The 137,920-nt window shown below is 34.1% G+C and overlaps 10 protein-coding genes, 2 long non-coding RNA genes and 1 pseudogene across 16 annotated transcripts; 6 read left to right on the top strand and 7 right to left on the bottom strand.

The window, feature by feature from the left end:
* Nucleotides 1-19,694: 19,694 nt before the first annotated feature.
* Nucleotides 19,695-20,490, bottom strand: LOC125211290 (ethylene-responsive transcription factor RAP2-1 pseudogene; annotated as a pseudogene).
* A 14,204-nt stretch (nt 20,491-34,694) lies between these two features.
* Nucleotides 34,695-35,926, bottom strand: LOC125218696 (uncharacterized). The gene is made up of 2 exons (XR_007176005.2): nt 35,636-35,926; nt 34,695-34,976 (listed from the first exon to the last, which is right to left on the bottom strand). It is a non-coding gene; the product is annotated as an uncharacterized LOC125218696 (long non-coding RNA).
* Nucleotides 35,927-48,466: 12,540 nt separating this feature from the next.
* On the top strand, nt 48,467-50,104 carry LOC125202659 (uncharacterized). Its single transcript, XR_016134907.1, has 2 exons — nt 48,467-49,057; nt 49,679-50,104. It is a non-coding gene; the product is annotated as an uncharacterized LOC125202659 (long non-coding RNA).
* A 5,390-nt stretch (nt 50,105-55,494) lies between these two features.
* LOC125201300 (C2H2-like zinc finger protein) lies at nt 55,495-57,063 on the bottom strand. The gene has a single exon (XM_048099358.2). The coding sequence runs from the start codon at nt 56,948-56,950 to the stop codon at nt 55,730-55,732; it is 1,221 nt and encodes a 406-aa protein (XP_047955315.1). The 5' UTR covers nt 56,951-57,063; the 3' UTR covers nt 55,495-55,729.
* A 5,123-nt stretch (nt 57,064-62,186) lies between these two features.
* LOC125199804 (uncharacterized) lies at nt 62,187-65,007 on the top strand. Its single transcript, XM_048097707.2, has 2 exons — nt 62,187-63,491; nt 64,416-65,007. The coding sequence occupies exons 1-2, from the start codon at nt 62,597-62,599 to the stop codon at nt 64,916-64,918; spliced, it is 1,398 nt and encodes a 465-aa protein (XP_047953664.1). The 5' UTR covers nt 62,187-62,596; the 3' UTR covers nt 64,919-65,007.
* A 797-nt stretch (nt 65,008-65,804) lies between these two features.
* On the bottom strand, nt 65,805-68,097 carry LOC125216293 (SUMO-conjugating enzyme SCE1-like). Its single transcript, XM_048117971.2, has 5 exons — nt 67,955-68,097; nt 67,739-67,822; nt 66,293-66,445; nt 66,090-66,203; nt 65,805-65,988 (listed from the first exon to the last, which is right to left on the bottom strand). Exons 1-5 carry the CDS (start codon nt 68,018-68,020, stop codon nt 65,926-65,928), a joined length of 480 nt encoding a protein of 159 aa, XP_047973928.1. The 5' UTR covers nt 68,021-68,097; the 3' UTR covers nt 65,805-65,925.
* A 13,082-nt stretch (nt 68,098-81,179) lies between these two features.
* Nucleotides 81,180-89,251, top strand: LOC125205893 (kinesin-like protein KIN-4A). 2 transcript variants are annotated; one of them, XM_048105075.2, is made up of 26 exons: nt 81,182-81,584; nt 82,154-82,300; nt 82,382-82,531; nt 82,626-82,879; nt 83,412-83,599; nt 83,678-83,802; nt 83,920-83,956; nt 84,066-84,157; nt 84,282-84,392; nt 84,624-84,737; nt 85,047-85,134; nt 85,256-85,368; nt 85,451-85,549; nt 85,637-85,750; nt 85,856-85,972; nt 86,053-86,133; nt 86,326-86,397; nt 86,610-86,703; nt 86,792-86,823; nt 86,911-87,008; nt 87,122-87,220; nt 87,324-87,545; nt 87,746-87,908; nt 87,993-88,133; nt 88,213-88,517; nt 88,813-89,251. In XM_048105075.2, the coding sequence occupies exons 1-25, from the start codon at nt 81,459-81,461 to the stop codon at nt 88,438-88,440; spliced, it is 3,105 nt and encodes a 1,034-aa protein (XP_047961032.1). In that variant the 5' UTR covers nt 81,182-81,458; the 3' UTR covers nt 88,441-88,517; nt 88,813-89,251. The 2 variants fall into 2 exon arrangements, with proteins under 2 accessions (XP_088919792.1, XP_047961032.1); XM_089063666.1 differs by having other exon boundaries at nt 81,180-81,584; nt 87,746-88,133.
* A 265-nt stretch (nt 89,252-89,516) lies between these two features.
* LOC125205899 (uncharacterized) lies at nt 89,517-92,339 on the bottom strand. Its single transcript, XM_048105090.2, has 2 exons — nt 92,049-92,339; nt 89,517-90,143 (listed from the first exon to the last, which is right to left on the bottom strand). The coding sequence occupies exons 1-2, from the start codon at nt 92,211-92,213 to the stop codon at nt 89,775-89,777; spliced, it is 534 nt and encodes a 177-aa protein (XP_047961047.1). The 5' UTR covers nt 92,214-92,339; the 3' UTR covers nt 89,517-89,774.
* Nucleotides 92,340-93,182: 843 nt separating this feature from the next.
* Nucleotides 93,183-93,988, bottom strand: LOC125199793 (uncharacterized). The gene has a single exon (XM_048097697.2). The coding sequence runs from the start codon at nt 93,886-93,888 to the stop codon at nt 93,304-93,306; it is 585 nt and encodes a 194-aa protein (XP_047953654.2). The 5' UTR covers nt 93,889-93,988; the 3' UTR covers nt 93,183-93,303.
* Nucleotides 93,989-95,101: 1,113 nt separating this feature from the next.
* Nucleotides 95,102-98,895, top strand: LOC125204485 (phosphoacetylglucosamine mutase-like). 4 transcript variants are annotated; one of them, XM_048103152.2, is made up of 10 exons: nt 95,102-95,227; nt 95,325-95,410; nt 95,480-95,742; nt 95,996-96,115; nt 96,444-96,586; nt 96,680-96,922; nt 97,033-97,448; nt 97,527-97,702; nt 97,890-97,986; nt 98,494-98,895. In XM_048103152.2, exons 2-10 carry the CDS (start codon nt 95,350-95,352, stop codon nt 98,646-98,648), a joined length of 1,674 nt encoding a protein of 557 aa, XP_047959109.1. In that variant the 5' UTR covers nt 95,102-95,227; nt 95,325-95,349; the 3' UTR covers nt 98,649-98,895. The 4 variants fall into 4 exon arrangements, with proteins under 4 accessions (XP_047959109.1, XP_088919955.1, XP_047959118.1 ...); XM_089063829.1 differs by having other exon boundaries at nt 95,116-95,235; XM_048103161.2 differs by having other exon boundaries at nt 95,127-95,227; nt 95,322-95,410.
* A 3,650-nt stretch (nt 98,896-102,545) lies between these two features.
* LOC125199787 (low-temperature-induced cysteine proteinase-like) lies at nt 102,546-104,708 on the top strand. The gene is made up of 4 exons (XM_048097687.2): nt 102,546-102,984; nt 103,492-103,727; nt 103,796-103,936; nt 104,010-104,708. Exons 1-4 carry the CDS (start codon nt 102,546-102,548, stop codon nt 104,562-104,564), a joined length of 1,371 nt encoding a protein of 456 aa, XP_047953644.2. The 3' UTR covers nt 104,565-104,708.
* On the bottom strand, nt 103,834-106,882 carry LOC148932880 (putative FBD-associated F-box protein At5g53640). The gene is made up of 4 exons (XM_089064663.1): nt 106,830-106,882; nt 105,916-106,713; nt 105,669-105,830; nt 103,834-105,577 (listed from the first exon to the last, which is right to left on the bottom strand). Exons 1-3 carry the CDS (start codon nt 106,836-106,838, stop codon nt 105,684-105,686), a joined length of 954 nt encoding a protein of 317 aa, XP_088920789.1. The 5' UTR covers nt 106,839-106,882; the 3' UTR covers nt 103,834-105,577; nt 105,669-105,683.
* A 12,487-nt stretch (nt 106,883-119,369) lies between these two features.
* On the top strand, nt 119,370-121,910 carry LOC148932879 (uncharacterized). Its single transcript, XM_089063735.1, has 3 exons — nt 119,370-119,385; nt 120,932-121,774; nt 121,882-121,910. The coding sequence occupies exons 1-3, from the start codon at nt 119,370-119,372 to the stop codon at nt 121,908-121,910; spliced, it is 888 nt and encodes a 295-aa protein (XP_088919861.1).
* Nucleotides 121,911-137,920: the final 16,010 nt, after the last annotated feature.

The following is a 137,920-nucleotide window of genomic DNA, read 5'->3' as shown; positions in this document are numbered from 1 at the left end:
TAAAAAGAATTAGTATTAGGTTTATAGACCAAATAAGTTATAGACGGAGGATATATGTCATAGTGGTAGCTTGAGTTTATAGAACAAATAAATTTATAAACATATAATTTGATCTTCCTAAAAATGAAAATCAGAAACAAAGAAAATGACTAATATACTTCTTAAACAAATAAAAAAACCTATCATTCCCTTTTTACTAGTGAATTAATGTACATAACAGATGGAGGCAACCGAAATTAAAATATGTTGACTACTGACAAATCATTCTATATATAGAGTGTATAGTCTTTCATTGGTTAATAGTAAAAATATATTTCAATTAAAATAAGTGGAGTAAATAAATAGAGTAATGAAAGTGAGGAACTATAGTGGTAATATAATACTGCGTGCACAAAACAATCATATAAATCCAAAAGTAGTATATTTGTAAATTGTACGCACATATCTTTCATTCTGTTTTAATTATTGGGAACTGTTAGTTCCCCAAATAGTTTAATTCCACCACTCACTTTCAAAGAAAAATAAAATAAACAAAATCATGTTTTTTTTATTGTTAGAGAACAAAATCTTGCATGATATCGGACATCTGGGCTCAACATTCATGTACTACACAGAGTCAAACATAAATTATTTGATAAAGTAGTTCATAGTGGATGAAATTTAATTTCAAAAATAGTGATTATTATCATATCAATTATCAAACAATAAAGGCATTTAACTTACCAATGCAATGACAATGATGAAGATAACATGTATGTGTGTATCATATACTATATTTTATTTGTTATAATTTTTTAAATTATAAAATGAATTTCTTGAAAAACAATAAAAAAAATGTGTGATTGGTGTTGATTTCTTAATAGATTGTTAACTGGTTTATTTATTTGGTCGGTTTATAGGAAACTAATTATTTGGTTACTTATTCATAAGATAATGATTTTCGTTACCTTTTTCAACAATTATTTAAGAAATTAAAGAGAAAATTAGTCATTAGACACGTGAAGTGTCATTAGTTACGATAATTACGGACTAATCGAGCAAAAAGGGTTTTGCTACAAAAAAAAGAACAAACAATTTGCTAAATCGTATTAATCAAATTATTAATATTTAATCGGTTCATTTCTATGGGCATGACCTTTGTGTCTGGTTATTGGAATTCTATATTGCAAAATGATTACTATTTTGTCGATGATATACATTAATCACTTCACGTGAAAATATATGGAAGTCAAACTTAATTACGTAATTAGAGTTAAGAACTTTGAATTAAATGTAAACAAGATCTAGACTTTGTTAAAATGCAGTTGGTATATTTTGATTTCGGTGATCCCAACTTTATAATGATAAATAATTTAATTGATAATTATTGAAATTTAGAAAACATCCCTTCTAATTTGCTAATTCAAATAATATAACCTCCCAAATTTTGCTTGTAATCGTTTTCGTAAAGGGAAATACTTTATGCCCATCTTGCCGACTACATGAACAAATAGTTCCCAATAAAAAAATTGCTAAAATTGTAACAAATTAACTTTTTTTGGTAATCGTGTGTCATTCCAAAAGGTTTTTGCTCATCAAATAGACTATTCAAATCGTAATGTTCACTTGGTGGAGTTTATGGTTTAGTATTTGGAATTTGATTTTTTACTGTGCATAATTAATGTCTTTAAGGTTATTTGTAATTTAATCCCCAACCTTTAGGATTATATTCAATTTAGACTGAACATTAAGAACTTGGGGACAGAGACCTAACTTTAACATTATTTGTACCCAACTTTTCGTACAATATTTAGACTTGAAATTTAGATATTCATGTGGTGTTAAGTATAAAACTAATGACAATTTTAAATCCCAAATGTTCGGGATCGTCTTCTCAAATCTTCTTCGATGGGATGTCCAACGATTGAGTAATAGAGTAAGAAGTTCTTGTATAATATATTTAGCTTAAAAGGTAAAATTTTAATTGTTGCATTGTAAAATTGAAATATTTTTGCAAATAACCAAAAGATTGGATATTAAATTACAAATAACCATTTCTTAAATTATAACATGAATTTGAAGAATGAAGCTTGATATTTAGCTAGTGGGATATGTTCAGTAAGACACTCCATGATTTGATTTAGAGGAATAATAATGGGTCAAAGATAAAGTGGGGTTGGAAGTTGGATAGCATGATCATTAGGCCCACTCAGTGGAAGAAACGGTGGGAATCCATCATTGCTAAAACAAACATATTTTTCCATAATTTGTATTTACATATACATTGAACTACAATTGGAAGCACAAAGCTATAGTGATCTTGAGGGATTAACATCCCATCATCTGCTAAATAACTTTCGATCTTAATATGCAAACTCCATCAAGTAGAATTAATCTGATTCTGTCAAATGCGATGATCGGAATATCTATAGTTTTAAAAAAAAAGATCTAAAGTACCATATAATGAGAGAGTTGGAAAATGGTGTTTCTTGGGTTGAGCGAAATTACCGCACTGTGAAATCAACACTAACTTTAAAATATTACATTTAATAGTGTATATCCTGACGGGATGTTGGCGGGTCAGTCGATCTTTCGTTCCCATTTGAATTCGCCATTATACTCACGCCGACCTCGTATTCATATAGAATTTAGCAAAAATGTGAGTGATTAAGTGGTGATCAAAGTAATTCTGAACAAATCAATGTTGTTGTTATCCATTCTCAATTAATTTGATAAGCAAAAAATTATTAATTGGAAGATAATTAGTGGGAAAGGATATGGAAAGCCTACTTATAACTAATGATATGTATCAATATGGATTCACTCGTGGGCACTTAATTATCTCCTTTTTAGAAACTCCATACATTACTATCATAAGTAATGACATGATTTATTAACTAATAGAGATGTGGGTGATATATATTTATGGATTTCATTTACAATTTCTGATGATATGTATCTTCGTCCACGGAATATAATTTTATTTTTTAATTTTAATAATATTTTAATATTTTTTTCTTTATTTTTTCTTATTATATCATTTTTGCATTAAAAATTGTGTTAACGTTGTACTCCCTCCGTCCCAGTTTAGGGGTTATAATTAGTTATGACACGAGTTTTATGAAATTGGTGGAGTGTGTAATAAATGAAGTGAGATGATGGAAAGTGAGATGGTTTGACTTTTTGGATACTGACATTTTTTTGGTTTATTTTTATGTAGATAATGGCATTTGGATTTTGATGAATAATGAAGTAAAATTTTATGTCCAAATATGGAAGATTCTAAATGTGACTCTTAAACTGAGACAAAATTAAATGGCAAAATGTGACTGTAAACTGGGACAGAGGGAGTATTCCATAGACAAGTATATGGTAATAAAAATGGTTATATACCCCTTCCGCACAAGTATATGTACCTAATTACATTTTCTTGGTTCATGTATTTATAGTAAAATCATTATTATATTTTTGGATAATAAAATGTTACTATATGACAACCTTATTAAATCTTAAACCTAGTTTTTCCCTTTGCGTTGGGAAACATTTTTACCTTGGAAGTTGACAGCTAAATTTTATTTACATTGACCCATTTCAATTATGATCAAATTAAAGTGAATCCCCTAAACAATCATTGCCTTGATTGAAAGTTATTCCCCGTTTGATTTTGAATTACCCTCCTTTTTCTCCCAACAATCTCTTTTTTTTTTTTTTTATGAGATATAAGAAATGGATCGTGTGGTAACAATTAAGAGGATGTCACGTTGCAAGAAATTTGTCATGTGTGTAAGGAAAAGTGGGTGCAAAAAGGGTTGTGTGTTGGAAAGGGTATATTTGCAAATGCATGACAGTCCAAAGGAAAGGAATTTCATGAATGGATGGCACTAAAATAAAGTCTACACCTTCTCTAGTTTTTCTTTTTTGAATTTCAATCTTGTATTTACACCCATCTTGATTTATTCCTTTTGCTTTTATTTGTTTGTTTTTGGATGGGATATACTCCATATATGATGATTTATCGTGACCTATCTTGGTTTCGTTGGCTAGTATCTAAAAAGAATGATTAAGTCGATTGGAAACTATCTAAAAAATTTACGAAGTTTGGTTAATCTCTAACTAGTCTGCAATTATAGGAACTGAAAAAAAAATATGAACGTTGAATTTGTTCGCAATTATCTCACGACAAAAAAACCTACGTACATTAATGTTTTTCAACCAAACAACATCGTTTTCTGAATTAGACGACATCGTTTAACTATTCATCAATTATGTCTACGTATAAGTTCTAGCTACTATATTAGGTACAATTTCACCAAAAATCTTTTACATATAATGGTTACGAACATATCCAAATTTCATAATTTTTTTAGCTGATTTCTAAAATTGAGGTCATACTTTAATTTAACCAAACTTCATTATTTTTCTTCTTACCTGCATACTATTATTTGATAAGTGGTGTTCTAAGGAAATTGGAACAAGATTGAAGTACTACTCCTATTATTTAGAGTACTAACTGAAACATAAAAAAGTCAGAACTCGTAGGGCACGTTTGTTTGACAGGAAAGTGATTTCTAGGATTATGATTTCTAGGATTCTAATTTCTAGGATTATGAATTCCAAGAGTTATGATTCCTAAGAAAATGATTACTGGGAATATTATTGACGTGGAATATGATTATCATGTTTGGAATTACAGAAGGATTCTAAAATGATTATTTTCATTTAAGTAAAATAATTTGATAAACTAAAAAACACGAACTATTATAATAATGCTTAGATAAGCTTGATTTGCATTAAATTTGAAACAGAAAATTTCAAAACTTCAAAAAATAATTATCAACAATGATAAACATATAAAAACATACTTTAACAATAAAAAAGCTTCAACTAATTTATTTCGACTAATTCTATTTTAGTAATTTGATTAAAATAGAGGCAGACTATATATATTTACATAAAAGCAGCAACAATAAATATTTTAAAATTTGAGCAATTTATTAACCTTGACATAATTATGTTCTCGTAAAAATATTAAATTGTATATGAAAAATTCTAACGTAAAAACATCAATCAAATTGCATAGCTGTATATTAAAATGATATTAGAATGATAAAAATTAAGCAAAAAAACTACAGTTACAGCAGAGAGATGAAAGACGATGAGAATTGAGAAGTAGGAAAGAGTACCATCTTAAAAAATTAGTTGGAGAAGAATAGAGAGTAGAGATAGTAGTGGGAGAAGATTACAGTACTCCGCCGCATACAATGCGAGAACGTGATGCTAAGGGGGAAAAGAAAAACCGTATTTTTAAGATTAGGGAAAAAGAATACCTAGGTTTAAGAGAGGAAAAAGAATCCTTGAAATTCTACATAACTTACTTTTTCTAATTTCTTATAATTAAACCAAACACAGAAATTTAATAATTCGGAATCAGTTTCCATTCCATGTTTTCTCCAAACACAGAATTTTAACAATTGGAAATTAGATTACTTTCCTAGAGCACAATCCCTGTCAAACAAACGGGGCCGTAATGTTATCCATGTTTAAATACAATAATTCTTTTCCATTTTTTTGGCAAAATTAATACTAAGTCGAAATTCCATATTCATTTGACTTATTTCAAAATTCTAAAAATATTTGAGGAAGCTGGGAAGGATTTTTCTAGGGATTTCAGCCCCTTTTGTGGTGATGTTGCACTCACGCAAAGAGTTAAATCTTGACCTCACAAAGTCCAAATTGTTTCATCTTTTTACAACCTTTTTCCTTTCATTTTCCCACTAACAGCATTTAGCATTCCGATGCCTAAATCTTCCTCAATATTTTCTGAGTAATCACATGTTTTCTGAAAGTTATAGTAATTATTTGTATACATTTAAGTATTTCAATAGGGAGTATTTCATATTTGCACCAAAATAAGAAAATGAAAAACTGTATATATAGCGAAAGAGCAAATGATACTCACTTTGTCCCATAAGAATATGCATTTTTTTTCTTTTTTAATCTGTCTCACAAGAATATGTACTTTCTAATTTTGTAAAGTCTTTTTTCTCTAATGAGGTGGAATCCATTCTCCACTAATAATACTTTAATTACTTTTTCTCTCTATCTCTCTCTTATTTTACCAATTTTACATTAAACTTTGTACCGAACCCAAAGTGCATATTTTTTGAGGATGGATGGAGTATTTAGTGAGTTAAATATATAGAGAGACTTTAGTAGGCAAATAAAATAACTTTTTTTTATAGGGAATGATTTGCTAAAAGAGTACATGTTTACTCCTACTCCATTCACAAAAAGGTATTAGGAATACGAGTAACTTAACTTAAACTATATAGAAGAAGAAATACTCTCATCATCCCAGAAAATTTGTAACATTTTTTCATTTCTGTCCGTTCTAGAAAATTTATTACATTTTACTTTTTACCACTTTTAATAATAGATCAATAAATCTTATATTTCACTAATTCATTCTTATTCACATTTTATTACAAAACAAATACATAAGCATGACATTTTATTAACTTTTTCAATTAATTTTACGTTACATATTTTAAAATTTATGTATGGTTAAAATGTGAAAATTTATGGACAGAGAAAGTAGAACACAGTAAATAAAAGTTGACCTAATAATTGCATGAGCGGTATACGTGAGCAAAGGTATGTCATATTCATGTAAATTTTATATTTATAGTAATAAATAAGATATGTAAAATGTGATCAAATATTTATATTCTGCAAATAATTGGTGTGTTGTGTAGTGTTCACTTCCCGCCATGCACGGGTGAAGCGCAGTGTGGTCACGTGCACTGTATCTCATCATCACCACATCCACTAATGCTTCAATTCTATGATTGAAAATAAAAGAGTGGACTTCAAAAATGGCCCTTCGACTATGGGGTTATTTTGAAAATGGTTCCTAGATTTTAAAACTAGTAGTCCCTGGACTAAGGGTTAATATAAAAACGGTCCTTTTGCACTATTTCGAGACGAAAATGCCCTTTTGAGGGGTTTTGGAGGGTTTGGGCAATTTGGTCTTTTTACACTTTTAACATTTTAAATCTGATATTATTTCAGTTATGTACTAAATCTGATATTACTTCAAAATTATCATTCTTCTTCTCTTTTGTCATTCTTCACTTTGTTTCTTTATTTCAATATTAGATTTAATTCATAAAATTAAATTTAAAATTTTAATTTATAAATATCAATAAATTTTTTTAATTAAAACTATTAATTCATGGACACTATAAATACTGATTAAAACTATTAATTTTTGTTATTTAATATAATATTCAGCTGAATTGAAGAAGTACAGAAAAATAATATTGATCATTATGGAAAAATAAGAGCTATTTTATTTAGCTTTCGTTCGGTTGTTATAATTGCTTGTGATTGAATATTATGAAGTTGACTAAAAATTTTATATAGGAGTATTTTTGTTGAAATTTTCTAGTCATTTTGATTGTTTTCAAATTAATAAACGAAAATTATATTAGTCTTACATTAGATGCATATTTATTTCAGAATAAATCGTGTTATATGATCTATTTATGATTAAAGCTATTAAATATTGATTAAAACTAAGGCGTTGTCATATCTTATTGATTAAATATTAGACACTATCAAATATTGATTATGACTATTAATTTTTGTTATTTATTAATTTTTATAATTAAAATTTTTTTTATTGATATTTAAAAACTAAAATTTAAAAATTAATTTTGTAAAATTAAATCTAATATTGAAATAAAGAAACAAAGTGAAGGATGACAAAAGGAAAGAAGAATGATAATTTTGAAATAATATCAGATTTAGTACATAACCGAAATAATATCAGATTTAAAATGTTAAAAGTGTAAAACGACTAAATTGCCCAAACCCCCCAAAACCTCTCAGAAGGGCATTTTCGTCTCGAAACAGTGCAAAAGGACCGTTTTTGATATTAATCCTTAGTCCAGGGACTGCTGGTGATATTTTTAAAGTCCAGGGATCATTTTCGAGATAAACTCATAATCCAGAGACCATTTTTTAAGTTCACTCAAAATAAAATCACTTTGTCACTTAATTTATCTGTACTGAAATTTCAATTTGATTAACAACTTTAAATAATGTGTATACCTTCAATCTTTTTCCTATATATATTAATTTAATTTTTTTCAATAAATAGTACTCTGTCCGTCCCATAAAATTATGTATTTTTTAATTTTAGAAATTTTTTTATTTCTAATAAGATGGAAACAATTATCTACTTGTAATAATGTTTTATTTATTTTTCTTTCTATCTTTTTTTTCATTAAAACTTATGTTCAACTAAAAATGCATACTTTCTGTTGAACGAAGGAAGCATGTTTTTGCAGAATGAATTTTTTCCAATCGCAATTTAAACACGAATATAACTTAATGCATATATCAAACAGCATGTTTTTGCAGAATGAATTTTTTCCAATCTCAATTTAAACACGAATATAACTTAGTGCATATATCAAACACGAATCAAAACTATACTCCATTTTTTATAACTAACGAGAATCTCAAACATTTCTCTCTACTAAAATAATTAATATTTGGATGTAATACGTATATAGGTTAGACAGTCCTCTTCAAGAAAGTTTAGTTAGGCTAACCCACCAGCCCAATGGTCTAACAAATTGAATAATGCAAAACTAGATTTGGGCCTATCTCAAAAAGCCCACATTTTTCTCATCCTATTATTCATTAAAAAATCATCATAAAAATCAAGAGAACTAATATCTTGCCAAAAATTCACGCATCTATGGTTGACAAAAGCACCACCACGTGTAATCTGAATAAAATTAAACGGTTCGGTCTGAATGAGAATTTCCAAAATTTCAAATTATATTTACCATGTCTAATTTATTTACATATAAAAATTTTAATTCAAATAATTATTTATTTTAAAATTTCTATATATGTTATAATTAAAAAAATTATTTCAAAAATTTGGTACTTTGGATTTAGAATTTATTTTAAGTGTTATAAGAATTTTTAATTAGGTCCAATTTAGATTTAGATATAAAAGTTTTACTTTTCATATCTTTGATGGGGGAGATCTAGGGGTGAGCAAAATAACTGAAAACCGAATATCCGAACCGAACCAAACCGAAATTTTGAAATTCGGTTCGTTTTTTTTTTGTTTTTCGGTTCGGTTCGGTTCGGTTTTAAAAATACAAAAATTTCGGTTTTTCGGTTCGGTTCGATTTCAATTTTAGCCTAAATTCTATTTTTCGGGTTCGGTTCGATTTGGGCGACCGAAACCCGAATACACACCCCTAGGGAGATCATTGAGGGGGACTAATAAGAGTTGGAGTATACATGTTAGGAAATGTTGCTTTGTTGGTAAAATAACGGTGGAAATTCGCATATAATAAACGTCCTTTCCTTTTTAAAAGAGAGTTGTGAGGTCCATTTATGACACTAGACAAATCGAGGAGCTCTATGAGATTGAGGGTGCAAGGTAGTCAATTAAGTGGAGTCGAATTTAAACTTTTTAAAGTTTTGTAAGGAAGTGTAAGAAGTTGTAAAGAAAGGGATCAATGGCATTGGAAGTTTATCATGGAGGAGAAATATGTTTGTTTGAGATGAGAATTGAGTGAAATGTTTACTCATATCTTGGGATCACATACCGATTGGTTCATTCATAGAATTATGGAAAGGAGGCGTGGAGAAATGCGGCCCCACCATATGCACAATTTCTTATTTGGTCTGTTTCATTATCTATTTTTAATTTTTATTTGCATGTTACTCATGTCTTGGGATCACGTATTTATCAGTTCATTCATAGAATTTTAGGAAGGCGGAATGTAGTCCCACCACGTGCCCAATTGCTTATTTGATTTGTCATGCTGAACATATTAAATACCAAGAAAAAACTTTTTAGATTTGAATTCTCGTCAAGACTTTTTAGATTTGGGTTCTCGTGACAAAAGATGGTGTATACATCCAGGGCGGATCTACAAGTAAGGTTCGTGGGGCATTTGCCCCTCCTCAAAAGTTTATACCAACGGTATTTTTCTTCAAATTTAAAAATTTATTACTTTAAATGCCCCTTCTCATTACTAAAAAATACTCCCTCCGTCCCATATTAGGAGTCAGTTATAGTTATGGCTCGGGTTTTAATAAAGAATTGATGTGTGTAATAAATGAAGTGAGAAGGTGGGGTGTGTAATAAATGAAGTGAGAAGTTGGGGTGTGTAATAAATGAAGTGAGAAGGTAGAATGTGTAATAAATGAAGTGAGTTGGTTGAAAGTGGGTCCCTTTTGGTTTATTTTAAAGTAAATAATGGCATTTTTATGTAATTTTGATGAAGAATGGGGTAAAATTGTATGAACAAATATGGAAAATACTAAAAGTGACTCTTAAACTGGGACGGACTTTTATGGCAAAAAGTGACTCTTAAACTGGGACGGAGGGAGTACTAAGTAGTATTTTTATAAATATATTTTTGTCATTCTTTACGTCAAATCCTGGCTCCGCCCTTGTATACATCTTATGCTAAAGGGCCATAAACAAACCATCATATATTATTTTAGGAAGCAAGTTCTCCCATAGTTTATAGTACTTCTCAAGCCCCATTCTTCCTCACATGGAATGATGCACCATTTTTGGAAGTTGAATAAAAAAAATTGTTCTCTTATCTATATGATTTCATGATCCATTTGGTACCTCATCAATAAAGTTGTATTTTTAGTAAACGACAAGTATATATAGTATTCGACCTCAAACTATTATCGGCACGAATTGAATTCAATGCCTATTTTATTGCTCCTACTTATATGGTACACTAAATAATGCCAAATCTAAATGGCATAGTGTTTGTCAAAATAGCCGTCACGCAATTTAAGCTTGTCTTTAAATGACATAGGCTTCGTCGCCACTTCTTAGGAACCTAAGCAACACACACAAACAGCTGTTTTTTCATTCATTAATCAATGAAATCAACCGACCTATTTTTTCTTCATTTTATAGATTTTATTTCCTCAATTTTTAATGAGAGTATAGCTCTGCTCTTTGACTTGAACGCCCCAAAAATTTATTACTATCACCCAAAAATCATGAGAGAAGTACGTATATTTTCAAATGCTAGTTTGGAATATTTTACGGCTACAATTAATATATGTAAGTGTATTATTTCATTTTACATATTTTTTTTATTGAGAAAAAATGCTCAAAGCCAACATAGAGCGGCGAGCAGGATAGTTCTACACAAAGCCAACACTGACAAGAAACAACAAATAACGAACAAGAGCTAGGTGATATCTGCTTAACATGAAAATCAACAAGTCGACGAGTAAGACACCAAAATAAGAAAGTGAAACCAACTGATAAGGAAGACCAAAATTTGAACTTTCTTTAACTTTAGTTGATGCGACATTTCTTTTCGAATAGATTAGAGTTTAATCACAATGATAAACAGGTAAATGTAAAATTATTATTTTACTTTCTTAATTAGTGTATTTAGATCTAGTGTACTCTCTTTCCTCTATTAGTATTTCTTTTATAGTAGATTTTTGCTATAAAAGTTTTAATGTTGCTTGGGAAGTTGCTTTTTGCTAGGGCCAAAAATATAACAAATGGATGTACAATAAAGTATCTGAAATGGATGGGATTTGCCCATTTTTGTACGTATTTGTGTTTTTCAATATGTCGCCCTATTTTTTTTATGGATTATCGCTATCACATTATTTTTGGTTTTGTTTAATATGGCTAAGTAGTGTTCGGATAAAAGACATCAACGACAATATTGGCGTTGGATCTCACCAACTATGCCAACAACTCCAGCTTTCCTTCACTTCTAGGAGTATTTTACATACTCCCATCAATCTTAAAAAATATACTCCCCATGTCCTACTAGAAGTGAAACGTTTTCATTTTTAGATTGTCCCATTAAAAATGAAACGTTTCTTAAAATAAAAATATCTTTATCTCTACTTTCCTCTCTCTCTTACTTTACTCTCTCTTTTTTAACTCACAAAACAACACTACATAATATCCTGTACCGAAAAGCAAACGTTTCATATTTATTGGGACGGAGGGAGTATTTATTATATCCGTCCGACAATAAATGTCTCATTTTATCATTTTCGTTAGCCACCAGTAAAAGTATCATTTACATTTAACCATTTTTAGTAACAGCCTCCACATTTCACTAACTTTATCTCACTTATATTTCATTATAAAACTGTATAAAATTATATTCCATTATCCTTTTCAATTTATTTTATATTTTTTAAAATTCATGTCTGGTCAAATATCGGATAGAGTAGTAGTAAGTTTTTTTTTTACGTTCCATCTTGTGATAATGTTGGAGACCTTTTAACTTTTAGGTTTTAATTAATTTTATACTTGGTGCTAGATTCGTTCTTAGCTTATTTATACTTTGGTTCCGAGTTCACGAGACATTCATTCAAATTATTATTGAATTTTCTATAATGATGGATTCACCGTTTTAATATACTATGCATTATCTCTTTGAAGTACTAAAACAAACCACTAATCATTAATTTGTTTTTCTCTTCATTCTCTCAAAGTACACAAAAATATTGTGATCCCTTTAAACTAAGGTGTATCTATTATACTACTCCATTTTTTCAAAAATAGCAATTACTCTCTCCGTCCCAGATTAAGAGTCACTTTTTGTCATAAAAGTCCGTCCCAGTTTAAGAGTCACTTTTAGAATTTTCCATATTTGGTCATACAATTTTACATCATTCTTCATCAAAATTACATAAAAATGTAATTATCTACATTAAAATAAATCAAAACAAAAATTAAAAGTCAAAAGGGACCCACCTTCAACCAACTCCACCATCTCACTTCATTTATTACACACTCTATCATCTCACTTCATTTATTACACACTTCAACTCTTTCTTAAAATCCGAGCCATAACAATAAGTGACTTCAAATGTGGGACGGAGGGAGTATTTCTTTTTAGATTATTCGTTGAAAATAAAAATTTTAGAATTTTTCTTTCTATTTTAGGATATGGACCCCACAATCCACTAACTTTATTTTCACTATTTTTTCTCTTTTATTTTACCAATTTTTTTCACTTATTTTATCAATCGTTCATTAAAACTTAGAAACATATTATATATATTCGTTTAATAATGTGACTATGACATTATTTGTCGTCACCAGCAGCTTAAATTAATTTTGTTGGACCGACCATTGGATTATTTAGTACTTTTACAGTTATTATTGATGCCGTCTGAACAAAGCATGTCGCTTAATGTGGTCCAAAATCTTAGACATATTTATTTATGAATAAAGATAAATGTACGTTGCTGATGGTCCATGCCTAAATATTTTTATATCTATTTTTTACTAAATTTAAAATTTTAAAACAATTAAAAGCTTTCAGATTTTTTATATTTATTTTCTTTTTTAGCGATATGTAGAGACAGCCATAATGTAGATGTTTAAGATAAGTCTTTCAATAAATTGACTTTGTACAGTTAGATTTTAAATACTCCAAATTGCTTTAAAATAATTCCTAAATGAGAGAGATATTCATGATTGAACGAATCGATTTGACAATCAGTGATGGAAAATTTTGTTAATTATGATCGATTGTAGATTCATACTCGAATTTATACCTTATAATATTAATGTCGTTTTCCTAAATTTCCTAAATTACAATTCATCTGTGGCCAAAATTTATGTGTATCCATTTACGTAAACGTTAGTTATATTCAATTAGGATTTATGAATTTTTTTTTAATGAATAGCTTGTAATAAATTACCGTGCTTAAAGAAACAAATTAAGCACTAATAGCTTATGATAAATTAATTAATTGGTAAATAGATAGTATTTTAATTATATAATATTAATCCCAAAGTCCTCATGTTCATGATCAACTGATAATTATTGGTGCATGATTCCTTCATTAAGTAGTTTCAATATATTTATTTTTACAATTTCTTCAGGAAATACTAAAACACTATGAAGTATAATGATTAGTGAAAAATATTAATGTTGTATTTCTTTCATATTTTATTGGTGACTTGATTGGAATACTGTTTGGTACGTCGATACTTAATTATTTTTATAATCACATGAAGCAAAGGGCCGTCCAAAATTAGTTAAGAATAAATGCACAATCTAATTGGCCCCCCAAAACGAATACATGTACATTGACAAATTAATTATATTAGCACTGTTTATTTTATTTTATATATTCAGTTTATTTTCGAATATCTTAAAAATTACTTATGCCGTTAGTTGCACAATAACATAAAAACCAAAAAATTATTCACTTATAGATTACGCTTATATAAAATACATGGCATAATACTATATATATTAATTAAATAAACCAAGTCTTTATGTTATAAGAAAAAAAAATGCTGATTATAAAATAATTTCCAAAAGTCCTTCCTGCAATAATGATTAATGAATGTTCTACCCACTCATTTTATCTCATATTAAAAAATTATTATAATGGCGGTGACTATACTCTACGGAATAATATACTAATAAATAATAATAATAATAATTTATGGAGTATTCATATATAATTTGAATGCTCGAATAATTATGCTATAAAGTGAAATTGATATATTGGAGCACTGAATTAAATTAGTGCATATGTATATGTGTGCAACCTTCATATCACCGGTATTATAAACTTACAAATTAAAAAAATGGTCATGTTGTTACATACATGAAAGTTTACGTATATAAAATAGAAATAGCACAAATAAATGTGTGAATATTGTAGCTAACTATATATTAATTCTGCATTTCTATTTGTATTTTCTACAAAAGAAGGAAATGTTCCATTACTAGAAATTTGACTATTGGATAATGATAATTGACATTTGATCCCATAATAAGAGTCAATTTTATGGATCAATTTAGATAGGGTCGTGATTCGAGAGCACATTATAATATTTGCATATATGGCATAGTTTATGAGGTGTGATATTTAAAATCTAATTTAGCATTGTCACTAAAAATACACTAATGTTATGGATAATTAATTTCTTTTCAAAATTGGCATGCTCTTAAATTTGTCTCCCTCTGTCTGATTGATGTTTCAGTTGGCATAAAATTTCAATCTGTCTCATTCTAGAGTTTCTCTTATTACACCAAGGATTGCTATTTTCTATAGTAATGTATTATACTCAACTTAGCTATTTGTTTCATATTGCAAACTATAAGAGTCAATTTAGTAAATCCACATAATGTGCTAATATCCGGTATATAACAGCATCCGCAATGGTGCTTAGGCCAGCCATAGGCCAGCCATTCTCTCCTCTGCCACGTCAGCAACACTAAGAGCATCCGCAATGGTAGGCTAGCCATCGGCTAGCCGATTGACGTGGCTAGCCGATCGGCTAGCCGAACCATTGGAGTAGGCTAGCGGGAAATCGGCCAAAATTTCGGCGTGGGCTAGCCGATCGCGTTACGCTGGCCGATGCGCTGGCCGCCATTGTGGCGTGCCGATCGGCCAGCGCTATTTTTTAATTTTTTTAATTTTTTTTTTTGAAAAAATATATAATGTATTTTTTAAATGTTTTTTTATGAATTTTTTTTAATTATGTAATTTTTAAATAGGCACACAGACGACGGGCTAGACCCAATACAAATTTAAGACCTAAAACAGAAACATGTCATACCGTCGGCTAGCGGCAAACTATAATGGATTCAAAGCATACTAACATTTGTTAATGTATTTTTTAATAAATTAGTGAGGAGTAGAGTGGGGCGGTGGCTCGTGTGTGGAAGCCCGGATTTTATTTTATTATGTAATTTTTTTTTATTTTTGGTTAATGTACTTTTTTTATTTAAATAAAATTAACGAATTTTTTCAGTATATGTGTCGTAAATTTAATTCCGTAAATGTAGTATATTTTGAATTATTTTTATTGCGGCTGGCCTATGGCTAGCCTATGGCTGGCCTAAATCTGATGTGGCAGGTGGTTTTTTTAGTGTTGCTGACGTGGCAGGGGAGAGAATGGCTGGCCTATGGCTGGCCTACCGACTATTGCGGATGCTCTAAAAAAACCACCTGCCACGTCAGATTTAGGCCAGCCATAGGCCAGCCGCAATAAAAACAATTCAAAATATACTACATTTACGGAATTAAAATTACGATTAAAATACGGAATTAAATTTAGACACGTGTACGAAAAAATTCATTAATTGCATTTAAAAAAGTTACATAGATAAAAAAAAAAAGTACATGCATAATAAAGAAAAAAAACTATCGTCGTGCAGTCCTCCGTGCCCACAACTCTTCAATTATATCCTTTTGGAGTTGAATATGAGCATCCACTTGGCGCATGCTGGCAAATTCCTTGAGTCGGCCGGCTTCATCGAGAGGTACCCCCTGTCGTACACTAGGGGTGACCGTTCCGTGGCTTGGACCGGCTTCATCGTCACTGACCCAACTAGTCAGTTGTACGCCTTCGTCTTCGACGATCATGTTGTGCAGGATAATGCAGGCGTACATTATCTCGGAAACGCATCCGACATCCCACAAACGCGTTGGGCCCTTGATTGCCGCCCATCGAGACTGGAGCACACCAAATGCGCGCTCCACGTCCTTGCGCGCCGACTCCTGTCGTTGCGCAATGTAGGCCTTCTTTTCATCACTTGTTTGTCGGATCGTCTTCACAAAGACCGGCCACCGAGGGTATATCCCATCCGCCAAGTAGTAGCCCATATCATGCCGGTTGCCGTTGGCCACGAATGAGACGGCTGGACCGACGCCCTGGCACTTCTCGTTGAAGAAGGGAGACGAGTTCAGGACGTTGAGGTCGTTGTTCGACCCGGCTACCCCAAAATACGCATGCCAGATCCACAGCCGGTAATCAGCTACGGCCTCGAGGATTATCGTGGGGTTCTTTGACTTGTAGCCGGTCGTGTAGGCCCCCTTCCAGGCAGTCGGACAGTTCTTCCACTCCCAATGCATACAGTCTATGCTGCCTAACATCCCGAGGAACCCATGCTTCTCCCCGTGCATCTGCATCAAATTCTGACAATCTTCGGGAGTAGGGCTTCGAAGGTACTGCTCACCGAAAATGCTGATCACGCCCCCACAGAACTCCTTCAGACATTTCAGGGCTGACGACTCACCGATGTGGAGGTACTCATCCCACATGTCGGCCGCGCCTCCGTAGGCCAACTGCCTGATTGCCGCCGTGCACTTTTGGATAGGGGTGTGGCCGGGTCTGCCAGCCGCATCGTGCCTGAAGCGGAAACACATATATTGACGCTCCAATGCCCTAACGATGCGCATAAACAACTCCCTGCGCATTCTGAAACGCCGCTGGAACATGTTGGCGAGAAACCGCGGGTACTCTGCAAAGTAGTCCTCGTACAGCCGCTGATGTGCAGCTACGTGATCCCGATCAATTACTGCTCGGTGGTGGACAACTCGTGGAGGGCGAGGTATCGCCTGCTGTTCCACCATACGCATGTACCGCTCCATCCCGCGGTTCATGTAGGCCTCCATAGCCTCGTTCATCATCCGTTCGTACTCCTCAGGATCCCCACCACTACCGCTACCGCTACCACCCGCGTGATCCATCGCTCGATGATGCTCTTGAACAGAAAGTTAGAGAGAGAGAAAACTCGTTAAAACAAGTGGTGCAAATGAAAATGAAACGAAAATCGCGTTTATATATGATTTAAAAAAAAAATCGAAAATCGGCGCTGGCCGATCGGGCCTCCACAATGGCGGCTAGCCGATCGGCTAGCATTTCGGCCAGCGACGAGCGATCGGCGAGCCCACGCCAATCCGCTCGCCGATTTTGCGCTGGCCGACTGCAATGGTTCGGCTAGCCGATCGACCAGCGCGACGAATCGGCTAGCCGATCATTGCGGATGCTCTAAAGGTCATGTTTGGGGGGAGTGATAACTCATCTGGGGATGAAAAGCCATGAAAAAAAAAAAAATACTCCCTCCGTCCCACATTTGTAGTAACATTTAGTTATGGCACGGGTTTTAAGGAATTGGTAGAGTGTGTAATTAATGAAGTGAGAGGTGAAGTGTGTAATAAATGAAATGAGATGATAGAGTGAGATGATGGAGTGTGTAATAAATGAAGTGAGATGATGGAGTGTGTAATAAATGAAGTGAGTTGGTTGAAGGTGGGTCCCTCTTTGACTTTTTGGTTTTTTATTTTTGTTTCGATTTATTTTAATATAGATAATGGCGTTTGGGTGTAATTTTAGTGAATAATGGGGTAAAATTTTATGTGCAAATATGGTAAATTCTAAATGCTACTCCAAATGTGAGACAGATTTTTATGGCAAAATGTTACTACAAATCTGAAACGGGGGGAGTAATATTCTTATGGCATGTTTGGGACTTAAACCTCTTTGCACTTGAGTTTGCTCTTGCCACTGGCCCTAGCACCATCACACTGATCAGCAAACGAAATGCACAAACTCCCTTAACCAAAGCATATAAAACACTCAATAAATTTTTAGACTAGCAAGATAGGGAGGCAAAAGCACAAATCAGTCAACCGGAGACGAGAGAAATATATTACCACTTCAGTCAACCGGTAAAAAGGAAATTTATGAGCATCAGCTACTGATCCACGAATCTAGCCTCCAAAGTAGTATTACCTTCGTCCTCCAAATATTGCCACACTTTGACCTAATACAAATTTTAAGAAATGTAATAGAAAGTGAGTTGAAAAAATTGGTGGGATGTGAGTCCTATTCTAAACTATTAGTTTTATAATAAAATATGAGTAGAAATGAGTTAGTGGAATATGGGTCCACTACCAAAAATGGTAAAAAGTGAAGTATGTCAAATTTTTAGGGACGAACTGAAATGGTAAACTGTGTCAAACTTTCAGGGACGGAGGTAGTATATCATTATCTCAAAATCCAGATCAAACTTTTTTTATAAGATAATTTTATTTCCGAGCCACCCAATCACATAGAAGGATATTATCTTTCTACTAGTATTTTGTTATCTTAAATAGTGAAGTATAGTTAGTATTTTACTAGAAATTTATAATTTCCATCAATTAACAATAATAAAATAGATTCTCACGTGGAAAGAATGTGAGATTAGATTGTTCTGATAAGAATTAGAAGAAGACTAGATTAGCAAATATAATGAGCATGAAGTACATTGCATGAGGTGTGTAATTATTTAAAATAATGAAAATAAAATCATAAAAAAAGATTAAAAAAATGAATCACCGCCCACCTGCCCATTATACACCACTCACCGCCCACTAGAGCAGTCCTCACAAACCTTCCAACTCAACCATAGGACCACTAATCTTTATTTATCATCTCTCATTAGTTTTCTAATTATTCGATTTATTAACAATTGACAATTTTTAAAATTTCAAGATTTATTATTTAGATTTTTTAAATTGTGGAATATACACCTGAATCTGACCAAATTCATAATTTTATAGATAATTAACCTTTGCTACTTAGATTTATCCCCTACATCCCAAATTAATCAAATCAATTCTTTTTGACACGAAATTAATTAAATCATTTGTTCTTACACGAGATTTTCTAAAATAGAAAATGATTAATTTAATCTTAAAATTAAATAAATACTCATCAATTAACCTGACGGAGTAGAAGCTCTAAATGAATCAAAATTAGTAGTAGTAATATAAATTCAACAAATAACGATTCGACCAATTTCTCTACCTATCTCTCTCCATCACGATTCATCACAATCAATGAAACAGTTAAAATCGAATAGGCCAAAAAAAACTCCCATTTTTCCAAAGAGAGAAAACGACAAAATCAATTCCCATTGCTAATCCAACTAAGAATTATACAATTTAATCTCCAATAATCACCAAACTAAAATTTTAAACCAAAGCAAGATTTTTTCTCTATAATCCAATTTCCCCTTATAGATATACATCTCCTTTTCTTTTTCTTTTCTTTTTTAAAATAAAAAATCCCCCAAAAAAAAACAAACTCAATTCTCCTCCGAAGACTCGGGACTCGGATACTCATTCAAATCGGGCTTGTGGTCGGGCCGGGCCGATTTGATGGGGGCGGCGGGGGCGCGGCCGGCGGCGATCATGGCGTCGAATCTGGCGCCGACCTCGGTGGCTTTTTTGCGGATGGCGGCGGCGGAGAGGTCCTTCTGGAGGTCGGCGGCGTAGTCGGGGGCGGATTCGGGGAAATTGAGGCGGCCGGAGGGGCCGCGGAGGTGGAAGACGGCGGTGTCGTAGGCGCGGGCGGCGGCGATTGGGGTGGAGTAGGAGCCGAGCCAGATGCGGGAGCGCTTGTTGGGCTCTCGGATTTCGGCGACCCATTTGCCCCACTTGCGCATGCGGATGCCGCGGTAGGGCTTCTCGGCGGGGAGCTTGCGCTTGATTGGGGGCTCGGAGGAGGAGGAGGAGGTGGAGGAAGGGGAGAAGCAGACGGCGGTGTCCATGGATTGGGGGAATTTTGGGGGGAAAATTGAATTAGGTTAGGGTTAGATTGGGAGTGAGAGAGAACATGAGAGAGAGAGGGGGAGGAGAAGAAGAATGAAATGATGGAGTGAGGTGATGGTGTGGTATTTATATGGAGGTGGAGAAGGAGAGGCTTCGTGGATTACTATGTTTTTATTATTTTTATATTATTTAATATTAGTTTTTATTTTATATATTTATTTATTTATTGTTTTTTTAAACTATTTGTTTGTGATTTTTTAAATTTATTTATTTGTGATTTGTTATGTGTATTGTGGTGTTGTTGCTGCACGGGGTATGAGTAACGCAACGAGGGTGGTGCGTAACGAGACACGAGCGTGAAGTATTGGAGGGTTCGGTTGGGCTTGATGGCGTGTAGTTTCGTAGTCGTATGGGTATTAGCAGCCAGTGTCTGAGAAAAGTGCTTAAAAGTAAAGTTGAAGGACTTAAAGGTCGTAATTTGGAATGAGAATTTTTGAAGTGAGCAATGAGAAAGTATAGAGTATATGTATATAGATGAAAATCGAAAATGAAAATGGGTGGCCAGGCTGGTGCTCAAGCACGAACTTGCGTGCGGGTGGGGCGTACGCAGTGTGTTACAGAAATATGCTCAGTGGCTCGCAGTTACATACGTTAATTATCCTTATTTTTTTAATCTTATGAAAATTATAAAAAAAAACGAGTCATTTTTATTCAACATACTCCCTCCGTCCCAAAGAAGATGTCACACTTGGAAAATGGCACGGGATTTTAGGAGATGTTATTTTGTGTGTTAAGTGAGAAAGTGAGGTCATGCGATAATATTGGCTATGGATGCCTTGTAACAAATTATTATAGATAGGATTCGTTAAAAGTAAGTCACTTATTTGTATTCCTCTTTTTTTTCTATCTATTTAATATACATTTTCACTTAATATATTACTCCCTCTGTCCCCATTAGAAGTCACACTTCCATTTTCGCACTTGTTTTATGAAAATGATAATAAATAGTTAAAATGGAGAAATGGTAAAGTAAGAGAGATAATAACGTTGAAAAAAGTTTTATCTACATTATTCTCTCTCTTACTTTACCATTTCCCCACTTTAACTATTTATTATCATTTTTATAAAACGAATACAAAAACGGAAATGTGACTTCTAATGGGCGATGAATGGAGTGTGTTTATTTTTTGGAATTTGAATAGTGTTTCTCCTAAAATAAATAAATTAAACATTAGTCATCACTTACTAAGCACATTGTGCATTCAGATGAATGGAGAAAAAGAAAGAAACAAGAAAGGCTTATCTAAAATGGAAAATCGCACTTATTTTCAATTGACTTCGGTATTTACCCTCCTTCATTATTATAACTACGATTTTGCAAATCACAGTTTACACAGAATTCCAACGAGTTTATGTCTAACTAATAATAATAGTACTACTATTTATTCTAGAATAAGATTCAGAATCACATATTTATATATTCTTGATTATTTAAGATAAATGAAATTAAAAATACAAAATTGATTAAATTGATTTATATTTGATGTTTGACCAGAAGAATTATAGAAATTGTGAGTTAATTATATTCACAATTTTATGTTAATTAAGGAGTAATTATGGTGAATAAAATGTGTCCATGTGTGAAGTTATAATCCAATTGAATGAAGGTAGGCGGCGCCGCCATACCATTTATTTCATTATGAGTAGTAGTATAATTTTTACGCCGACATCTAACCACGAAATTTTAGTAGTACTATTTATATTTCTAATTTTTTAAAATTCGATTACATAAATTTAATGATTTTTGGGTTTTCTTCAAATGCAATTCAGTGGTTTGATCCAAATATATGAATTTAGTGTGCTAAAAAAAAAAAATTCAAAAACGCGTTATATACTAGTAATATATGCAGTTGAGCATACATATATTAGTAATTAAATACCAAAAAAAATATTAGTGAATGCTTATTTTCTTGTGGTTCATATTTTTAGATTATTCCATTTGATTTAATATTGAACTCATTAATTTTGCAAATAACATAACAATTTAAGTCTGATTTGTTCTTTTAATTTTTTTTGTTAAAAAGAAAGTAGATAAATCAAGCTATAATATTATGTAACTTAATATGAACATCAATAACAAATTTAAAAGTTTTAAAATCAAGTTCCTCACAAATAATACTAACATAATGTTTTCTTATTAAATATGTGTGCCACATATTTCATACTATAATCAGTCATTTAAATAAATATGGAGAAAGAAATTAGTCCAATGAAATTATTGAAAAAAAAAACTACTTGATTTTAATAACGTGTTACATCAGCATTCGCCGCAGTCTCTCTCACACACAACACATACAAACAGCCAACAATATGAATGAATTATTTCAATTCCATGAAGAAATATAAGAAACTACCAACAAATATTTGTTAGCATTTGTTTTTAAAGAACGTAGGTTCCATGATGTCTTTTCACAATTTTTCTTTTTTCGTTTTTAGAATATGCAATTCCACAATTATTTAAATAATTCGAGAAGGCAATAAACGATAGAGAGAATGCATCATATTATTAGTTGAGAAATCAATGACTAATTTTGTACCAAGATTAAATGTTTAAAAGAGCATCAATAAAAGTTGTAGCAATTATTAGTACGAATCACGATCAATAAAGGATGAGATACTAAAAATAAATCACATACATATATAATTTATTCAGCATTGAGAATTAATTAACATTGATTACATGATTTAGGATACAACCTGGCATACATGGTTTATTTTCCGAAATAAAATTTGAATGCATGTAATATATAATTGTGCAAAATTTCCCACTTTTTATATAGAGCAATTTTCTATTTTCCAAAGATTCGCGTTAATTGTTATCTGAACGAGTAAACATTATGTCGTTATTCGAGTAGGGATAGGTCGGGATAGCATTTCGCTTCTACAAGTCCATTGATTCTCGTAAAATTCAAGCGTCTCAGATATAGAGATAGAGAGATAAGAATATACAAAAAGAAACCTCATCGCCTTAGCTATTCACGATTATTTTCAACGCTCGCAAAACAGAATGGGATACGATGAGATAGAAACGAAGTTATTGCATGCATATCTATTGACTTAATTTAAACCCTCAAACAATATCACACCATTGACCCTAATAAAAAAAAGAGCGAAAAATTTTTCTGGTCCACGAACTTTGTCAAACTATCATTTTATGTGCGTGAATTTTGAAAATATCATTTAAGGTCTGAGAACTACGAGCTAATATCAATCGAAGCATTTTTTTTACTTTAAGGTTTTCCGGGCAAAAAATACCCTCAATGCCTTGAAGGGCAATTCCATCAATTTATTATTAGTATTTAGAAAATAAAATATTTTAATATATTTTTTTAATAATAAAATAATACTTCGTATATCAATAGTCAAGTATCACTAGTTTCTATTGACTGTGATATTAGTTTTTAGGGCCATCCATATCTCAAAATATTTTAAAATTCTTTAATTATAAAAGATTGAAGAAGGAACTTTTCTTGCATGTCACAAACTTAAATGATACTCCCTCCGTTCCACGTTACTTGAGTCACTTCTTTTTCGCACTCATTTTGAAAAAATAATACTAATAAATAGTTAAAGTGGAGATAAAATAAAGTAAGAAAGAGAATAATATAGTTAAGAGTCGTAAGAAAAAGAATAATATAGTTAAGGACTCTTAACTATATTATTCTCTTTCTTACTTTACTTTATCTCCTCTTTAACTATTTATTATTATTTTTTTCAAAACGAGTTCGAAAAAGAAGTGATTCAAGTAACGTGGGACAGGGGGAGTAATATTGAAGGTTAAATTATAGTATTATATTTATAAAAAAAATTATCAAAAGTACATACTTAAAGATATTTATAAAAATTATCAGTATATAAAAGTTTAGTACAAAAATGTTTACCCATCACGGTATTGAGGGTATTTTTATCTGAAAATTTTTAAAAATAGTACTTAAAAGAGTATTTTGATTGATATTTACTTATAATTTACGAATCTTAATGATATTTTCAAAATTCACGTACCTAAAATAATAGTTTAACAAAATTTACCGATAATAAAAAATATTCCTTAGAAAAAAAAATACAATTTCTTATCTCATTGAGGAAATCGATTTTGATTTGATCTTATGTTATTTTATGTTTTTTTAGTATTTGTTTTTAACCAATCTCTACCGGCTTTCAGATTCTGCTATATTATTGTTTTTTAAATTATCTACCCTTGTCTTGTCTAAAACATTTTTTGTGGAGTAGCTAGATTCTCTCTTTCAATAATAGTTAATCTTTGATTGAAATAAAAAAACTAATAAAAAGAATTATTTAAAATCGAAATAAAGTATGCACCACACTTTTCTAAATGGAATAGGATCATTTTGTATTTTTTACTCATAATTTTATGGGTCATTAATTCGACCAAATGGGCAGTGATCAATTGTTAACTCATCATTTAATTGCTAACTACAACTAATTTAAGGTAATAGGATTTTAGAAAACGTATGGTCTACAATTTGCTACATGTAATTTTCGTTTTATTAATTAAATCGAAAAAGATAAAAAAAAAACTCCAAATTAGGATTTTGATGAAAATGTCAATATAGTGTTTCGAAAATATCAACACAATGTTTTGAGAATGTCAACACAATGCTTTAAGAATGCTAACCCATTGTTTATATTGACATTCTACATGTATTATATTGACATATTTTATATAGTATGTTGACATTTCTGCTGTATGAAAAAATTTAAAATTTTTGAATTTTTTTTCAAATTTTGACATCGGAACATATGCATGTAGTATATCGTTGGAATCCTTATAAAATTATCTTTAATTTGATATATGTCATATGAATTTAAAGTTTTGGGATTTCTTTTAAAAGTTAGTTATAACTAATGTTGTAGTTAATTGACATTACTACTCCTATTGATATTTTTTGGAATTAATCATATGGCCTTATTGACGTTTTTTCTTGATCGTACTAACATTTCGGGGTTGATGATCTAGACCTTTAATTTGAATATCTAATAGCTATTATTTAATTGTAGTTAGTAATTAAGTATTAAGTTAGCAATATAACATTTGGCTTGAATATCCATATCGAAATTGTATAATAAGTGAAGAGACTCACACCATTCAGCCAATCGATAGCATCCATTGTCGGTTGTAAATATCTGGAAAATTTGGAAAATATAATACTCGTATATTCATGAATAAATATCTCACTTAAGTCTAACTTATTTTTTAAAAAGTGGATTGAAATTTTTCGTAAAATACGTATAAGAGGAATGTGATATATAAGGATACAATTCAATTCGAAACTCACACATTGATATGAATAACCTGACAAATTTATTATATTAAAATTTAGAGTAATAGTAAATAATTACAACTCAAATTACCCAAAATCGAATAGCCCCGGAACTTAATATATAACCCAAAATAATTTGAGCCCCTAAAATTGCCTTGTACTGAGTTAATTCTGGTTATTTAGTTTTCAATTTTCATTACTATTAGTCAAATCTTTAAAGGTAAGAAAAATATATTTTTTTAAAAGGTACTTGAAAATATATTTTGATTCATTACTTTGAAGTGGTAGTAGTTGTTGTTATTATAATAATAATAATTATTATTATTTATCATTTAGTTTTTACAATTATCATTTAAAAATTTTAAAATAATTATACTTTTTAGAAAAAATGTATTTCATCATTCCATGAGATATATGTTAGTTTCGAGTTGAAATAAAACTCAATCATTATTAACTTACTATAGATATAAAATTATCAATAGAAATATAGTATAGTAGTATTGTTACAAAATCATTAAAGTTTCCTAGTCCGATTAGCCTGAACCCCAATGATTTAGGGTAAGGATTGACACTTTAAAAATGAATTTTTTTTTATTAAATCCATAATCGAGTAACCCAAACACTCGAGCGTGTTGATCCAAATCTGAGCAAGTTCCCATTAACATCCCTATCGAAAAATAATAATAGTAAAATAAAATGAGACATTCAATGATTGACGTCTCAAATGGCATTATAGGATATTTAATAACGGACGGAAGAAGAATAAAATATCGACTTAGTCTTATGTATATGAGTTGGTCAAATGATAGAGAGATTATTACTATATAAGACCAAAAATCTCGAATTCGAGTCCACCATAGCGGGTCCTTGAAGTTTATGTCCATTTACTCGTAAAAGAAAATATGGACTTAATCTTCTAGATAGTGTCTTTGTGACATGTGGGAGATTTAGGGATTACAATAAGGAATACAAGAGCTAAGTAACTGAAACGAAATTACAAAGAAGATTCGAAACAAATAAACTGGAAAAGCCGAGTCGAGGAGTCCTCTTTCCGCAAGACGAGATACGCCCCGGTAGTGCTCTTCGGATTGGCGTTTCGTCCCCAAAGATAAAACGGCTACGTCTCTGTTGAAGCAGCACCGCTATCAGCAGGCGAACTGGATGGAGGAGAGGGCAGAGCTTCGACAGAAGAACAATGCAGAGGGAGGAGAGAGTGTATGATGCAGAGTGTGGATTCTAGTTTCTGATGTAGAGAATGCTAGAATGGCTAGCCTATTTATAGGCTCAGTCCACTGCAGGGGGTCAACGGCCATAATGGCCGTCATTAATGGTAGACCGTAACGGTCGTCGGTTACGAGCTGTAACGTTCGTGCGTTACGCGCTCAGAGCTAGAGAGGCTGAGTCTAGAAGCTTCTAGATTCATTCACGACGTGGACTATCACGTGTCAGCCACGTTGGCTTACCGCGTCATACTGACGAGGTGGCATCCCGCTTGGCTCGCTGACGTGGAAACGGTGATGGTCTAAAAAGAACTAGACCCACTAGACTTGGGCCAAGCCCGCAACTAGGCCCACGACCAGGCCCAAAGACCAATTGCCAAGATCCAAGGACAAGGGCACGGGCGCGGGCTTGGGCTCGAGGCACGCGGCGGGGCGGGCGACGTGCGCGTGTGGGCTCTTACAGCCCATCTTAGTCCACTATAATTATTCCATGTAATAATCCTTCTTATTAAATACTAGTTTAATAAGGTTGTAACTTCCAATGTGGGATAATTAACTCTCTTAATTATTCCCTAAGCTTATCCCATAGCTCATTAAGTTTGCAATTTTGCACAACTTTAATCCATTATTTCTCACTCACCGGGAATCGGATTTGAGAAAATAAATATACCACGGTCATCTACTCCGAACGTAGATCGACACTATATTATTTAGTTTAACAAAATTAAATATCTCGTTGAAATTATAATTGGTCAAAGTTCATTGACCGGGCATAGATTCCAACATGACAAACTATAGAAGTTTGAGCGTGAGTCTATGTGTCGGTGCGCACGAAGAGAATATTTGAATCAAACATATTTTGTACATATGCATTTTTTATTATGAAAACACGCTCTTATATCATACATATATATTGCCCAAACTAATGTAATTTTCACTAGAGAAGTAGAGAATACATCCAACATAGGTTGATTTAAATTGACTTTACGATCACATGAACTCGTACAAGTCATCTCTGGTAACATTTCAATATGATTTTTTATTGTCATAATAGTGGAGTAGTACTTACAATTTTAGCAAAAACTCCATTATGAAATAATTGTAAATAAATCCAACTTTCTTAATTTTATAACTGATTTTTAAATTATTAAACTAATCAATATGTAATGAAATTTCATAATTTTTCTGCTAATTTATCCTATTTAAGACTTTTAAGTAAGGTTGAGTTTTGGATAAGCACGTTGTTTTGTCGATTTAATGCGGTAATTAATATTTATTTCTAGATTGTTGACAAATGTGTGGAAAATCTTTTTTGAGTCTCGAGAGCAGATCTTACCCCACTCACATAGTAGTAAATTAATAATCATTTTTTGATCTTTATTTTTATTCTGTTTTTCTATACTAATATTCATATGCAGTTACAAGAACATAACACTCTTCAAGTAATTAAAACATAAAAATGTTACTATTTGAATAAATGATTTTATCCAAATGGCATCAAGAATTTGTAACACAAGTACTCATGTCGGCAAAATAAAAATAAAGGACTAATTATATATATATTTTTAATCACAAATTGATCCCATCCACAAATTTTAAAAGTATATGAAGCCTAATTCGGCAAATTAATATACAAAGCTATTGCTCAATTTGACAACAAATAGATATAGCCGCAAAAAAATGTTGAAATTGATGGCCTAATAATACACAAGAAGCTAAGTTGCAAATTTCACTGTCAATTTTGTGGACCATAGTCACAAATCTAGTTGTAAATTCAAGTTCATGAATGTGAATTCATTCTATGTATATTATGAGTGTGTATGTCGAATATTTTCTCACGATAAGATATAGTATTGAAGCGAATATCATATTTTAATTTGACTTTGAAGATTGTTTTAGTAAGGTTTAAGCTTTAGAAAATAGTAATACCTATTTGACTAATCCATTTTTTTACTAAGAGAAAAAAGCTCGAGCATGCAGACGTCAAGCAAATGTTCATGACAAGCGGTCAAGAGTCATACCACATAAATCCAAACAGAAAGAAACAGTAGCACATCACAGCCAAACAACGACAATGCCTAATATATCTAGCAACAACCAACAAAAAACACAACAAAAATGAACTTTGAGGCCCTCGCACATCATGAAAACAATAGCACTAGCTTGAAAAGCATGATTGCGGATCCGAGAACAACAAACCTAATATTTGATAATTACTCAAATTATCAATCGAAAATTTCATCGATCGGAGAAAATCGAACACTGGATTTTAATCCGCGGCCTAATATACAAAATAAGTCTCTTCTTTTTTGTCTCTCAATTTGACTCAAACTTTTGACTTAATACATAATAGTACTACACAACTTCTCACACATTCAATACATCAAACGACATCGTATTAGCAGAGAACCAAAGGGTTATATTATTTTTTCACATCTCCAACTTTCGTCCTTCTTCAAATTTAGTGACATTTTATCGAACACAATTAAAGTTGGGGACATTTTATGAAATATGCAGAAAATTAGAGGCACAATACTACTAATCTTTCTTTTTTCAAACAGCATCGGTTTATATGTATGAGGTGGGAAAAAAAATCCACCTAAGACTATAACGTAATAAATCAACTTTCCATCATCGGATTTTGTATTGCGGAAATTTTATAGAAAACGCTGAAAAATTGAAACATTTAATACACACAATGCAATTTTTTAATGAAAACATTTAAAACTGAAACATTTGATAAATACATAAATTGGATATTTTTTGAAATTTACGGAAATTTGAGACACATAACACTATAAAACCTTTTTTAATTTATTGTACTTTTATTTGCTCATCAAGAAAATGAAAGATGTTGGATTTTATTTTGATTACAATAAGACCATGAACTGAAAGAGTCAAGAAGGCCCATCCCAACCATAAATATTTGTTGGACTATTATCTTCACATCATGAGAAATATGTCTAATCGATCAAAATATAATTATTATTAAATAATATCACATGATTTGATATAATGGGACCAAGCGCAAATGAATCTAAAACATTTGAGGACATGTGTAAGAACCCAAATGCTTAATCCAACTGTATTATAAAATTGTTTTCCTTGAATACTGTTTACATTTACAAAAATAATAATGGATGGCGGAAAGGTGTGAATTGAGATGACCTAAAATTGAAATGTCATCAATTGAAGATGAAAATGTAAAAAATAAAAACTGAAAAAGAAAATGACTATTCCATCCGTTTCGCAGTAGTATAGTTATTTTTCTATTTGAACGTTACATAATATAGTCATTTCTTTTTTTAGTAAAAAGTAACATTAGACATTAGCTCTTACTTTCCATTCTCTTATTTTATTCTCTATTTTTTCTTCTCTCATATATTATTATCTTTTTATTTAATGTATTACACATTTTTCTTAATTTTGTGTCAGAAAGAAATTTCTCCACTATTATAGCACGAATGGATTACAAAAGAGGCAATGAGAGGGGAACTAGCTCATATCCGTATCCATGTCAGGGGAACTCTATAGCCTCATTCACCCATAAAATAAGTATTACTCTCATTTTGTCATTTTTAAAACTGCCATGACCGAAATCACATTTACTATCTCATTTTGTTTTTATTTTATATTTATTTTGTTTCTTATAAATCTTTTATTGATCAAATATAATGTTTTTTCTTTCGTACTATTATACTCCCTCCGTCTCCCATTAGGAGTCACCATGGGACCGGGCACGAGTTTTAAGAAATGTAAAGAAAAGTTGGTTGAAAAAGTTAGTGGAATGTGGGGCCCACTTTTTTATATTGGTTTTATAATAAAATGTGAGTGAAGTGAGTTAGTGGAATGTGGGACCTACTACCATTTATGGTAAAAATGAAGTGTGACTCTTAATTGGAGACGGACCGAAATGGAAAAATGTGACTCTTAATGGGGGACGGAGGGAGTATGCAATTTCCAATAGTTGGAAAATTGGAGTAGTACAAATAATTTGTTTCCTTCAAATATCGAAACCATTTGTACAAAAAGAGTCAAGTCTGTATCACATAGTGGAATAAACCATTTGTAGTATGTGTTATTGTCATCATTTGATATATATAAATATTGCTGAAGATTGAATTAGCCCAAGTGCATCTTAGATTGTAAAAGGTAACAAGCGAGCACATGGGCCAAGATTAATCCTATGTAGCATTGTCCCGAGATTAAGTACTCCATCATATCTACCCAGCCGAAGAACATTCATAAGACTTAATCTTATTTAATCCATCATACCGAACACCCTTATTAACCGTAGGTGTAATAAATCTTGTAAAAAAAAATCATATTCAACCTTAGCCATATGTTCCTGAAACTAAAAACAGAGGTGCCACAACTTGTACAATTGAACTCCGAAAACAGAAAGGGCGCATATGTTCTTGCAGCTATCAAAACAAACAGCAGTCGAAGCACGAAACTACTAGAGTAAGATAAATAGTACTCCCTCCGTTTCGCTATAGTTGAGGCGGAACTTTTGGGCACGGAGTTTTAGAAATGAATGTCGGGTGTGTTAAATAAATAGATAAAAAATAAGAGAGAGGAAAATGTAGAGAAAATAAAGTATAAAGTGAATAAAGTAGAGAGAATAAAGTAAGAGAGAGTAAAGTAAGAAAGAGAAAAAAGTTAACATATATAGAAATGACTCAACTATGAAGAAACTTCCCGAAATGGTAAAATGACTCAACTATGGCGAAACGGAGGGGGTAGCAATTAGCAAGTATTACACGAGCCTCAAAGACAGTAACTTAGCATACGACGAAGAATAAAGCTTTGTTATACTGCATCCAATTGATGAAAATCAGTGAAGTTCTTTCTAAATGAGACATCAAATATAAGAAAATCAGAAGTTCTTAGTAAAGCAGAAATCTATGAAGTGATTAAGATAATTTAACAGTAGAGGAAACTCGAAAAGAAATTGAACTGGATCAATAAACCAAAGTCACTGAATATTTCAACGTAAATAACAGGTACCTCCGAGATTCCATTGCTATTGCTTGTATATCTCCACAAAAGCATAACATGAGATAGAGTCCATCCAATAATTCATACTAATACTAACGAATGGGAAAATGCCGACACTCATAGACAAATGAGAAGATTTAGTCAATAATTTCATGTCCAATATGATACAATCTCATGTCATATCTTTAGAAATCATAGATTTACCGTATCTTTTCTATATTTGTTTAGATATTTGTTTCTAGTATTCTAGTCTTAGGACATATTGTATTCATTCATTCAACCAATTAATGAATTATTATTTCTCCCAAACATAATGTGTGTTTTCCAATCTTAATTTGGATTCCCTCCGCCAATCCTGATTGGACGCCGGAGTATTCTATCAGCCGCCTAGTTATCGCGTTGCCCGACGGGAGGAACCCGCGCACAACTCGAAACTATTATTTCCGCCGACCCGACGAAGGACGCCGGAACACTTTACGATCGCCGCAAACACGCTGGAACACTTTTCGATCGCCGCAAACGCGCGGCAGATCGCAGTTAAGGAGAAGGTCCTTAACACAATATCGGTTGATTTTACCTTTTTCTTTCGTCCCCCTGATTCGCCCTGCCTTTTCTTCAAGTTGCATTGATTCTTCCACCACTAAACTCTCTAAACAAAATTCATCTCAAGTAAAGATGCAAGTAAGTGCTTGAAGAAGAAGGGTTAAGTCTCTACACACTACCTTCCTTTCCCCTTTTCCTCAAGATATTTATCCTTAACCATTTTGATTTCCTAAGCTTTACATCACATTTACTATTTTTCCCTCGGCAGCCACGCACACCCACCTCCCTACCCTCGCAGCTGCTGCCCAGCAACGCCACCGTGGCCCAGAGCTCGCTGATCGGCCATCGCTGGCCCGTCCCGAGCAGCCCAACGTTTTTATTTTTCAAAAAAAAAAAAGATGTTGAGAGAGGAAGAGAGAGACGTTTTTTTTTCCAAAAAAAGAGAGAAGGCACCACACTTTTGGGCCTTCTTTTGGGATTAATTGTTTATGTTGGGCTCCACTTTGTTATGAGTCAAAATTTGGAAAAAAAATAAGAGTGAGTTGGCCTATTTATTTATTTGGGCTTGTGGGCCTAAGTGAAAGAAGTCTTTTATTTACCTAATTGTTTGGGATTGTTGCTTTATTTTGTTGATTAAATAATTGATCTTACGATTAATTTTTTTTAGTATTAATTAATACTTTACCCTCAATTAATTTTTTCTCAAATAATTGCCAACTATTTTTAAAGTCCTTTATAAAGTAGAGAGCCTTAAGTTTAATGAAATGAAGTTATCTTGATCGAACCTAGGATGCATATTCCATATAGGATCTTTACAGGTCATGCATCTTACGCATGTTCTTAAAACTAATTAAATCATTATACTCTTTCAAGAAGGGCGTGTTCGCGGAGTTTGATTTCCAAGGTCAAGCTTTTGTAGAGTTTAACTTGGAAGCTTTGAGGTGGGCTTTATATCCAACACATTAAGGGCCTATTTGATAAGTGATGTGGGATATACCTAAGTTAATTACTGACCAAGATTTAGAACCATGTTAGGGAAATATATGATTTTAATAACACACGTTTGATGTCCTAGTTAATTTTTTCTAATAAGCCCACTTTGTTTGAAAGGGAAGTTATGAAATTAGAAATAAATATGCAATGACAAATTTGACCTAGTTAAATTCTTTTATTTCCTATATTGTCCTTTTGCATTGACTTAATCAAATTTACTAAATTCATATATACTCTATTTTTTCCTATATGTGGGAAACAAAAAGATTTGGCTCTCTTTTTTCCCTCCTTATTTCTCACGATTGATTGTTCCAAACCTAAATCATCAAGCCTGTTTATTTTTTTTATATACTCTACGTGGGCTAAAAAGAAGAGAAAATCTAAATATATGAATAATGACCAAATATTCATCATGTCTCTCTCTCTTTAATGGCATGATAAAAAAAAAAAACATTGTTGCATTCTCTCTACCTCCAGATACAAGTCCTTAAGCAACACATACTTTGATATATTCACTACCATTTGAATAACTCTGATGTAAATTAAGTTTTAAATCTTTTGATTCCAAGTTTTTTGCCTTGAAATTTCTGAAACTAGTAGACTGTTGTGAAATCCACACACGTGATAGCAACTCATCAATTGCTGCATTTGAGGGAGCACATACGAGCATTCTTGGCTTTGGGCAAAGTTTTGGAAGAGTCAGAAATGGATTCTGATCCATGCTCTGCAGAACTTCATCAATTGAACCAGAGGACACAATGTCTGAGTTGCTGCCATTAACTTAACTGGCTGATGTTTCTGCGTTTTTAGCAGCCCAAAGTATGAGAGCAGTGCTGGTGCTGCTGATAAAACTCAGGGTATATTTGTTGCATTTTGGTGTGATTGGTGAACCTAAGTAGATTTTATTAAGGTGATTGAACATAACTATTATTAAGCTTGCTATCCATGAAACATGAAGAATGAACGAATATGCTGCTAATTGACATTTTCATTTGATTGAGCAAGATGGGAGGACGAGCACCACCATGATATCTGTTGGGGATTTCTCTGCAAAATATTGGAGAAAAAAAATGGAGCATTTGGTGAAGCAGATGAGAGTGATTCTTTCAAAGCAAATGCCTCCATAAAGAGTTATAAATGTAGACTCCAAAAAATCTTTGATTCAGTCAGCAAATGTGTAGCAGTTTAGCAGATAACTAACAAAACATACACAACATGTTCAGCATGTTCACCATCATAAACCAAAACTTGAGAAATAATAACACTGATATCTCACTCTAGAAAGTGAAATATCCACACAAACTACTACTCCACATATTAGTTCCATTTTGTTTTTACACAAGTCTATCAATTACAAATCTAAATAAAATAAACATACTAGCCATTGCACCATGGTTGCGCATCCTTGCCCACACACTAAACTGACATTTCCTTTCCACATCTGCAATCCGGCATCAACATCGTGTCATCACGCCCTAGCACTATGTCTCTAAAAATGAAATGCAAAATATTTTAAAAGAAAAACCCATCAAAGAATAAAACAGAAGCATAATTTTCAAAAACTCATGTTCTATTCACCCAAAAACATTTTCAAAATGGTTTGAAGTTGTCAACATATTCATGAGCTACATAGTAAAATTTTGAAAAGTTTTTTACTCCGAAAAATGTCAGCATATCCATGAGTTACACACAATAAAATTACCATGATAAACAAAATAAATACTACTCCATAATGAATAGATAAAGCACCATGTTGGCACAAAGAAATAGAACAATGAACAATTATGCTACACAAGGAATTAATGACACCAAAATATAGAGATTTGCTTAATGAATTCTGAATCTCTGATTTGTGAAATACCTGCCCAAAATGTGTTAATCCTCATCAAAATAAAGAAATTCTTAAGCTGAAAATTCATGAAACTATGATTCGTGATGTAGAAAGCAAGTTTGAAAAACATATGAACAAGTTTTTGTTTCCAATCAACTTTATTCAACAAAATCCATCGGCAATATTGAATTGGGGGTTTTAAATAACAATAATTCAACAATAGAGCAGCAACTAGGCGATAACTCAGAAATAATTTCATCATGAAAAAGAAGATAAATAATAAATAGAGAAAGATCGGACAATTGATACACACTCACCGGATGATTATTTTGCAGATGTCAGCCATTTGCTTGAAGAGTGTTGGAAGAAGTATATTCTGAGATTGAAAGAGATGAAGGATTGAAAGAGCGTTGGGAGAAAAGGGTAGGAAGGAAATAAAATTTTTATTTTGGATATATCAATAGAGGCAGATTGGTATCCGACGAATTTGGTGAGATACGTATCGGCTCATTTTGACGCTGAATCTGCCGGGCCGAGATGGGCTATAGAGAAAAACAAGGGCTTGTAAGTTAGTGTAATTATGATAGCAAACACAGAGAAATGTATAGATATATATCTATATCTAGGTATTACTAGCTTATCAAACGGGGCCTAAGTGTGGATAAAATTATCAACTATGTATGAAATAATTTTTGTTTGGTAAAATCGCACTTACTTTCTTTTCAAATGTTATCGTACCATAGATTATTTGTTTTATGATGCTTATCTGTTTGGCGATGCCAAATGAATGAATAAATCGAATTCGGAGTCCAATAGGAACAATATCCAATTCGAATTAGTGTACAAAAAGGAATGAGCCGTGAATCATCGTAAGAGTTGGCCGGTCAATATCCAAATATTGAGATTTAAATATAATAATTATGTGAAAAATAATACTACAAACTTTGAACTACGCTCCTGTAACATTCAATATCGAGGGAAAACAAAATTTATAAACGTGTACTACTAGTTAAACTATCTTCTATCATTTCCCTTGGATTTATGCTCTTTTTCCATTTCTTCCCCTTTTCCGTTGCAGTTTCTGTATACTTTCATAGGATCTAGGCTTATCTAGCTGTTCTGACCAGATACTTTGACATGGACTGATTTCAACAAGATTGAAATTTAGTTAATTATTAATATGAGATGGTCAGCGATATGCCGATAGGGATGGCCTACCATGAGTATAGCTTGAGTGTAACGCTACTTTATAGAGAGTAATTCTTATCACATTAAATACTTTCTTTGCTTCCTGTTTCCCATAGGAAACGGCATATATATTAGTAATAAATTAATTACTTTGTTAGGTTGTATTGGACTTGGCTGGATGAATCAATATCTAATCCACAAAAATAAATATAAAAAACTAGACTAAACAGAGTTATCCTGCTATCATCCGCCAAAGTGTAGATGTACATATTTTGGAATTCACGCAGTAGGTTTGAGTTAAAATGACAACACCTCTTAAATTGATATCGTGACATCATATGTCCAGTAGTATTATAAACACTACACAACAATATTATAAACGCTACACAGCAATCTATAGATTGTTGTATAGCGTGTTGGATATTGCTGGCCGAGAAAAAATTATTGTATAAAGTATTGTACATTGTTGGCTGAGATTTTTACACTTCAACATTTTTTTTATTGCCACATGGCAGCTTATTATTCATCCACGTGTACAAATGATTGGCTAGGAATGGTGGTATGATATTATTTTAAGAGGTATTGTCATTTTAACGCACCCCTCACAAAATATATTCAATTCTCACTGTGTCACACCCCGACGCATATGACGTATATATTTAGACTAAAGGTCCTTTTTGGTCCTTAACATATGACGATTTTTTGATTTTGGTCCATAACATTATCTTTTGAAATATTTGGTCCTTAACAAATAAAAATTGGTCACATTTGTTCCGAATTGGACGGAAAGAGTTAAATTTAACGGTCAAGAACACAGCCAAGAACACAAGATCCTTCACCACACACTCCAAGCACTTCAGGATTGGTCACCAACAAAAGACCAAACCCTAGAAAGAGAAGGAAACCGAAGAAGTTTCCTAACACTCAATCTACACCGATAGAACCCTTAGGAACTGAGAATCATTGGTGGAACAGAAAGCTCGAAGAAGAACTCCGACTAGACTCGCCGGAATCTTAGAGAGAAGGAAGAGAGAGTCGACGGTTTTCTGAGAGCAAGAGAGAGAAAGAGATTGTATCGAATGAGAGAAGTCTAACAGTCTTCTCTCACTTAACAAACACAACACACATCCAACGGTTGTGAGCCTTGATCCGCATGGAGTTGCCAGGTGTCGCACATCCAGCCACTCTAGATAAGTAAACGGGCCAGACTTAATTTGGGCCAACAATTAATCATATGGGCTCAGCAAAGAATAGCCCAACAAATTAATAATGGAAGCCCAAAGCAAGGAGTCCAATATTCAACATTCTCCACCTTTGGACTACTTCTGGAGAAATAGGAGAGAGCCTTGGCCTACTGCTGCTTCATCATTGCCTACAAGGCATTCCTATCACCAAAGAACACAAAGTTCATTAGATAGAAGATGCCAGGTTGCCTAACAAAACACCAAATGGTAAACCAATTAGTTTTGCAGGACTTAGATTCCTTGTGACTTCAAAGAGTCAGCAAGGTCTTTCCCCGGGACATGCAATGCACATGCTCAACGAAAATCAGAGTGCAACTTTTTTATGCATGACAACAACTTATCCACAGAAAGACATTTAGTACCCATATCAGCAAGGTTATGATCAGTATGCACTTTTTGCAAAAGAACTTCACCTTTTTCCACAACATCTCTAATAAAGTGGAACCTAACATCTATATGCTTAGTTCTATCATGGAAAACAGGGTTTTTACAAAGTTGAATGGCAGACTGACTATCAGAATATAACACAGGAGGAGATTTAATAAAATTGACTTCAGAGAGAACTCCCTTTAACCAGATTGCCTCCTTCATAGCCTATGTTATGGCTATGTACTCTGATTCTGTTGTAGACAGAGCTACAATGTGTTGAAGTTGTGATTTCCAACTAACACAAGACCTGCAAACCTGAAACACATAGGAAGTTGTGGACTTCCTCTTATCCTTATCATTTGCATAGTTAGAATCAACAAAACCACACAACTCAACACCTTGATCATGCTTAGAAAAACATAAGCCACACTTAGAAGTATTTTTCAGATATCTAAGCAACCATTTAAGAGCCTCCCAATGCACTGGCCCAAGGTTAGACATGTATCTACTCAAGCAAGAAACAACATAGGCAATATCAGGCCTGGTACTAACCATAAGATACATCACAGAGCTAATAGCATTAGAATAAGGGACCTTTTGCATAGTTTTAACCTCAGACTCAGTTGTAGGAAAAAGATCCTTACTCAGCAGAAAATGAGCAGCTAAAGGAACAGAAGCAATTTTAGCACCAAGCATATTAAACTTTTTAAGAATTTTTTGCACATAAGGTTCCTGATGAAGAACCAAAGAAGAGGACTTTCTATCCCTAAGGATATTGATCCCCAAAATCTTTTTAGCATCACCAAGATCTTTCATGTAAAAATTTTCACACAAAGCACTTTGCACATGTTTAATAGACTTAATGCAAGGACCCATAATAAGCATATCATCCACATACAGCAGCAAGAACACATGCACTTTATCATGATTTTTCACATACAAGCAGGCATCAAAGGTACTCCTAATAAAGCCTAACTTCTGCATGCATGTATTAAACTTAATATTCCACTGCCTAGGAGATTGTTTAAGACCATACAGAGCCTTTTTAAACAAACACACATGATTGGGAAAGTTAGGATCCACAAAACCCTCTGGTTGTTTCATGTATATGGGTTTATCCAAGTCACCATGAAGAAAGGCAGTTTTGACATCCATTTGCTTTAATTCCCAATTAAAATGAGCATATAAGGCAAGCATCATTCTTATAGTAGTAAACTTAACCACGTGAGCAAAAAATTATGTATAATCTATCCCCTCTTGCTGAGTAAAACCTTTGGCAACCAACCTAGCCTTGTACCTCAACCCCTCAATCTCATCTTTCAACTTAAACAGCCACCTGCAATCAACTACAGAGGCACCAGGGGGTAAAGGCACAAGGATCCAAGTATTATTGACAAATAAAGAGTGGATTTCTTCTTGCATACCTTTAAACCACATATCCCAAAACTTGGACTTTTGAGTCTGCTTAAAAGATTGAGGCTCATTTCCATCAGATTCAAACACATTAAAAGCTAGGGCAATCAAGTTCACAAAAGAACCAAATCTATCAGGGGGTTTACCAACCCTTTTAGCTCTATCCCTAGTTAACTGACAATTGTGTACATCTGGATTATTATTGGGTTGTGACTCACCATAAAAAACATTTTCAGGGTCAGGGTCTTGGTTTTCCAAAGGCTCAGGGGGTATAGGATCTGGGTTAATGGGGGAATAATTCCACACCTGCTCAGTGGAAGCATCACTGCTCTGGGACTCCACCTCACTTGAGGACCTCTCCTCAGATTGCTCCACCTCACTAAGAGGGTCACCATCTGAGGATGGAGAAGCAGGGGACCTGTGTACAACACAAGGGAAGTCTTCTTCATTGAAGATGACATCCTTACTAACCACAACCTTGAAACCAGGTTCATCCCTAACCCACACCCTATAACCCTTAACACCATCAGGATAGCCAACAAAAACACCCTTCCTTGACCTTGGGTCTAACTTATCAGTTTTTGAATGAATAAAAGCACTACACCCAAACACCCTTAGGTGTGACAGATTGAGTTTTCTACCAGTGAAAACATGCTCGCCCTTAAGAGGAACAGAGAGGGATCTATTTATCAAATAACAAGCAGTGTAAAGGGCTTCACCCCAAAACTTTTTTGACAAACCACTTTTGGACAGAAGACACCTGACCTTTTCAAGTAAAGTCCTATTCATCCTCTCAGCAACTCCATTTTGCCGAGGGGTGTAAGGAGTAGTTTTATGTCTCCTAATCCCAGATTTTTGACACAAAGAATTCATTTGAGCATTACAAAATTCAAGGCCATTATCTGTCCTAATGGTCTTGATACACTTTCCAGTTTGATTTTCAATTAAAACTCTCCAATTTGAAAAGGTTTGAAAAACATCAGACTTATGTTTTAAAAGAAAACACCAAACTTTCCTTGAAAATGTTAGAGTTTGTATACTAGAAATCACGTTTCGAGTGATTGAATACTGTAAAACTCTTATTTTATTTTCCAATGAATAAAACAGATTATTTTTGTCATAATGTTGTTATATTTTACATTTAATGGATGTTAATGCATGTTTAAATGTATAAGTTAACTTAACAAGGTCTAAGTCTTTGTTTTAGTAGACCGGTTGTGGGCGTCGTCCACTTTAAGGTAACACGGTCAGTTCTAAACAAAGAAAAAGATGAATTTCACAACCTAGATGGAATTTGACCATCCATCGAGAAAGGTTGCAATGTCAGTCCGCATATTTTTAAGCCGTACTGAAATAAGATGACATTGGTGTGGTATAGCACTGAACGGATCTAACAGCAAGACTTGTCCTTGAGCTATCTACTGAAAGGCGAGGTCTTGATAAATATTTGTTTCTTAATCAATGTAGGTTAGCATTGAGCATACGGTATTGATTATGCATTACTTTGCCTTATCAAATGGTGCGGGTTTTTCGTAACCCAATGATCCTGATATATTGGGTAGTGGTGATCAATACCTAGCGATGCTAGGATTGCTATTATATTGAATCATGCACGAGGTGAGTCTCGTTTGATAATGTCCTCAAGAGGAGCACAAAACAAGGTTTTATTATTCGGAACCTAGCTAGTTGGAGTTTGATTACTCTATGAATAATAAATAAGCGTTTCATGCTAAGTCCACTCTTGGAATTAATAAGAAGTTAATTAATTAAGTCAATAGTAGACATTAATTAATTAATGGACATTTTAATCTTAAGCACAGGAAATGAAAGTTAAATGGAAACCCGGATTACTTGTAATTTCGGATTTGGATGGGGAGAGTTCAATATTACTTCTGCAGTGGCTGCTCGTAATATTCCAATTATAACTTATATTAAATTGTGGGTTCAATTTAATTAGTAAAAAGTAAATTGGATGAGCCCATATCCAAAACCTTCCATAGATCCCTGTTTGGGCCCAAAAGGAACTTAATATAAATAGGAGAATAAAGGAGACAGAAATAACACAATTTCATATCTTGAAATTTTTGAAAATTACCTCTCCAGCTGAGGAGATTTTTTATTTTCTCACCTATTCTCAAAAGGATTTCTTCTGTCTTCTTTATTTAAGTCCTAGTATTCTAGTAAGATCAGCCCACACTGATATTGGAGTACAGTTCGGGAACCAGAGAGAAGATTTGTGGTCTAGTATTCAAAGCATCACGTGGAGAAGAAGCTAGCCATCTTCAATTCTTTGGAGAATTAATTAAGGTATTTTTCTGCTCCATAGAAAAGCATGCTTTAGGTTTTCAATATTCTTAAAGCATGATTAATTCAAGTTTTGAGCATGATACATGTGATAATTGCGCGAATAGGTTTTGTCTAAATAATCTGCTAAATAGATCTGTTTATTATGTGATTGATATAATGAGCGCGCTTCTGCTGCCAGTTCCAACAGAAAAATCATCCACAATGGATAGGAAATACACAGATCCAGAGTGGGTAGTTACAGAGGCAGGGCCCCTCACATCCATATGCAAATACTCTAAGACAACTTGACTAACATTTTCAGTCACAGGGGTGGAAAAGACACCTTGTGCTGTTTTCCCATCACACAAGTTTCACAAAAGGGGAGCTCATTTTTGAAATCCAACTCACTCAAAATATCAGAATTTTTCAAAAGTTTTAACCCCTTCTAACACATGTGCCCAAGTCTATTATGCCACATTAAAGCCTTATCCATTTTAACCAGATTTACACTATGATCATAACTAGTCAGAGGCTTAGTAGTACACACATACAAACTACACTTTTTCACAGCTTTAAACAGGCATAGCACACCCTTACAGAAACCCATAATACCCTGCCCCCACTTACCCTCAAAACCCTCAGATTCAAGACAAGAGCAAGACAGCAGATTATAATTCAGATCAGGCACATATCTCACATTTTTCAAAGGCAGCAAATATCTATTCTCAAACTACCAATGCCAAGAATTTTACACTTCTTGTCATTAGCCATAGACACAAAAGCATTTTCCACAGATTTGAGAGAAGTAAAAGCATCTTTGAAAGGACATATGTGAAAAGTGCATCCTGAATCAATTAGCTAGTCATTTTTGGTAAAGAAACACTCAGAGGCAGAGTTTACAGAAAAAACATCATGGTTCATAAAACAAACACATCTGCACCATCATCCTGGCCAGATTTGCAATAGACTCCATCCGGTTATTACCATTTGGATTCTTACCTTTCTTGGGTCTAGTACATTCTGCCTTGAAATGACTCACTTCACCACAATTAAAACATTTTCTTTTAAACTTAGGGTCTTTACTTTTAGACCTAGACCTGCCTTTGTTTGACTTCGTACCATTCCCAGAGGAATTACTGCCATCCCCTCTAGATTTAGATCTCCCTCTCACATTCAAAGCCTTAGTTTGAGAAGATTTATGGTTAAAGTTTTCTTTAAGCTCCAATTCATTTGACTTTAAGAACTGATTATTATGTCTAGAGGGGCACTATCCCTTCCATACTTTATAGCTGCCTTAACATCACCATAAGTATCAGGGATAACATTCATGAGGGCTATGTTGGTATACTCATCAATGGTTTTATCTCTAGACCTTTTAATTGAAGGGACTGGCAGCGGAAGCGCTAGGTAATCATAAATCAATTACATAATAATAATTCTGATCTATTTAGCGGATTATTTAAACAAATTCTATTCGCGCAATTATCACATGTATCATGCTCATAACTCAAATAAATCATGCTTTAAATTAATTGAAACCTAAAACATGCTTTTCTACGGTTTAGCTATTATACCTTGATGATTCTCCAAAGAATCGAAGATGGCTAGCGCCTTCTCCATGTGAAGATCTTTAGTACAAAACCACGGATCTTCTGACTGGTTCCCGGACTGTAAACTGATATCAGGGTGGTCTGATCTCACCTGTATACTGGGACTTAAATAAAGAAGACAGAAATCCTATCCCACAAAGGAGAAAATTCGACCACTCCTAGGAATAGGGGGGACGAAATTTTGGAGTATGATTAAGTGTATTTTCTGTCTCCTTTATTCTCCTATTTATAATAAGTCACATATTGGGCCCAGACAGGGATCTATGGAAGGCTTTGGATATGGGCTCCTCCAATTAGCTTTTTACTAATTAAATTAAACCCAATTTAATATAAGCTTAAAATTGGAATATTACGAGCAGCCACTACAGAAGTAATATTGCACTCCCCATCCAAATCCGAAATTACAAGTACTTCGGGTTTCCAAAAATTAATATTTATTTCCCGCGCTTAAAATAGAAACATCCATTTATTAATTATTGTCTGCTACGGGACTTAATTAATTAATATCTTATTTATTCCAAGAGAGGACTCAGCAAGAAATTCTCATTTATTATTCATAGAGTAGTTAAACTCCAACTAGCTAGGTTCCGAATAATAAAACCTTATTTCAAGCTTCTCCTGAGGATGTTATCAAATGAGACTCACATCGCGCACAATTCAACATAATAGCAATCCTAGCACCGCTAGATATTAATCACCACTACCCAATATACCAGGCTTATTAGGTTACGAAAAATCCGCACCATTTGGTAAGTCAAAGTAGTGCATAATCAATACCGTATGCTCAATGCTAACATACACTGATTAAAAAATAATTTACGAGACCTCGTCTTTCAGTAGATAGCATAAAGACAGTCTCGCTGTTAGATCCATTCAGTGTTATACCACACCAACGTCATCTTATTTCAGTAAGGCTTAGAAATAATCGGACTGACATTGCAACCTTTCATGATAGGTAGTCTAAGCCTATCTAGGTTGTGAAATTATTCTTTTTCTTTGTTTAGAACTGACCGTGTTACCTTAAAGTGAACGACGTCCACAACCGGTCTACTAAAACAAAGACTTAGACTTTGTTAAGTTACTTATACATTTAAACATGCAATAAACATCCATTAAATGTAAAACATAACAACATTATAACAAAAATAATCTGTTTATTCCTTTGGAAAATAAAATAAGAGTTTCAACAGTATTCAATCACTCGAAAGGTGATTTTTAGTATACAAACTCTAACATTAATGTCCTGGACCAATTTTTGAAAAGTATCAATATTATCATCTATGCCCTTTGAAAGATCCAATTTAAATTTAAAAAGCTTTTCCAGAAGGTACATCCTGGAGGACATAGAAGTTTCAGTATAGAGAGTGTCCAGCTTAGCCCACATCTCACTGGCAAATTCAATAGCCCCAACCTTTCTAATCACAGAGTCAGAAAGGTTGAGGATGATTGCAGACCTAGCTAATTCATTCATTTCAACCTTTTTCTCAGCAGACATATTTTCAGGAAGAACCTCTTCAATGGCTTTGAAAATCTTTTACTGAATCAAGACACATTTTACCTTTTGTTTCCAAATAACAAAATCATTTTTCCCATTGAAGGGGACAATGCCAACTGACTGAGTCATTTTGAGAAAGATCTTTACACAAACAAAAGAACTCAACACACCAAGGGCAAAGCAAGCAACTCCGCTTTCACAGATAGTGGATGCGTGGCTGAAACTCAACGCGTCTATGCCGGAGTTCGCTGCTCCCGACGCCACTGCAGGAGGTGGTGCCGCTGTCCTCTACTCCGATGGGCGGAGGAGGCAGTGACGCGGCGGAGATTGGTGTTTCGAAATCATACATAAGCATTTTGTAAGAAATTATTAATTAACTTAATCCGGTCAAAATCCAATTAATATTCGTTGACCGTTAAATTTAACCCTTTCCGTCTAATTCGGACCAAATGTGACTGATTTTTATTTGTCAAGGACCATATAATTCAAAAGATGATGTTATAGACCAAAATCAAAAAATCATCATATGTTAAGGACCAAAAAGGACCTCTACTCATATATTTATATTAAATAAATACTAATTAAAGTAAAAAAATTACATACTAATCATTTCGCCATCCAAAATACTATAATTACAAAATCTATCATTTGGTAGGCTTATTCACAAATATTCTAATCCGCACATATAAATAAACATCAAATATCATAAACAACTTTATATTCATATGCATATGCATATGCATATGTCTCTCTATTAAATTTATTATTCTGCGACAAATCAAGTCTAATATCTGCCTGTGACTCCATCGTATATGACCCAAAGGTCTCATTACTTTTGTACATATATATATATGACCCGAAGGTCCATTGTCTTTATATATATGACCCACAGGTCCCATTGCCTTTGTACATATATATATGACCCGAAGGTCTATTGTCATTATATATATGACCCGTAGGTCTTATTGCTATTGTATATATGACCCGTGGTCCATTTTCATTGATATCTGACATAGAGCAAGAATGTCACAGATACTCTTTAAGTGTATAAACATGCTCATTGCATCAATTACATATTTCTATCATATTCCGTCAAATAATTCTTTTACAATATATAAAAAATATTAATTGCACTAAGCATATATTTATATCATCACCATCAAACACATATTTCGTATTAGAATCACGTCATATAATCTCATTATTCAATTTACTTAAACACATAGCAAATAATCACATGACGCAAGTAAAATTAATAGTGAGATTTATATCCACCTTATTTATGATAAATGTTTAACTGTACACAAGTTCCTGCTCCCTGATTTATAACTCCGATTCTCAAAAATATCTTCAAAAAAAAAAAATTCCACTCCAACAATTTATTTTCTTTCTTGGAGAAATTCGTATCAACCCCTCTCTTTCAGTCCGTATTTGACGACAACTTCCTTCTCCTTCTTATTTACACCAAATACAATACTATATATCCAAATGGAATTTTTGACAATGTCATAATACAAATGCATGTTTAATTCTATTAGCAAGACACGTATACACTTGTTGTTCTCCTTACACTTCCGCACTGCACTACTTTATATTTGTCCACCTATTTTATCATTAAAATATGCATAATTAAATTCTATTTTAAGCAAAATATATCCAGTATTACTCATTTATATAAATATTTAAAATCACAAATCGACTCAATTTTCTTTTCCTTGTAAACATAGTGATAGCCCACAATGCATGGTAATTGGTAAATATTCCCAAGCTTACATGTATATATATAATACGCGTGTTTATATAGGAGAGATGTTGTATATACATTACTCTTTAATTATATTGTTATCTAAGTATATCAAGTATTCTATTGTACTTATAATACAGCTAGTATAATATGGAAATTTATAAATTTCAGCACATTTTGGTTAGGGATGTTACACACTATATTCCCACTACATACTAAGTACTCCATATATTAGTATATGATTATTTTCTACTCCATAAAATGTCGATTCTATATTTTTATTTTATCTTCGTTCCTATGTTGCTTTTATAGTTTAATCAAAATTTTTTTTCTCACCATAGGATTAGAATAACTAGAAACCAGGTTTACATATATTCGTAAATTAAATTTTTGTTTTATACGTAGAAAAATTTATCCATAAGCAATCTATTTTAAGTTATGATTGTTATTTTTTGCAAAGAGAAGACGATATATAATGGTATAAAATCTGTGTTCCCATATACTCCCACCCTAACCCCAATTTTACTCCTTCACGCCGCCAATCAAGAAGATATCCCATCCCACCACACTTTAACCGCGTGTTCGATCATAGGCACAAATCATTGGAAACTTAAGGGACCCACATTTGCATTTATTCGCGACTATGATTTTTAATTTTATAAAGAATTTATCATTGACAATGTTAAAATAACGACTCAAATTGTTCATTGGTCTAAGAGCTCAAGGATCCACAGTCAAAATGCAGCCAGTTGAACATAAACATTGTCTTCTTGCTATAAACAACAATAACTACTTACAGCCTTACTGTATTTTTCATTTCTTTGTGCCACTCTTTCAGCTCTCACAGCAAAAATTATCATTTACATTTAATTTTAATAATTTTATGAGTATTGAACTAGTTTTTGACTACAACGTTTTTAATTTGTTTGTATGATTTATACTTTTTTTCATCTATTAAAAATTGAGATTTTGAAAACATTAAAGATTTTAATATCGGGTAAATTGCCTAAAAAGTCACAAAATTTAGGGAAAGTTTGGTTTTTCCCACAAACTATAAAAGTTGTGCTTAAAGTCACGAACTTTATCGGATCGTGCAAATTTCTCAAACTACCCGACCTGACAACATATTTCCGTTAAAAACTTATCCCTACGCGGCATGCCGGAGGCGTGACTTAGACAAAATTTCTGAACTAATATAACCTCTTTTTGGCTGATTTTGAAAGCGCAATCTCAATTCAATCGACGGAAAACGTAATTGACAAGAGTGAAATCGTCGACAAATGATTTAGGGATGAAATTGACAATGTGTAAATAAGATTCAATAAAAAAAAGCATAAAATGGCGTCGTTTTGTGCCCAGTCAGAAATTTTGCCAAGTCACGCCTCCGGCATGCCACGTGGGATAAGTTTTTAACGGAAATATGTCGTCAGGTCGAGTAGTTTGGAAAATTTGCACGATTAGATAAAGTTCGTGTCTTTAAGCGCAACTTTTATAGTTTGCGGGAAAAACTAAACTTTCCCGAAAATTTATGACTTTTTAGGCAATTTGCCCTTTTAATATCCAGCTAAACTAGTTTCGATAGCAAAAATAAAAACTAATTTCGGAGGTTAAAATGAGAATTCAGCCCCCCTAGTCAATAAAATAATGCATTTCGAAGCACTTCATTTTCAGTGATGATCACCCCCTCACATCAGTGACTTCACATCTGTGTCAACACGTGTTTCCAATTTTCTTCTCTCACTAGTCTCTATAAATACCGTACTTTTTTCGAACACTTATCAAAACATTCTTCAAAACCAAAATCAAATCGAAAAAGGCCCGTGATCCAAGATGCTCGTATCCGTTGTAGCAGTCTTCTCCGCATTCCTGGCGCTCGTACTACTTGCATCGCTCGTACTATTCCAAATAGTACGAGTGTGCGTTTGGCGTCGTCGTCGTTTTTGCTCAACGAGCAACGACGACGACGAAGTCGAACGAGGGCGGGAGTTACGTCAAGACGGCATCGCAAGGCGCCACCATGTGGCCGAGGCGTTGCGGAATCCGAATTACTATCTGTTCCGGCGCGGCGCGGCGCCGTTCAGCTGGGCGGAGAGAGGGTCGCCGCGGATCGCGTTCGCGGCGGCGGTGCAGTCGTCGCCGTCGGTGAAATCGCTGCTCGCCTCGTGTGAGGAAATCCGATTGAATCTGTCGGCGGTGGAGATGATTAGGGCGGGGCTGCCGCTGCCGCTGCCGAGGCCGAATTTGGGGAATTCGTCGTTCCCGCAGGAGGCGTATTTCGAGGTGACGGTGGTGGCGTGCGGCGGCGGGGGGAGTGAGGGGAGGAGGGAGAGGAGAGCGAGATCGGAGGGGGATGATCGGCTTCAATTCCACCAGCGCTCTCTTTCTAGATGGTAATTAAATCTCTTTCTCTAGATGAATTTTGTTTTTTCACAACAATATGATGCATGCCTTTGAAAATGATAAAGAGAAACTAAAAAAAAAATAGTGGTTACATTAAGTTTGAAGATGAAAAAAACAGTTTTTCTCTCATTGTTAAGAAGATATTGGGAATCTTCAAAACAATGTTTTGTTATAAATGTAATTTTTTTCCTTTTTTTGGTTTTCATATTTAGCAAAAATACATCACTTTTTAGAGGCAAAGGTTAGTTGAAATAATTTTAAAATACATGGTTCTTTTTTATCATTATAAATTTACCTTATTTCTCAAAAAAAAAAAAAAAATACTCCACCTGTTTCAATAGATAACTCTTTTTCTCCCTCGTCTAGAAAAAAATTATTGTGTCGAATTAGTCTTTTTTGAAAAGTTTGTCCCCCAAAAAAGTGAATATAATTGATACTACGAAAACAGACAATGAACACGTCTCTAAGTCAACATATTTTCTTTTATTTTTTTTGACTTCCTTTTGATATTGATCAAAATTCCCTTGCTCTCTCGTCTCTCTTAGGAAAAATAAAAAATTCTCTCTAATCTCCGTGTTTCGATTCATATTAATTCTCAATTTTTATCACAGACGAAGACGAAGACTATGATTGCAAAGAAGAAGAAGAAAAATAGTTTGAATTCGATTTTGCTACTACTGAAATTGGGAGGCACAAATTCTCCGTACGTCTAATTGTAATCTCACACAAAACTCATATATTAGCTTTAAGAATTTGTTGAATAAAATGTACTGTGTGATGTAGTTGGGTTGGGATATGGAGATGTAATGGAGGGTGATGAATTGAATTGTTGAGTCATTTCGTATGTAAAAATGATAGACAAACAATTGTTGAATATTGATAATGAGTTTGAACATTTATTGTTGAACAATGGAATCAATTGTATATTCATTCATCCTTTTAAAATTCAGAATGGTGTGATCTGAGCTTGTGAGAAATTACATTGAAAATTCTTGCAACTCACCTGTTTGATAAAATGCTAAGTAAAGCTTGCACTAGTTCGTTTAACATTCACTTATTCTTTGTAATGCTATGTTTACTGCCTAGTTAAGAAACTAAACTTTATTCAAAATGGAAAAAAAAATACAAAATTTAAAATGAGGATGCCCAAAATTACGTTAGGATTCAAGGACTTTAAAGAATAGAAACTTTAGCAGCAAACTATCAACCATCAAGTTCCACCTCGACTCATTATTTAATCGTCCCATCATCTATCACAACAAACCTAATATTAATTGATATCACTCGAATGATCAATCGAAAATTTCATTATGAGGAGAAATGTGGACACTAGATTTTAATCCGCGACCTAAGATACAAAATAAGTAAGTCTCTTCTTTTTTGTCTCCCAATTTTACTAGAACCTATGATTTAATGCGCGAGTACTATGCAACTTCTCACACCTTCAATACATCAAACGAGATCGTATTAGCAAACAATCATATTGTTTGTAAATAATATCCCACGATTTGATAGTACTACTACATTTGAGGACATGTGTATGAAACACAGTCACAGATGCTTACTCCAACTGGATTATAAAATTGTTTTCCTTGAATAAAATAATGGATGGCGGAAAGGTGTGAATTGAAATGACCAGTATCGAAATGGATGGCGGATAGTCAATTCAAAAAAGACTGTTCCTTAAGTAATAGTACTAAGATTAGAAAAACAACATGATTATTCCCTCTGTTTTTACGTGATATGGCGGATAGTCAATTCAAAAAAGACTGTTCCTTTTAAGATTAGAAACACAATATGATTATTCCCTCTGTTTTTACGTGATAAGAACTGAAAAAGAAAATAAGTTCCTCCGCAACGCTATCTCTTATCCGTCTCTTAACCGTCTCATTTCTTCACTATTTATGGGCCCCACTGTACTTTTCAGCTCATCTCTTAACTAAGAGACAGCACCGGCAACCCTCCATCTTAACCATCTCTTACCTATTCATTCAATTTCATTTTTTATTTTTAATTCCAACAAATTCAATTAATAAAAACACACTTCATTAAAATAAAATAAATATTACAACTTAAAAGCCTAAAAAATAGAAAAAAATACATAATTTAAAATCCTAAAAAATAAAAAAAAAATACATAATTTAAAATCCTAAAAAATAAAAAAACTACTCCGCCGGCGAATCATCATCCCCCGAAGTCGGCGGTACAACTATACCAAGTTGAGCTCTCATATACTCAATTCCGGCCATATGGGCTGCAACTTGGCCAGGATTCATTTTTGAGAGGTCCGTCATCGTGGCGACTAGGTACATGGACATTAGGGTGTACGAGCCTGTGCCCGTGCCCGAGCCCTCGCCCGCCTGGCTTAGTCCGCCGCGGCCCATCCCTCTCGCTCTCGCTCTCCCCCTGGCTCTAGCCGCCTTCGCCGCCTTGGTCCCTTGCGGCGACGTCGTGCACCGGAAGAAGACCCCCTACATCATCGGTTGGCGTGCCCTCACGTGAGGTGTTGTCTTCGCCGCCATCACTAGACGAGTAGTGGCCACGCGCCGTGCGCTTCGTGCGTTTCGAGCCCGACTCGACACCGCCAGCCCACCTGTCAAGGTGGTGGACTTGCGACCAAACATCGACAAGCTTGAAATCTTTGCCGACGTCGTCTTTGAAGACCCGCAACGCCGCTCTCAGAATGTCGGCTCCACTGGCTCCGCTCTAATAATTCGCCTCTTCTCCCCTGTATATCGCGCAAAATTGTTTGACATCTTTGTCGCTTCGCTCTCAATGACTGCGGAGCATCTTCACGTTGCGGGGAACGGTATTCGTCGGCCTTCGTGCGTTGTAAACTTCGGTGACTTTTAGCCAAAAACACTTGTGGGTTTGTTGATTCCCGACGACAGGATCGTACGAGACGCTGATCCAAGCGTCATACAGAGCCAACGTCTCGGCTTGGCTGTATGCATGACGGCTGCCGTCTCCACCAGCCTCTGCAGCCGCTGCCTCCTCTTCCTCCTCGGCATTGACGCCGAGATTGAGGTTGATCCTGCCGGAGCCGGAGCCGGAGCCTCCACCAATTGGCCAGTCGGGCAAACTGCGATCAGGCGCCAAAAAATTCTCCGTAATTTGGGATAATCCCAGCGATTGCCCGTACCTCGGGGGGGGGAGGGACGATAGTATGCATCCACATCAAAATGTGGTGTTTGGTACGCCGGCGGGGTGGTCGAGCCTTGGGTGCCCGGCGACGAACCAGGAGTACCCAAACAGTTGTACCCAATCGTCGAACGAGTTCAAGTTGAACCCGACGGAGCGCCGCCTGCCGGAGCCGCCGCCGCTGGAGTTTCCATCGCCGGACATTTTTTCAACAATTTGAGAGTAGTGTTTGTGTGTAAAATGGAAGAGGAATGAGGAATGAGAGTTGTGTTTGTGTGTAAAATGGTGAATGGAGTATGGAGTATATTTATAGAAGAATTAAAAAAAAATTGAAAATTCGACCGTTTGGTCCCAACGGTCATTTGGTCGTTTGATTTTTTTTTTTTATTAAATTTGAATTTTTCGAATTTATAAAAAAAAAATTATTACGTCATAATTACGACGCCCACTCGCGGGCCGGCGAGTGGGCGTCACGCAACGCTCTAGCCTCGCCGGGTCGCGTCGCGCGACGAGATGTCCTCGCAACGCTGGCTCGTCTCGTCGAGACGAGACCGAGCCAAAATCGAGCCCGCGTTGCGGATGCTCTAACTACTCACTCCGTCTCTGATTAAGAATCACATTTTCACCGGACACAAATTTTAAGATATGTAAAGAAAAGTTAGTGGAATGTGAGACCTATTTTTTTATATTGGTTTTATAATAAAATGTGAGTGAATTGAGTTAGTGGAATGTGAGATCTACTTACTATTTATGGTAAAAATGAAGTGTGACTCTTAATTGGGGACGGACCGAAATGGAAAAGTGTGACTCTTAATTGGGGACGAAATGGGTATTTAATACTCCCTCCGTCCCACTCAAGATGGCCACATTCTTGAGTGGCACGAGATTTTAGGAAGTGTTATTAGGTGGAATAAAGTAGAAAGGAAAAAGGTAGTTGAATATTTTAATGAGGAGAGAGGGGAGAGGAGGTTATATCCAAAATTGGAAAGTGGTCATCTTGATTGAGACAAACAAAAAAGGAAAGGTGGTCATCTTGAATGGGACGGAGGGAGTAACTAATATCGTACCGGTGCGAAGCACAGATTAAGATATTTAAAAACATTGATTTTAGATGGTAAACAAAATAATTATGAATTATACAACTAAAATATAACATATATTTAAAATACTTAATAACAAATTATAAAAAGTTGTATGTAACACTAACTCCGACTTTCCCACTTTCTTATGTTATTCTCTTTATTTTTTCCTCAACCATGCTTTATTATCTTTTTTATTTAATACATTAACATATTTTTCTTAATCTTCACAACAAAAAAATTATCTCTACTATAGAATAGATGAAGTATAAAGAAGGCAATGAGAGGGGAACTAGCTCATATCATATCCATGTCAGGGGAACTCTATAGCTCATATCCATGTTAGGTGTCGTTTCAAAAATATATATTTTTATGAGATGATAAGGGTATAATGCGTCGTTCATCTATAATAAAATAATCTCTCAGTCCTATAAAATAAGATCATTTTTCATTTCAAATGTCCCACAAAAATATCTCTTTTTATTTTTAGTAATATCTTTCTCTCTAATAAGATATACCACATTCTCTCTATAATTACTTTTCCTTTCTATCTCTCTTACTTTGCAAATTATGCATTAATTCTTATATGTCATCCAAAATGTCCATATTTTGTGGGACAAAAGAAGTATTACTCTCATTTTGTCATTTTAAAACAGCCACGACCTAAATCACAGTTACTTTCTTATTTTGTTTTGTTTTATTTTGTTTCTTATAAATCTTTTATTGATCAAATATAATGTTTTGTTCTTTCATACTAGTATATGCAATGTCCAATAGTTGGAAAATTGTAGAACAAATATTTTGTTTCCTTCAAGTATCAAAACCATTTGTACAAAAGGAGTCAAGTATGTATCACAGAAGTATGTGTTATTGTCATCATTTGATAGATATAAATGTTGCTCAAGATTGAATTACCCCCGAGTGCATGTTACACTATTTTTGTAACAAGGTAACAAGCGAGCACATGGGCCAAGATTAATCTTATGTAGCATTGTCCCGAGATTAAGTACCGCATCATATCTACCCAGCCGAAGAACATTCATAAGACATAATCTTATTTAATCCATCAAACCGAACGCCTTTGATTAACTGTAAGTGTAATAAATCTTGTAAAAAACCACACTCAACCTTAGCCATATGTTCTTGAAACTAAAAACAGAGGTGCCACAACTTGTACAATTGATCTCAGAAAACAGAAAGGGTGCATATGATCTTGCAGCTATCAAACCAAACTGCAGTCGAAGCACGAAACGGCTAGAGTAAGATAAATAGCAATTAGCAAGTATGAAACGCGAGGCTCTAAACAGTTTATGCAAGTATTACACGAGCCTCAAAGACAGTAACTTAGCATACGATAAAGAATAAAGCTTTGGAAAATCGGATGTTCTTCATAAAGCAGAAATCTATGTTACAGTAGAGGAAACTCGAAATGAAATTGAACTGGATCAGTTACAGTCCTAAGCAGTTAGATAAGCGTTGCAGCAAAGTTAATAAACCAAAGTCACTGAATATTTCAACGTAAACATCTTATGTCATAGACGATGGAATTCAAACAACAGGCAATCAAATAGGGGTTAAGTGACATTTACAAGCCAGAAATACGTACCTCCCCGAGATTCCTTTGCTATTGCTTGCATGTCTCCACAAAAGCATAACATGAGATAGTGTGACTCCATCCCAACTATTCATACTAATATGAACGAGAAAATGCTGAAATTCACAGACATGAGCAGATTTAGTCAATAATTTCATGTCCAATATCTGTTGTTTTACCTTTTTCTTTAGTCCAAACTTGTATTATACCTGATTCACCCTACTTTTTCTTCAAGTTGCATTGATTCTTCTTCCAAAAACACTCGCAGTGAAACAAGATTCTACATCAAATTCATTCTATCAACCATCAGCAAACAGACAGGGTAAACAGAGAATTTATAGCAGAGTTGTATCATATGATCTTAATAGAGTTAGTTTCGAAAGGAGCCTGTAAAACTAATTCTTGATGCAATTTTAAGCTAAAAATCTAAGCAAAAATTCATCTAAGACTTACATGTAGAGTATCAATAGCAACAATATTTTGCAGTGGAACATGCTATACCTTATTATTTCATTTAACCAAATCATGTTTGCCATGTAGTACAAATTATAAGCAGCAACGTAAAACATCACAATAGCATTTGTGTAAACGTATCCAAAAGGCCATAACAATATGGAAAGTGACATTCAAAACCAAGATTTTGAACTGTCACAAAATCAATAGAATCCAATTCCAACTAAGCATAATCAGATACTCCGCCAATGCTCATTCTTAGATAACTCACTCAAAATCCAGCAAGCTACCCCAAAGAACGATCAATTAGACCCCAATACCTAATCGTGCTCCCAACAATCAACCAAGTAACCTAATAGTGTAAAAAAACAATCTTTTTTCTCTGGTTTTGCTAATCACAAATATACACCATTTTCTTCTTGAAACCCCTCATCATCACTATCCAATAGGTAATCACCCTCATCATCAAAATCATAATCACCATCCTCCTCCTCCTCCTCCCCCTCCGAAAACGATGAAACTCTAACACCATTTAAACCCATAGCTCCAATGATCTCATCCAAACCGAGCTCCACAGAAGCCAAATCCCCACCAAACTCACTAACCGAAAACCTCTCACCCCTCTCATCACCATCATCATCACACTCCCTCCACTCCCTCTTCCTCAGCTCCAAATCACTCTCTTGAATCTCCCCATTCTCCACCCTATTCCACTGCACCCAAACATCAGCATGCCTCCCCAGCGCCCTATCCTGATCCCCCACCACCACGGTCCCCAAATTCGCCTCCCTCGCCTTCCTCAGCATCTCCGAGAAGTCCGAATCATCCGACACCAGCACAATCCAATCCACCCCTCTACTCATCGAATGCATCATCTGCCTCTTCAGCGCCCAATCGGCCGCCTGAGGCTTATCCTGCACCGTCTTCACATACACCCCGGCCCGCCTCAGCTCCTGCGCCAGCCCATACCCGACTTTGGGAGTCACCAAACGCCTCGCGGCCTCGTTGTACTTCTCGTTCCCGTCGATAAACCTCTCCTTGAAATTTCTCCGCTTCTTCCCCTTCAAGCTCCGCATCCGATTCATCTTCTTCTGCCTCTCCCTCTCGTGGAGCTGCCGGAAATGCTTCTTCAAATCCAAGTTGGTCTTGCATTTCCTGCCGCAGACGGAGCAAATGTAGGGCTCCGCCGGCGTCGACAGCCCCTTCCGCTCTAAGGCGTCGAGGCGGCGCTCCTCGCGGCGGCCCTCGACGACCCACTGGGGGAGGTGGATGAAGGCGTGGCGGTTGGCGTAGGCGGCGATGTCGATCACGTCGCCGAATTTCTTCGCCATGGATTTCAGGGCCTGCGCCGCCTCGAACGGAGGGCCGCGCGGCGGCTTGTTGTCGAGGTCCCACAAGATGACGACTTTCTTCGCCTTGGCGGCGTAGAATCCGTCCTTGGTCTTCACCATGTCGATTTCGTGGCTCGAGAAGCAGGATTTCACGGGGCGCCATTGGTAGGGTTTGGTGCGGAGCGGAATTGGGGGTTTTAGAGTGATGGGTTTGTGTGTGATTGCGCGAGGGGGGAAGGCGAGTGATTGCAATTGGGGTTTAAGGGAATTGATCGGAATCGACATTTTTGGAGGATTTGGAGCTCAATTTTGGGAGTTTGTTGGCAGTGAAGATAGGGAAGAAATCCTCCATTTTTCATTTCTGGATCATCTTTTTTGTCTTTAGGATATTCTATATTTTTGGGAAATTTGATTTTTAACATTGAATTTCAATTCAACTTGTTACTTTTTTTTTTATACTTCTTCCATCCCCAAATAATATGAACTTTGGGTTAGTACAAGTTTTAACATAAAATTAGTAAAATAAAAGAGACGTTAATGACCCCAAATAATATGAACTTTGGGTTAGTACAAGTTTTAACATAAAATTAGTAAAATAAAAGAGACGTTAATGACCCCAAATAATATGAACTTTGGGTTAGTACAAGTTTTAACATAAAATTAGTAAAATAAAAGTGATGTTGAAAGAAAAAATAATTAAAGTATTATTATGAGAGAATGAGTCTCACCTTATTAAAGATAAAAAACCCTTCAAAAATTAGAATGTGCATATTTTTGTGAGACGGGATAAAAAAGAAAGAGTGCATAATTTTGTGGGATTGAAAAAGTATTACTCCCTTCGTCCGTAAATGTTGTCCAGTTTTACCATTTTGGTCCTTCCGTGAAAAGTTGTTAACTTTAACTTTTTTCTACTTTTGGTAAATGGTCTTCACTTTCCACTAACTCTTTACACTCATATTTTATTATAAAACTAATATATAAATGTGGGACTTTAATTTCACTAACTTTTTCAACTCAATTTTCTACACCTTTCTTAAAACTCGTGCTGAGTCAGTCAAACTTGGACAATATTTTGCGAGCACACCTTTCTTAAAACTCGTGCCGAGTCAAACTTGGACAATATTTTGCGGGCAGGGGAGTATAATATAGGAGTACTACTCCCTCCATCCGTAAATAGGAGTCCCGTTTTTCCATTTTAGTCCGTCCGTGAATAGGAGTCTCGGTTCACTTTTACCATAAATGGTAATAGGATCTCACATTCCACTAACTCATTCCACTCACATTTCATTTAAAACTAATATGCACAAGTGAGACCTATATTCTACTAACTTTTTTTCATCCACTTTTCTTAACATTTTTTAAAACTCATACCGCCAAGAAATGAGACTTCTAATAGTGGACGGAGTGAGTATTTATTAACTAAATCTCTACTCTCTACGTTCCATAATATATGTCACACTTTCCTTTTTAGTTTGTTCTAAAAGATATTAAATTTCTTTTTTTTCGAAAAAAGTTTTCTGTCACATTAATATAAATATATTATTTTTTTTTCTATTTAAAACACAAAACAACATCTTCTAAAATTTTATGTCAATTTCTAAATGTGACATCTACTGTAGAACTGGGGGAATGGAACTTGGGGAAGGGAGTAACTAATTCAGATACACTGAGTCTTTTAAATTTTCAAGTAACTAATTCGTTAGAAGATGGTACCACAAAATCTAATCGAGAACCTATTCCCATGAAATACAAACACCAGAATCACATTGCATCACGCTAAGCAGCTAAAGATTAAATTGAATAACCGATCAATTTTCTATATAGAGTAGTATTCTACTTATCAATTGAGATGTGCTGCATAAATAAAAAAAATTATTTTCGTAAGTTATTTTATAAATTGCGGTGGCGACTAATGTTGGAGTCATGATTAAAAATTCAAAAGTTGATTATTTTTGTTCAAACACAACCTTTTGCAATGTGTATAAAAATGCAAATAGCCCGTAATGCTCAAGCTATAAAGGTTAACGTGTGGCAAAATAGCAATACATAATAATTTACTAGTACAACATAAATATTTGATAGAATAACGAAATCAATATATAGATAAAAGCAAATGTTTTGCAAGAAATAATGTATTCTATTATGTTCTTCCATCAATTAAAAGTGATCTTACGATAATTCAAAGATACATAAGAAGTTTCAAACAAACAATTTAGATGGAAAAGTGCTGCAGAGATAATCAATTGATTTTGAGTTTTGAAATCCGATGAATGCATAAAATAAGTTACTCCCTCTGTTCTATAGTAATGGAATCATTTTGCTATTTTAATATGTTTTATGGTAGTGGAGTCATTTCCATTTTTAATAAAATTCAAAATATTTCTTCTTACTTATTTTACTCTCTCTTACTTTATTCTCTCTTCATCTCACTACCTTTTTCATTTCTACTTTATTGTTCTTTTACTTAACTAACTTAACATAATTTTACTTAAATTACATGCCGAAAAGAATCGTCCTATTGAACGGAGGGAGTACGAACTAGTGCACAAATTAAGAGGAACACATTTATTTTAGTTATAAAATTCTGATAGGAATATTTTGAAAGCTAGTCTTATTTACAAGAATGTCCAAATATTACGATTTAAATAGTGAAAAATAATATTACAAACTTTGGACTATGTTGACATGTAACTTTCAATATCGAGGAAAACAATTTATAAACGTGCCGACTATTTTGCCAGGATTAGTTAACTGAAAAGGGGCAAATATTATATAGTTTGAAAGAAAAGATAAATAAAATATTAGTTAAACCATCTTACATCAATTCCCTTGGATTTATGCTCTTTTTATTCTTCTCCTTTCCCTTTCCATTGTAATTTATAACTATATTTCACAGTAGGATTTTGGCTTATCTAGCTGTTTTGGCCCAATACTTTTGACTGACTGTTTATAACAAGATTGAAATGTAATTACAATTATATGAACATTATTTTAATGAAGAAAGTGTTAAATATAACTCACACTATAAAAATATTAATTTGATTTGTAGAAAAACATTATTCATCATACAAAATAGTGAAAGATCATGGAGGATTAAAGAGATACTAAAACAATAATATATCGATAGTGCCGTAAGACAGAGGCGATGCAACACCTGAAGGTGGCAATGACAAAAGCATCAGTTACGTTGTTACAAACTTACAGAGTAATTTGAAGATAGTCGAGAGAGACCACTTGTACGATTAAGAGTTGCCGAACTCTAGTGGAAGTGCTAGGGTTTAGAGTATTTTTGAAGATATGGAATGAGAACTTGCTTATATTATTTCTCTATGGCTTTAAAAGGCTACAAGAATTTCAAAACCCATGGCAATTCGACTATCTTGATATGACTCGAGAAACAATTAACAAAGAAAATTCGAGATAATTTACTATATATTCCCTAATGAAAAGATATACTAATATATTGGAAAGATCTTTTATTTGTCAAAAGAAATCTTGATATCTTGAAAGCTTGATGATCTTCTTCTTAGGTTGAGTTGTCATCACCCCATTCTCAATCTTATTACAAAGACTTAGGACAACAATTGGATATAGCTTTCAACTTTCCTCACTCATTAAATGTGTGATGAGTTTGTTACTCAAAACTTGCCACAACAAGAGAATTGATGAAAATTCTAAAAACCAAATTTAATTGAGTTCTTTTATCGACTGGGCCGACAATGGGATCAGTTGACCCTGACACAGTTCTTTAACGCTTGTTACACGGCCATTGCTATGAATTTGGGGGGTTTGGTCTAAGTAGGTGTGCAATGTACACGTTCGAAATATTGTGATATGTTTGCACCATTTGCTAGCTAATACTAATACTAGACTTTTATTTCTTGTGAGTCATCTAGAAAAGGTCAGCCGATACCTTGAATGCAACGCTACTTCAGAAGTCTAAACAAATTAAAAATACTACTTAGTACTTTTCTTTTCTTATTTTTTTCCATAGGAAACGGCATATGTATTAGTAATAAATTAATTAATAAGGATTTGTTTGGTTATATATATTGGACTTGGCTGGAAAAATCAATATCCAATCCACAAAAATAAATATAAAAATTGGACTAAACAAAGTTATCCTGCTATCATCAGCCAAGTGTACATGTACATATTTGCAAATCACAAAATATATTCCATTCTCACTATATTCCCACTATATACTACTAGTATTATGATTATTTTTTACTCAATAAAATGTCAGTTCTATATTTTTATTTTGTCTTCGTTCCTATGTTGCTTTCATAGTTCCATTCTAATCAAAAAAATTTTCTCTCCACAGGATTAGAATAACTAAAAGCCAGGTTTACATATATTCATAAATTAAACTGACTTGATTTCGTATTTATAAAAGTAGTCCACTTAGAAATTTTTGTTTTATAGAGTACTCCATATCAAAAACTTTATCTATAAGCAATCTATTTTAAATTAAACAAATTCTAGAGCAATGATTGTTATTTTTTGCATAAAGAGAAGACGACAATGTTATTACATTCAAACTCAACTCTTACTGGTCATCTTCTTTCGTATTACCTCCGTTTCAAGTAGTCGAATCCTTTTGCCGTTTTTATACATTTCATAGTGGATATTTTTCTTTTTAATAAAAGTTAATACATTTTTTTTTACTGACTTTATTCTCTCTTACTTTATTCTATCTTTATCTACCTATTTTTTTTTATTTCTTATTTTATTTTTCGTGATAGAAATTCATGGGTTCCATCCTAAAACAAAAACCAATGGGTGATAGAAAGAATGGCCTATAATATCAGTTTTCTCTTGACACTTATGTGAAATAGTTATATGTATCATTTAGTTTCAATTGCTAACACCCTCACTTAAACCCTTTAAGGTGAATATTATAGGGGTTGGACTTTTTCTGATCATTTGGACGACTGGCCCAATTTCTCTTTTTCGATCGGTTGGGCCATTGGCTCAGATTTTAAACCCAGATATACTGATGAGTCAGTTATTTTTTTCGATTTCAGCCCAGATATATTGCTGAGTCAGTTAATTTTAGGCTACAGTCGGTGACCCGCTCTGATGTCATGATAGAAATCAATGAGTTTCATCCAAAAACCAATTGGTGATAGAAGGAGTGGCTTGTGACATTTATATATACTAGTTTCAGTTTTCTTTTGACACTAATGTGAGATAATTATATGTTATATTTTAGTTTCAATTGCCAACACTTCATTTACTTAACTTATTTATCATAATTTTTTCTTAAATCACGAGCTAAAAAGAAATACATCAATTACTATAAAACAACGAAGTACTAAATTAAATTACTTCTAGTTGTTTATAAAACAAAAATATAGTACACCGAAACATTCTTAACCAATCCAAAAAAAAAAGTCAATTCTAGGAATAGAGACTTCTTTTTGGCAATGATGATATACAAAAAACAAGATATGCAAAATCTCAGCTGTCCTCGACCAAAATCCACCCTCTCTTTAATCAAGTAAAAGTGTTGTGTTTCATGCCTTTAATTGGTCTCTTCGATCACGTTGTCCCAATATGTTTTACTTCATGTCTCCTCACGTCGTTCAAAATACCTTCCAAACACATCCCTCTCTCTCTCTCTCACATCACACACACTAGAATTGAGTCAACAAATCCTTTGTTTGTGCCAAGAATTTGGAGTCGGTTCTAATTAACACATAAATTATTCAATGTTGCATATGTGTTGTAACAAATCATTAATTAAGTAGGATTCAAATTTCAATGTCAATAAATAAAACCTCCTTTTCACCAAATATTTCCACCTTTGCATATTTCTCATAATATATTACTTCTATGCTGCCTTTCTTGAATCCATCATAGTCCAGCGTTCCATCAAAAACCAAAACATACTTCACAAACTCAATCAAATCGAAAAAGAAATTCGAGATGCTCATAGCTCTTATAGCAATCTCCTCCGGTTTCGTTGCGCTCGTACTATTTTTAGTAGTACGAGCGTGCCTTCGGCTTCGTCGTCGCTCAACGAGCGACAACGAAGCCGAACGAGGCCAGAATTTACAAAACGGCATCGCACGGCTTCACCAAGTGAGCCCCCACCACGACGCCTCGGCCCCGGCCGAGGCGTCGCGGAAATCGAATTACTACCTCTTCCGGCGCGGCGCGACGCCGCCGAAGGCGGCGGCCGCGCCGTTCAGCTGGGCGGACCACCCCGCCCTCGTTACCGACGCGGTGGAGAGCGGGTGGCCGCGGTTCGCCTTCGCGGCGGCGGCGACGACTGCGGTGCAGTCGTCGCCGTCTGTGAAGTCGCTGCTCGGCGCGTGCGCCGCCGCCGGCGACGGCGACGGCGGAGATCGCGGCGTGGAGATCGGGTGGGAGGTGTGCGAGGGATCGGCGGATTTTATGCAGAAAATCCGATTGAATTCGTCGGCGGTGGAGGTGGTTAGGGCGGGGCTGCCGCTGCCGGGGCCGAATTTGGGGAATTCGTCGTTTCCGCAGGAGGCGTATTTTGAGGTGACGGTGGTGGCGTGCGGCGGCGGGGGGAGTGAGGGGAGGAGGGAGAGGAGAGGGAGATCGGAGGGGGATGATCGGATTAAGCTGATTGATGAGGATTTTAATGCGAAGAATGGTGGGGATTCGGTGAATTGTGGCCATAGCCAGAGGAGGAGCAAGGTGGAGGAGGGTATAATTGGGAGACATGACGCGAAAATTGAAGGTGTTTTGGTGTGTGTGGGGCTCACGGGGGTGAATCCGATTCCGGCGAGGTTTCCAGGAAGTTTTCCGGCGTCAATTGGGTTTAATTCCACCGGCGCGATCTTTCTAGATGGTAATTAAATCTCTTTCTCTAGATGATTTTTTTTCATAACGATATGATGCATGGCTTTGAAAATGATGAAAGAGAAGAGAAAAATGGTCAATTTTGTTATATAAAACGTTCACTTTTTAAAAAATAGATTCATAATAAATGAAAATGTAGATGAGATAGTCATTTTTTATGGTTCTGTCAAAAAATTAACGGTCAAACACTAATTATATAGTAGTGTGACCATTAGTTTTTTGACGGAACTGTAAAAAAAGACTGCTAGGACAAAAATTTCATTTATTATGGACCTATAAAATAAATTAGTAAATTAGTGGCACAGGAGTTTAAATCATAAAAAACCAGTTTTTCTCTCAATGTTAAGAAGATATTGCTAATGTTCAAAACAATGTTTTGTTAAGATTGGATTTTTTTTTCCTTTTTTGTTTTCTTATTTAGCAAAATACATCAATTTTAGATGACACTTGGTTCTGTTTGATCAAATACTCCACTTGTTTCAATAGATGACACTTTTTCCTCCCTCATCTACAAAAAAAATATTGTGTCCGATTCGTCTTTTACGAAAAATTTGTCTCCCAAAAAAGTGAATATAAAGAATGATAAAACATTCATTTTCCACACTGAAAGAATGATAGAGTAAAAGATAAACACAGACTTAAAAAATGGACATAAAGAAATAGCATCTCAAGATTCTCCAATAATGCAAAAGACAAATTCTTGATTTTGCTTCAATCTTATTTGACTCATGTTAGGTAACATTGAACTTAAAGATACCAACCCTCATTGACCCATCTAATAATTATTCCATTCATATATGATCTTGATATAGTAGGTTTAATTTCATCATCAATCAAATAAATATATGTGAATCATCAGCAACTCAATAATTCAACTATGATCTTAAACGATTGTATGTTCGACCCGATTCAGGAACGAAGCACGTGCCAGAATCCGAACCCGCAAGCTGGGGAAAGACGGACAAGGTGGTCGGGTGCGGCTACAGCCCGGGACAGAGGAAGGTTTTCTTCACAGTCGACTCCCAAGTAGTCCACGAGATCCACTGCAAGACCGAGGACTACAACACCCCCCTCTACCCGACCCTGGCGGCCAGTGGGGATGTCGTGGTGCTGGTGAACCTCGGGCAGTGCCCTTTCCGATTCGCGCCTGCGAATCAGCATCGGACTCCCAACCCTTGCTTCATGGGAGCCTCCCCTACCCTCGGGTACGAGGATAGCAAGGAGCTTTTCTCGATGGGGAGGATCGATTCGCTGTGGATGCAGAGGAGTGCAGCCAGAAGCAACAACAACACAGTCAATAGCATCAAAGCTATGGAAGAATATGATCAAGAATCTGAGGGTGATTTGTTTGAAATTGTTCTGGAAAGTTCTGGAAGATCACCCTATACAGGCTATACTACTCCAAATATTCACTAGAATATTTTTATATATTCTTTTTTTTTCTTGTAACCACCTGATTCTTTTTGTGAATGTGAGATGTGAATTTGCATAATTTTTTTAATCAATGGAGAGAGTGTCAGGGCTGTCAAATCGTGCAGGTTGGATCGTTATCGTATCAACCCATTATCGACCCAACCCAACCCAACCCAACCCGAAATCATCGGGCTCTTATCGTGTCCCAACCCAACGGGTTCGTGTCGGGTTCATGTGTGTTATCGTGCACCCAAAAAAAAGGCGACTCTCTGTTAATGATAGTAAGTTGCTTGACACGACATGATAACGACTAAAACATGATGTTATTACACGATAAAATAAAAAATTACCAAATTAAAATAATTATTTTCTTAATTAAAACAAAAAAATTAATGTATTAGTAATATTAAATCTATATAATTTAATTAAATGATTAAAAAATCAATTTAATAAAATCTAACCATAATATCTTCTTAAAATTCATAAACAATGAATTAATATTTTCAATTAATAAAATTAAAGTATTGTATTTTTTAATTAATTAAAATTAAAATATAATTTTTTTTAATTAATTAAAATTAAAGTATAATATTTTTAATCAACAAAAATAACTAAAATTTAAAGTTTAATAATTTTTAATTAATAAAAAATAATAATTTTTAATTAATAAATAATAATAATAATAATTTTTTTTCATAACGTATAACCCAAACACGACCCGACCCAACATCTTTGTGTTCTTATTGGGTCGACCCTATAAGGACCCAAATCCTGAACGTGCGTATTCGTGTCGTGTTAATTTCGTGCGGATCCGTATTATGTTATTGTATGGTATCAAAAATTGTCAACCCTCAGAGTAGAGTGTATGAAATTGAATGACCAAAACAGATTAAATGTAAGAATACTGAAAAATCTCATCAAGAAAAAGAAATTAAAGATATGTGGTTCTTGCGTTCATGTAGAAGAGTAATTTTTCATGACATTCGATTTAAAACAAGAGAAACCGAACCCTAGACGGGAGATGGATACTGCTTGGCCTGTTCGCGAACCCGTCTCCTGTACTCTTCAGGTTGCTGCACACATACACAACGACATTTCAGAGACGGTAGAACGTAGCAACGATGGTGCAGGATATAGGAAACGAATGAATGATCGTTATGAGAATGGAAATCACCTGCATGAAGAGATGATAGCCATCGGTTTGGGCAGGATCGCTTGGATTAGGCCGGTCTAGTAAGTCCTGAATGCCAACTAGAACTTGCTTCACCGTGATGGCAGGTCTCCAATCCTAACGGGAGACGGTTTCGTAAGTTTAATACAGAAGCTATCAAAAAGAAAAGAAAAAAAGAGTTGAATCAGAGTGTTTGAACTACTTACAGTGTCCTCACTGAGGATTGACAAGCATACTGTCCCTGACGGGTATATGTTAGGGTGGAAGAAATTCGGAGGGAACTTGCACTTGGGCGGTTTGCTAGGATAGTCTTCGCTGAAATGCATCGTGAGTGGAAAAAAGCCACCCTCCCAATCCGTCTGCCATACAAAATATTGCTATCATTCATCAACAAGCATAGTAAGCACATATAGTGCCAATCAAGAACCTGATTTGTACTTCCTATGTGAATAATCGAGCATATACTTTTAACCATGTATGAAATGACATATACATATTCTGGCTAAGAAGTCTTGCAATGCAAAAGCACGGACAGAAGAAAAGAAATTCCTAGAAATGTCTGTAATGTATGAGAAAATATGACAAGAAATTCCTAGAATACATATTTCAATCTGCCATTGGAGGAACATATCATCCCTCAATTCTGGTCATACAACTAGACAACTTTGTTAAATATTGCAAGCCTATAATCTAAATGACACGATAAGTGTCCAACTTAAATGTTCTAGTCACAGGCATGAACTCAAATTCTGCAAACCTCGCAACAATCCTGGTATCCTAAGCAACAAGTGGACTCGCAACAATTCTAGTATCATATGCAATAAGTGGACTCAACAAACTCGAAAAATGATGATTTTGTGTTTCAAAACAATCTCAGCCACATTGTCAAGATGTCATCTACCCTTTTAGAAATGTCCACAATATTGATTCCAATAGCAAACATACCCAACTGAAATATTGAATACACACTCCGCATAATCACCTTTAACAAATTGCAATTATTTCATTTTCTTCGGTATCAATCATACAAACCAAACAACACCATAAAAACCTTCTATTACACAATCAGACTAAATGCAAAGAAGACACATCCCCACATTAAAACTAACATTGTTCAATAAACAGAATTGGAATTAGAATTATACGAATTGAATTATAAATTTATAATTCAATTCAAAATACTTTCTTTGGTAAAAATGATACTTGTGGAGTATGTGTATGTGCGTGCAAAAATGATACTTGTGGAGTGTGTGTATGTGCGTGCAGTATGTGTGTGCAGCATGTGTGTAGTAAGTGCGTGCGGTGTGCGAAAATGCCAAATTTATAACTATTTGGAATTCCAAATTGGAATTGCAATTCAATTCCAAATCCAAACAAACAAACTTAATTATTGAAAACAAAAAAACTCTTTGCAACCAACCATTGTTAACACTCTACAATGCAATCAAAACCAATGCAATCAAAACCACCAATTACTACTCCCACAAATCACAAATCCACAATAAAACTTGAATCTTTACAACATAAAAAACAAAACTAAGTGTAATAGAGAAATACCCTTCAATCACCAGTACTATAAATCACAAATCCACAATAAAAATTGAATCTTTTCAACACAAAAACAAAACTAAGTGTCTTAGAGAGATACCCACGTTTGCTTTACCAGGGATTAAGCAATGCCACACCATCAAATTAACCGTACCATCCGACCTCGTCTCAGGCCGCGCCACAAAGCCCTGAAAACCACACAAAATTCGACTAAAGAAGATGAAGAAAAATCAAAACCAAAAAAAACCCACAAAAAATAAAGCAAAATCCATCAGTTCTCATATATTTTCACACAGTACACAAGTGATACTATTACTAACATGTGGGTGATTCTTGCGCCATGATTTTCTCTCCTCTGTGAGTCGACCTAGCGTTATGCCTGACATGATTGATCTTTCGAATTTCTTCTTTGATTTGTTTATCAATTCTGCAATTTATATCGAATACAAATTTGACTTCTGGAATGCCCGAAAAAATGGTTGCTACTTTTTTGTTTAATTATTATTTTATATATATTAAATGTTGTTCCTAAATTTTTTAATTCTAATTGAATCGACACAATATTAAATCAAATTAAGAATCTTAATTATTTTTAATTGTCGCATTAATGTATAAAACGATGACTTTTGATAATTTCAGACGGTGTCTTTTTCGTAAAATAAATATGTTTTTCCTTTATTATTTTAAAGAAATAAAGTCGTTGTAGTGTCGTTTCCGTAGAATAAATATTTTTTTCCGTTATCATTTTAGAGAAACAAAGTCAAACAAAGTCGTTGTAGTATCGTTTCTGTACATTAAATATTTTTTCCTTTTATTATGTTAAAGAAACAAAGCCGTTGTGTGGGCATTTACAAAAATACGTCGTTTTGTACATGAATGAAACTATTGCAAAAATAAAAGCGTTGACATTTTATATTTCATTTTCAAATCAAAGTTGACTAATATTTTATCTAATTTTATAGTTTAAATGATAATTATCTTATTTTAAAGAAACAAAGCCGTTATGTGGGCATTTACAAAAATACGTCGTTTTGTACATGAATGAAACAATCGCAAAGATAAAAGCGTTGGCATTTCATATTTCATTTTCAAATCAAAGTTGACTAATATTTTATCTAATTTTATAGTTTAAATGATAATTATCTTATTTTAAAGAAACAAAGCCGTTATGTGGGCATTTACAAAAATACGTCGTTTTGTATATGAATGAAACAATTGCAATGATAAAAGCGTTGGCATTTCATATTTCATTTTCAAATCAAAGTTGACCAATATTTTATCAAATTTTATAGTTTAAATGATATGTTCACATATATTTTCAAGTTTGATTTGAATATTATGCATATATCTAATGGAAAAGATAATCTTTTGTCTATTGCGTAAAAAGTTAATCTTTCCCTAAATTATTGCAATGCTAATTACTCCATGTAACAAATTCATTGTAAATGAGCACTTAACAATGCACAAATTTAAGTGTAAAATAATTGGGTTATCCTAATATACTAACAAATTTTAAAGTTACGACATAAGTTCAATCTCGTGCTGCCACATGGCACGATATATGCACTATTGTAAACACAAAAATGCAATATACATTTGCAGAAGTTATAAACGGATTTCGACATATTGCATTTTAGTTATTGACAAATTGTACTTTTTACTGTTGAGTTTTGCATTTTAGATATAGACTGTTTGATTTGCATTTTATATATAGACATATTGCAATTATATAATTTATTTTGCATTATAGACAATTTATGTTAAAAATGCAAAACTTAACAATATAAAATGCAATTTGCTTATAACTAAAATACAATTTGCAAAATCCATCTACAACTTCACAAATGTATATTGCAGGTTTAGTGTTTACAATATTGCATGTTTCGTGCCACATGTCAGCATGAGATTGGATGTACTTTCTGACTCTAATTAATGATGCACCCTAATGCTCCCTGTAAAATAATTTTAAAAGAATCCAATTATATACATATCCTGTGTACTTTTATTATACTCCTACTTTTGATTTTATCATTGGACGAAAGTGAAAAATACTAGTTGAATCATATATATATATTTTCGCCTATTATTTCATTTGCATAAAGGCTGAAAAACATTTTTTGGCCAAAATTGAATGAAATTGAAAAATTAAATTGATAAAAAAAAATACCCGAACCAAACCAAAAAATTGAAAATCAAAAAGTCGCATAACATACACTACAACCGGTTGAAAATTCGAAGATTTATGATGAGATATTTTAGGCTTTTAGTTTGTGCTACTATGTATAAAATTAATTAAATTTATATATTAAAATATATAAAGTGTACTATTAAAAGTGAATCTAGTTTTCAGTCTTTTATACACATAAACTAATTGAACCGGAAATACCGATTTTTTCTAAAAAAATAAAATAGAACCAAATCTAAATCCAAAAAAGTTGAAATATATAGTACTCCATTAAACTTCTGTTCGAATATTCGACTTTCAATTTTTTCCCACACCCCTGCCTACCATCATTGCTTGATTATTACTTTTTTTTCATTTTACTTGTTAACTTTATGATATTTCGGTGAATTGATTAGTAGAACATATCACAAGACAAATTGTTTTTAAAGAAACTTCCTTTCAAATAATCATATAAGAAGTATAGTAATGAAATGTAGCGGTAGGAGTCTAAATTCGGATATCAAGTAATACCCGACCCGACATGATACCCGCAACTCCCAGTTGCATGTACGAAATCACAACATTTCAAATAGCCGGTATAATCGATTGGGTCTCGAATATACTCAACTTAGGAGTCCCTTTCACTTTTGCACACTCGTTTTATAAAAATGATAATAAATAACTTAGATAAGACTCTTGTCAACATTATTCTCTCTTACATTACTATTTCTCCACTTTAACTATTTATTATCATTTTTACAAAATGAGCTTTGTGCAAAAGTGACTGTGACTCCTAATAGCGGAAGGAGGGAGTATTCAATTTTAATTTGATGACTTTTGCACGTGAGTTTCCAATTTTACAGCATTAAATTGAAAAGTCCAAAACCAAAACCCCCCAATTGACTTAAAAAGTCCAATCAAACTCTTCTCGTAAAAGAAATCCTGATTAATTTTATCTATCCCAAAGAAATACGGGATATTAGATTTCCAACTAATTAAGGTAAACCCAGAAGTCCTCTATACTGTTAAATACTACTCCCTCCGTCCCATAAAAGTTGAGTCGTATTCCTTTTTAGTCCGTCCCAACAAAGTTGAGTCATTTTCTTTTTTAACAAAAGACAAAACATCTAATCACTCTTACTTTATTTCATCATTTACTTTACTCTCTCTTATCTCTCCTACTTTTTACATCTCTCCTATTTATTTAATATAAATTTTTAATCTCCGTGTCCAAAAGTTTTGTATCAACTTTTATGGGACGGAGGGAGTACTACTATATGATTGAGGTCCATTTGCTTAATCATACAAAAAAAGTTTGATAATCTCGAAAAGAATATAATTGTTGAATTTTTTTTCAATAAAATATTTTTAACCATTTTTAATTATAATTGCTACTAGGCCTGTCAAATCGGGTATCCGCGGATACCCTATCCCAAAATTTCGAGTACCCGATCCCGAATTTTCCAAAATCTAATACTTGATATCCGATCCGAAAATAATTTCGGGTACCCAAATACCCGACTCGGGTATCCAGTCTCGATAAATCAGGAATCCAATCCCGATTTTTTGTTTTAAAAAAAAAAAATTTAAAAATTAAAAATTCAGAAGTTATAACATCCATCATTCATCCATAATAAACATCACAATTCAAACATTAGTCCTAAATGTGACTTAAGAGTGAAGGATTTTGGGAGTATATTTAATTTTTTATTTTTTTTGAAAATAAAAGAATGAATATTTAATTTATTAAATTAATAAAAAATTAAAAAACTTGGGTAATTCGGGTAATTTGGGTATACCCGATCGGATATCGGGTAACCCGATAATCCAAAAATCTTATACCCGAACCCGATCCCGAAATCCGAAAAATCGGATATCGAATATCCAATTACCCATTATTTCGGGTTTGAATATCGGGTATCCAATATCCGATATCTATTTTGATACCCCTAATTGCTACGGTTAAAAAGTTGAGTTATCATTTTTCAGGAATCATGGATTAATAAAATGGATTGGGTAGAAAGAGTTCAATTAACAAAAATAAAATCATTTTTAGCATTGAGTCCATTTGAAATTGTTTTATAAAAAAATTAGTTTGGAGTTTATTTTCTTACACATCTCATGCCATGTATCATTATATATGGGCGGCCCATAAACATTTGGTCCATGACTATAGCCCATGGGCTTCTATGAACATGGAAACTTACTTGTATTAAAGAGAATAATAGTTATAAGAAAAGAATATTGCAAAATTACTGGATTCTTTTCTTGATGGAAACTCAATAAGGAAGAAACAAGAAAGATCGAGTAGTATATAAATATTTTAATATAATTAAACGTGACACTAAGAAAACCCTAGTTTCCTACACACATGCTAGATGAGTTGTTTAATTAGCTGTATTTTCAGATAATCTTGTTTTCATTCTGCACTTTTGGATCTACACACATGATAGTATAAATTTATTTCACATTTGAATTCTCCACTAATTAACACTCTGTAACTATGTTAACTTTTGTGATTTTATTAAAAAGAATCTACAATTGATTTCACTATTTTATAATTAGCTATCCATTACGTACATAAAAATATCATTAATCATGAATTTAAATTTTTTTTTTTATCACTATCAGTTAATTTTTTTTAATATACATGCCCTAGCTTAAGATTAATTAACCAATCCTAATATTGAGATATTAATTCAAGTCTTAAGAGCGAAGAATAGGAAGAAAGCAAACATAAACTCTAATTGAATTAGTGAATACTAGTACTAGTTAATTATTTAAATAGTTTAGTTAAAATAGAAGAAAGAAACGAATGGCCTTTCGGAAATATTTAAAAATAATCATCGGAGAGAGACGAAATATCATACGGAGTAGTAGTATTTGTTAAATACTGCCACAAAATTAACGTGATAGTTTAACTTGAATATATAATTCTAATTTCTAAACACGACAATCCAATTTTTTGTTTTAGGTCTTGAATAAGAAAATAAAAACACACAATATAATATTCAACACATCATTTTTGAAATAAAATATGTAAAAACATTCCACAATCCAAGACTAAACACAATTTAATACTAGTGATTAGCATAAGAGCGGCATTGGTCGATGCAAACAAAAATAATAATATTATAATAATAGATCGAACTCATAATCCTAGCTAATTATGATACAAAGAATGATTTATGTTATAAAATTACGATTTTTTGGTATGTGGGCTTGATAAGGTAAAAGCTGACAGAAAGATAGATAAGAATAATAATGTAAGTTTAGAAAAGAAGAGTGGGAGCATGTGATCGTAACAAAATATGAAAAGATGGATTTAGGAATAAAGTGGTGTGACCAATTACAAACTTAGATGATGAGGCAAAAAATAAAGTAAATGGCATAAGATAGTGAAGAATTTTAGTCCCACAAGCATGTGATTTTGTCCTCATCATTTTTCAATTTGATGGGATGCTAATTATTGCAATTACTATTCCTTACATATTGCAATTCGATTTAATCGACCTCTTTGTCTCAAGGTAATTCCTTGTGCTGAGTTCGATACGTAAGTTTTTTAATTGCTTGGTTATTTTGTGACTGGTATGTTTGCTCGTTATGACGTTATGTGTATTGTTTAGTATGCAGAGTTGTAGTAGTCGATGGTAAACTATCGATATATTATTATGTTTTTTAAACGAAAAATAAGCTAAATTATGAGTTGTTCCATTAGTCTTCCTTGGTTGCATGTAATTACTTATTATATGGCTCATCACTTTAAACGAGCCAGTTCGCTCGCCACCTCGTGTATGACAATGTTTTGATCTTAAATGTTGCTCTTGTAAATTGGTTATATTCATTTGTAACTGTTTTAGTTGTTGTTGTCGACTGTTTCATAGTATGACACATTTAAATTCTCAATATTTGTTGACTTTGTCATTTATTTCGTGTTTGTTGTTTGGAACTTTTTGAACTTGTTGTGAGACTGCTAATCTAAAATGGTACATATTTCACTATTATTCCCATTATGAACTGTTCAAGTATTGCAAAGTATACTCTATTAGTCGTCAATCTTAGGCTTTGAAACATTTCTCTTGTATAAAAAAGAGCATGTCCAGTTCTACAACTTAGAGTACATCACTTATAAATAGCGGATTAAGGTGCTTCATTGGTAGATTGACTCCACTGCTGGCTCATGACAATCAGAAAAGTCTATTAAATTTGATCACAGGAACTGCCGCCGACCCCACAATGCGGTAGTTCCAAAGTCGCCAAGTGAAAACAAGCCTTAATACGAGGGTAGATAGCCGCACAATATTTCTGAGTATTTTTTCTTAATATTGTTGACATTTTGTCCTCGTTACTAAAATTTTCCTTTAGATAGTACTCCCTCCGTCCCGCTTTAGGAGTCCCGGTTGAGTCGGGCACATGTTTTAAGAGAAAAGTGTTGTTTGAGTGTGTAATAAATAAATATTGTAGTGGATGTTGGGACCCACTTTTAATTGAGTGTCCAATAAATAAATGTTATAGTGGATGTTGAGATCCACTTTTGAAACTTTTTTATTAGTTGTAGTGGATGTTGAGACCCACTTTTAACACTTTGTAGGTATTTTTTATTAATTTATCTTAACTGGGACTCCTAAAGCGGGACGCCCAAAATTGATCAACCGGGACTCCTAAAGTGGGACGGAGGGAGTATTTTTTTAGAGAAAATTGATTAGAAACTCTAATGCCGTATTGCTATCAGGACTATCTGATTTAGAAATTACATAAAAGAATAAATAATTTTAATTACATGTAATTTTTTTCCTAGCAAATAAATTAAGTAGTGCATGAAAAATCAATATCCACATTAAGCAAAAAATTATAAACATATGTGGGCCAAATTCATTATACAATAATATAAGAAAAAGTATCCAAGTAACGAGTCAATATCTAATGAGATGAAAATGATATTTAAATCAACTCCATGAATTCGACTCTCACACAAACCTTGAGCTTTACGCATTTAATAAATAGTACATAAACTTAATTAGAATTTTTTTTTACCAACTTTCAACAGCAATTAAATTCATAAATGGCATTCATCATCTAACTAATCTAGTCATATGCCATCTAATTCCAACCAATATAATCAGACTTTTGCCCAACCTCTCTAAAAGAGCCAATTAAGAGAGGAATTTAGTGATTCTTGATGGTACAAACCACCAAAAATAATTCTCTGGATTTATATTTATATTTTCCAAATATATATCATCGTTTTTTATATGTTGATTTTGTTGTTGTTTTTGTCTTTGTTTATGTTATAATGAGTTTTAGTATTGTTGCTATGCTATTTCCATGGTTCGATCGTTTGCAGTATATCGAAAAATGTATTTATATTTTACCAAAAATAAAGAAAAATGTATTTATATTGATATTATAATTGCATTCAATTCAATTGGACTGAGGGACCAGTAATAATTATCTAACTTAATGTAGCTAGGTTTGAGTAGGCAATGAATACTCTCTCATTACACTAAAGTTGTCAATTTTTGGGCATTCTATTATATTTAGTGTTCTCCAATACACTAAAGACTAAAATGTAGTTAAATTGACGTAGTACTTATCTCTAGTCACACATTGACATCTACCTTCTTTTGTGTAATGTCATTAACACTTTTGAATCAATATTTTGATGACTTTATCACATTTTAATAAATAAAAACTTTATTCCTATAGAATAATAGAAACTAGGAATGAATCTGGACTGTTGATGCATTATCACAATGTATGAAATGGATCATCATAATAAATAAGATGCACTATTCAATGTAAAAAGCAGTTCGTACATTTTTTTTCATGGAGAGAAATGCTCAAGCTAGAGATTTAAAAGCGAGTAGCAGAATAAATTATGCAGTACAGAAACAGTTCATAACAAAAATTACAACGAAAGATATTGAAAATATGCATATACAAAAACATTCCTTCCATCTGAAATCATCAATCAACCTATGAAATAGATGTGATCTCAAGGCAACGCCATGCTGAATAAGAAGTTAAAAACAACAAATACAAAACACATGATAAAATATGCAGTTATCGAGAATTTAAATGCGCCTCATTCTGCACCAGTCGGCAACCACTAGGAAATTTAGTAGAGTAGATCATATATATGTGGAGTAGTTATTTTGTCAAAAGAAAGATTGATATAAAGCAAGTGAGATAGGTAGCAATCATCAAGAAACTAAGATTTTGAAGACATAAAACAAGGCAACAAAGTAGAATGGGTACTTAGGTTAGTGGGGACTTAGGTTTGAGGTGACTAGTTGATTTTGGTTACTCCACCAAATTAAACTAACGGTTGGATTAATGGAATGATTACAATATATGGATTATATGTTAGGTAGAGAAATTGAAAGTTGGAAAAGAGTTTAACCATGTAGATTTCTTGCATATCCCCCACCCCACCCCCAATTCTTTTACTTATGATTGAAGTAGTTGAAGAATGGTGTGGGTTGTGACAGTTTTCTTAACTTGTAGTCCAACGTTGGAGTATTAAAATCAAGCAATAAAATATTGATTTATATTTTTGTTTTTTATTTGGATTCAAGTCTTGAATTTCATCTTCTTTTTTGAGATCAAAGCAATGTGATTGATCTAGTGGTTCTAGTTTTAGTTTACAATACAATAGCACTAGTACCCCTATATATAAGTGACGAGGTAGGTCAATTTGATACTACTATGAGATTAACTAGTAGTTAAATATTTCGAATCCCCAAGCATCAAATAAAATAATTATATACTCAATATGGCTCATAAACATAGATATATTAAAATTACTATAATACATTTCAATGCAAATATTATTGAAATATTATTAATGGATAATGAGACACATCTTATTAGATTAAAAAAAATTATTCAAAAATGGAAATGCACTACTTTTATAGAATATTTTAAAATAGAAAGAATGTCTATTTTTATGGGACGAAGAGAATATATATATATTTATATTCCAAACAAATAATATTAATTAATTATTAGTTGTAGTACCACGGGTATTTTGGAAGATATGCTCCCAAAGTCGAAGTCAAGATTGGATATAAATGGTGACAATTTCTATGAAGAAAATCGCAACAAATTATTGGTTGGTTTTTCAACAAACCAAACCTTTTTTCCCATGGCCGACTGATCGTATTTAAAAATGTAAAAACAAAAAGAAGAAAAATGAATTATATATAAGCAATGTATATCATAATTATGAAATGGACCATGCATCTTCATCGATCGTTTCAGATCATTGACATAAAATAGAACAAATTCAGTGGACCACTATGATTGCAATACTCTTCATGTAGTATTCACCTACTTGTAACTAATCGATTTGATTTATTTAATTTTGGACTTTGTTACACATGTATGGCTGAAAAAATTATCTGAAATTCTGAATCATGACTTATTGGCCTTGTTTGAAATTGGCAGTGTCACAATTGTAACAAACACAATAAGTTTAAGTATTAGAATATATAAAAATTATATTTTTGTGAACAGTAAAAATTGCTATTGTAGCGAAATTTTATTTATATTCCACGATATATATAAAAAAAGGATATAAGAAAAAAACATTAATTTTAACCACCTATACTAATCACATTTATTACCATTTTTAATTATATATTAAATTAAGATTTAGAATAAAAAATAAAAGTCAATAATTTCATTAAAAATAACAAAAATTTACATAATTAATTAAAAAAAAACACATAATTTCAAACAGCACATGACGAACCACAATAGGTTGCCTACACAACGTGCTTAATGCATCTACTACTGTGTGCTTGATAGCTAAGTATGTGATTGCCCGAAGACTGGACTAGATCGAGTCTGCACCATTATCTAATAAAATTAAACTAAACATATCACATAACATAATACAATCAAATCAAACATGTCAGATAACATAATATTTTTCGATTACCCTTTCGTATAATTGAAAGAGTTTGATTGAAATGTATACGCAATGGACAAATAATGTTGTCGTAGATTTGAAATGGTATGTTATATTTGAAGAAAGATTGAAATGAACTAATGAAGACTTTTATTAAATTGATTTCACAAGCAATTACAGCTGAGCAAATGTGTGTTAATATCCACAATTTCTGCACCGACCTAGACTACTTGTTGATGAATGATTAGAATTACAAACTACTTGAAGAATAAAGGAAAGGAAGGTTTCAATCTGATTTGTTCGAATCAAACTACCAACATAGGTAAACGTATTAATGTCAATTATTATATGACTGATCCTCATTAAGATTAATAATAATTTTCTATTCATCCATGCTAACTCAATCTTCAATATTTTAGTTAGAGGGCAATTATCTTACAAAGTAAGTTGCACTTCATTCGGCTAAGTCCTTATTGCTTACTCTTTTTAATTCTAAAAAATTGGGTTATGCTATGGTTATAATCATTATATGCCTATAAGAAAAACAAACTATTTTACAATAACTACTTTTATTTAATGAATCAAAGAAACAAATAATCCCCTAGTCACACCTATTTACTAATACAATGAAAAATAACATATTTATATTGTCTTGCAAATATTTTTTAATATAAATTTCAAAGAAACTTTATAGACAACACGATCACGTGCATATTGTATGGATAAGGAATATTAGATGTTACAAAAAAATTATTTGCGTGTTACAATAGGAGGTGAGCTAGCATGTCGAATATTTGCCAGTTATATGTATCTTGCGTCATTTTTTTGATATATTCATCGTGAAAAGGAAGGCAAGCATATTTACACATGCATGAAAAAAAGCAGAATTATGAGGGTGGAAGGTACATTTGATAAACCAACAAGTAGTTTGGAGTTTATATCTCAAATAACCAATTTTTATATGTAATTAATTAAGTTGTACTACTAAAATATAACTAGAAATTAAGCATATGTATTTCAAATATGTAAATCAACTCTAAAGTCAAGGTGGATTGTCTCTTTATAAATTGGATGCTATGTCATTTATGTAATTACATTTTTATCATTCTAGATTACTAATAAAATACACAGTTAAATTCTCAAAAATGTCGATGGCACAATATAGGGCTACATTTTACTGCTGTTTACTTTCACGAATTTTCTGTTGTTTACTATCGAGATGTATGTTATACATATACTTTTGTTTTTACTATTCACTGATTGTTGTCTATATGTTTTTAATATCGTTATTTTTTTTATCTTGGTTTTCGTTAAACCTGTGATAAAATCATGTTATAAAATACCAAACACATGTTACATAGCCAATTTAATTTTTAATTTGTGTTAAATATTAAAAATGAAGTGCCACGTAATTTCTTTGGGGGTAATTAGGTGGGTGCATAGGAGGAAGGAAGCCATGTGAGGTAGGAGACCACCAAGGCTGGCTATGTCTAACGTGTGTGGGTCTCTGCCCCTTTTCCCCAAACCACTGTCCCTTTCTCTCATTTCATATTTCTGTCTTTTTTCTTCACTCTTTTTCCTAAATTCCAAACGCATAATCACATCAACATATATTACCCATCTTTTCTTCTTTTTAATCTACTACGATTTGTTCAGAAAACAATTTCGAGTTTTATTCAAGTGATGATTACAAATATTATTCATGCTCAGAGTAGTAAAGGAACTAGTAATAAGTGTATAAGTATATTTTAATGGGCAAAATAATTATTCTAATAGTAATATTTTTACAAGAAAATGCTACACGCGTGACAAGGAAATAGTTTAACAACATAAAAAAATAAATCAATTTTATATTCTTTTTGTAGATGAGATCGGATAATGTCTTTAATATTATATTTTTATTTTTATTTTATTATATTTATTTGATGTTTTTTTATAGTAGTGTTTTTGAATAAAATATTTGTTTTTGTTTATATGTTAAATTTATACTTTTTTATATTTGTATATAGGTTTGTGTTAAAATGACAATCCCTCTTAAAGTGACACTGTGACACCACTTATACAGCAATATTATGAACGCTGCACAGCAATCTATAGATTGTTGTATAGTGTGTTGGATATTGCTGGCCAAGAAAAATTGCTGTATAGTGTACAACATATTGCTAGCCGTCTTTTTCAGAATTTTTTTTTTTTGCCACGTGACAGCTTATTATTCATCCACGTGTACAAATGATTGGCTAGAAATAGTGATAGAGTGTTATTTTAAGAGGTAGTGGACCCTAACACTCGCCTTTGTATATATGTTTAACAATATAATAAAATGAGTCAAAGTCTTATATTCCTTTGATGGATGAGATTGACAGATAATATTAGGATAATTGTTATCTGGATCTCTTTAATTTTGTTTTACTGTATCTATTCACTTTTTTTTATATATATATTCTATAGTACTTTTGAATAGAGCATTTGTTTTTGTCTATATGATAAATTTGTAGCTTTTTTCATTATATCTTTTACAAAATTGCTTTTATACAGCCACTCTAATACTCTCTAATTTTTAGCTCTCAACATTTTATGAAAAGAACATGAACTTGCAACTAGTATATATAACTACACCAATGACTTTAATTGTCGATGGTTTCAATACAAACGTAATGCTCGTTTCAAAAATTCAAGATTTTGATGGTTTAAGTAAACATATTTAATTATAAATGAAACTCTCATATCAAATTAATCTTATTATACTCACACGCATAATAAAATTTATATATAATGCACACAAAAAGTACACGTATTTGTATTCAAGCCTAATTTAACAAACAAAGGGGTCCACCGATCCATTTATAAAAGTCAATGTATACATTAAACAAATACAACAAAATTATATGTACGCGGTATTTTGGCAACTATAGTCTGCAAACAATAAATATTACTACTTCTTTTTAAGGTACACAAAAAAAGTTGGATGTATTCAATTTTAAGAACTCTGAATGACTTCGATTTTGACTATCACATAAAATTTTAAGAAATTAAACTATACGAATCTACACTAATAATAAAATTCACTTTAAAAGAATATTCATTAAAAAGGAGTAAGATTTTTTCTATGGTCGACATGAGCTTATAAATGAAATAGTGGTGATTGATCGCGAAATAATAAAAAATAAAAATGGATTTTTTCTTCGTGATAATGAGAGGATCATTAAATCACAATAAATCATACCAATAAATTCTACATATTATATTAAACTCAACTATACTATAGCCTATTCACTATAAAAACATAGTAAAAATATATAAATAAATATACTACTACTAATTATAGAGTTTAATAGACCGTTGTGAAATAATATAGTGGAAAGAAACATAAATACAGAAAAAGCAAATAAATAAAATAAATTAAATTAAAAAATTTATTTAATAATAAAGTGAAAGTGGTTGTCATTACAGTTACACTCACACTGCTTCTCCTTCCATTCCATTCCTCAACCTTTACTCTTTACTTCTCTCTCTCTCTCTCTCTCCATTAACAATCTAGTTGGCAGTCTCCCTAGCTTCTTCTCTCTCTAGCTGCAGCATCATTTTCTGCTCCAAGAATTTCTCTTCCTGTCTTTTCACCCTTCACTTCTGTGAAAAATTCCAGCTAACTGTTGGTCAAAAAAATCACACATTTGGCTTTTATTTCCATTTGGGAGGGTGTGTTTGAGCTAAAAATCCAATCTTGATTGCTTCCTTAGTAAAAAAAATGGAATCGAATTCATCTGGTGAAGATTGCTGTGTGAAAGTGGCGGTGCATATAAGGCCTCTCATAGGAGATGAGAGGATTCAGGGATGCAAAGATTGTGTCACTGTACAGCCTGGGAAGCCTCAGGTACTACAATGTGATGTGGGTTTTTGCTGCAAGGGGAAGAATGTGTTTTGGGTTTCTTGAGATTCCTTTTTGGATTCATTGTTTTTACTCTGATTGGATTGTTGGGTTGAGAGAAAGATCTGATCTTTGGGTCAGTTTGAGATGTAACATTGTGATTTTGGGGATTTTTTGGAGTCCATGCATGTTGAAGTTTGAGTTCTTGATCTGGAGTTTTAGCAGTACTGGATTTTTTAGTTTTAGATTTTATGGTTTCAAGAAGATAAAAAAAAGGCAGAAATTTGGACTTGATGGTATCAATTTCTGGAAAAATTTTATGCTTTCTACAATCTGGATTCTTCAATTTGGTAATCTTTACTGTGTGATTTTCTTTCCCAGTTCTGAATTGATTTATATGAAAATTTCTTTCCTAAATTGTCATTTTTTGCATTTGGTTTTTATGGGCATGATTTTTCTGTTTATTCTAATGCTTGGTCACAGAGATAAATTGTGTGTTGAATAGGCTGTTTTTATGTATTGTGTATTACTTTTTGTGTGTTATCTTATTGGTGTTGGTTATGGCTGTGATGCAGGTGCAAATTGGGACCCATTCGTTCACATTCGATCATGTTTATGGCAGCAGTGGCTCCCCCTCGACTGCCATGTATGAAGAATGCGTTGCGCCTCTGGTTGATGGCTTGTTTCAAGGATACAATGCTACTGTTCTTGCCTATGGACAGGTGCTGTTTTGTTTGAACAATGGTAGCAAAATCGATGTGTTAGTTATTATCTGAAATAAACGTGTTTTCGATATGTTGCAGACGGGGTCAGGGAAAACATACACCATGGGTACGAGTCTCAAAGATGGAGTCCATACCGGGCTAATTCCCAAAGCCATGAGTGCTTTGTTCAGCAAGATTGAAATGTTGAAGCATGAAATTGAATTTCAGTTGAATGTTTCCTTCATTGAGGTTCGTTCTGACACCTTAGTTTTGTAGGTTGTCACGTGTTAGATTACTTGCAGTGGTTATATGATGTTTTTTTTTTCTATTTGGATGATTGAAGATTCATAAAGAGGAAGTGAGAGACCTGCTCGATCCCAGTTCCACTCACAGACAAGAGATAGTTAATGGCAACGCTGCGAAAATGACCAGCCCCGGGAAACCTCCAATACAAATTCGTGAGACGTCGAATGGTGTAATTACACTTGCAGGATCTACAGAGCGTGGTGTGAAGACACTTAATGAAATGGCTGATTGCCTGGAGCAAGGATCGCTAAGCAGAGCGACTGGAAGTACGAACATGAACAATCAGTCGAGGTTGGTAATACAGTGCAATTAAGCTCCCTTGTTGTCTTTCCAAAGAATGCTTAACACTTGTCAATATGAAATACAAACCTGCCTTGAGACGAACTTTCCTAGGATCTCATCATTCGAGTATGTGCAAAACTTGCAAGTAGATGACAATAACTCTTAACTCGACCAGGAAAGAATTAAATAAAGAAACTTTGATCTTTGACTATAATAGGCTTAGATGACTTGATGCAGCAACAATTTGTTGGAAAGGGCACTTACAGAGTTACACTGGAGGAATTTTGAATTTTAAGCTAATTATTCTTATTATTTCACAGTATCAGGTTGAGAATCACCGATTTTGGTGTATGGTGAACATTTCAACGGAAACTGATGTTGTTTATGTGTGTATTCATCAATTGCAAATTAGATTGTACAAGTTCAAATATACCGATCTCACTGGAGAAATCTAGTTTTTATGATACAATCTGATGCAGAAAGAATCCTCCTTAATGTGTTTCAGTCATCGATAAATGTGATATTCCTCTTTTTCTTTCAGCCGTTCTCATGCCATCTTTACCATCACGGTGGAGCAGATGCGTAAACTTCACCCGGGCAATCCTAATGACGGCAACTATAATGACTGTATGACTGAAGAGTATCTTTGTGCGAAGCTGCATTTGGTGGATCTTGCCGGATCAGAGCGCGCGAAGAGAACAGGATCTGATGGTCTACGTTTTAAAGAAGGTAAGGAAAAAGTAAGCTTGCTGTTGATTCTCCAATCAGCTTCTCGTTCCAATGTTTTATAGCAGCCTTTTTGCACAGGTGTTCACATTAATAAGGGGCTTCTTGCTCTTGGGAATGTTATAAGCGCACTCGGTGATGATAAGAAGCGGAAAGAAGGCGTTCACGTACCATATCGTGACAGTAAACTCACTCGACTATTACAGGTTCGACATCGACTCATTGATGACAAGGACTTCAGCTTCATAATAATGTAGTCAAGTTTTATATGTTACCAAGCAATTGTTATGTTTTTGAAGTTTAAAGTCTTCGGGTGTTGACAGGATTCTCTTGGTGGCAACAGCAGAACAGTAATGATAGGTATTATCTTTAATTGGCTTCAACCGTATGTTTTAGAAGATTTCAATGAAAACTCAAAGATTACAAAGTTCCCTTCTCTTATACTCCTATTTGAACTCCCTTTCTCCAGCATGTATTAGTCCTGCTGACATAAATGCCGAAGAGACTCTGAACACTCTTAAATATGCCAATCGCGCTAGGAACATCCAGAACAAGCCTGTTGTAAGTTATCAGTGTGCTTGCTTGATTTTCTCTTCTTGTTCAGCATAGCATTTCCCTTTTTTAAGACAGCTACTTTTGTCTAAAAATCCTTTCGGTGAGATCAATTTCCTTACTGAATGACCAGGTTAATAGAGACCCCATATCAAATGAAATGCTAAAAATGCGTCAGCAGTTGGAATTCCTGCAAGCTGAACTATGCGCCCGTGGTGGAGGTGTTTCATTTGATGAAATACAGGTAAACTCTTGTTTCGTGTTGTCGAACCCTTTCGGGTAGGATGTAAGTTTCCTGAATGCATTACTTGTAGATTTTTCTCAAGATTGCTTTGCACTTTTCTTCACAATTCACTTTTATAGATCCTATTCCAAAATATTTGTTGCATTAATTTCTAAAAGAGTCCTCTTTTAAATGACCCTTAGAAATCTACCAAATGTACTTGTGAATTGTTAAAAAGAAATTATTATGCAGGTTCTCAAGGACAGAATTGCTTGGTTGGAGGCTACTAACGAGGAGCTCTGCCGAGAACTAAATGAGTTTCGAACAAGAGGCGGTTCGATAGACCAATACACAGACAACGTGAAAGTAAGTATCTTTATATGTATGTATAGGCAGCATAAGTCTCAAAGGGGGAGTTTACTTTTGAGGATCAGCCTAGATAGATGGCTTGGAACTTTGGGATATCCCAAGGCCCTCGATAACTCCTATCATTTGAGCTAATTTTGTTTGATTCATATCCCATCGAAAGGGTAGGATCGGAGAGTTCCTTATATTGAGGATGAGGATAAAAATACTCAACCATCATTCCTATTAATCATGAAAAGCGAACACCCCCAAAGAGTAAACATATGTGTTGTATTCCATTCTAACATCAAAGGAACTACCAATTTGTAGGTTGGAACCAATGGTTCCATGAAAAGTGAAGGCCTTAAGAGGGGATTGCAAAGTATCGAGTCAAGCGACTACCAGATGAGTGAAAGCAGTATGTTTCTATGCTCATACTTGATGTACCAATTTTTAGTAGTATGCATTATAAAACCTTTCTTGATTCACTCAAACTTCACACTTCATATCTGGGAGATTAAGTTATCGATGTGTTGTAGGTGATTCTGGAGACATAGATGAAGATACGGCAAAGGAGTTGGAACACACATATTTGCAGAATAGTATGGATAAAGAGTTGAGTGAGTTGAATCGACAGTTGGAGAAGAAAGAGGTACCGTTTGAGTTCTCAAATGCAAATCCTTACTGTTCTGAATCCATGTTACTTGTTTAGCTTACACGAGCACATCTTGCAGTCGGAGATGAAACTATTTGGTGGATACGACACCACCGCTCTTAAGCAACACTTTGGAAAGAAATTAATGGAACTTGAAGAGGAAAAAAGGACTGTGCAGGTGTTATACTCTGACATAACAATTGGATATATATACATAGATATATTTAATAGTAAAGTTCTTATCTTCATCTATTTATTTCTACAGCTCGAGAGGGATCGGCTGTTGGCAGAAGTTGAAAACCTTTCTGCTAATACTGAAGGGCATACTCAAAAAATGCAAGATGTCCATTCGCAGAAACTGAAATTTCTTGAATCTCAGGTTTTTCTATTTTCGTTTAAAAACATATTCCAAATCAATTTTTCTTTCTATTAATCTACCACGATTTTATGCTTAAAATTATATTTTTCATTTCTCCAACAACAGATACAAGATCTTAAGAAGAAACAAGAGAATCAAGTGCAGCTGTTAAAACAGAAACAGAAGAGTGACGAAGCAGCGAAAAAGTTGCAAGATGAAATACAATGCATGAAGGCACAGAAGGTCAGATTTTACTCTCTTTGTCGACGTATTTACAACTTCACCTCTGCATGTAAGATTCTGATGTTTCTTTGTTCTTGTAGGTTCAACTGCAAAACAAGATAAAGCAAGAAAGTGAACAGTTTCGACAATGGAAGGCATCTCGGGAGAAGGAACTGCTACAGGTATTTTTTTTGATAATGAATCCCATATGAAAATCTTGCAAAACAGAACCAAACAAGAAGAAGTGTTACTTTTTAAATATGGGGCTTATATATGTCTTTTTCATACACACAAATTCATCGATAAGTTTTTTGGAAGATGTTATCAGGTTATGTCTCTTTTCCTGAGTTTTTATCTCGACTGTTTGTATGCAGTTGAGAAAGGAGGGAAGAAGAAACGAGTATGAAAGACATAAACTACAAGCACTGAACCAGCGCCAGAAAATGGTGAGATTCTTACCTATGCAAAGTTTCGAGTTTTTGAAAGAAAATGAGAAAATCGCAAGGAAATTATTACTGATGTATGTTGGTTGCACTATCTGCTTAGCATGATTTTTGCATTAAACATAGATGATCTCGTAAAGATCATTAATTAATATTCTGATCACCTTATGTTTGAGAATCTAAATTGTGTCACAAAATGTTAAATTTAATTTCAGGTTCTTCAGAGGAAGACTGAGGAAGCTGCAATGGCTACCAAAAGGTTGAAAGAATTGCTAGAAGCACGCAAATCTTCAGCTCGTGAAAACTCTGGTATGCGTTATTTGTTTGTTTACATAGTATCCTACTGTCATTTTCATTTCCGCATATTTTATTTGATACCAATTTTACATCTTTCCAGTGACAACCAACGGGAATGGAATTAATGGGCAGGTAATGCCTTGCTCAACCTCGTAGATCAGATGTCAATCTTTTCCCACATTTTGATCAAACCAAATAAAGTTCCTTTTAATTTTACAGAGCAATGAAAAGTCCTTGCAGCGATGGCTTGCGCATGAGCTTGAAGTTATGGTCAATGTTCATGAAGTTCGTTATGAGTACGAGAAGCAAAGTGAAGTGTATGTAGCATTTAAAATTTAATTTATTAGTCGAGCTCTCATAATGAGTGCATATCTATGTGGTCCCCTGTAAAAATGCTAACTCTATATATGTTCTTGTGGGTCATGTCCAGACGAGCTGCATTGGCAGAAGAGTTGGCTGTTTTGAGACAAGTTGATGAATTTGCTTCGAAGGGAGTAAGCCCTCCTCGAGGGAAAAATGGCCTTTCTAGGTAAGCTTATTTCTCTATCATTTTGCATCTATGTCTTGATTCATGATATACTGATCATCTATCAAACCCATATTACTTGATCTGTTGTTCGTTTGATTTTTAGGGCATCTTCAATGTCACCAAATGCAAGAATGTCAAGAATTGCTTCTCTTGAGAGCATGCTGAGTATCACATCAAATTCACTTGTTGCAATGGCTTCACAGCTTTCAGAAGCAGAAGAACGAGAGCGTGGTGTCATTAGTCGTGGACGCTGGAACCAGCTACGTTCTATGGGAGAGGCGAAAGGCCTGCTTCAGCTTATGTTCAATCATCTTGGTGATGCAAGGTAGGCAAAATGGAAGCACTCAATTTCTCTTTCACACATTGTATACAAGTTACGAGTAGATAAGGTATGCTAGTGATATAAAACATACTTGGACACAGAGTTGAAAAGTGATTATTAAACAGAATTCGGTGGTTGTGTCTTTTGTGCAAAACATCATCTGCATTAGTATTAGTATTTCATGGACTTCATGCTATCAACAGGTGTGAACTGTGGGAAAAAGAAATCGAAATCAAAGAGATGAAAGAGCAAATGAAGGAACTCGTGGGATTACTGCGACAAAGTGAAGGCAGAAGAAAGGAAATGGAGAAAGAGCTAAAATCGAGAGAGCAAGCTGTTGCTACTGCATTGTCGACACCACCATCTGTAAGATTTTTATTTAGATTTTTTGAAAAAAAAAATTCTTCTTTCTTTGTATATTCAAGTGTCCTGACGTCTCTACTACTACAGGACTCTCTCAAACACGATTACATGAACGGTCCACTGTCTCCAATTCCAGTACCAGCACAGAAGCAACTAAAATATACAGCCGGGGTCGCTAATGGCTCGTGTAAAGAGTCAGCAGCATTCGCGGCGGACCAGGCACGGAAGGTTCGTTTTATATTCCCTAGACTTACTGTTGCTGCATAGGGCTTTCCCGTTGGCTTATGCCGAGTTTCGTTACGTCCAGATGGTGCCTATCGGCCAGTTATCGATGAAAAAATTAGCCCTCGTTGGACATGGTGGGAAACTCTGGAGATGGAAGAGGAGCCATCATCAGTGGCTACTACAATTCAAGTGGAAGTGGCAAAAACCATGGAAGCTCTCTGAATTGATCAGACACAGCGATGAAACAATCATGAGAGCCAGGCCCCGTCCACAACCTATTTCTGATGTTATGTACAGAAATGGTCACTAGCTTATACATCTCTACATTGTAGATACTCACTCCAGCTCCCAAGAGACGACCCAGGGAAATACACTGAATAAGTGCGGGTGAGTCCGTTAAAATGATTATTTCTTCCGTTTTGATAGACTGAGATCATGATATACCATACACTGATCAAAACTGTAGAATTAGAACATTAATCAAACACACTTATATCTGAAAGTTTGTTATCCATCGCCTCTCTTATATATAGAGATGTATACACAAAAGAGGGCTACAAGTAAACACCTACTCCATCTTTAATTTACTTTTGTAAATCAGGAAAGTAGAATAGTCATCAAAGATTACATTGTCCTTGTCCTTGTGCTGTTTTCTGACTTAATTTTCACTGCATAAACGCAGGTCGAGGTATAAGTGGCAGTTGGAGAACGTTGTCTGTAGTTAGTGAATATTGGTAGAGATATATATGGAGTGGAATGGTTGTTTAGGAGTGGAGTTTTGTAGCTATGAATCTCATCAGTCGCGTCTTGGGGGACCGTTGGCCTCTGTGATACTCAGAGGAGACTGCTATTTCGTCGAGGATGGGTTTATATTAAGGTCTCTTGGAAGTATTCATTTTTTCTTGTATATACTTGTCAAGAGTTGATCTTTTTGTGTAGGGGGTTTTAGTGCTTGTGATTCCTTTTTTGTTTTCCCTTAATTTGAAGTTGTTTCTGTTTTTCACTTTTTTTCTCATCTATCTCCTCTTTTGTATATTGTGTATAAGCACAATATTTTGGTTTTGTCTAGAAAATAGTCAGTTATACTGGATCAACAATATATATCTATTGATTTGTGCTTATTTGTTGTAGAATTTCATGAATTATTACCATTTATTAGTATTATGTGCAGTACCAACTTCTGCATTTTTTTCCCTAAATTAGGGTGGGGTGTCTGAGGTAGTAGCTGCTGAAGCAGTGTTCAGCGCTGCTATATCCGGCACGCGAGACAAAAATATTGTCATGTATATTGTCGACGATGGACGATGAACAGAACCAAACAATATCTACAAGAATCCGTAGTCCAACTACTTGCACACAAACTAAAAAGTTGAGCAACATACAACATAGTAATAGCACTCTGTATTATTTCATCCAGTAAGTCAATTTGATGATACAAAGTTGAAAGATACAAGGTATATTTCACATAAAATGGTTCACCAGAATCACCGGTACCCCGTTCAAGCACCCAACGAAAGAAAAGTGGTGCTCCGTTTTCAAGAAATTTCATTTCAAGGCACACTAATGGTAGGGCTAACATATATCAAGATCAGTACGTGCATCTCCAGAAATGAACACGACTAACCTTAACACGAGAAAGGTGACTCAGGCTTTATAACACCAGAAAGCATAGTGCTCCTCTTTACGTTGGTTGCTAACGAGACCCCCACACTGCAAGCAGACGAAGCTGCTCCCATCAGAGAATGCGTCAAGCATGACCTGCCTCCTCCCTGTCTCAGCAAGGATTGATCTCTCTTGAGGATCGGGTTCGATTGGCTCCTCCTCACTTATCGTTTGGTGGGATATTTCAGGCTGCAGAGGGATGGCCTCCGCAATTGCACATTCAGCAAACAGTGAAGCCAACTCATCAGCAGCAGAAGTGGCTTGAATTTTATTCCTGTATAGTTCTTGAGCACGACTCAGACCTTGAGATACAGCTATGTCTCCGCCTTGTATTTTCATAGCCATTATCACCTTCATAGAACATAAGTTAGACCCAGGATAGCCATAACGTTCTTCCAAATTATAAATGGTAACACGAAAATTCATTTTAATGAGCAAGAATGAAAATACATAAGGATAAAAGAAAAATTATTAACATATTAATTAGTACAAATACCATAAAAGAATTGTGGTAATGCAAATGACCTACTTTGTTCAGTCGATAAGTTATCAACCACCTAGCCACCTATTCATTTAAAAAGATCACATAATAGATAATGCAAATATTTTGAATTTAATAATCATATTGTAATATGAATGAAAAGCGATCAATATTATGAAGTCTTTGTCAAGCACAAAATGGGAGATTTAAAGGCTCACAAATCATTGGTGACAGCACAGCCTAGTACACAAAATCAGGAGTCAGGACATAAAAATGTTTTTCTACCAAAGAAGCCTGCACAAGTCATTTGTGACAGCCTTTTCTGGACAGCTTGCTGAATTAGATAACTTGTTTCGTGGATATATCTGGGGAACGCCAAGTCATAAAATGCTGGGGAAGTTAACAAAGTAAATAAAGAAACATAAATCAGTGCCTTGTAAAATCATTCACAAGAAGATCTGCAATCCATTTGATTTCCATCAGCATCCATTCTTATCTTCCTTTTTAAGAATCTTGGTTTTAAATAATATTGATTTAGTAATTTATTTCTGTAAAAAGTACTCAATTCTTTGAGTCATAAAACAACTTCCTTAGTTCAAAATACATGTAACTTTCATACACAACATGGCACTCTTAATCACCTGATTCATGTATCAGTGAACCCTATTAACCCATAGGGGTCACAATCTAGAGGATACTTATGAAATCATGTAACAGATTACTTTCCCAGCCGAACATTTTTTCTCTTGTAATATCGAACAGTTGGGGCAGTAAGGGGAGGCTCTGAATATCATGTAAGACATCCAGCACATAACACTGATGAATGCTTTCCAAAATATCAAGCCACTAATTTTGAATCACAAAACATCAGAAGATATGTCAAATTTACAGTGTGAAAGCATGTTCATCCTATTATTAACTCCAAACCAAGCCTAGAACTTATCCAAATGAACAATTGTGATAATTAAAATCTGTAACGAGATTTTCTAGATGCATGATGCATCATTCAGCTAACATACATGAGCATCCCTCATTTCGTCCATATCTATATGATTATGTTGGTCATGCCAACCTCACCAGCTTGCCATCACTAACAAACCATCACTCAAAGACACGTTCCAGCTAAGTGCATGGCGAATATGAATTTCACTCAAATAAGACTTAAGGCTTCATATACATGAGTTAGTTACACTCTAACAGCCACAATCACAAAGGTGTATCACATCTCTTCAAATTAAACTAAAGCAGAGCTACGCTTTTCTTTCTAGAATGCCCATCAATGCTATGATTCACCAATGCCATTAAAATTAAACCTCACAAAAAGAAACTCATTTGAATGGAGAAGTGAAGAAAGAAGGAAATGTAAAAGAAAACTCGGATTTTCAGTGACAACATGCTAGCAAAATGATTCAGAAACAACTGCCTACTGAGCATCAAATGTCTCCAATCCATTTTCACCAACAATAATCTATCTCATTTATATCCTCGAAGATAACTTCTCTATATTCAATAACCTATTTTCACAAACGCAAACAAATAAAGCTATATCACTAATCAATCCAATAGATACCACAAAGCATCACTCAGTTCACAAACATTGGAAAAAACACAAAAATCACAGCGAAAAACAAACAAATCATTCAAAATACACAAGTGCTTGAGAAGGTAAATTCCAACAATTGAACTGATCACAGCTGCAATCAAATTTGCATTCAAAATTAACAAAAAGTAATCAAAACATTAAGAAAATGAAAGCATACAAGGGCGAAAATTACCGCTTCCAGTGCCTGGGAAGGCTTGCCTTGATTAATGAGCTTGCGAGCCATCACCAGCAAATTCCTGATACCGTTAGGGTCAGAAGCGGGGCCGACCTCACGCGGCGGAGCAGACGGCGGAGCCGAGGCCTCCGCCTCCATCATGTCGGCGTCGCCACCGCTCATGGCATTACACTTCGGTTTCTCGATTCCTCCTTTTTACTGTTTCGCAATGATTTTCCTCTTTTTTGGGGGTAAATTAAATATTTTCGCAATGAAATGAAAGCAGATGTTTCCAGCAAATTCTGGTGAATTCAGTTTGATTCTGATGATTTTAATTCTTTTCGGGGAATTTGGGCCTACTTTATGCATCTCCAAATTGGGCCGGCCCACTTCATAAGAATACAATTGGGCCCTTAGACTATCCCCATTAGTGCAACCCACCCACCCGACCCAACCCAACCCAACCTAACCCAACCTCAATCAACTGTTAAATAAAATATTCATTTCTCTTTCATCCACGTATACAACCCCAACTTGTTAAAACTTTTACCTCCATCAATAACCCCAACTCAACCCCAATACATATTTTCTTTTTCATATACTTTCAATCAATATAAATTTTATATTTATTCAAATATATTAAAAAACTCATATAAAAATTAAATAAATTATTTTATAATTCAAATTTATAATAAAAACTATTACACATCCATATATAAGTGAAGTACAACATAATAAAAATACACAAATAAAAGAAATACGGTACAATAATAGAAAATAAACAAACCAAACTACAAACTAAAGTGAAAAATAAGAAAGATAATCAAATCATCTCGAAGGGCAATATGAGCTTCTCTATTGCGAAGTTGATCTCGATTTGTTATATAAGAAAACAAACTCCCGATCCGTTGAGTAGAGTAGCAAAAAGTTTCAGCATTTCCTTCTTGTGCTCTTGTAGGTGTATCTTCAAAAAACTCAGTAGGATCATAATAATTTTGATATGTATCACATTCATCTTCTACTATCATATTATGTATGATTATACAAGCAATCATAATTTTTCCCATCAACATCTTGTCCCAGACAAGACATGGCCTTCGCAAAAATGCGAAACGCGCTTGTAGGACTCCAAATGCTCGCTCAACATCTTTTCTGATAAACTCTTGAAATTGAACAAACAACTTATGCTTTTGAATTTGTGGAGAAGTAATTGACTTCACAAATACAACCCATGCAGGGTATATGCCATCGTAAGATAATATGCCATGTTATACTAATGACCATTTACTACATAATTAACATATGATGCTCGACCTTCTAAGACATCATCAAAAACAGGAGACCTATGGAGTAAATTAATATCATTGCACGAACCTGGAGTTCCAAAGAATGCATGCCATATCCGTAAGTCGTATGATGCAACAACTTCCAAAATGATCGTTGGTTTGCCACTTCTCCCTGTATATTGTCCAGCCCATGCGTTGGGATAATTCTTCCATTCCCAATGCATGCAGTCTATACTCCCAATCATGCCTGGAAAACCACGTTGATATGCTTCTGCTACATATAGAAGTCTAGCGAGATCTTGTTCAGTAGGTCTTCTAAGATATGTGGCACCAAAACATGAAATAAAACCTTCAACGAAATGTATTAGAGAATCTCTCGTCACCGTTGAACTCATCCGCAAATATTCATCAACGACATCGGATGATGTCCCATACGCCAACACCAGCATAGCTCCGATACATTTCTGTATCGATGACAAACTTTGTCTCCCTGTAGCATCGCGTCTCTCTTGAAAATACTCATCATTAGCAGTAACAACTTCTACAATCCGAAGGAATACAGATTTGTGCATGCGAAATCGGCGTCGGAAGACCTCTGGCCCATATGTCGGGTTGGGACTAAAGTAGTCATTAATCAAACGCTCAACACCAATCTCGCATTGCCTTTCACAATACCTTTTTCTAACTGTAGAAGCTTGAGCCCCTACAATTAGATTGTGATTGGTGGATAACATGTTCTCAACAATTGTATAGATTTGATGATTTTGTTGAGAAACTCGTTCTTCCCATTGATTGAGTGCTATGATATTTGAATCATCAGAACTTGAATCCGATGAAAGTGATGAGTTTTCACTAGAAGAAATTTTTTGGAGGTGGAATGAGTACATGGTGTTATCTTCAAAAAATTTCCACAGATTATTGTGACACTAAACCCCAAGAGATGTGAGACACAATTGCAGTAAAGCATGTGACATATCTAATTTTTGCACGATAAAGCATGCGATGACAAAACATTTGAGTGGCACTGCGATGCATGTGACATTTTAAAACTTTTGTAAGATAAAGAAGTAATGTTTGTAAAGCATGTGACACACAATTGCAGTAAAGCATGTGACATATCTAATTTTTTGCAGGATAATGTATGCGATGACAAAACATTTGATTGACACTGTGATGCATGTGACATTTCAAAACTTTTGTAATGCAAGTAGCACTGTGGTTCATATCTGCAAATGCATGTAATAAAGAACTGATGTTTGTGACATCTCAATTACTTTTGCAGGAATATGCACATGACACTAAAACTCGGGTCTGCAAATGCATGTGATAAAGTAATGATGTTTGTGACATCTCAAATACTTTTGCAAGAAAATGCATGCGTCACAAAAATCATATCTAAAAAAATGCATGTGATAAAGAAATAATCTTTGTGACATCTCAATCGCTTATGGATCGGGCCTAATCCCCTAATCACATCGCCGGTGCAACTAGAGGTGTCCATGGTTCTAGTTTTGAAAATTGCTGAACCGGAACCAAACCGCGAGGGTGTTTCGCGGTTACGGTTCCAACACTGTCGGTTTCGGTTCCGAATCGATGGTTTTTTTTGCGGTTTTTTCAGTTTTTCACGATTTCAAACCGCTGGTTTTTTCAGTTCCGGCTTGGATTCACGGTATTTGGCAATTCCGGTTTGGAACCTTTCGGAACCGGCGGTTCCCGCAGGATTTCGGTTCGAAAAATTTTGAACCTGAACCGAACCACGATTCAAAAATCAACAGTTTATGTTCGGTATCGTAACCGGCGGTTGCAAGTCGGTTTTAACCGCCGGATCGATAAAGCTTGGGCAGGTCTAGGTGCAACGCCTCCCCTTTTTCGCCGGCGCGGCGCCGCCTCCCGGCCACACGACGACTCCATGTAAATAGGTTTCATCAATTTTTTGAAGAATAATGCAATAGAATTTTCACAGCTATTCTTCATTCATATTTTGACTTCGACTGGCTTGATTCAGCAGTAAAGGAGCAAGGAAAGAGAAGAGAATGAACCAAGAGCAGCAATCGGCACTTCTCCGCTCTGCATCTCGCTTTCCCATACCCACAGGTGCCACACACGTTGTTCCTCTGCTTTGATTTCGGCATTGCGTTTTAATCAAAGCAATTTCCCTTGCAGGAGCTAAATTTTCGTATGGCACATCGGGATTTAGGGCGGATGCGTCGTTGCTGGAATCGACAGTGTTTCGCGTGGGGATATTGGCGGCTCTGCGGTCTATCCAGACGAGGTCGGTGATCGGGCTGATGATCACCGCTTCGCACAATCAGGTCTCTGATAACGGTGTCAAATTGGCTGATCCATCTGGTGGAATGCTCACTCAGAGCTGGGAACCCTTCGCCGACGCCCTTGCTAATGCCTTACATCCACATTCCCTTCTCCAGGTTCGATTGCTCACTCTCCTGATTCAATTAGAATAGTTCATGTCATATTTGAATCATAATTGTGATTGATTAGCTCTAACTGGGAAGAAATTAAGATGCATAAAGGTTTTTTTGCTAAAAATTTGTGATCTTGTGATTTTGATTTGGGAGAAGCTAGTTCTGAAATGAGATTCGGGCGGTTGTGAGATGCTGGCTTGGTGATGGATGTGTTTGCATTTGATAGTCATGTCTTATTTTGCTTATTGTGAAACAGTTGCTGGTTGATTTCATTAAGAAGGAAAACATTGTACTTGAAGGAGCCCCTGTATCGGAAGTTTTATTGGGAAGAGATACTCGGCCCAGTGGGGAGACTCTTCTCGAGGCCGCTAAACAAGTACTGCTCTGTTTTAATGTTACCATTTTTCTGCACTATATTCATGCAGTACTCTATAATTCTTAATCACCTGTGGTCAGTGGTCTATTTGTGAGAAGCATCTAACATAATGCTGCATTTGGATATCTATCTATTGTTTTTGTTTACATTGTATTTTACTGAAATTGGATAACTATCATGCATTCTCTTATCTGAAGAAGTTTCTAAACAAAACTTGCCCTTTTGTTTCGATTTCATATCAGACTTTAGCTAGTTAGTCTTTTCGTTTCGACCTATGGTTTTGTAGTTTAAAAGTACTTATGGGGGCAAGCTGATTAACTTTTATTAGGGCATAACTTCATTTATGGGCACTACTGCCTCAAATATGGGAATCGTGACAACTCCTCAACTGCACTGGATGGTTCGTGCAAAAAATAAGGGCATTGAAGCAACTGAACTCAATTATTATGACCAAATGTTGACATCCTTTAGGTTAGTTTTAGTATAAAGTATTAATGTGACAATTGGACTGAATTTGAGATTTCTCGTCAGAGGTGGCATTTATGTCTGTGTGTCACATCTCAGGTGCTTGTTGGATTATATCCCCCAACGAGATAGCACCCAAAATGTGAGTGATAAACTGGTTGTGGATGGCGCTGATGGGGTGGGTGGAGAAAAGCTTGAAAATTTGAAGACAAGGTTGGGTTATTTGACAGTTGATGTTCGCAATTGTGGTGGTGGTGTACTTAATGAAGGTGTAGGTGCTGACTATGTGCAGAAAGAGAAGATGGCTCCTCGCAATTTTGGCCCTGCTGATGCTGGCATGAGGTGAGCTATCTTCCTTACTGATCCATTAGTAAGTAAACCATGCGTTTTCAATAATTGTTAATGGGGACTGAAGCGTGGGACCCTGAACTTGTATGGTTTTAGTGTTTCAGGTGTGCCAGTTTGGACGGAGATGCTGATCGCCTCGTGTATTTCTATGTAATATCAAATAGTAATAAGATTGACCTTGTTGATGGGGACAAAATATTGTCTCTATTTGCTTTGTTTCTCAAGGAGCAATTATGCATTCTCAATGGACCCAATGATGGAAAGGCTTGCAATTCCTATAAAGCTTCTCTTGGTGTGGTACAAACGGCTTATGCCAATGGTGCATCCACTGATTACCTTAAGCAGATGGGACTGGAAGTTGTTATGACTCCAACAGGAGTCAAGTACCTGCACGAAAAAGCTGCCGAGTATGATATTGGCATTTACTTCGAGGCCAATGGGCATGGTACTGTCTTGTTTTCAGATGCTTTTTTGTCGTGGTTGGAGATAAAAAACCAGGAACTTACGTCAACATCACAAGGTGAAGTGAGTTCTTTTGTTACCTTTTATTCTGTGCTCACTTGCTTCTGATGAAGCAAATCTTCTGTTTTATTTCCAGATTCGGATCAACACAAGGCTGCTTTGAGATTATTGGCTGTAAGCAGATTGATTAATCAAGCCGTTGGAGATGCATTAAGCGGGCTGTTCTTAGTGGAGGCTATCTTGAAACATATGAGATGGTCTATCCATAAATGGAATGAACTTTATCAAGATTTACCTAGTAGACAACTTAAGGTTAGTTTCCCCTTACATATATTCTTGAATGTAATTTACCTTGTTTAAGTGTGAAATAGAAGAAAGTTGAAGGCTCCTACTCGAAAACGCAATATTTTTCATAGGACAATGTTTTCAAAATGAAAAAGCCTAAATTTGTTCGTTCGTGTAATATCATGTGGCTTACAATCTTCGTTCATTTATTCAGGTAAAGGTTGTTGACAGAACTGCAGTTATCACTGAAAAGGCAGAGACTAAAGTTGTGAGCCCTGCTGGTATACAAGAAGCTATTGATGCCGAAACTGGTAAGTGTATCGTGTTTATCTCGCAACACAATCTGAATCTCACCGTAATACTTGCTTAGCTGAAGCAATTTTTCCTTCCAAGTGTCTCCTGCAAAATGTTACATAGTTGGATAAAATCTGTAGATGTATAATGCTGCAAAATGTAGAGTAAGCTTTTTCTTAAACTTGTGTGGATCAATTTTCCTGAGCAAGTTCCTATTGCAACGACCCACCCTGCAGCTTTATCTCTTTCCATTTGGCAACAAAATACCCCCTTTTGATGTCGCCATTGTTTACTCCACCCTATTGCTTGCATCATCAGGAGAATTTTCTTCTAATTGCAAGGCCATTTAATTTAACACTTGTTGATTGTCAAGTTTTTTTGTTTGTATAAATGTTTATAATAAAATGGATAGATAGATTGGATTTCAATCTTCTTATAATGTTGAAATAAACATTCATTTAGTACTGAGGGTGTTCATGATTAATTTCTAGATCAAGACTCTTCCGACTCATTCTTATTTTCAGATAAATACCCAAAGGGAAGATGTTTCATACGGCCTTCGGGAACTGAAGATGTGGTAAGAGTGTATGCTGAAGCATCGAGCCAAGAAGGAGCAGACCACCTAGCTAATTCTGTGGTGAGGCTTGTGGAACAATATCTTGGATTCGGCCGTAGCTAATAAACCCACACTCCTGTTGAGCACACGCAGTTTCTACAATCACGAGACAACGGGATGAGATGTATGCACTGAGCTTGTAAATCCCATTCTCTGTCTTTAAACAGTCTTCAACTTGGTTGTTCCAACTTCCAAGAAAGACAAAAACCGATTTGAATAGAGGATCTCAAACTGCAAGAACGACATCAGACTGGATCGTGGTTTAAATTTTGGACCATGTCAAATTGTGGAAATCTACCTTTTTCTATAATTAATTTTGTCGAAATTGTTTAAAATCATCGTTAACCTTAACATGAAGACCAATTATTAGAGGTTGGAGAATTAGCCAGGGCTGAAACTAGAGGGAGAAATGAATAAAAATGGCTTCAAAAGATTAGTTTGAGAGTGGAAGAATAAAATATTAAAATGAAGAATAGAAAATATTTAAAAGGTCAAGAAAATGTCTTATATGATTATATGAATACTACTATGAGTATTATTATAGGAGTCCTCAAACTAATTAGGAGTGGATTACACTTGTATACTAATCCAACTTTCCTCACTCATCTGATGCGGGATGAGTTTGTTTGTAATCCAACAAAAATAGACCCTCTATCAATATTTTCTTTTTCTGTTCGCCTCTTGTCTTCGTCACATAAGTTTATGGTTATCAATATTTTTTTCTGCTCGCCTTCTCTTCGTCACATAAGTTTATATGGTTAACTACTTGAACAAAAAACAAATATGTGAGTGCTGACAAAAATTCAGTATCAAAATTATTCTGGAAACTTATAAGTAATGTATTCAGATATTTAAGAATAACAGGATAATTGTAACTATCAATTTATACTATGACGTGTATCATCACAAAACCCTCGCACATAACTCTGGATTTGCATAGATATTTATATGTTAATTGTATCATTACAAAACCCTCGTATTATAATATTTATCTGTATTTTCAATACTAGTACTACATTTGATCTCAAGTCCCTGTTGTTCTTCCAAACACGACTCAACAAATCATATCAATTATCAACCAATCAAATTACAAAAATCCATCAAGTGGGGACCGTTTTGAACTTGCAAGTTTAAGTCGAAGAAGCAAACCAGACAGATTTTTAGGTTTTTATGAGATAATTTAAATTTCGAACTTTGGATCTTAGTGTAGATCAATTTAAATTTCTTAAAGTGCTTTAGTTGTGTTTTAGTATTATGATTTGCAGTAACTTTGTTTTTTTCAAATTGATTGCACAATTTTAGGTTAATTAAGATGCATATTCTTTTTCAATTTTGAATACTCATTTTGGAAAAATGTCTAAATCTCCAACTCTAAATTTGCTATTCTACTATCATTATTAATACTAGTATTAATTTAGTGATATTATTATTATTATTATTATTATTATTATTAGCCCGCGTACTTTATTAGGGGGGTGGTGGTTAGTTTATTCATGTGCTTTAGTCGACGTTAGTAGTATATTCATTTTGTTTTATATATTTCATTTAATTTTAATACTTAAAATATTATATTAAAACTATTAAATATGCATATTTCATTTTGGTTAGAGTTGTTTTTTATCCGTTTAGCTTACTTCGACGCAAAATGAGGTTCCAGATGAAGAAAATAAGGCGGTATTACTATATTAGAATAATTCAATATATTTGTATTTATTCAATTAAGTCAGCTAATCACCAAAAAATAAGATTAGAACGATGAAACTTTAGAGCATGTCAAATCTTACACGTATTTGGTAGTACTCTTAACTCCTTAAATAAACAAGTTAAACATATAATATCTCATTATTGGTAAAATACCCGATTTAGGGCAACCAAATCGTACAAGTTGTGTCAGGTCAATCTGATTAATTACAACACAGCCCGAAATTGATATGTTAAAAAAATTTCCAATCCGATATAAACTCAACTTGCTACCTTCAAACTCAAACATATTTTGTGCATGACACAGACACAATAGTGATACGATACAATTTGAGTTAACACGACAAGATAACAATACACTTACGATACAAACATGATTATATTGCATGATTAAAACCTAAATAAGAGCATTAGTATTTTGTAAACATGATTTACAGGAATCCAAATACTAAAATTAAAATATTAGTGCAATTTTTAAAATGAACTAAACTAATTAAAACTATACTATTATTTTTTAATGGATTATTTAGATTCAACCCGAAATTATCGAATTTCAAATACGTGAATCCAATTAGGATATGAACCCAATAAATTTCGATTTATAAATCTTCTACGCATTTATATTAGATTTTTATGTCGGATTGGATAGTTGGCCGTAATAAATTTAATCATTTGATAGAAAGAGAGAAGAATGGATATGCAATGGACAAGTCATTTGCAATTCACCATGTGTATTATTCTCAACGTGGCCTTCTATTCATCAATCATTGATAACAAATACAATAAATGTGGTACCGTTGATATAATGATACTATGGTTGATATTCGATGTCAAGACTCAAGATCTCGAATTAAAATCTATTACTATAACACTTTAAATTTATATTTATTTAATAATCGAAAGTAATAATAATATAACTAAGTGTAATACTTGTGTTTCATATAACACCTTACTAGATAACTATACTTTCTAATTTATTTTCTACTTATAAAGATCAAATATAATCATAATAATTTTAAAAAATTTCAAAAAATAGCCATTGTTTTTGTAAATGAAAATCATGGAAAAAATCCAACCCCCGTCCAGTCTCTTAAAGAATCCCACTTTTTATATATAATTATTATATTTAAATAAAAATTTTAATGTAAAATTATCCTAGTAGTATTATGAAAATAAGGACTTTGAAACAATGCTTATTTTAATGCGAGGTTGATAACGTAAGAGAGACAAAGAGGAGGAAAAGTAGTTAAAATGTGTTTATGAATTGTGATATTAACCGTATATGTGCGGTGATAGTTTTTTTCCAAAGTAGAAAGTAATATAATTTTTAATGGTAGACAAAAATGACAAAATTGAATCTTTTTTTGGGAACAAATAAAATATAAGAGAACTCCTAGGTTATATGATTAAAAATAATAAATAAATTGTACATTGGAGAAAATATGTTATTGCATAATGTTATAGTACTAGTAAATAAACATGAGTATTAAATTTTAAGGATATTGATCTCTAAAATCATGAACTTTTTGTCAAATTTTAGTATTTTCTATAAATTTTAAAATTAGTATAAAATATCACAAATTTTACATTTTGTTTGTTATTTCTCATGACAGGTCAATCATCATATACAACCAACTTCTGTGCATTTTTTATCCTATTTGGTACTACTAAATTAATGTGATTTTTTATAGAGCTTTTTATCCAACTTGTCACGAACTTAATAGATAATCTAATTTATCATAAATATTTCACGATTGTCCACGTATGATAAATTTTTGCCAAAAATATCTTATTTGGACTGTCATGAAAAAAAACAAATAAAACACTTATAAAATTGTGATTTTTTAGACCAATATTAAAGTTTGTAGGAAATACCAAAATTTGACCGAAATTTATGACCAATATCTGTAAGTTTTACATGTGAGACAGACTGTTATGCCCAAATAAAAATTTGCGTAAAAAATCAAGCCAAACACAGCTTTACCATTTGTCGTCTACCAACAAGTCCAATTTACTTCATCTACCGTAAAAACACTAAACGCAGCTCAAAATTCATTTCCACACACCAAAACTTGCCCAGCAAAGCCTTCTATGAAAAAGTGTTCAGGGCGTGGAAAGCAATTTTGGAGTGCGTTTAGCAACATCTAAAAATATCAGTATTTTAATTTTTTAACAAAAAAAGAAAAGGAAAAACATATTTTGGAATTTATATAAACACTTCAAAATTTCAGTTCTCCACAGTTCCATACACCATCAACAATGGCTTCTCCTCTTCTCCTTCTCTTCCTCTCTCTCTCCGTCCTCTCCGCAGCAGCTCTCGCTTCGGACGTGCCGATCGTCGCGAAGCGCTCCGACGACGAGGTGAGGTCGCTCCACGCGGCGTGGATGGCGGAGCACGGCAAAACCTACAACGCTCTGGGGGAGAGCGAGAGGCGGTTCGAGATCTTCAAGGAGAACTTGCGCTACATCGACGAGCAGAACGCGCTGCCGAACCGGAGCTACAGGCTCGGAACGAACCGGTTCGCCGATCTCACCAACGACGAATACCGGAAGGCTTATCTCGGAACCAAATTACCTGACCGCAGCCACCGCGTGAAGAGCGATCGCTATGCGCCGAAGCTCGGCGACGCCTTGCCGGATTCCGTTGACTGGAGAGAGAAAGGCGCCGTCGTTGGTGTCAAAGACCAAGGCAGCTGCGGTATACTCTCTCCCTCTCTCTCTCTCTCACACACACACACACACAGTGTTAGTTAGTTTGTTGCTTTGACTGATGAATGACTGATGATTTCAGTAAATCGTAATTTAGCAAAGTGATTGCAGTTAGGTTCTTATAATTTTCTAGTAAATTAGTAGTGGATTATTTGGTATTGTGAATTAAGTTGCGGAGGAGATCCATTTTGGTGGTGGTGAAAGGATAAATTGCGTGTGGATTATGAATTATCCCCAAATTGAAGATGAACGGTTTGTGTTTGTGGAATTGTTTCACATAGAGAAATATCTTCTTCACTAATGCTTACCTACCAATCCAATGCATGATAGTACTATCATTTATGTTGTGGACCTAACACCTTTTGTAGCTTTGGACCACTTTATTACCTATTGATTAGGACGAATCATCCAAATATTTTTGTGTAGAGTCTAGAGGTTGTTCCCTTTGATCATTGATCAAGTAGAATTTTCACAAATGCGTGTTGGAATTGTGAAGGGAGTTGCTGGGCTTTCTCCACAATTGCTGCTGTGGAGGGAGTAAACGCCATTGTAACTGGCGATTTGGTCTCGCTCTCGGAGCAAGAGCTTGTGGATTGTGATACCTCCTACAATGCCGGATGCAACGGTGGTTTGATGGACTATGCGTTCCAGTTCATCATTAAGAACGGCGGTATTGATTCTGATAAGGACTATCCATACACCGGCAGGGACGGGAGATGCAATCAGAACAAGGTTAGTAGATTGAGTAATTGAGAGAGCAGTCATCTAACTGCACTTAATTCTTGGTTGATTCATTGCAGAAAAACTCCAAAGTTGTGTCGATTGACAGTTACGAAGATGTTCCGGTGAACAATGAGGCCGCGCTGCAGAAGGCGGCTGCCAGCCAGCCAGTGGCTGTTGCCATCGAAGCCGCAGGGTGGGACTTCCAGCTGTATCAGTCAGTAAGTATACATGACTTGAAAACATGTAATGGTGAAGTGAAACATGCGCTTATGGTTTTTTTTTTTCCTTCAGGGTATCTTCACAGGGTCATGTGGCTTGTCCTTGGACCACGGCGTGAACGTGGTCGGGTACGGGAGTGAGAACGGGTTGGACTACTGGATCGTGAGGAACTCGTGGGGCAGCGCCTGGGGGGAGAAAGGGTACCTGAGGATGCAGAGGAATGTGGCGGCGAAGCAAGGCCTCTGCGGGATCGCAGTTGAGCCGTCTTACCCGGTCAAGAAGGGGCCCAACCCGCCCCCGGCCCCCCCTGCTCCACCATCCCCGCCCGCCCCGGTGGCGCCCCCCACCACGTGCAGCAAGTACTACGCGTGCCCTGCAAGCGAGACCTGCTGCTGCATCTTCCAGTTCTTCGGGATGTGCTTCGAGTGGGGATGCTGCCCCCTCGAGGGCGCCTCGTGCTGCAAGGACCACAGCAGCTGCTGCCCCCACGACTACCCTGTCTGCAACGTGCACGCCGGCACCTGCTCCATCAGCGCCAACAGCCCGCTCGGGGTTAAGCCGATGGTGCGGACGCGTGCTAGGCCGATCGCGAGCTATGCTAGGGACGCTGCGGTTAGCAGCATCTGAGGGAGCTCGGACCGTGGGCGACCTTGCGAGAGCTAGCCGACGGCCGCGATTGTTTAGGGTCGCGATTTTTATGTATGATTCTGGATATTTATGGCTCTACAAACTCATTTATCTCACTATGTATGTATGCTAGTTGCTAAGTTAGTCCGCTTGAAAATCATAGCCTGCATAGATATTAAAAAAAAAACAATTGGCAAAACGTGATTTTTCAATAAATATACATATGTAATATACATAATTATAAATTGATAACTCTTTGAGCGTACATACATAGAGCTATCTTGGATCGTGACTCTCCTCTAATAAATTGAAAATCTGAGGCTTGGATGTCGAGCCGCGGGCAGGAGGTGGAACGTACTCCCTCCATTCCCTCATAGTTGAAGCGAAACTTTTCGGCACGGAGTTTAAGAAATGAATGTTGAGTGTGTTAAATAAATAGATAAAAAAGTAAGAAAGAGAAAAAGGTAGAGAGAATAAAGTAAAAAGTTAATAAAGTAGAGAGAATAAAGTAAGGGAGAGTAAAGTAAGAAAAAGAAAAAAGTTACTATAAATGGAAATGACTCAACTATAAGGGAACTTTCCGAAATGGAAAAATGACTCAACTATGAAGGAACGGAGGCAGTATAACTGTGGCGGGCAGGCTAGGGCTTGATGGGCATCGTTGGGCTGTCCAAAGACCACCACTTTTTCTCTTCCACTGACTTATTAAACTTACAATGTCCACTAAAAGTAGAAGCCATGCTGTAGTGGACAGAAGGAGTATGTCGAAAATCATAAAGTGCACGACCTAATGCTCCTTGATCACAAGACACGACGGACAACTTTTGTAGAGCTGTAGCATTTCTAACAAAGTGCAAAGCCAATTCTCGTTCCCAAGTAGAACCCAAATATCCTGTGATTTCCAAATACTTTATCGGCAACTCTGTCTCCCCCGATTCTCTAAAGTACTTTACATACATGTCACACCTTTGAGTTATGTCCCTCATTTTCGAAGCACACATCTTATGTAGAAACTGGAATACAAATTGAAATACGCATCAGTCAAACAACTTAATGCATGAATGAATCCAAATGAAAAATGGCTACTAATTAAGCAATACTTACCTTTATCACAAGTTTTTATAATGAACCACATGATTCAACCAAACAACGCACATAGCTTAAGAGACCGGAATCATAGGCACAATCCTGTATATCAATAACCAACTCCAAATGTTGTATATTGACAAAAGTAACCCCTAACAACATATGAGGAAAAAGATCCATCTGCAAATTAAAATTAAAATCAGATACAATAATATTTGATATTAATAACACACGCATAAACACAATGAAAATAAAAAATACTTACTGTAGGCGTAGTTGATAGGCACATTAGTTGAAGTTGGTCACATATGCAAGATGGAATTCTTTCAACGAAGTCAGCAAGTATGAATTGAAGATCACTTACTTGCAAATCGAGCTTGGTAAGCTTCGGAACATTACTAAGTTGGAAGGCACATTCACTCCACAAATCATAGAGCTTCAAAGAAACCAGGTCAATCGCATCGCGAATAACAATAGATTCAACTCCCATAATGTTGGATAACTTTACACACTTTAGTTTTGAGAGGCCAACAATAGAGACATTTTTCAACTTGGAAGGTGATTCAATTGCCAAACATTCAAGAGAAAGGCACATGGAGACCAAAAGTTCAAAGTCTAGATCAGTCATTGTAATTTCACTTACATACAAATCTTTAATGCATTCAAGACCATTTATATTTGGAAATCTAAGAAATGGATACTCATGATAATGCTGATACACACCATATAAATGAATTATTTCGGCTTTCTTACTTAGAGCAAAATCGAACCACTTCTCAAAATTTCCACAGTCACCTTTATAATCGGACATATCTACAGCCAACTTTTTTATTCGGCCGCATCTATGTGAATCCAAGACATGGTCGACCATACTTACGTAATTTGATAAATCGTGAATCCCACTTCTATATTTTGGGAAATCGAGGTGATCAACGTAGTGATGGAGATGTCGCCAGCAAGTCGATAGTACGCTAGTCGAAGTAGCTTCTTTGATGTTCAGCCAGGAAATTATAGATATCAGAATATCACTAGACAATTGGCTAATTCTATCTTCATGCACCATCTGCAGTATTTCAAATATTATAAGAAATCTATCCAATAAAAAAAAAAAGAACAATAAAACGAGACTAGACATTCGCATAGATGATAAATATTCAAGGATTGATTGAGTAAACGAACCTTGGGCATTCTTCACGGCGATGGACCTTCAACGAACGAACTTATAAAATCTTGAAAGTAGAAACAATACGTTATAAAGTATGCAACAACACCGTTTATAGATACATGGCTACCATTTCACATCATGGAAAAGATAATCTTTTTACAATAATAATAAATAAATTAAATATTAGAGTACATAAAATCAAATAATACTATACAAATTAAAATAAAAATATTCGGATGCTCAAAAACTAAATCTTAACTGAAATAGGATTTTGATACCGCATTATGTATGCTCTATATTAGAGTATTATTTAGCATAATCTATCATCGTATCTATTTTTGTTAATTATTAGGATTGGATTATATTTGATTCTTAATCTTGATATCTCTCTATATTTCTCTAGGCATTCTATTTCTTTCTTATTATTTTAATATCAAAGCTAAACTCTTTTTTAAAAAAATTAATAATGATCCTTAGCTAATTGATAATAGAATGGGGGCAAGAGTTGATGGCTATAACAATTAATTAACCCTCTCTTTTAATCGTACGATATAACATTGAATTAATTACTGCCAAACTTAACTGCCCTTTATTTGATATATTAATTAATAGTTTAAATTACGGAAAATCCTAAATGTCTTATATATACCATTTTAAAGGAGAAATATTCGACCAGAATTGAAAATGGACTATCACGTCAGTTACATTTTTTTTAATGTTACTCAAAACATCCTATTTTCAATTTTCAATTTTAATTGGGCCTATTCCGTTAAACGGGCCTATTTGGGCATTCCATGAGCATAAGAGCATCCGCAACGCTGCCTCGTTGCGGACTCGATCTCGTCTCGACGAGACGAGACGGCATCGAGACAGCGTTGCGGCTCCCGTCTCGTCTCGACGAGACGAGATGTCTCGACGCCCGACGCGTCCCGGCGAGGCAAGCCTCGAGCTCGCGAGACACGCGCCCGGCACCACGTGGCGCGCGCGGGCTGCTGGCGTGACGCCCACTCGCCGACCCGCGAGTGGGCGTCGGATTTATGACGTCATAATTCAATTTTTTTTAAAAAAAATCAGATTTTTCAAAAAAAAAATAATAATAAAAATAAAAAACGGTAATATTAGCGTTGAACGGTAATATTTTTAATTTTTTTTTATTTTTATATATTCTATATATATTCTTCTCCATTCTCCATTTTACACACAAACACACATTCATTCTCTCATCTCTCTTTCTTTCCTCTCCAATCACTTCTATAAAATCATTCCTTTATTTTTTTCTTCTCCCAAATTTAATCAATTATGGATCCATTTGAGCAAATGCGTCGAATAATGGAAGAATCGCTAGAAGCAGATCGACGTAGGGAGGAGGAAGCCGCCGCGCCTCCTAGGCGACGCCGGACATACATCCACCGTAACCGGGAGGAAGCCGCCGCAAGGTTGGAACGTGATTACTTCAGTCCGAACCCGGTGTGGGGAGATATCTACTTCCGTCGCCGTGTCCGTATGTCACGCCCGCTATTTTTGCATATCGCGAATACATTGGCGGCACGGGAAGAGTTCTTCAGAGAAGGGGTCGACGCTGTTGGCCGTCCTAGCCACACGACGCTCCAGAAATGTACTGCGGCTATCCGTCAGCTTGCTACTGGACAAACAGCGGATGCGTTCGACGAATACCTGCACGTCGGAGAATCCACTGGGCGACTTTGTTTGTTGAACTTCTGCAAAGGCGTCCGGGCAGCCTTCACCGCCGAATTTCTGAAGAAGCCAACCACCGCAGATTGTCAGTTTCTGCTCCGTCTTCACGAACAAGTGCACGGATTCCCCGGGATGCTCGAGAGTGTCGATTGCATGCATTGGCAATGGAAGAATTGCCCTGTGGCGTTGAAGGGGTCATACACGAGCGGCCACAAAGGCACCCACCCCACCGTTATACTCGAGGCCGTCGCCGACTACCGGCTATGGATTTGGCATGCGTATTTCGGGGTCCCCGGCTCGAACAACGACATCAACGTGCTCAACAACTCCGACCTCTTCGCTGAAGTTCTGAATGGTAAAGCGCCGGCCATCAACTTCGTCGCTAACAATCGCCAGTATAAAATGGGGTACTATCTTGCCGACGGCATCTATCCGAAGTGGCCAACCTTCGTGAAGACGTTCAACAGGCCTACGGACGAAAAGCAGTCTCTTTTTGCGCAGAAGCAAGAGTCTGCTCGCAAGGATGTGGAGAGAGCGTTCGGGGTTCTCCAAGCTCGATGGAACATTATCAAAGCCCCGGCTCGACAGTGGTTTATGGAGAATATGGTCGACATCATGTATACGTGCATAATCTTGCACAACATGATTGTCGCCGACGAAGGACCTGAGGCGGGAAATTGGTTCGACCCTGAAACCCCGGGAAGCTCAACCGCAAGTAGTCCACCTCCAACGGGAGTGCATCCGTCTTTGCAAGAGCGGTTGTCTATTCGGGCAAGGACACGTGATTCTACCGCCCACGCCCAACTCCAGGAGGATCTAATGGAGCACATTTGGGCAAAATTTGGCAACCATTAGATGATCGTCACTAGAGAACTCCTTCTTCTGCTTCTTTGCCTCCATTTTTTTTATTTGAGTTTAAGTGTGCAATTTGTAATTTCTAGTTTTTTAATTATGTCTTTTTTTATTTTTTTAGGTATTTTAAATTGTAATTTTATTTTATTTATAATGAAGTGTGTTTTTTATTAATTGAATTTGTTGGAATTAAAAATAAAAAATGAAATTGAATGAATAGTTAAGAGATGGAGGGTTGCAGATGCTGTCTCTTAGTTAAGAGATGAGCTGAAAAGTACAGTGGGGCCCATGAATAGTGAAGAGATGAGACGGTTAAGAGACGGATAAGAGATAGCGTTGCGGATGGCCTAATAATTTGGGTATTTTTATTTTCAAATTTGTATGTGTGTATATATGATATTTAATTAGTTTCAATTGAAATATGAAATCTATCTATATCTATATCTATATCTATATATTAAGGCGAGATTTTGGACATTTTGAATAATAATTTTGTGTAAGGAAGGTAAATGAAATGCAATTAAGAAAAGCTGAAGTGTTACTTATGCCCAGAGGAAGAAGTAGAGGGGCAAAGCTCCATTTATATCACTAAGCAATTTTTTTACAGCCGGCTAATCACACAAATAATGATATTATTAGGGTAGCCAATTAATTAATAGCATTAAAAACGTTAGGGTAGCCAATTAATTAATAGCATTAAAAACGGCCATCATATTAAATTGTGCATATTATAATGACTAGTATCACACCCGTGCGTTGCACGATCCATTCGATTTTCCTAGTACTTATTTTATATTGTGAAATAATTTTCGAATTGATACACATATCATGATACGAAATCTAAAAGCATAAAATATATACTACAAATTTATTATATAAATATATAAAATATCTACAGTTAAATATTAATTTTACTTAGATTCAAAATATTCGACAAATGTAGTATAATTTATAAATCTTTTATCACTATAATGAATTTATAAATAGTACAAATTTTCAAAAAATATACTTAAATCTTTGTGACTATAATTATCATGATCACACCATTATATACTTATTAAAACATTAATTTTAAAATTAAGATGTCTTATTTTTTTTCTTATACTTAAATAACATAACTATTTCCAACAATTTATTTTATTTGCTTAACAAAATTTAGGATATATGTTTAAAAAGCTATATATCATAAAATCAACAAAAGCCACAAAATTGTTAATGATAACTAATAAATTATGTTATAGAAATAAAATATAATTGAGCGAAAAAAATGATTAAAATTAAAATACTATTAGACAAAAATTTCATTTCATATTGTGACTTACTACGATACAAACTATAAAAATTAGGTAGAGAATAAAACTATTAGACAAATCATCAATACATCAATACAAAAATTATTTTATAAATACATAATGGATCATCACAAAATAACAAACCTATGGTAAATACCGATATTGTACATGTATATAATTCGTACCATAAATTATAAAACCTACTAAAACATAAGATGATTAAATCAATACATTAATATAGTACAACACAAATAAATCAAATAATCAACCATCCATTCTCATACTAAATATAGAAGAATCCAACACCTGCATGATAATTACCAGTAAGATTTGCCGGACAACGAATGATGCCACCAATGCCCCATCTTCCATTCAGATTTCTACATATCTTCTACATAATCAATTTAAACAGGGAAACATCAAAATAAATCTCTACGGTTGACTATCCTACATCCTCCAACACCATACATCAAAACTTTATAAAAGAAGAATCCTAATAAAACTAACCCCTATAAGATAATTAAACATAGAGATAGTAAGACTGATATATCATGGATTGTTTTTGACAAAATAATGTGTTAATTACATCATTTTTTTGTGCAAGATCAATCGATGAAAAAGCTACAAACTCACGGCAGAAAAAGGTAATTTTAAATATACCATGGATACTCCCTTTTATAGCCTTCATCTACGGAAATAAATATTCAATATGATTGTATCATTTACTCCCTCCGTCCCGTTTTAACAGTCCCATTGACTTTTCTGCACTCTTTTTGTAAAAATGATAAAAAAATAGATAAAAAGGAGAAATGGTAAATTAAGAGAGAGAATAATATAGAGATGAGTCTTATCTACATTATTGTCTCTCTTACTTTACCATTTCTCTACTTTAACTATTTTTTATTATTTTTACAAAAAGAAGGCAGAAAAGTCAATGAGACTGCTAAAGCAGAACATATGGAGTATTATTTAAAAACACACCATTATTTAGTGAGAAAAGCGTTTAAAAAACGCTTACAACCATTTTCATTCATATTTAAATTTTAGATATAATCGGTTATTCAAGAATTTAACGTACATATTAACGTTTGAAAGTTAATGCTGAGTCCAAGGAGATCAATATCTAAAAGGAAAATGGAGCTACACAATCTTAGAGGCAACTAATAGCAAAAGATTAATACGGAGTAACACTTTGCAAGGATAAACGGCTTAATTAATTAGTTTAGCTAAACGGTTAACATATTTAATGTCCATATAATATAATTAACATCCAAATCTCGCCTAATGATAAAAATCAAACTATAATATAATTGCATTTATATCCCTTATATGAAATAATTATTCAAAACACCTCAAAACTCGCCATTTATATATTGATAGATTATTGTCATCTAAGTATAATTTATAAATGCCTAATACAAATTGAACGGACTCATAATACATAGAAATAAGAATATTAATTGAAATGAAGAAACTCTTAAACAAATTCTATAAATAACGGCAATCAAATATTTCATTTCATTGCCTATAGCAACAACCAAAGCTTTGCATTGATCTATGTATTTCATCTCTGTTGAAAATGAAAATACAAATATAATTAGTTGATTTTATTTTCCCTCTTACTCCCTCCGTTTCATAGTAATGGAGGCGTTTCTTTTCGTCACGAAGATTAAGAAAATTTGTGTTACTAAAGTGGAAAATGAAAAAGGTAGAGAGATGAAGAGAAAATAAAGTAAGAGAGATTAAAGTAGATGTGTAAAAATATGTTACTTTTACTAAAAAGGGAAATGACTATATTACTATGGAACGTACCAAAATGACAAAATGACTCTATTACTATGGAACGGAGGGAGTATTAGTTAGTGTTAGCCTTTTTCCTAGCCTATATAAAAGGCAATTATTGTAATTTGTAGAGAACTTTTCCAAAATGTAGTCCATAATAAAAAATTTCCCTTTTTTCTCAACTCTCTCTATCGAAATTTTTTCCCAATTTTTACAGTTTCTTCATCCTCCATTAATGGAGGTTCCTTCATCCAATTTCTTCTATATTTTCAACAATCTTGAATTTTATTTTTGTAGAGCAATTACAGAGTGAAGAGTGAAATTTGATGTACATTTGTTTTCTCTGATTTGATAATGTTTCTTCTCTCTCTCTTAAAATTTCTGATTAGAGATCGCATGCCTAATGTGAATGAGTTCGTGCAACTTTTTTCTTATTCTTCCTAAAATTTTTGTTGAAAAAATTTATCTGATTTTACTATGTTCGGAGTAGAAATTTAGATAATGGATAAAAATCCAGAAAGAGAGTGACATACCTGATTTGAATTGCGGGGAACTAAGGAAGACTTTGACGAGGACAATGGGCATCTTATATTAGGTTAAATTTGTATTTAAATTGGCTTTATTTCTACAGTGAACATTCAAAATTTTATTTCATTAAATTCTCAAATATGTGTAAAGGTACTGAATTTGTAATCGAGAATAGTTAGTGATATAAACTTTTATTTCATTAAATTCTCAAATATGTGTAAAGGTACTGAATTTGTAATCGAGAATAGTTAGTGATATAAACTTTTCTACAACTAATTGTGAATTAATTTGTGAAACAAACTCTTACAATAATTAAAAATCAGAGATGAGAAAGTAGATCAGTTATAGGATATACTGTATCTTTTTTTTTTTTTTTTTCCTGGAGATAATATCAGTTTGATGTAGAATTTGTTTTATAGCTGAAAGTAGATTAAAAGCTAGAATTCCGATTATAAAGACATAATCAAGAAAACTTTGTTATAACTCTAAATTAGTTACGCAATTTTAGCCATTTATACTATTTACCCTAAAGTTATAACATCGTGAAAATAGCTTTCTAAGGTTTTAAGAATCATCAAATTTGACTTTATATTAAGTGTAGATATAGATTACTTATGTATTTAAATAAAATTTTCCTCTACATTATGTATTCCAAAATTAATATAAAAAATTATATACGTTTATTATTACTAAATATAATTATTATTTAAAACCCATACAGTAAATAATTACTTCTATCAAATGTATGCATTTGCATATACAATCACTAAATACATTTATAGTTTTAGACTCTGTATAAATATTTATAGTTTTACACATTCTCCGTTTCCAGTTTCCCTATGAAATTCATTCATACCTTGTAGTTGTATACGTTTAACACCATCTATTGACGTTATATTTGAAATCAATCTCTCTCTGTACTAATTACAACTCTATCGTATACATTAAAGAATCATGAAGAATTAATGTATAGTTCAATTCACCAATCACTAAAAGAATCATTCAAAAAGATGATCCATTGTCATTCGATATAACTGCTATTTTGCTCAGATAACATAACATACGCGATTAAAATCAATATAACTGACATGCATCGCCTTCTTCGTCATCAGATGATTCAAAATCAGAATAAAAAAGCGAGCCGCCAACTGGAGATTGTATCTCATCCAATATTTGCTCCATGATATTTGTGATTAAAACTTGTGTCTTCCCCAAAATTTCTATTATTATTGAACAAAGAGAGTATATTTTTATCGGTGTTTATGGCAAATATCTCTTATTGAGATATCACTTGAATCATGTAGTAATATTGTGTGATAGTTTATTCACTACTTTTTGAATATTATAAAAATAAATACGGGCACGAATATAGTAAACTCTATGAGCAACGTTAAAGTTTTTATGCGATAATTCAACTATAATATTGTATTTTACTCCCTTCATTACATAATAATGAAGTCATTCTGCAATTTTGGTACGTTTTATAATAGTGGAGTAATTTTTCATTTTAGTAAAAATCAACGCATTTATTCTCACTTACTTTACTCTCTCTTCATCTCTCTACATTTTTCATTTCCGACTTTATTCTTCTTTTACTAAACTCAATTAACACAATTTTTCTTAAATCACGTGTCAAAATAAAACGTCTCCTCTATCGCAGAATAGAGAGGAAAAATAAAAATAAGAATCAATTAATAATTATCTCTCTAAAACACGTCATCTATGAAAAGGTCACATTTAAATGAAATAAAAAAATCAATAAAAAAAACCTTTATAAATATATTGAATGTGAGCCATTAATTCACATCTCCTCTCTCTCTTTTTGACCTACAACCTATTCAAAAATATGGACAGTAACAAGAAAATCGCCAATACCAGTGCTCTAACCTTAAATCGAAACCACCAAGAACTTGAAGCTGCAACGGCAAACCATGTCAATTTGGTCGTAGCTGCGTCCACATTACTGCAAGTGACCATGAATAACAAACGTGACCTTGAAAATGCCGGAGTTCTCTTGCGCGGGAACCCCACATGGACAGGTAGGCTAAAGAAGTTCGACAGTTGGCCGAAAAATATCCTAATGTGACGGTGGAGGAGATGTAACGAAGGTATGTCTTTCTTTATCATTTATTTGATATATTAATTAATAGTTTAAATTACGGAAAATCCTAAATGTCTTATATATACCATTTTAAAGGAGAAATATTCGACCAGAATTGAAAATGGACTATCACGTCAGTTACAATTTTTTTTAATGTTACTCAAAACATCCTATTTTCAATTTTCAATTTTAATTGGGCCTATTCCGTTAAACGGGCCTATTTGGGCATTCCATGAGCATAATTGTATTTTTATTTTCAAATTCGTATGTGTATATATATGATATTTAATTAGTTTCAATTGAAATATGAAATCTATCTATATCTATATTTATATCTCTATATATATATATATATGAAGGCGAGATTTTGGACATTTTGAATAATAATTTTGTGCAAGGAAGGTAAATGAAATGCAATTAAGAAAAGCTGAAGTGTTACTTATGCCCAGAGGAAGAAGTAGAGGGGCAAAGCTTCATTTATATCACTAAGCAATTTTTTTACAGTCGGTTTATCACACAAATAATGATATTATTAGGATAGCCAATTAATTAATAGCATTAAGTTGTGCGTTCTATAATAATTATACCATTTATAATTGATTATTTGAAAACGGCCATCATATTAAATTGTGCATATTATAATGATTATTGTCATCTAAGTATAATTTATAAATGCCTAATACAAATTGAACGGACTCATAATAATTTACATAGAAATAACAATATTAATTGAAATGAAGAGACTATTAAACAAATCTCTATAAATAACGGCAATCAAATATTTCATTTCATTGCCTATTAGCAACAACCAAAGCTTTGCATTGATCTATGTATTTCATCTCTGTTGAAAATGAAAATACAAATGTAATTAGTTGATTTTATTTTCCCTCTTATTAGTTAGTGTTAGCCTTTTTCCTAGCCTATATAAAAGGCATTTATTGTAATTTGTAGAGAACTTTTCCAAAATGTAGTCCATAATAAAAATTTCCCCTTTTTATTCTCCACTCTCTCTATTGAAAATTTTCCCCAATTTTTACGGTTTTCTTCATCCAATTTCTTCTATATTTTCAACAATCTCGAATTTTATTTTTGTAGATCAATTACAGAGTGAAGAGTGAAATTTGATGTACGTTTTCTCTGATTTGATAATGTTTCTTCTCTCTCTCTTAAAATTTCTGATTAGAGATCGCATGCCTAATGTGAATGAGTTCGTGCAACTTTTTTCTTATTCTTCCTAAAATTTTTGTTGAAAAAATTTATCTGATTTTACTATGTTCGGAATAGAAATTTAGATAATGGATAAAAAGCCAGAAAGAGAGTGACATACCTGATTTGAATGGACTGGAAACTAAGGAAAGACTCTGACAAGGACAATGGGCATCTTATATTAGGTTAAATTTGTATTTAAATTGCCTTTATTTCTACAGTGAACATTCAAAATTTTATTTCATTAAATTCTCAAATATGTGTAAAGGTATTAAATATGTAATCGAGAATAGTTAGTGATATAAACTTTTCTACAACTAATTGTGAATTAATTTGTGACACATCTCTTACAATAATTAAAAATCAGAGATGAGAAAGTAGATCAGTTATAGGATATACTGTATCTTTTTTTTTTTTTTTTTCTGGAGATAATATCAGTTTGGTGTAGAATTTGTTTTATAGCTGAAAGTAGATTAAAAGCTAGAATTCCGATTATAAAGACATAATCAAGAAAACTTTGTTATAACTCTTAATTAGTTACGCACTTTTAGCCATTTATACTATTTACCCTAAAGTTATAAAATCGTGAAAATAGCTTTCTAAGGTTTTAAGAATCATCAAATTTGACTTTATATTAAGTGTAGATATAGATTACTTATGTATTTAAATAAAATTTTCCTCTACATTATGTATTCCAAAATTAATGCTATAAAAAATTATATACGTGTATTATTACTAAATATAATTATTATTTAAAACCCATATAGTAAATAATTACTTATATCAAATGTATAATTGCATTTGCATATACTATCACTAAATACATTTATAGTTTTAGACTTTGTAAGTCTGTATAAATATTTATAGTTGTACACATTCTCCGTTTCCAGTTTCCCTATGAAATTCATTCATACCTTTTAGTTGTATACGTTTAACACCATCTATTGACGTTATATTTGATATCAATCTCTCTCTATACTAATTACAACTCTATCGTATACATTAAAGAATCATGAAGAATTAATGTATAGTTCAATTCACCAATCACTAAAAGAATCATTCAAAAAGATGATCCATTGTCATTAGATATAAATGCTATTTTGCTCGGATAACATAACATACGCGATTAAAATCAATATAACTGACCTGCATCGCCTTTTTCGTCATCAGATGATTCAAAATCAGAATAAAAAAGCGAGCCGCCAACTGGAGATTGTATCTCATCCAATATTGCTCCATGATATTTGTGATTAAAACTTGTGTCTTCCCCAAAATTTCTATTATTATTGGACAAAGAGAGTATATTTTTATCGGTGTTTATGGCAAATATCTTTTATTGAGATATCATTTGAATCATGTAGTAATACAGTGTGATAGTTTATTCACTACTTTTTGAATATTATAAAAATAGATTCATTTTGTCATTTTGGAATGTCCAAAAAAATAGTCTCATTTCTAAATATGAAAAGTTTATTCTCATACTTTTCTCACTTTTTCTTCTCTCTCTCATACTTTACTAACTTTTTCTCCCTATCTCTCTAACTTAACCAATTTCTTTTTAAAATCTGTGTCGTCCACAAATGAGACTATATTTTTTGGAATAGTCTATGTACAACTTTTCAACATCATAAATAACTTTATACGTATTTATGGCAAAAATATTTTGGAATAGTCTATGTACAACTTTTCTTCAAATCATAAATAACTTTATAGTATTTATGGCAAAATATTTTTGTCGCTATATCACGTGAATTTAAATATTATGGGTTAACCTATGCACAATTTTTTACATGATAAAGAATTGGAGCATTTGAAATAAATGTAGTATGAAAGTTTAAAGCACTTTTTATGAGACAGTGTGTTGGGCTGAGACTCTCATTTTCCTTTGCAATATCTACGGTACAATAATTTCACTTTTCACCATAAAAAATCTGTTTTTCTCTGCAATATTTACGGTACAATAATTTTAGTTTTCACCATTGGGAATCTGTTTCTTCTACTCCTATTTAATATATCTCTCTCTCACAAACACAAAGTAATATAGGTTCATTTATAATACGCTGACACAATCTTTAGACTCCCATTTTCCTCTTCAATCAAACTACTATTCCCTCCTTACGTGAATAGTAGTCTCGTTTTTCCATTTTGGTCCATCCGTGAATAATAATTCTGGTTCATAATTACCATAAATAGTAAAGAAACCCCACATTCCATCAACTCATTCCACTAACATATAATTTAAAACTAATATATATAAGTGAGAATTATATTCCACTAACTTTCTTCCACCTATTTTGCTTAAAGAGATGTTAAATGTTCCAAATAAATAGACAAAAAAAGTAAGAGGAGAAAAAAGTAAAGAGAATAAAGTACTCCATATAGTTAATAAAGTAGAGAAAATGAAGTACTCCCCCGTTCTGGCTAAGATGACACATTTCTTGGCCGGCGCGGAACTTTAGGAGTTATGGGTTAAAGTGTTTAATTGGAGAGAAAAAAGATGGGTGTAAGTTTAAAATAAAGAGAAGAAGAAAGATGAATATTTTAATAGGAGTGAGAATATTGGTTTGGTGTATTAATTGGAGAGAGAAAGTTTTCAAAAAATGAAATTTGTCATTTTAATTGGGACAAACTAAAAAGGAAAACATGTCATCTTAAGCGGGACGGAGGGAGTAAAAGAGAGTAAAGTAAGGAAGAGAAAAAAGTTACTGTTGGAACATTTTTAATATGGTCCAACATAATAGTCTAAAGATTGTATAATATTTATGGCTATTTATTGATTGACCCGATTACGTGATCTACTAAGGTTATATAATTTATAGGGTCAAACGATTATCTATAAAAGTATGAGGACTATTGTGCAGATACTACTTTGGATAACTTTAATTTTGTTATGGGTGAAATTAAAGTTATAATAAAGTTAGGGACTTATTCTCTAAATAATGGTTGTGGTCCCCAAGTGCAACCTATAAATAGGTCAATAGAATCTCATTCCTATTGACCAGACGTAATATCAAGACTCTACAGATTACAGAGAATCTGTGAGAGAGCGCTGTCACTTGGAAGATTAATTTCCATACTTCAGAATCATCAACAACATCATGAATCCGAATCCATGTACGCTTCCGCTTTATGTTTATCAATCGTATTCGACATGTGTGATTTATGTGATGAATTATGTGAATCATTAATTTGATTCCAACAATTGGTATCAGAGCCAATACATGTTGGAACGAATTGATAATTCGTTGATTTATAATTCTGTATTGGATTCGGTGTATGAAAATTATGTGATCAAATTGATGAAGAATTTTCGAACAAAATTTTGAAGTTTGTTGAATTCAATCACAAGTTTTACGGTTGATCACGCAAACCAATATGTGAATGGTATATGAATTGAAAATTCATTTTTTTCCAGACTAAATTGTGGTTTTGGATTCTGTTCCAATTAAGTTCAATTCATGATTTTCTCGTTTCCAAAAAACTTAGACTTAACATTCTGTCAATTTTTTGAGGATATTTAAGATATGATTCATTAAATTGCAAGCACCCCCTGCTCGACAGAATGTTAGTGAGAAATTAAGCGTTCAAAATTTCTGATTTAAATTCCTTCTAAACTTTTGAAAGGATTCTTGATTGTTGAATGTTTTCGTTTGTATTCTCAATATCTGTAACAGATATTGTATTTTTTTTTGGTGAAATCCTTTCGAAAATTTTGTAATTTTTGGTGAAATCCTTTCCAAAGTTTATCAATTCAAAATTTTTCGAAAAATCGCCGTTGCCGTCTGTTTTGGGTGATCTTCGGAGACGACGAGAAGACCGACGACGTCGCAGTGGTCGGCGACGTCACGGTCAACGACGGTCATTTGATGGCGGTTGTGGCGGTGAAACGACGCGTTACTTCGTGAAACAACGCGATATTTAGTGAAATGCCGTTCTGAAAATCTGATCTATTTTAATATTTAGGCTCAATGCTTATATTTTAACTTTGAGCAGCAACAATTTTTTTTTTATTCTTGGGCCACAATTTTGAAATGTCAATAAAATATTTAGGCCACCTATAATAATTTTTTTTTTGAAAGGGCCGTGACTTGATTTTATTGGGCCACAAAATTTGTTGCTATTTGATTTTAAGTTATTAGTTGTTTGTACAAACAATTACTTCAAACAATTAATCGCATTTAATTGTTTTAGTTGTTAAGTAATTAATTAAATAATGACTTAAGTTTTTATTGTCTATTATTTTAAATAAATTAATTATAGCATTAACTTGCCAAAGTAAGCTCTGATGTGTAAATTAATTTATTTAGAATATATAGGATATTTATATACTTGAAATACATGCGAATAGTTAATCGGCCCAAAGGAAGATTGTTATTTGGCCATGTTTCTTGTATACTTTGTGGTAATAATATGAGATTATCCTTAAGTCATTGTGAACACTAAGTCGGCCCAAAGGAAGACTTATTGTTTGACAGGAAATGATTATCTATATTTGATTACTACGTGTTAAGATGTCACTTGCGAGTTATTATTTTGTCCAAAGATGAAAATTTAATGTTGTGCCGACATCTTGAAATGGGAATTGTCATTATTTAATTTATTTACTTATTATTTATGTGAGCTAATTATTGTCCTATTTGTTATATTCGTTCTTTGCTAGCTCAAGAACCTGCTATTGGTTTTCTAAATTCCATTCCTGTGCTAAAGGGCAATACCTATGCATCATGGAGAAGCAAGGTATTGATTGGTTTGGGGATTGCAAATTTAGACTATGCACTTCGGACGGAGCAACCCACCCCTCTTACTGATGAAAGTTCCGATGAGGATAAACGGAATTTTGAGAGGTGGGAACACTCCAATCGCATGAGTCTTATGATTATGCAACATGCCATCCCTGAAAACTTTCGCGGTACTGTCCCGAAAGAAGCAACTGCTAAGGAATTTCTCGAGGCCATTTATATGAATTTCGCAAGCAATGAAAAGGCCGAAACGGCTTCATTGATGCATAAACTTGTGACTATGAGGCATAATGGCCGAGGGGAAATTAGGGAGCACATTATGGAAATGTCAAACACTGCTTCAAAGCTTACGGCACTTAATTTGACGATCAGTGATGATCAACTAGTGCATTTGGTTATGATATCTCTTCCTCATCAATTTGATCACTTCAAAGTTAGTTACAATACTGTGAAGGATAAATGGACATTGAATGAGTTGATTTCTCATTGTGTTCAAGAGGAAGAGAGATTGAAGCAAAGTAAGACAGAAAGTGCTCACTTAGCAACAAGCTATAGGGGTAAACGAGGAAGAGACAAGGGAAAGAGGGTTCTTTCCGAGTTCGCTAAGGGGAAGAGGATTCTTCCTGATTCCTCCAGAAATGTTGTGGGTCCATCTGCAAAACAGTTTAAGAAGGAAAAATCAGCTTCAGTTTGCTTCTTTTGCAAGAAAGATGGACACAAGAAGAATGATTGTGAAGAATATCACGCTTGGCGCGTGAAGAAGGGTACATTTTTCACTTATGTTTGTTCAGAAGTTAATTTAGCTTCTGTACCTGGACATACTTGGTGGATAGACTCTGGTGCTACTACTCACATAAGTGTGTCCATGCAGGGTTGCCTCCAGTGCCGAAAGCCAATTGATGCTGAAAGATTCATCTATGTGGGCGATGGCAAACAAGTTGAAGTGGAGGCAATAGGCACATTTAGATTATTACTAAAAACTGGTTGTTATTTGGATTTAGAACAGACATTTGTTGTACCGTCATTTAGACGGAATTTAATTTCTATTTCTGTATTGGACAAATTCGGTTATACTTGTTCATTTAGAAATAGTAGATTTAGTCTTTATCTAAATTCAACTTTGGTTGGCACCGGTTCTCTTTCTTATGGCGATAATCTTTATTTGCTTAATACTATTACTTCATTTAATGAAGCCCTGCATGTGAACTCACGAGGTACAAAGCGTAAATTAATAAGTGAGAATTCTGCTACAATTTGGCATAACCGTTTAGGTCATATCTCCAAACGAAGAATAGAAAGACTTGTGTCAGATGGAATTCTTACCATTCCCAATATGACAGACTTTCAAGTCTGTGTTGAGTGCATTAAGGGGAAACAAACAAATATTAGGAGATTTGAAGCCAATCGGACTACAGACGTCTTAGAACTTATCCATACAGATATCTGTGGACCGTTCCCTACTGCATCTTGGAACGGTCAACGATATTTTATTACGTTCACAGACGATTATTCCCGATATGGTTATTTATATCTCATAAGTGAAAAATCTCAAGCACTGGATACGTTCAAGAGTTATAAGGCCGAAGTTGAAAATCAACTTGGAAAAAGAATTAAGAACGTCAGATCTGACCGTGGTGGAGAATACTATGGTAGATATGATGGCTCGGGTGAACAACGTCCAGGACCCTTCGCTAGATTTCTTGAGGAATGTGGAATCGTCCCACAGTACACTATGCCTGGTAGTCCTACCATGAATGGTGTTGCTGAAAAACGAAATAGAACCCTCAAGGATATGGTTAGAAGCATGATCAGTCATTCTACTTTGCCAGAATCCCTTTGGGGAGAGGCACTTAAGACCGCAACATACATCCTAAACCGAGTACCTACTAAAGCAACTGCCGTAACCCCTTATGAATTATGGACGGGCAAAAAGCCCAGCTTAGGTCATTTACATGTTTGGGGTTGTCCAGCTGAAGCTTGGCCTTATAGGCCACACGAGCATAAATTGGACTCTAAAACGGTAAGTTGTTATTTTGTAGGTTATCCTGAGCGGTCTAGGGGTTTCAAGTTCTATGATCCCACAACTAGATCATTTTTTGAGACGAATAATGCAAGGTTCTTTGAGGAAGTTGAGTTTGGGGGTGAAGATGGTATAAAGAATGTTGTCTTTGAAGAGGAAGCGATTTCACTTCCTTTCATTCCAGAAAAAGATGACACTCTTGTAATTCCTGTTCCACCTCCCGAACAACAACATGAAGAACAACCACAACCTCCTCAAGAACATGATGAAGTAGTGCCACTAAGGAGATCCACTAGAATGAGGAGACCTGCAATATCTACGGATGAATATAATGTATATCTCCAAGAGCATGAGGTAGATATTGGAGTGATGGAAGATGACCCAGTCACTTTCCGTCAAGCCATTGAAAGCCCTAATGCTCAAAAGTGGATCGATGCTATGATTGAAGAGATTAAGTCTATGCAAAGCAATGACGTTTGGGATCTTGTCACATTGCCTGAAGGTGCGAAACCCATTGGTTGCAAGTGGATTTTTAAGACCAAACGGGATTCGCAAGGCAATGTGGAGAGATATAAGGCTCGTCTTGTAGCAAAAGGCTTTACTCAAAAGGAAGGCATCGATTTTACCGAGACTTTCTCTCCAGTTTCGACGAAAGACTCATTCAGAATAATCATGGCACTAGTAGCTCATTTTAATTTGGAGCTACATCAGATGGATGTAAAGACAGCATTTCTTAATGGCGACATTATAGAAACGATTTATATGGTGCAACCTGAAAATTTTGTGTCTGGTGACCCAAAGAAGATGGTATGCAAACTTAAGAAATCCATCTATGGTCTTAAACAAGCGTCTCGTCAATGGTATGTTAAATTTCATCAAGTTGTTGTCTCATTTGGTTTTGAGACGAATCCTGTTGATGAATGCATATACTATAAGTTCAGTGGGAGCAAATTCATTTTCCTGGTTCTATATGTCGACGACATTTTACTTGCTTGCAACGATGTAGATTTGTTACGTGACACCAAGAAATTTCTTTCAAGAAAATTCGAAATGAAAGATCTTGGTGATGCTTCTTTTGTATTAGGAATCCGAATACATCAGGATCGTTCCCTAGGTGTACTTGGATTATCACAAAAGAGCTACATCGATAAAGTGTTGGCAAGATTCAACATGAAAGATTGTAGACCAGGAGATACCCCTGTGGCTAAAGGTGATAAATTCAGTTTGAATCAATGTCCCAAAAACGAGCTTGCAAAAAAGGAAATGGAATTACTTCCCTATGCATCGGCTGTGGGAAGTCTTATGTATGCACAAGTATGCACGCGTCCGGATATTGCGTTCATAGTAGGCATGCTAGGTAGATACTTGAGTAATCCCGGTATGGATCATTGGAAAGCAGTCAAACGTGTTTTTCGGTATCTGCAAAGAACAAAGGATTATATGCTCACTTATAGGAAATCAGATCAGCTTGAGATCATTGGGTATTCTGATTCGGATTTCGCGGGATGCCAAGACAGTCGTAGATCCACGTCAGGTTATGTCTTTATGCTCGCCGGAGGGGCTATATCTTGGAAAAGTGTTAAACAAACATTGATAGCCACCTCTACAATGGAAGCAGAATTCATAGCTTGTTTTGAGGCATCACAACATGGAGTATGGCTGCGAAACTTTATTCAAGGGCTGCAAATTGTGGATAGTATTGAAAGACCACTCAAGTTATATTGTGACAATAAGTCCGCAGTCATGTACTCCAACAACAACAGGAGCTCGTCGAAGTCTAAACACATTGACATCAAGTTCCTTGCTGTTAAGGATAGAATTCAGAGTAGACAATTGCAAATTGAACACTTAGGTTCGACTTCCATGCTTGTGGATCCTTTTACTAAAGGTTTACCGCCTTCGGTCTTTCATGAGCATGTATTTCACATGGGTATTCGACCTTGTAATACTTTGGTTTAGTGGGAGTTTATGTTCATCTATGTAATAACATTGAATTTCAGTTATATTAAGTGCACTTTAGTTACTTTGGTTTTAGTTACTTTGAATTATGCTTTGATATTTTCTGATCTCACTACAGTTTCACAGGACCAGTTGAAAATAGACATGCAAAAGATCACATAGCATGTAATTTTCATGCTGCACACTCATATTTTGATTTGTGTTGCTAGATGTGTTGATATTTGTGATCACTGATGAGTTTAGTCATGTATACGTGTTGTGACTTAAACTTCTTTGGTTCTATATTAACATGTTTAGTAGACCGGATCGGTAAAGATGATTAATATAAATAGTAAGCGCGCAACTTCAGTAATGTACAATCATTTGGTGACTTTTATGTTGGCCCAAGTGGGAGATTGTTGGAACATTTTTAATATGGTCCAACATAATAGTCTAAAGATTGTATAATATTTATGGCTATTTATTGATTGACCCGATTACGTGATCTACTAAGGTTATATAATTTATAGGGTCAAACGATTATCTATAAAAGTATGAGGACTATTGTGCAGATACTACTTTGGATAACTTTAATTTTGTTATGGATGAAATTAAAGTTATAATAAAGTTAGGGACTTATTCTCTAAATAATGGTTGTGGTCCCCAAGTGCAACCTATAAATAGGTCAATAGAATCTCATTCCTATTGACCAGACGTAATATCAAGACTCTACAGATTACAGAGAATCTGTGAGAGAGCGTTGTCACTTGGAAGATTAATTTCCATACTTCAGAATCATCAACAACATCATGAATCCGAATCCATGTACGCTTCCGCTTTATGTTTATCAATCGTATTCGACATGTGTGATTTATGTGATGAATTATGTGAATCATTAATTTGATTCCAACAGTTACTATATATAAAAATAACTCAACTATAATGACTCAATTTTGAGGAAACGGAAGGAGTAAATAAATACGGGCACGAATATAGTAAACTCTATGAGCAACGCTAAAGTTTTTATGTGATGATTCAACTATAATATTGTATTTTACTCCCTTCATTACATAAAATGCAGTTCGTCGTTTTGCAATTTAGGTACGTTTTGTAATAGTGGGGTCATTTTTCTTTTTTGTAAAAGTCAACGCATTTATTTTCACTTACTTTATTCTCTCTTCATCTCTCTACATTTTTCATTTCCCTACTTTATTCTTGTTTTACTAAACTCAATTAACACAATTTTTCTTAAACCACGTGTCAATATAAAACGCCTCCACTATCGCAGAATAGAGAGGAAAAATAAAAAAAAGAATCAATTAATAATTATTTCTCTAAAACACAACATCTATGAAAAGGTCACATTTAAATGAAATAAAAAAAAATCAATAAAAAAAACCTTTATAAATATATTGAACGTGAGCCATTAATTCACATCTCCTCTTTCTCTCTTTTTGACCTACAACCTATTCAAAAATATGGACAGTAACAAGAAAATCGCCACCACCAGTGCTCTAAATGAGGCCTTAAATCGAAACCGCCAAGAACTTGAAGCTGCAACGGCAAACCATGTCAATTTGGTCGTAGCTGCGTCCACATTAATGCAAGTGACCGTGAGTAACAAACGTGATCTGGAAAATGCCGGAGCTCTCTTGGCCGGGAACCCCGTATGGACAGGTACGCTAATTGCATCAAAGAAAATGGCTAAAGAAGTTCGAGAGTTGGCCGGGAAATATCCTAATGTGAAGGTGGAGGAGATGTAACGAGGTATACCTTTCTTTATCATTTATTACTTAGTTAATGGCTGAATCTCTTACTTCCTCTTCCTCGTTTACCACAGACATCATCGGAATCGGACTGTTTCTCCAACCTCTCCATTAGTGTTTTCCAGTCATCTATCTATGTATCTTCTTTCTTTTTTTTTTTTATGTATTTGTATGGTGATCAAAGCCTATAATAATTTGGTCCTATCTTGGAACATACCTTGTTACATCTCATCAACCTTCACATTAGGATATTTTCCAGCCAACTCTCGAACTTCTTTAGCCATTTTCTTTGATGCAATTAGCGTACCTGTCCATACGGGGTTCCCGGCCAAGAGAGCTCCGGCATTTTCCAGATCACGTGTGCTGTTCACGGGCACTTGCGTCAGTGTCGACGCCGCTTGGACCAAACTAGCATGGTTGGCCATAGCCGCTTCAAGTGCTTGTTTACCAAGATTTAAGCTCTCTCTCGCAGCGCTAGTGGTAGCGATTTTCTTGTTGCTGTCCATATTTTAAAATAGGGTGTAGGTAAAAAAGAGACGAAGAGGAGATGTGAATTAATGGCTCACGTTCAATATATTTATAAAGGTTTTTTTATTGATTTTTTATTTATTTTTATTTCATTTAAATGTGACCTTTTCATAGATGATGTGTCTTAGAGAAATAATTACTAATTGATTCTTTTTTTTTTCCCTCTCTATTCTGTGATAGTGGAGACGTTTTATTTTGACACGTAATTTAAGAAAAATTGTGTTAATTGACTTTAGTGAAAGAAGAATAAAGTAGGAAATGAAAAATGTAGAGAGATAAAGAGAGAGTAAAGTAAGTGAGAATAAATGCGTTGACTTTTACTAAAAAGAAAAATGACTCCATTATTACAAAACGTACCTAAATTGCAAAATGACTCCACTATTATGTAATTATGTAATGAATGGAGTAAAATACAATATTATAGTTGAATCATCACATAAAAACTTAAGCGTTGCTCATTGAGTTTACTATATTCGTGTCGGTATTTATTTACTCCCTCCGTTTCCTCAAAATTGAGTCATTATAGTTGAGTTATTTTTATATATAGTAACTTTTTTCTCTTCCTTACTTTACTCTCTTTTACTCCCTCCGTCTTGCTTAATATGACACGTTTTCCTTTTTAGTTTGTCCCAACTAAGATGTCACATTTCCTTTTTTAAAAACCTTCTCTCTCCGATTAATACACCAAACCAATTTTTCTCACTCCTATTAAGATATTCATCTTTCTTCTTCTCTCTATTTTATACTTACAACCAACTTTTCTCTCTCCAATTAAACACTTTAACCCATAACCTCTAAAGTCCTATGCCAGCCAAGAAATGTGTTATTTTAGCTGGACGGCGGGACAGAGGCGGACCTACGATTGGCGGCTGGGGGATCCTTGGAACCCCAAGCAATTTGAGTTTCAACTATATATATGTGTAAGACGCCATTCACATTCTGTCTCTAGCTTAGTTGGTCACGGATTTTCATAACTACTTTTTAGATTTTCATCCCTCCGGGCCTCACAGTTATGTGGAGTATTTATTCAGGAGAATAAAACTTTTTGGATTTTCATAACTACTTATTAGATTTTCTTATATCTAGTAATTAATTTATGTTTATAATTTTTAATTTTCACAGACTAGTAATTTTGTGAATTTTTTGTTCATTTTTCATTTTTTTATTATAAAAAATACTAATATTTTTAATTTATATTGCTTTTTCTAAATTTATTTATTTTTTCATTATCCATCTCTCCCGCAGTTCCATAACGTTCGTGTCGGCTATTTCTGGTGTCATTGACACTGAAAATACACATCAATTGTTAATACTTCAGACGTCCACCAAAAATAATCCTATTGGAGGACAACACATTTTTAATCCGAGATTGGTGTGTATGAAAGATAAATATATAAAGTTGGTAAAGTACGAAAAAGAATGAAATTTTTTTAATTAATTAGAAGAAAAAAAAGATTAAAAAAAAGTGGACGATAATTTTGGGGTGACTTTTCATTTCGGTGGATGGATGAAATGGAAAGATGAGACAATTTTTTGTGAACGGACAAAATATGGAAAGATAAGACGAAGTAGTAATTTGGACCCCCCAGTATCAAAATCATGCGTCCGCCACTGCGGGGGAGTACTTCATTTTCTCTTATTTTATTCACTTTTTACTTTATTCTCTTTACTTTTTTCTTTCTCTTACTTTTTTCTTCCTCTTACTTTTTTGTCTATTTATTTAGAACATTTAACATCTCTTTAAGAAAGTATTCATAAATTTAATACCAAATATACTACTCCCTTAGTCTCACAATCACTTATACCATAAAAAATATTTAGGCTTCACATTTCACCAACTTATTTCACTCACATTTTATTATTATAAAACTAATATATATACATATGACTCACATTTCACTAACTTATTTAACTTACTTTTCTTTAGATTTTATTAAAACTCATGTCCAAAGTCAAAACTATATAAGTTAAAACTATGATTTCGACCATTGAAAAATGTCAACAGATCACAAAAAAGCATTAACAAGAAAATGTTAAAAGAGTTTCAACGGTAGTCAATGTGTTGATATTGTGTTGATACTGTGTTGACATTAAAATCTTGAAATTTTACATTGTGCTGATATTGTATTGAAACAGTGTTGAAGCTGTGTTGAGGAGTTTTGAGTCTGTACAATATATAAGTTTGCATTTTATCACTATCCATCCATATTATATGTAAGAACTTTATATTAAATGATATCCTATAATTTTTATTTTATAGGTTATACTATAAAATATAATAAGTTAATTTTACATAAACTTTATTATAATTGAATATTAGGGTGCATTAAAAATAAGTTAATAGACACGGATTTTGACATCACGCCTATATATATTGACTTGGATTCTACATATTTCTCATATACAGTAATTTTTATTATAAATATATACCATACATAATTTATTTAGCAACCGGTAGTAATGTTCATGTAATGGCGTTCTTTTTATAGTCATTTAACATATTTTAAAATATTAATTTTAAATTTTAGTTAATTAAATGAAATTTAGAACAATATCATTATATAAAAATTGTAAAATAACTATGAATTATACAACTAAAATATACCATAAACTCAAAATTATTAATAAAAAATTATCAAAATTTGGAGAGCTTTGATCCATCATCTATAAATAGGGACATATAAAACATCAGTTGATTAAACTCTAATAATAAAAAAGTAATCCACTTGCATCACCTATAACAAAAAATTTCAATTAGAATAGTTACAACATTAATTTAATATTGCTCAAATAAATATAATAGAATAATTAAAAATACCATATTAGAATCAATCGAAACATACAATAATTATAAACCTTTATAAACCTAAATCAATATATTAACATGGTACAACATAAATAAACCAAACACTCAACCATTCATTCTCACCCCAAATAAACCCTAAAGAAGAATCTAGTATCTCTATTAGAATCATAAAAAAAAATTAGCCAAAGATGAATGAGAAATATAAACACAAAACTTTTGCACAAACACAACTCATCTTCCTTCCGATTTCTACTGGCATCCTTAACCCAAAATCATGCATTATTTTGCATTAACATATTATATTGTCATTTTTATTATAGATATATTAAGTGTGTGCCATAGAAGATATATTTAGTGTTGCAGTCAATATTATAGTCGAACAAATAGATAGTTTTGGAACACAGAGAATTTTTTTAATAGATAAATATATATTCTATATAACTCTAAATTTCTTTTATATACATTAAATAATTAATATAAATGTGTATGCATGTATTATAAAGTGTGCATGTGTAAATTGGATTACATAGTACTATTCGTATACGTACTTTACATATATAAATATTTATATATTTTGTTTTGGATAGACTAAGGTTATAATATTAAACAAATATGCATACGTACGTGGCATTGCAAATGAGTATTTTCATGCATTAGTTTGTAGTTCAAGTGTTTAAAAAATTACACGTTTTTAATTCTTCTCTTATACGTGTTTTCCTTAGAAATATATATAACAAATAGAAGTGAGTCACCTAGTTTTGCAATTGACGTATATTAGGACTATAGAATATATATTCTTTTTTTCATGAGAATGGGAAAGGAGGAATTTGAGGAAGGTACGGTATATAGATATTAAAAGAACGAGAGTTAGGAAAAAAAAGGACAGTAGGAGAAGAATATTCAGGGTTTAGAAGTAAGAACTATATATGAGAGTGGTAAATGAAAGAGAAGAGATTGAGCTTTTGAGTAGTTTATCTATTGTGATCAGGCGTGTATAAATCACACTTTTAATTTTACATGTTTTATGTGCTTCTTTGTTAGGTGTTAAATATAGTGAATAATTTAATTATATAATGTGACTCTGATATAATTATGTGTTATTTGATATAGATGGTAGTTTCTGAAATTATATAATATATGTGTTTTATTTACATGACGAGTGGATTATTTATTTTAAATTTTGAATTTATTTTTGGTAAGTGCATAAGAGCATCTCCATCCGTGCTCTTAGCTAAGAGCACGGAAGTGGGCCCGGATCCACTTTTACTTTTTGTCCTTAGCTAAGAGCACAACACTCACATCCGTGCACTTAGCTAAGGACAAGCTCAAGGGTCCCACCATTCTATTATTCAATTTAAATACTTCAATTATTAAAAACATTTCTACATTATAAAAATACATTACAAATTAAAATTACATAATTAAAATCCTAAAAAATTAAAATTACATAATTAAAATCTTAAAAATAAAAATTACATAATTAAAATACTAAAAAATAAAAATACATAATTAAAATCCTAGAAAATAAAAATTACACACGTGGAAGACTAGTCCTCTAACCTCAATTGCCTCTTGAGACCTCGGATCATTTGCTCATGTGTTGCAAGTTGCTCTGGAGTCATCTTAGACATATCGTTCAAATAGAGTTGACCCAAGAAGGTCCACAACGTGTTGTTCGGGGGTGGAGGAGGCACAAAGGGAGCCGAAGCGGGGGCGGCTGGAGTCCGGGCGCGACGGCGGGTGGTCGTCGCCTTCTTCCTTCCTTGCGGTCGGCGAGAACTGCTCGGGCCAGCGTCAGGGCTACCCAACTTAGTTCCGGAAAGCTGGGTAGTCACATCATCGGAGGCTGTCGTCGGATAGGGCTACCGACCTCGACCGTTTGCTGGAGGAGCTGGAGGAGGATGCTACTTTGCCGCCCCTATACTTTGGATGTTGGCGCCCCTCCTTCCAACAATCGAGGTACTTGAACGGTTTGAACTCCATGCGTTGGTAGGTCGCCAAGGCGGCAGTGATGATGTCGAGCTCGCTCGTGCCGCTCCCCGCCGACCGCTCTTCCTGGAGGTAAATCCCCTGGAACTTAACGATTACCTCGTTGCATCTGAAGATGCAATTGCGCACCATACTCTCATTGCGATAGATGGTTCCCTCCGGCCGGGTTTCATTGTAAAGACGAGTGATGCGCCACCAATACGTTTCCCTGGTCTGGTTCGTGCCAACTTCCTGGAGTAGGCTTTGAACATCGCCATCATCTCACCCGGAGTGTATGGGGTGCAGGTGCCACGAACAGGAGGAGTAGGAACAGAAGTAGGAGTAGGAGTAGAGTTGCTGCTCCCTCCCGATCCGGGTTCGGGTGCCCACCTGAACCCGGAGGCGTTTAAGTCGTGAACCGGGTAAGGACGGTAGCCACCCGGAGCTTGCGAACCTTGGGTTTGAGGAGGGGCCGTAAATTGTGTTTCCGGACTAGGGAATTCACCGGAGTCGAACCAATCGTGGTTCCAACCACGATTGCCGGAGGGGTGATCGCCCGAGCCGGACATTGTGCAGTGTGGTGAGAATTTAGATGAGAGAGTATGAGGAAAAAAGATGAGAGAATGTAGATGATGACAGAATAGATGAGAATGTGATTTGTTTGTGTTGAAGTGGGGGTATTTATAGATGAAAATGTGAATTTTGGGGGAAAAAAATTGAAAAATAAATTAAAAGTGGGAAGAAAGCGGATATATTTTATTTGGGAAGTGGGAAAATATTTTTTTTTATTTAAAAACATTTTTTTCAATTAATTTCGCATTTTTTTTAAAAAATAATTTAAATAAGCCAACGGCTATGCCGTTGGCGAATGGGGCGTCGCCACGCGTGCTGTTCAGCGGTACGGACGTGCTTTTAGCTAAAAGCAGCACCGTGCCGCTGGCACGGACGAACAAGCATCATCGGCGGACGGACGGCACCGTGCTCAGCGGCACGGACGGATGAGCATCGCAGCCTCCACCGCTGCGGATGCTCTAAGTCATAAGAGTTGGGGTGTGACATCTACATATCACCATTATACATAATCAATTTTAGCCAGAAAACATCCAACGGATTCTCTACAACCGGCTATATAACCTCCAACGTCATATATCAGAATTTTATCCAAATTGACGACATTCTCTCTCCTTATAGATCCTGCATCCATGTATTCACAATACTTGCGGCATTTCTATTGTAATATCATATATTTATAGCAAAAAAAAAATGTAAAGATAGATTGACTTAAATTTATACAAAATTATTATTAATACAGTTCTCTACACTATATACTATCTAATTTAACAGGACAATTATTGCTCCGTTTCTCCCTTGGCCAATTTAAACGGCTTTTGCATTTAAGTTTGTTGGATTATAGCCCTAAATTTTGGCACCACACGCTTTATAATCATGGTGCTATTGATTCTATGGTTGAATTACATCACAAAACTTGATAATTTATGTGATTTTTATAATTGGTGATTAAATTGTAACGATCATAATAATAAATTGAATTTTTATAGACTAACTAAAATTAAATGGTTTTAATTTTTAAAATTGCATTTATATGCCTAGCATCAAAATAGGCACTGAAAGAGCAACGTTTTGTAAAACGTCGAAATTCAGTTACTCTTTAATTTAAAAATCAATTAAAACAATGACCGTTTCATGTTTTCAGCCGTTTCCTGCTAATGTCAATTTATAGGATATACTATAAAATATAATAAGTTAATATAGGCGTGATGTCAAAATCCGTTTCTATTAACTTATATTATAGCTTTGGAAATTTACACTGGGAGAAAATAAAATGCAATCTCACAGATTATTCTGCAAAATCAAATCTATACTAATCAAATCCTTAAATCTATACTAATTAAATCAATAAGAAGGTAAGTCATTAGTGGGAAAACTAATCAATCACAATTTCTTATTTAGTGGAGTTATCAATTACCCACGCTAATTAGTCAATCACAATTTCTTATTTAGTGAAATTTTTGGATGCCATATTTGTCACAGCACCACCTCTAAGCCTTTTTATATGTAAGGCTGCCTCCACCGAAATTCTACAACGGCATGCCGCTAGTGCTATGTGATACGATCATATCTATGTGAATATTCCTTTCTCTCATATTATTTAGTTAGTTTTTTATTTGCATATCTTTTCCATATAATTATTTTCTTATTCCCCAAGTCAGTGTATTTAGCTAGGGACCTTGTTATCCTTAGTTTCTTATTTATTTAGCATTATAAATATGAACCTTGTTATTCATCTCCATCAATCAAGAAATATCAATTATCCTTCTATTTTATTTTCACGCTTTTATCGGTATTGTTCTTGGTTTGATCGACCGTGACTATCTTTTATCCCTCCGACGATAGCAATCGCGACGCCGGAATCTTGTTAAGAGAAATCATCTTGTCAAGATACTTTTCCAAACATTTCATCGCCATTTTGAGTTGTACTTCCAGGTTCGATCTCGACTCTAGTTTTCTTGTCAAAATCATGGCGGATGATGCTTGCGCAGCGACCATTTATTCGAGAAAGCTCTTGTGTTTTTCTGTCAATATTTTTAGTCGCAAATGTAGAATTGTTCTTCCTTCAGGGTTCTTACGTATAGATATAGTAGTAAAGTCAATTATTTCTTGCCTTTTATAGCTGCATTCTTTTTACGTTATCATTATGTTACTAATATTTGTTGTTTTTGTTCTTATCATAGGAAAAAGAATGAGGGGAATATCTTATCGAGGTAATCATATTTGTTTCGGTAAATATGCTCTTCAAGCACTTGAACCCGCTTGGATCACATTGAGACAAATCAAAGCAGGTCACCTGGCAATGAAACAAAATGCACCCCGTGATGTAAATATATGGGTCCGTCTCATTCCGGACGAACCAGTTACAGTAAAACCTCCTGGAACGCGTATGGGTCGGGGGAAAGGATCCCTTGCATATTTGGTAGCTGTTGTTAAACCGGGGCGAATACTATATGAAATGAGTGGAGTAACCGAAAATATAGCTAAAAGGGCTATTTTAATAGCAGCATCCAAAATGCCTATACGAACTCGATTTATTATTTCGAGATAAAATGTAGAACGTACAGAAATGAGTCTTTGTTCTTATCAGAGGAATAAAGTTGTAATACCCGCTTTTATTATTACCTTTTTACGTTAAGATTTTGTTTTGAGAACGAGCAAGACCTTGAGAAAAATACTGTTTGGTTGTGAATGGAAATAGTGAATGCTTATTGTTTGGTTGCGAATGGAAATGGTGAATGCTTGAATTGTTGGAAATAGTGAATGCTTGAATTGTTGTTGATTAATCGTGTGGTGTCGACAAGAATGACATGTGATTCGTTGATGGAAAAATTTGGGCGTTCGTAACAGTAGAGTACTAAAATAAAACATAGCTACTTGGAATAACAATAGAGTACTAAAATAAAACACAGCAAATTCTAAAGCAAATATTCGCTTTGATCTATCTTGTTCTAGCCATTATATTTCTCCCACACGGTTTTGCCATATCTCCCTCTTCCCGTGAAAATCTCCAATTAAAAATCCATCCTTCTTCTTATGTATTCTTCCACAACGCAACTTCATCGTTTTCTTTTCAAAAAGGTATTTTCTTTTCTCCTCAATTTCATTGCATACACAAGAAAATCTCCATACTTTAGTATAATTTCTTGAAAACTTTGCCTGTGCATTAATTGCTGAAATCAAACAAATTAAAAGAAAAACATAATAAAAGGGGCGTAGAATGGGAATTTGAGAAGTAGAGAGAGAAACAGGGTGCTGTTTGGAATTGATGAAGAAGACGTGTTGGTGGCAGCGAGTATAGTATACATTTGTGTATTTTTGTTTCTTTTTTCTTTTTACACATTTGCGTATGATATTTGGGAGCATTAAGGTTCAATTCTTCCAACCTCTTTTGAGGTTGGAACATGAAGTTGGTTGAGGAGCTAAGCTTGTGAAGTGGGCTTTCTTTTTGAAATATGGACTATGTCCTAAATATATTTTGACGTGGAAAGGAGGTAAAAGTGTTTGTCTTCATATTTTGTGTTTTGATGGAACCTTTCTGAAGTGGTTTTGCCATATATGTTTAATCGAATTCGGGTCTCAGTAGGACCACAAACCCTGCCTGAACTAGTGTACGCCCAATATATTATGCGCTATCTTTTTGGAGTTGGCCGGTCTAGTGACTTGGTATTCCTCTAAGCGCATCTGTCTATTGTTTCTCTTGGTATAAGAAGTGGACCACGAGGTTACAATCTTATGCTTTCATTTACTACTTGTTTTAGATATTGGGCATATGGCGTCCAATACTAATTTTTTGGTAGTGGATATAGAGAATATTTGGTTAATGAAAGATCTAGGGAATGTTTATATTTATTATTTCAATTTAAATATCTTTTTGGGCCTCTAAATTTTTGCATAGCTATCGCCCATGTTCACCCCTTTCCGGGCCGTTGACATTATGAAACCCAAAAAACAATTTCAAAACTAAGTAAAAATAATTGTAATACGCAGCCCAACATATAAACTTTTCCTTTCCACTTCTCATGCTATCTTTTTATTTTTATCCGAATAACTGAATTTTCATGTAAATTTTAAGAAAAATTGAGCCCACTTTATTTTGGTGAATATATAGCAAAGGTATGTTTTCCCAAATCACTCTAAAAAATAGTGAAAATAGAGTTTAAGCCCATTTCTTTATTTTATATCTGGGTCTAGAAATTGGAGATTTATAAATTGCTAGGTTTATCCAAATTAAATGATTATATTGAAATTATTTAAATATATTTCCTAATTAGATTTTTGGATAAAATGGTTATGGGACTGTAATAATCGAACTATATTTAATAGGTTTATGGAATTAAGTATAATTCATAAGATTAAGGGGTGTAATAAATTGTTAATTTTCTTAAGTTGATAACTTGCTAACTCGTCAATCCAATGTATTAAAAATGTTAAAACGATGACATTAAAATATCAACATATGATTTGTTGAACTCCAATATAATGTGTTAATATTATACCTTAGGAGACTAGCAAAAGAGGCTAATACAGAAACTATATTTACAATCCAAGAAGATGGAGCCTTTAGAGACTAGCAAAAGAGGCCAACACCTATATTTGCAATTGTTTATCTCTCTTATCTCTTTTCTTTTCAATGGAAGGGAAGGGAGAGAGATGATGTAGAAATGAGGATTGCGTTCATGCATTTGTTATAGTGGTGGGTGCTATTATTTTTTTCCTTCTTTTTTTTTTATTTTTTGATTTTGGATTTTAGTTGTCCTTAGCTTTTTTGTACAGACACCCAAAATATATTAATGGTTTATTGGCATATATATAAGGATTATATATGGACGAACGTTCCTACTTATTTATTAAGAATTTCAAAAAAAAACATTCAAATATATATATATATAGGGGTGCGTTAAAATGACAACACTCTTAAAATGACACTGTGATACCACGCTAGACTGCAATATTATAAATGCTAGACTGCAATATCCAATACACTATAGATTGCAGTCTAGTGTATTGGATATTGCAGACGTGAAAAATTGCAGTCTAGCGTATTGGATATTGCAGTCCGCGAAAATTTACCCTTGAGTAATTTTTATGATTGCCACATGGCAGCTGATTATTCGTCTATGTGTACAAATGATTGGCTAGGATTGGTAGTATGGTGTTACCTTAAGAGGTGTTGTCATTTTAACACAAACCTATATAGATATTTTATATATCTATAAATATATAAAAGAGGAGTTTTGGTGAAATTTACAAGAATGCCATTTAAATTTAAAAATTACATTAAATTGAAAATTTCATATTAAATGGAAAGATA

The sequence above is a fragment of the Salvia hispanica genome, chromosome 2, assembly GCF_029641045.1.
Source record: "Salvia hispanica isolate PSC_SH4W2 chromosome 2, Shi_PSC_v1, whole genome shotgun sequence".
In the NCBI taxonomy this organism is placed as follows: Eukaryota; Viridiplantae; Streptophyta; class Magnoliopsida; order Lamiales; family Lamiaceae; genus Salvia; species Salvia hispanica.
The sequence above is the reverse complement of the archived record's forward strand: the minus strand, read 5'-3'. Positions and strand labels throughout refer to the sequence as shown.

What these genes read in the sequence shown, in the direction of transcription:
- LOC125201300 (XM_048099358.2), bottom strand. Translation starts at nt 56,950, where the DNA reads ATGTCGATTCCGATCAATTCCCTTAAACCCCAATTGCAATCACTCGCC.
- LOC125199804 (XM_048097707.2), top strand. Translation starts at nt 62,597, where the DNA reads ATGCTCATAGCTCTTATAGCAATCTCCTCCGGTTTCGTTGCGCTCGTA. An exon ending in CGGCGCGATCTTTCTAGATG is followed by an intron (nt 63,492 to 64,415) that starts GTAATTAAATCT and finishes GACCCGATTCAG; the next exon opens with GAACGAAGCACGTGCCAGAA.
- LOC125216293 (XM_048117971.2), bottom strand. Translation starts at nt 68,020, where the DNA reads ATGTCAGGCATAACGCTAGGTCGACTCACAGAGGAGAGAAAATCATGG. An exon ending in TAATCCCTGGTAAAGCAAAC is followed by an intron (nt 66,446 to 67,738) that starts GTGGGTATCTCT and finishes TTTGTATGGCAG; the next exon opens with ACGGATTGGGAGGGTGGCTT. An exon ending in CAATCCTCAGTGAGGACACT is followed by an intron (nt 66,204 to 66,292) that starts GTAAGTAGTTCA and finishes GTCTCCCGTTAG; the next exon opens with GATTGGAGACCTGCCATCAC.
- LOC125205893 (XM_089063666.1), top strand. Translation starts at nt 81,459, where the DNA reads ATGGAATCGAATTCATCTGGTGAAGATTGCTGTGTGAAAGTGGCGGTG. An exon ending in TGGTCTACGTTTTAAAGAAG is followed by an intron (nt 83,600 to 83,677) that starts GTAAGGAAAAAG and finishes CTTTTTGCACAG; the next exon opens with GTGTTCACATTAATAAGGGG. An exon ending in TTCAGCTCGTGAAAACTCTG is followed by an intron (nt 86,704 to 86,791) that starts GTATGCGTTATT and finishes ACATCTTTCCAG; the next exon opens with TGACAACCAACGGGAATGGA.
- LOC125205899 (XM_048105090.2), bottom strand. Translation starts at nt 92,213, where the DNA reads ATGAGCGGTGGCGACGCCGACATGATGGAGGCGGAGGCCTCGGCTCCG. An exon ending in CTTCCCAGGCACTGGAAGCG is followed by an intron (nt 90,144 to 92,048) that starts GTAATTTTCGCC and finishes TGTTCTATGAAG; the next exon opens with GTGATAATGGCTATGAAAAT.
- LOC125199793 (XM_048097697.2), bottom strand. Translation starts at nt 93,888, where the DNA reads ATGCACAAATCTGTATTCCTTCGGATTGTAGAAGTTGTTACTGCTAAT.
- LOC125204485 (XM_048103152.2), top strand. Translation starts at nt 95,350, where the DNA reads ATGAACCAAGAGCAGCAATCGGCACTTCTCCGCTCTGCATCTCGCTTT. An exon ending in ATCCACATTCCCTTCTCCAG is followed by an intron (nt 95,743 to 95,995) that starts GTTCGATTGCTC and finishes ATTGTGAAACAG; the next exon opens with TTGCTGGTTGATTTCATTAA. An exon ending in CAAATGTTGACATCCTTTAG is followed by an intron (nt 96,587 to 96,679) that starts GTTAGTTTTAGT and finishes GTCACATCTCAG; the next exon opens with GTGCTTGTTGGATTATATCC.
- LOC125199787 (XM_048097687.2), top strand. Translation starts at nt 102,546, where the DNA reads ATGGCTTCTCCTCTTCTCCTTCTCTTCCTCTCTCTCTCCGTCCTCTCC. An exon ending in CAAAGACCAAGGCAGCTGCG is followed by an intron (nt 102,985 to 103,491) that starts GTATACTCTCTC and finishes GGAATTGTGAAG; the next exon opens with GGAGTTGCTGGGCTTTCTCC. An exon ending in GGAGATGCAATCAGAACAAG is followed by an intron (nt 103,728 to 103,795) that starts GTTAGTAGATTG and finishes GATTCATTGCAG; the next exon opens with AAAAACTCCAAAGTTGTGTC.
- LOC148932880 (XM_089064663.1), bottom strand. An exon ending in GCCTATCAACTACGCCTACA is followed by an intron (nt 105,831 to 105,915) that starts GTAAGTATTTTT and finishes TTTAATTTGCAG; the next exon opens with ATGGATCTTTTTCCTCATAT.
- LOC148932879 (XM_089063735.1), top strand. An exon ending in CGCTTGGCGCGTGAAGAAGG is followed by an intron (nt 121,775 to 121,881) that starts GTACATTTTTCA and finishes GTGTCCATGCAG; the next exon opens with GGTTGCCTCCAGTGCCGAAA.